The 144,179-nt window shown below is 33.3% G+C and overlaps 12 protein-coding genes, 1 long non-coding RNA gene, 1 other non-coding gene and 4 pseudogenes across 19 annotated transcripts; 14 read left to right on the forward strand and 4 right to left on the reverse strand.

Annotated features, from left to right (window-relative positions):
• The first annotated feature begins 3,591 nt into the window (after positions 1-3,591).
• Positions 3,592-20,101, forward strand: LOC129889995 (alcohol acyl transferase 2-like). The gene is made up of 2 exons (XM_055965484.1): positions 3,592-3,992; positions 19,793-20,101. Exons 1-2 carry the CDS (start codon positions 3,717-3,719, stop codon positions 20,099-20,101), a joined length of 585 nt encoding a protein of 194 aa, XP_055821459.1. The 5' UTR covers positions 3,592-3,716.
• Positions 20,102-27,313: 7,212 nt separating this feature from the next.
• On the forward strand, positions 27,314-28,898 carry LOC129890348 (methanol O-anthraniloyltransferase-like). The gene is made up of 2 exons (XM_055965910.1): positions 27,314-27,861; positions 27,943-28,898. Exons 1-2 carry the CDS (start codon positions 27,409-27,411, stop codon positions 28,846-28,848), a joined length of 1,359 nt encoding a protein of 452 aa, XP_055821885.1. The 5' UTR covers positions 27,314-27,408; the 3' UTR covers positions 28,849-28,898.
• Positions 28,899-29,536: 638 nt separating this feature from the next.
• On the forward strand, positions 29,537-35,436 carry LOC129890015 (alcohol acyl transferase 2-like; annotated as a pseudogene).
• Positions 35,437-40,341: 4,905 nt separating this feature from the next.
• On the forward strand, positions 40,342-41,510 carry LOC129888830 (methanol O-anthraniloyltransferase-like; annotated as a pseudogene).
• Positions 41,511-42,463: 953 nt separating this feature from the next.
• LOC129890016 (uncharacterized) lies at positions 42,464-43,958 on the reverse strand. Its single transcript, XM_055965504.1, has 3 exons — positions 43,359-43,958; positions 43,190-43,262; positions 42,464-42,960 (listed from the first exon to the last, which is right to left on the reverse strand). The coding sequence occupies exons 1-3, from the start codon at positions 43,956-43,958 to the stop codon at positions 42,464-42,466; spliced, it is 1,170 nt and encodes a 389-aa protein (XP_055821479.1).
• A 3,340-nt stretch (positions 43,959-47,298) lies between these two features.
• On the forward strand, positions 47,299-49,666 carry LOC129888831 (uncharacterized). Of its 2 annotated transcripts, XR_008766732.1 has the most exons (4): positions 47,299-47,440; positions 47,550-47,622; positions 48,085-48,161; positions 49,385-49,666. It is a non-coding gene; the product is annotated as an uncharacterized LOC129888831 (long non-coding RNA). The 2 variants fall into 2 exon arrangements; XR_008766731.1 differs by having other exon boundaries at positions 47,299-47,622.
• A 1,422-nt stretch (positions 49,667-51,088) lies between these two features.
• Positions 51,089-52,693, forward strand: LOC129890349 (methanol O-anthraniloyltransferase-like). Its single transcript, XM_055965911.1, has 2 exons — positions 51,089-51,635; positions 51,731-52,693. The coding sequence occupies exons 1-2, from the start codon at positions 51,195-51,197 to the stop codon at positions 52,634-52,636; spliced, it is 1,347 nt and encodes a 448-aa protein (XP_055821886.1). The 5' UTR covers positions 51,089-51,194; the 3' UTR covers positions 52,637-52,693.
• A 9,771-nt stretch (positions 52,694-62,464) lies between these two features.
• On the forward strand, positions 62,465-64,213 carry LOC129888834 (methanol O-anthraniloyltransferase-like). Its single transcript, XM_055963870.1, has 2 exons — positions 62,465-63,020; positions 63,118-64,213. The coding sequence occupies exons 1-2, from the start codon at positions 62,580-62,582 to the stop codon at positions 64,018-64,020; spliced, it is 1,344 nt and encodes a 447-aa protein (XP_055819845.1). The 5' UTR covers positions 62,465-62,579; the 3' UTR covers positions 64,021-64,213.
• A 221-nt stretch (positions 64,214-64,434) lies between these two features.
• On the reverse strand, positions 64,435-74,124 carry LOC129888833 (beta-amylase 8). Of its 5 annotated transcripts, none has more exons than XM_055963867.1 (11): positions 73,571-74,124; positions 70,625-70,849; positions 69,580-69,660; positions 69,169-69,372; positions 68,347-68,541; positions 67,849-68,002; positions 66,801-66,838; positions 66,402-66,662; positions 65,616-65,822; positions 65,201-65,420; positions 64,435-64,578 (listed from the first exon to the last, which is right to left on the reverse strand). In XM_055963867.1, the coding sequence occupies exons 1-11, from the start codon at positions 74,009-74,011 to the stop codon at positions 64,550-64,552; spliced, it is 2,055 nt and encodes a 684-aa protein (XP_055819842.1). In that variant the 5' UTR covers positions 74,012-74,124; the 3' UTR covers positions 64,435-64,549. The 5 variants fall into 5 exon arrangements, with proteins under 5 accessions (XP_055819842.1, XP_055819844.1, XP_055819840.1 ...); XM_055963865.1 differs by lacking the exon at positions 64,435-64,578 and adding an exon at positions 64,624-64,824 and having other exon boundaries at positions 70,625-70,837; XM_055963864.1 differs by lacking the exon at positions 64,435-64,578 and adding an exon at positions 64,624-64,824.
• A 998-nt stretch (positions 74,125-75,122) lies between these two features.
• On the forward strand, positions 75,123-86,520 carry LOC129890350 (pectin acetylesterase 8-like). The gene is made up of 13 exons (XM_055965912.1): positions 75,123-75,161; positions 76,755-76,900; positions 77,352-77,434; positions 77,556-77,685; positions 77,792-77,871; positions 78,252-78,338; positions 83,645-83,769; positions 84,989-85,049; positions 85,133-85,186; positions 85,269-85,346; positions 85,783-85,861; positions 86,025-86,161; positions 86,314-86,520. The coding sequence occupies exons 2-13, from the start codon at positions 76,759-76,761 to the stop codon at positions 86,431-86,433; spliced, it is 1,176 nt and encodes a 391-aa protein (XP_055821887.1). The 5' UTR covers positions 75,123-75,161; positions 76,755-76,758; the 3' UTR covers positions 86,434-86,520.
• A 5,045-nt stretch (positions 86,521-91,565) lies between these two features.
• On the forward strand, positions 91,566-96,945 carry LOC129888835 (pectin acetylesterase 8-like). Its single transcript, XM_055963871.1, has 13 exons — positions 91,566-91,722; positions 92,068-92,189; positions 93,197-93,279; positions 93,685-93,814; positions 93,906-93,985; positions 94,103-94,189; positions 94,287-94,411; positions 94,512-94,572; positions 94,967-95,020; positions 95,107-95,184; positions 95,582-95,687; positions 96,195-96,340; positions 96,530-96,945. The coding sequence occupies exons 2-13, from the start codon at positions 92,069-92,071 to the stop codon at positions 96,674-96,676; spliced, it is 1,218 nt and encodes a 405-aa protein (XP_055819846.1). The 5' UTR covers positions 91,566-91,722; position 92,068; the 3' UTR covers positions 96,677-96,945.
• LOC129890886 (U6 spliceosomal RNA) lies at positions 93,328-93,431 on the reverse strand. The gene has a single exon (XR_008767075.1). It is a non-coding gene; the product is annotated as a U6 spliceosomal RNA (small nuclear RNA).
• Positions 96,946-100,129: 3,184 nt separating the features above from the next.
• Positions 100,130-101,506, reverse strand: LOC129890017 (aspartic proteinase CDR1-like). Its single transcript, XM_055965505.1, has one exon. It carries the CDS (start codon positions 101,504-101,506, stop codon positions 100,130-100,132), a length of 1,377 nt encoding a protein of 458 aa, XP_055821480.1.
• Positions 101,507-109,228: 7,722 nt separating this feature from the next.
• LOC129888367 (aspartic proteinase CDR1-like) lies at positions 109,229-110,599 on the forward strand. The gene has a single exon (XM_055963355.1). It carries the CDS (start codon positions 109,229-109,231, stop codon positions 110,597-110,599), a length of 1,371 nt encoding a protein of 456 aa, XP_055819330.1.
• A 314-nt stretch (positions 110,600-110,913) lies between these two features.
• LOC129890019 (aspartic proteinase CDR1-like) lies at positions 110,914-113,628 on the forward strand (annotated as a pseudogene).
• Positions 113,629-117,721: 4,093 nt separating this feature from the next.
• On the forward strand, positions 117,722-119,823 carry LOC129890020 (aspartic proteinase CDR1-like; annotated as a pseudogene).
• An 891-nt stretch (positions 119,824-120,714) lies between these two features.
• Positions 120,715-123,751, forward strand: LOC129890025 (aspartic proteinase CDR1-like). The gene is made up of 3 exons (XM_055965512.1): positions 120,715-120,744; positions 120,810-121,581; positions 123,279-123,751. Exons 1-3 carry the CDS (start codon positions 120,715-120,717, stop codon positions 123,749-123,751), a joined length of 1,275 nt encoding a protein of 424 aa, XP_055821487.1.
• Positions 123,752-125,262: 1,511 nt separating this feature from the next.
• On the forward strand, positions 125,263-134,810 carry LOC129888836 (uncharacterized). The gene is made up of 7 exons (XM_055963872.1): positions 125,263-125,730; positions 127,998-128,149; positions 129,397-129,645; positions 130,730-130,864; positions 131,750-131,929; positions 133,185-133,346; positions 134,249-134,810. The coding sequence occupies exons 1-7, from the start codon at positions 125,403-125,405 to the stop codon at positions 134,645-134,647; spliced, it is 1,605 nt and encodes a 534-aa protein (XP_055819847.1). The 5' UTR covers positions 125,263-125,402; the 3' UTR covers positions 134,648-134,810.
• Positions 134,811-144,179: the final 9,369 nt, after the last annotated feature.

The raw sequence follows: 144,179 nt of genomic DNA on the forward strand, positions 1-144,179 counted from the left end.
AAATAGATAATTATTAGAAGAAGTAGTTTCTAAGGAGAACTACTCCGATTACATCATCAGACTCTGTCTATGAAGCCTCTAATACTCTTAGATAGTGCCAATGACATGTCCATGGCTACCTCAAAAGAAACATCACACTCAACAATAATAAAAGGATAAGGAGTTCCTTCGAATACAAGAAGGACTCACCAAATAGCTGAAAAGAAATAATCTTCAACGATGCGTCTGTTGAGGATCTCTAACACCTGTATCTGTATCATAAACGATGCAAGTCGAATGACGTCAGTACGTGGAATGTATGAGTATGTAAAATGGCAGGAAGGTAAGGACAGATATCAAGATACTCCTCTCAATAAAACTCAGCTCAGAACTCAATATCATCTCAACATCAATATGTAATGCAAGTTTAAAATATAATAATAAAAATAATAGTAATAAGCAATGCCTACTCAGTTGGGAGTTTCTCTAACCGCAAACCATCACTTATGAGCTAGCGATGATACAACGAAGCGATGTCGTTGCCACATCCATCCAATACCTTGCCAGGGTAAAGGACATCACCATCTTGGATCCATTCATCAAAGTCCTCTTTTTGGGACTTAAGAGGCATAGCCTCCATCCTACGCTGGCTACGTAGTTCTGGGGTTTGAGTCAATTAAACTCTTACCCAACTCGGTGCTCAATACTACTCCCAAAATATGTGCTCATATTAAACTCATCATCTAGTCTCATTGGACTTTAATTTAAATCATTAAACTCATCTCATTACCTCTTCATCAATTATTATACTTCGAAAACATCATTTACATCTCATCAAAACATCTTGCTCAAAACATTATTTACTCAAAAAAAATCATTTAAGCTCAATTCTTTTGCTCTTTCAAAACTCAATAAAATACATATATAGTATTAATTCATATCACTCTTTTTATCAATGAAAATATTAAAAAGCCAACATCTTTACTCAAAATATGTGTAAAAATATTCATGAACATCAAATCAATTAGAATTCATGGGGAAGTAGCCATGCACAATAATTCCAATAATATGAGAGATAACAATAATAATAATATTAATGCATAAATATATCAAACTCAATAGAAGAAGAATTAATTCATCTAGAATTCAAGATTTGAATAAAACTCAACTATAACTCAATTATAATAAATTTAAATATTGGGCGCATGGACGAACTCAATCCAATGCTATGAAAGCCTTACATACCTTAAATCCGAAGGTTTACTCCGAATTGGAATACTCTTGGATCCCTAGCCTTTTCTCCTCGCCGGAGCGTTTTGTGTACTACCCGGAGTATAAGAATAACCGGAGTAGTATTTTTATACTACTAAAACTAAAACTATATTTGAGAAGAAGTATATAGAGAGAAGAAATGCTTAGGAAAGCTTGATGAATAAAATGAGGAAATAAGGTGGGTATTTATAGGTGGGAAAGAGGGACCTAACAATAAATAAAATAATTATAAAGAAAAATCTGAAAATTTAATGGAATATATTGATGTCATGGATGATGTTAAATGGAGGACAATTTATGTCATGCATGATGTCAAATGCATCTAGATGTTTCCATGGTAGGTAAGATGAGTTCTTTTTAACAGAATATTCATTTTCAAAGCTACGTTTGAATAAGATAAATTCCTTATTAGGATTTGGTTTCTTCATAAGAATTGTAGATATGGAAGTCTAGTTTCATATCGTTCAAGAATCAACCAATTTGGAGCAACCTACAGTGAGATATGTATTTTCTTCTATCAACACTCAATTCCGTCACAGCACTATATCTTGCAAAGATTAATTTATTTGACCTACTTATACTCCGAATTTGAAGTTATGTTCTTCATGAAAGTTGTAGGTAAGGATGTTGTGATTACCCAGAAATTTGAATCACCTAATTTGGACCAACCTATGAAACGTTATGCCCAAAATACAGAGGTTGTATTATTTTCGTCGAGAATTGAAATACCGACATACAACATTTTAGGGGTTGTTACAATTTTCAAACTCTCTCTCTCTCTCTCTCTCCTCTTTTATTCTTCCTACAAAACCACACTCATCAACAACTACAATAAAAGTTCAATACCTATACACTATAATTTCCTACACCTATAGTACCATTTTCAAACTCTTTCTCTCTCATCTCTAGTTCGTCCTAAAATAAACACACCCATAATATTTATTCTTTTTCTTCACTCTCTCCCTCACCCTCGCTATAAATAACACCAATTTTAACTCTTCTTCACTACTTTTATCCCTCTCCTTCACATTTCTCCATTAAAACCTACCAACAACCACCAAAATCCTCTCTTTTTTTCTAGCCAAACACACTTCATTTTTGGTGAGGTTTGAGCTTTCATTCTCAAATCTAATTAGACATAAATATTGCTTCACTTTGTTTTATGATTTTGTTGTCTTGTTGCTATGTTTTGTTGTATTTCCACGTATATTTTGTTCCGTTTCAGATTTGGACGGAGGGGTTCAAACTTCAGACATTGTTTTCTGTGTTTTTATGTTCTCCGGTGTTGAAGCACATACCGACTGATATACAATTCATGTATATCTGATATACAAGAAAACTGGTGGATGTATACGCTGATATATAGTGTATATACAGTTGTGATATACAACAGAATTAGGCCAAAAACTCAAAACACAGGTGGCCCAACAACTTAGTCCAGACGTACAGAAATTAAATGTCGGGCAATATTTTTATGTGTTATTTATTGTTTATTTATATTAATTCGGGTTATAATAATTTATTTACATATGTTATTTATACTTGTGTAGATATTAATTTTAATTTGTTTCAACTTAATTAGATCCCCCTAAAGATAAATCAATCCATGTTAATTTATTTTTTAAATGAATTTTTACCTTTACTTAGTCATTTGATAAACTATTTTTTACTTTTTTTTATACACATAAATATTATTTTCAAATGTTTAAGCTTGATCATTTTTCTAAAAACAAATAATTTTAAAGTCTTCATGACCTTTTAAATTAATATTTTCAAAAGTTAGCCAAATAATTTTTTAAATCGTCGGATAACCGTGCGTTAGCGGTCACTTTGAATGTTTAATACCTTCTCAAAGTGGAAATAAGAACATCATACATTTTTCTCTGAATTTTAAAGACTTAAATCTGTTAGGGTCTTTTAAATTAAGTTTTTCTTAATTACTTTAAAAAATTAAGTGATGAATCTACTTTTCTAAAATTAATTTTTTCTCTATAAAGTTGAAACAGTGTAGAACCTTTTTTTTGGTCAAAAAAAAAGTAGTGTGATTAGATATCTAGTAGTTGAACGTTTTTGTTTTTGGTAAAAAAAAAATGTAGTGTGATTGGATATCTAGTAGTGTAGGCTCCAACTTTCCCACACCACACATTTTTTTCAATAGAATAATCATCACTTACACATTTCTTTCTTGATGCAATTGGCACTCTATAAATCTCACATAAAATGCTTACCAAGAATACATACTTTTATTGCAATACATATTTCAAAATAACCAATCTGATTGTAGTTAGCACTCTAAATTCTATTAAACATCTCTTATAGTGAATAGCACCTATGGCACACAGCGAAAATTAGTAATACCTTCAATAGTAACATCTCATGAGACAAAACACCTTTCTAAAATAGATGATCAAGGGAGTACTCGTTTCCATGTTCCCATAATAATTTTTTACAAATAAAATTTATTAATGGAAGGCAAAGATCCAGCAAAAGTTATCAAAGATGAATTGTCGAAAACACTTGTGTTTTACTATCCATTAGCTGGTAGACTCATTGAAGGGCCTAATAAGAAGCTTATGGTAAATTGTAATAGTGAAGGAATTATGTTTATTGAAGCTGATGCTAATGTGGAGGTTGACAAATTAGGTGACTCTATTAAATCACCATGTCCATACTTAGAAGAGCTACTATATAATGAGCCAGGATCTGATGGGATTATTGGTTGTCCATTGATGTTAGTTCAGGTAAATAATATTCTATATAAATCTTCTTTATATTTTTTTAATTATTAAAAAAACTATTACACAAATGATTTATTAAATATTTTTTCTATGTATAGGTGACTCGTTTTATTCATGAAGTGAATGACTTGCAAAATGTCTATATGAAAGTTCAATAAAAATGTTAAAGGCATGTATGGTGGGTTGTTTTAAGATGTGTAGTTCGATGCATTTCCATCACTCTTATGCATACGAGTATTCTTTAAACGTAGTTGGAGGTCCTTGTGAATTGAACCCACCTAGTCTTCTTATATTGAATGATGATGTAAGGGCTTTTAATCAAAGAAAGGATTCAATGTGAAAGGACAATTCTCACATACTTGAATCAAATGAATTGTTTTAATGAGCTATTCCATCAATGAAGATGTGATGTCTAAAATTATGCAATGCCTATGTCATTATGATACCTAAATGTTATTCCGTGGAATTTGACCTAGCACCGCATGTAGCATGTAGATGGGGGCTCGACCTAAGGGGTCCTTAATTAAAGTCTCATGTTACATTAACTATGCGCCAACATAGGAGCCCTTGTAGGCTATTTTAGGCTAGTGGATCCACAATTAGCCATCAAGGTTAAAGTTATAGAACATTAAAGTTGACGGAGTCCTACCCATCAAGTAGACTCCCCGTGCCAACGTAGGAGGTTATGTTGGATTCCATGTAATAGCTGTCATGGTCTTAAATGTCGGTTAGGGTCACTTCTCCAAAAAAATGAATATTTTTAAAGCTTCCTATGATCATGTTTATTGCATGCATTCGCTTATGCATATTGCTTATTCATGTTTTTCTTATGTTCTTCATTTCATAGTATACTCATATACTTAGTACATTCAAAGTATTAACGCATACTTTTGCCTATATGATATCACCATGTAGGGTTCGACGCCGCTCCTCAATCTCCTCTACGTGGCTAACTCGTAGTAGTTTGAAGATTTGCTAGTGGTGAGTTCCTGTCACACCCCGGGAGGGTACCCTAGACGTAACTGGCACTCAAAAACCATTTCTGGCTTCCGAGCGAACCACATAGCCTGATCACACATCCGTTCATTCATTCAATCAGCGGAAGATAAAAGAATAAAGAGAATATTCGGTGGGTAACTCAACATCTGTCTAACTCAAAGAATAAAGGTCATGGGCCAATGATTCAACTCTAATGTTTGTCATTATAAAAAGTTTGACAAGAATAATTTAAGGAAAGAAATACTCAATCGACGCATCACTATCTAGTCTATGAAGCTTCTATCACTACTATCTACTTGTTGCCGATGACATGTTCATGGCTACCTCAAATAAAAATAAAAAGGGCTAACTCGAGGTAAGAATACACAAACGGTGTCCTCCGAATATAGGGGAGGACTCACCAATACGCTGAGTACAAATAGATCCCCAATGATGCTCCTATTGACGACCTCAAAAACCTGTCTCTGCATCATGAAACGATGGAGGCCAAATGGCGTTAGTACGTGGAATGTACTGGTATGTAAAATGGCAGAATAAAACATACCTCAAAGAAGAGTAACGTTGGTTCAAATATCTCAACTCAGGAAGATAAGCGGGACTCAAATAAAGCTTCGTAAATCTAAAGTAAGGATACAGTTTAGACAGAGACCAATCATCTCCCATACAATCCAACCCAATTAGGTATAATACAGTTCAACCAAATCATTTACAATTCATTCCCTTTCAATCATGTACACTCCGATTATATACACTCAACTCAACAATCAACTCAATAATCAAATCCAATCTAGTCACATACCATTCTATTCAATCCAATCACAATTCATCTATTCCAATCCGACCATATACAATCTACTCAACATTCAACTCAACAATTAGCTCAAAGGACTCAACTCAGTAAATATGCAAATTAAATTATGCAACGTTTTACAATTCAACTCAAAGGACTCAACTCAATAAATATGTAACAACTCACTCAAGTGTCCTAAGTCTAACAAGAAATAGTTTAGATAGGACTAACTCATATGTATATAGCAACTCACTCAACTTAACTGACTCAGAGTACTATCAAGACCTAAATGGGAGTTTCTCTTAACCGACAATCATCACTTATGAGCCAGTGAAAGTACAACAAACCGATATTGTTGTCGCGTCCGTTCATACTTTGCGAGGGTATGAACGAATCAACCAATCATGGATCCAATCCAACCAAGTCCTATAATGTCAGGACAAATCTCTCAGGGAAGCATCCGACTTTAACGGTTCAATCCCTCCTACGTATGGCAACATAGGTATTGGGTTCGAGTATGGACTATACTCTTGCCCAATTCGGTGCTCGATACTCCTCCCATGACTCCCTGCTCATAAAACTCCTCCAATCATCTCAAACAAGCCCTCACGGCTAGTTTCATGTGGTACATTGCCACCTCATCAACTTTGTTCTCATTTCAACTCAATCAAGCCTCATTGGACCTTCTTTCAAACCAACTCATCTCAAATCATCAAACTCTTCTCTTTAAAAATTTATACAATCTCAACTCAATGGATGCAGAAAATATTATGTACATTAAAATATAATTTCAACTCCTCAACTCAAACTCAAAATAGATACTTTAATGTAAAAATACTCAATTCATTTAAAGGCTCCTCATACTCAACTCATACTTAAACTCCTTTCTAAATCAAAGATGAAACTAATAATTCTTTAGACTCAAAATAGCGTGTAAATGGTTTATGACAAAAGGGTCACAAATAGTTTATTTAAAGCTCCTCCTCAAAAGATAATTTATTTTCAAAATATTCCTAAGACTCCAATCAACTTAAATTATGCACATCACATACCACAAAATCACATTAGACTCCAATCCACTTCATCACATAACATCCTCATCAATATACCCCTTCGTCAACTATTCTACATATATTAAATAAGTATCATTCACATCATCACTCACATCGTCAGCAAAACATCATCATCATATATTATCATTTACATTATCATCAAACATTATCATCACATCATTGTCAAGTATCATCATCACATCAATCATCAAACATCTACTCCAAAATCCATATTTTTGTCCTATGTTCATTTTATAGAAGCAAAGGGACATTCTTAACTAATCAATTCATTCTTTTCATTCCAATCAATACATATATATACACACAACTATCCATCTCAACCTCAAGACATTTATGACAAGAAATCTCCTCTTGGGTACATGTGAATAAAACATGAACTCATACTCTCAACAAAATTCAACTCAAGAATGTCGTCAATACCTATAAATCTATATACAAAGATACATTTATAGTTAATAATATGAAAAATAACTATTTAGCAACTCAAGTCATTAAAATTATCAATCAACCATTTGTATCTAAAAACATTCCATAGTTTAGGGAAAACTTTCAAGAAAACCTTTCTAGAAGGTGCAACTCTTTCACAACTCCTAACCAACACATCTATGGGCATATGGAAGAACTCAATCCATATTTTAGGTTAGACTTACATACCTTAGTGAAGACTTGAAGAAAACCTTGTGGTTGGGTCTTCAATGGAGGACTCAAATCTTGAAGCTTTTGGACTCTTTTTGTTGGAAATGGAGAAGTAGAAGAAGAAGAGAGAGAAGCTCCTAGGGATCTTTAGAGAGAGAGTGAGGCTGCAAAATGTGCTACCAAAAGACCAAGGGTAACATATATATAATTTGGGTAAGTTCCCAAATTGCCCTTCCTCAAAAGTTCTGAAAAATAGGCAAAAACGCACCTGGTGCAATAGTGGCGCGTCGCGCCATTGCAGCGCCAAGCCAATTATGCCTAAAACCTGCACACCTCGCAGTAGCGCACTGCGCCAGAGACCGAACTACTGAGGCATGTTTCTGGCGCGATAGTGGCGCGTCGCGCCCTTACAGCGCCAAGGCCATTGTTCTGAGTTCTGGGAATTTGGCCTTAAAAAACCTACACAACTTTTAGGGGCGCGTCGCGCCAGGGGCCAAACTACTGAGGCATGTTCCTGGCGCGATAGTGGCGCATCGCGCCACTACGGCGCCAAGCCCAGATTTCCAGTAGTTGAACCCCAGGCCTAAAAATCTCTGTTGTGCTCGCTCATCTTAGGATCGCCGTATCTTTCGACTCCGAACTCCAAAATTTACATTCTTGGTGGCGTTGGAAAGAAGACTCGACGACCATAATTTTAATAGGTCATGGGCTACCCAGATCGTCATATATCAAAAGATAGGGTCGTTAGAAGTCAACCCCTCATGCAAACTCCTCCTCAAATGTAGCCACGACGAACCTTTTGGCTTGATTTGGTCCTAGGGATCCTTCATGACCCCACATCACCTCTAACTCTCTTTAATTACTTAGGAAATCATCCTAACTCATGTGAAAAATTTCAAGTCCTCCGGTCCGAGTCTACACTCACGTGAAGAAATATTCGAATCTTAGCGAAAAAAATTATGGGGTGTCACAGTTCTCATGTTCCGGGAATAACATCCCTTTTATTCTAAACTTTGGTTATGTAGAATAGTAAGACTTTTATGTCACACCCCGATAGGGTACCCTAGGCGTGGCCGTCACTCAGAAACCATCTCTAGCTTCCGAGAGAACCACTTGGTCTCATTACTCATTTGTTCATCAGTGGAAGACTTAAGAATACTAATGTCGGCTTGTCATCATCAATATTAAAAGAAAAAAATGATAATTCTTAGAAGAAGTAGTTTTTAAGAAGAACTACTCGGATTACATCATCAAACTCTGTAGAAGAAGAATTATTTCATTTAGAATTCAAGATTTGGATAAAACTCAACTATAACTCAATTATAATAAATTTAAATATTGGCGCATGGACGAACTCAATCCAATGCTATGAAAGCCTTACATACCTTAAATCGGAAGCTTTACTTCGAATCGGAACACTCTTGGACCCCTAGCCTTTTCTTCTGGCCGGTTTGTTTTGTGTACTACCCAGAGTATAAGAATCACCGGAGTACTATTTTTATACTACTAAAACTAAAACTATATTTAAGAAGGAGTAAAAAAGTATATAGAGAGAAGAGTTGCTTAAGAAAGATTGGTGAATAAAATGAGGAAATAAGGTGGGTATTTATAGGTGTGGAGGAGGGACCTAACAATAAATAAACATAATCATAAAGGATGATCTTGAAAATTCAATGAAGAATTTTGATGTCATGGATGATGTCAAATGGTTCTAGATCTTTCTATGGTAGGTGAGATGAAATCTCTTTTAACGGAATATCTGTTTTCGAAGCTGCGTTTGAATAAGATAAATTCCTTATTAGGATTTGGTGTCTTTATAAGAATTGTAGATATGGAAGTCTAGTTTCAGTTAGTTCAAGAATCATCCAATTTGGAGCATTCTACATCGAGATATGAATTTTATTCTACAAACACTCCATTCCGTCACAGCACTATGTCTTGCAAAGATCAATTTATTTGATCTACTTAAAATTTGAATCTTAAGATATGTTCTTCATAAAAGTTGTAGGTAATGATGTTGTGGTTATTCAAAAATTTGAATCACCTAATTTGGACCAACCTATGAAAAGTTATGCCTAAATTACTTTAGGCATGAGAGAACATAATCAAAATACTTTTAGAACATGATCAAAATACATTTAGAACATGATCAAAATTCTTTAGAACATGATCAAAATACTTTTAGAACATGATCAAAATACTTTAAAACATGTTCAAAATCTTTAGGCATGAGAGAACATGATCAAAATACTTTTAGAGCATGATCAAAATACTTTAGAACATGATCAAAATACTTTAGAACATGCCTTCATATAAGGACTTTTGATAAATCAACAATTTAATGCATTTAAAAGCCAATATAAGTTAATATAAGATAGGTAATTAAATTTCATATATTTAATAATCTATGCATTTGGAATTATGATATGAAAATTGTAACAACCCCTAAAATGTTGTATGTCGGTATTTCAATTCTCGACAAAAATAATACAACCTTTGTATTTTGGGCATAACTTTTCATAGGTTGGTCCAAATTAGGTGATTAAAATTTCTGGGTAATCACAACGTCCTTACCTACAACTTTAATGAAGAACATAACTTCAAATTCGGAGTATAAGTAGGTCAAATAAATTAATCTTTGCAAGATATAGTGTTGTGACGGAATTGAGTGTTGATAGAAGAAAATTCATATCTCACTGTAGGTTGCTCCAAATTGGTTGATTCTTGAACGATATGAAACTAGACTTCCATATCTACAATTCTTATGAAGAAACCAAATCCTAATAAGGAATTTATCTTATTCAAACGTAGCTTTGAAAATGAGTATTCTGTTAAAAAGAACTCATCTTACCTACCATGGAAACATCTAGATGCATTTGACATCATGCATGACATAAATTGTCCTCCATTTAACATCATCCATGACATCAATATATTCCATTAAATTTTCAGATTTTTTTTTATAATTATTTTATTTATTGTTAGGTCCCTCTTTCCCACCTATAAATACCCACCTTATTTCCTCATTTTATTCATCAAGCTTTCCTAAGCATTTCTTCTCTCTATATACTTCTTCTCAAATATAGTTTTAGTTTTAGTAGTATAAAAATACTACTCCGGTTATTCTTATACTCCGGGTAGTACACAAAACGCTCCGGCGAGGAGAAAAGGCTAGGGATCCAAGAGTATTCCAATTCGGAGTAAACCTTCGGATTTAAGGTATGTAAGACTTTCATAGCATTGGATTGAGTTCGTCCATGCGCCCAATATTTAAATTTATTATAATTGAGTTATAGTTGAGTTTTATTCAAATCTTGAATTCTAGATGAATTAATTCTTCTTCTATTGAGTTTGATATATTTATGCATTAATATTATTATTATTGTTATCTCTCATATTATTGGAATTATTGTTCATGGCTACTTCCCCATGAATTCTAATTGATTTGATGTTCATGAATATTTTTACATATGTTTTGAGTAAAGATATTGGCTTTTTATTATTTTTATTGATAAAAAGAGAGTTATATGAATTAATACTATATATGTATTTTATTGAGTTTTGAAAGAGTAAAAGAGTTGAATTTGAATGAATTTGAGAAAAATGATATTTTGAGCAAGATGTTTTGTTGAGATGTAAATGATGTTTTTGGAAGTTAATGATTGATGAACATGAAATAAGATGAGTTTGATGATTTAAATTAAAGTCCAATGAGACTAGATGATGAGTTTAATATGAGCACATATTTTGGGAGTAGTATTGAGCACCGAGTTGGGTAAGAGTTTAATTGACTCAAACCCCAGAACTACGTAGCCAGCGTAGGATGGAGGTTATGCCTCTTAAGTCCCAAAAAGAGGACTTTGATGAATGGATCCAAGATGGTGATGTCCTTTACCCTGGCAAGGTATTGGATGGATGTGGCAACGACATCGCTTCGTTGTATCATCGCTAGCTCATAAGTGATGGTTGTCGGTTAGAGAAACTCCCAACTGAGTAAGCATTGCTTATTACTATTATTTTTATTATTATATTTTAAACTTGCATTACATATTCATGTTGAGATGATGTTGAGTTCTGAGCTGAGTTTTCTTGAGAGGAGTTTCTTGATATCTGTCCTTACCTTCCTGCCATTTTACATACTCGTACATTCTACGTACTGACGTCATTCGACCTGCATCATTTTATGATGCAGATACAGGTGTTAGAGATCCTCAACAGGCGCATCGTTGAAGATCATTTCTTTTCAGCTATTTGGTGAGTCCTTCTTATATTCGAAGGAGCTCCTTATCCTTTTATTATTGTTGAGTGTGATGTTTCTTTTGAGGTAGCCATGGACATGTCATTGGCACCATCTAAGAGTATTAGAGGCTTCATAGACAGAGTCTGATGATGTAATCGGAGTAGTTCTCCTTAGAAACTACTTCTTATAATAATTATCTATTTTTCCTTTGATTATGACAAGCCCACATTAGTATTCTTAAGTCTTCCGCTGATGAATAAATAAGAAATGAGACCAAGTGGTTCTCTCGGAAGCCAAAAATGGTTTCTGAGTGCCGACCACGCCTAGGGTACCCTCTCGGGGCGTGACAAACTTGGTATCAGAGCACAGAGTTCAAGAGTCCTAGGGTGTCTATGAAGCCGTGTCTAGTAGAGTCTTGTTTATAGGTGTGTCGTGCACCACACTTATAATCAGGAAGCTATAGGACATTAGGAATTATTTCACTTCTTTCATAATCTGAGTTCGTGCGATAGAGTTTAACTCTATAAAAGCTTTCTTTCTAATTCGTGCGTTTACACGTTTCAGACATGCCTCCTAAACGTTTAGCTAGTCAGAGGAACGCTCCCAGCACTGAGGTTCCACAGTCAGTGATGCCTCCACGGAGAACTAGGGGCCGACCTGCAAGGTCTATTGAGGTACCCTAAGTACCTACTGTTCAGACCACTCCTACTTCTGAGGATGATTTTCGAGGAGCGATTGCTATGCTCACCCAGTTGGTGGCTGCTCGAAATAGTAGCCAGAGTTCACCAACTCCTAGCTCTAGTTATCAAGAGCCGTCTGCTGCCACAAGGATCAGAGATTTTCTGAGAATGAATCCACCGGTCTTCACGGGTTCTAACGTTGATGAAGACCCCCAAAATTTCATTGATGAGATGTGGAAGATACTAAAAGCGATGCATGCTACAGAGATTGAGGGTGTTGAGTTGGTGTCTTATCAACTCAAGGATGTGGCAAATGTCTGGTATAACCAGTGGGAAGAAAGTAGAGGTGAGGATGCAGAGCCTACTCTTTGGGATGAGTTTGAAAGAGCATTTCTTGATAACTTTTTTCCCCAAGAGCTACGTGAAGCAAAAATTGAGGAGTTTGTGAACCTCAAGCAAGAGAGTATGACTGTGAAAGAATATAGTTTGAAGTTTATTCAATTGTCCAAATATGCCCCAGAAATGATTCCCCATATGAGGTCTAAGATGAGGAAGTTTGTCTCTGTCCTAGGCAAACATGTAAAGAAAGAATGTAAGGCAATGCTAATGATTTCTGACATGGATTTTTCTAGATTGATGGTGTATGCTCAGCAGGTTGAGGATGATAAGAAAAAGGACCGAGAAGAACACCTAAGCAAGAAGGCTAAGTCTGCTGGGCATGAGAATGAGCAGAAGCAAGGGAAGGGTAACAAGTCTTTCTTTCAGAAAAGGTCTTCCAATTATGCACCTTCCCCAACAAATACTTTTACACCTAATACCAGGTATGATCAAAGATCTCTAAGTCACCAAAACTTCCGATCTCAAGGTTCTCAGTCCCAATTAAGTATGGCTCAAGGTTCTAGAGGGAAACCACCATGTGCTAGATGTGGAAGGCTCCATTTGGGAGAGTGTCGTGTGGGCACCAATGCTTGCTACAGATGTGGAAAGATAGGTCACTTCCAGAATGAGTGTCCTTCAAAGAGGTAGGGAGATGGAAGTAGTAGAGCTCAGTTTTCTTCTGCAGCTCCACAGAATAAAGGTAATCATAGAGGTGCAGCTTCAAGTACAGGTGGGGGAATCAACCGTCTGTATGCTATGGGTAGTCGCCAAGACCAAGAAAATGCACCCGATGTTGTTACCGGTATGCTCCGAGTCCTTTCTTTTGATGTGTATGCATTACTTGATCCGGGTGCTACATTATCTTTTGTGACTCCTTACTTGGCTAGTAAATTTGAGATCCTTCCTGAGTGTCTTCTTGAGCCTTTCAGTGTGTCTACTCCTGTTGGTGATTCTATCTTAGCTGAGAGGGTCTATAGAAATTGTACTGTGTCAATCTATCATAGGGATACCATGGCTGACTTAGTTGAGTTGGACATGGTTGATTTTGATGTGATTCTTGGTATGGACTGGCTTTATTCTTGTTATGCTTCGGTTGATTGTAGGACCCGAATTGTCAAGTTTCAATTTCCAAATGAGCCTATCTTAGAGTGGAAGGGGAATTCTGTAGTGCCTAGGGGTAAATTTATTTCCTACCTTAAGGCCAGAAAATTAATCTCTAAGGGATGTATATATCATATAGTTCGAGTCAAAAATATTAATGATCAGACTCCATCTCTTGAGTCAGTTCCCATTGTGAATGAGTTTCCTGAAGTCTTTCCTGAGGATCTACCCGGAATTCCTCCTGATAGAGAGATAAACTTTGGTATTGATATCCTTCCTGATACACAACCTATCTCTATTCCTCCTTATAGGATGGATCCTGCTGAGTTGAAAGAGTTGAAAGAACAACTGAAAGACCTCCTAGATAAGGGGTTTATTAGGCCAAGTGTCTCACCTTGGGGCGCTCCTGTCCTATTCGTGCGAAAGAAAGATGGGTCCCTTAGAATGTGCATTGATTACCGACAACTAAACAAGGTCACTATTAAAAACAAGTACCCTCTCCCCAGAATAGATGATTTATTTGACCAACTTCAAGGTGCCACATGTTTCTCTAAGATAGACCTCAAATCAGGCTATCACTAGTTGAAAGTGAGAGAATGTGACATCCCGAAGACGGCTTTTCGAACCCGCTATGGTCATTTTGAGTTTCTTGTTATGTCCTTTGGATTGACAAATGCTCCAGCAGCTTTTATGGACCTCATGAACCGAGTATTCAAGCCATACCTAGATACGTTTGTAATTGTCTTCATCGATGATATTTTGGTCTACTCTAGAAGTAAGAGTGAGCATGCTAATCACCTTAGGGTTGTACTTCAAACTCTTAAGAAGAAGGAGTTGTATGCTAAGTTTTCAAAGTGTGAGTTTTGGCTTGAGTCTGTAGCATTCCTAGGTCATATTATATCTGGGGATGGAATCCAAGTTGATACTCAAAAGATTGAGGCAGTTAAGAACTGGCCCCGACCCACCTCTCCAACCGACATAAGGAGTTTCTTAGGTTTGGCTGGTTACTACAGGAGGTTTGTTGAGGGATTTTCATCCATATCCTCACCATTGACTAAGCTGACTCAGAAGAAGGCTAAGTTTCAATGGTCTGATGCTTGTGAGAAAAGTTTTCAAGAGTTGAAAGCTAGATTGACTACTGCTCCAGTACTATCCCTACCCGAAGGAACAGATGGTTTTGTAATCTATTGTGATACTTCAAGAGTTGGGTTGGGATGTGTATTGATGCAAAAAGGTAAGGTCATTGCCTATGCCTCCAGGCAGCTTAAGACTCATGAGAGGAACTACCCCACTCATGACCTTGAGTTGGCAGCTGTGGTATTTGCTCTTAAGATTTGGCGTAACTATCTTTATGGTGTACATGTGGATGTGTTCACAGACCATAAGAGCTTACAGTATGTATTCAGCCAGAAGGAGTTGAATTTGAGGCAAAGGAGATGGCTAGAGTTGCTCAAGAATTATGACATGAGCATTCTCTACCACCCAGGTAAAGCAAATGTAGTTGCTGATGCTTTTAGCAGGTTATCTATGGGGAGTACAACTCATGTGGAAGAGGAAAAGAAGGAGTTGGCAAAGGAAGTGCATAGACTTGCGCGTTTGGGAGTTCAACTTATTGACTCTAGTGAGGGTGGTACAATAGTACGAAATGGAGCCGAATCATCTCTAGTTGCAGAGGTGAAAGAAAAGCAAGATCAGGACCCCATTCTTCTTCAACTGAAGGATGAGGTTCATAAGCAGAAGGTAATGGCTTTTACCAAAGGGGGAGATGGAGTGTTGACATATCAAGAAAGATTATGTGTTCCAAGTGTTGATGGTATTAGGGAGAGAATCATGAAAGAAGCCCATAATTCTAAGTATTCCATCCATCCAGGTTCAACAAAGATGTATCATGACTTGAGAGAAGTATACTGGTGGAGTGGAATGAAGAGAGATATAGAAGAGTTTGTGTCCAAGTGCCCAAATTGCCAACAAGTTAAAGTTGAGCACCAAAGGCCTTGTGGAGTGGCTCAGAATATAGAGATACCGGAATGGAAGTGGGAAATGATCAATATGGACTTCATTACCGGTTTACCACGAACCCGCAAACAACATAACTCTATTTGGGTGATTGTGGATAGGATGACCAAATCGGCCCATTTCTTGCCGGTTAAGACTACGAACACTGCAGAGGATTATGCCAAACTGTATCTTAGAGAGATTGTTAGACTGCATGGAGTTCCTTTGTCTATCATCTCTGATAGGGGAGCTCAATTTACTGCTCAGTTTTGGAAATCATTTCAGAAGGGCTTGGGTTCAAGAGTGAACCTTAGTACTGTTTTTCATCCGCAAACAGATGGCCAGGCAGAGCGTACGATACAGACTTTGGAGAATATGTTAAGAGCCTGTGTTATTGACTTCAAAGGTAATTGGGATGATCATTTACCTCTTATTGAGTTTGCATACAATAATAGTTTCCATTCGAGTATTCAAATGGCTCCTTATGAAGCTCTGTATGGGAGGAGATGTAGATCACCAATTGGTTGGTTTGAAGTTGGTGAAGCTGAGTTGATTGGACCAGACTTGGTTCACCAAGCTATGGAGAAGGTGAAAACCATACAAGAGAGGTTGAGGACTGCTCAAAGTCGCCAAAAATCCTACACTGATGTTAGAAGAAGAGATTTAGAGTTCGAAGTGTACGATTGGGTATACTTGAAAGTTTCACCCATGAAGGGTGTGATGAGATTTGGAAAGAAAGGGAAGCTTAGTCCCCGCTACATTGGTCCTTATCAGATTATGAGGAGGGTAGGTAACGTAGCCTATGAATTGGAGTTGCCTCCAGAATTAGCTGCTATTCATCCCGTGTTTCACATCTCTATGCTTAAGAAGTGTTTGGGAGATCCTTCACTTGTTGTCCCAGCTGAAAGCATTGGGGTGAAAGAGAGTTTGAGTTATGAAGAGATTCCAGTTCAAATTCTTGATCGTCAGGTTCGCAAATTAAGAACTAAGGAAGTGGCATCTGTCAAAGTCCTATGGCGAAATCAATTTGTTGAAGAGGCTACATGGGAAGCTGAAGAAGATATGAAGGCTAACTATCCTCATCTATTTAGACCTTCTGATAACGATATTCAAGGTAATATTCCTTACTTCTACCTTTGAGTCGATGTTTATTCTTGAGTTTGAGTCATTAACCATTTGAGTATCGGAGTTGATGTATTGATGATATTCATTCTTTATGTATCCTATTTTCATCTTCATTCGAGGACGAATGATCCCAAGGGGGAGATATTGTAACAACCCCTAAAATGTTGTATGTCGGTATTTCAATTCTCGACAAAAATAATACAACCTTTGTATTTTGGGCATAACTTTTCATAGGTTGGTCCAAATTAGGTGATTCAAATTTCTGGGTAATCACAACATCCTTACCTATAACTTTAATGAAGAACATAACTTCAAATTCGGAGTATAAGTAGGTCAAATAAATTAATCTTTGCAAGATATAGTGTTGTGACGGAATTGAGTGTTGATAGAAGAAAATTCATATCTCACTGTAGGTTGCTCCAAATTGGTTGATTCTTGAACGATATGAAACTAGACTTCCATATCTACAATTCTTATGAAGAAACCAAATCCTAATAAGGAATTTATCTTATTCAAACGTAGCTTTGAAAATGAGTATTCTGTTAAAAAGAACTCATCTTACCTACCATGGAAACATCTAGATGCATTTGACATCATGCATGACATAAATTGTCCTCCATTTAACATCATCCATGACATCAATATATTCCATTAAATTTTCAGATTTTTTTTTATAATTATTTTATTTATTGTTAGGTCCCTCTTTCCCACCTATAAATACCCACCTTATTTCCTCATTTTATTCATCAAGCTTTCCTAAGCATTTCTTCTCTCTATATACTTCTTCTCAAATATAGTTTTAGTTTTAGTAGTATAAAAATACTACTCCGGTTATTCTTATACTCCGGGTAGTACACAAAACGCTCCGGCGAGGAGAAAAGGCTAGGGATCCAAGAGTATTCCAATTCGGAGTAAACCTTCGGATTTAAGGTATGTAAGACTTTCATAGCATTGGATTGAGTTCGTCCATGCGCCCAATATTTAAATTTATTATAATTGAGTTATAGTTGAGTTTTATTCAAATCTTGAATTCTAGATGAATTAATTCTTCTTCTATTGAGTTTGATATATTTATGCATTAATATTATTATTATTGTTATCTCTCATATTATTGGAATTATTGTTCATGGCTACTTCCCCATGAATTCTAATTGATTTGATGTTCATGAATATTTTTACATATGTTTTGAGTAAAGATATTGACTTTTTATTATTTTTATTGATAAAAAGAGAGTTATATGAATTAATACTATATATGTATTTTATTGAGTTTTGAAAGAGTAAAAGAGTTGAATTTGAATGAATTTGAGAAAAATGATATTTTGAGCAAGATGTTTTGATGAGATGTAAATGATGTTTTTGGAAGTTAATGATTGATGAACATGAAATGAGATGAGTTTGATGATTTAAATTAAAGTCCAATGAGACTAGATGATGAGTTTAATATGAGCACATATTTTGGGAGTAGTATTGAGCACCGAGTTGGGTAAGAGTTTAATTGACTTAAACCCCAGAACTACGTAGCCAGCGTAGGATGGAGGCTATGCCTCTTAAGTCCCAAAAAGAGGACTTTGATAAATGGATCCAAGATGGTGATGTCCTTTACCCTGGCAAGGTATTGGATGGATGTGGCAACGACATCGCTTCGTTGTATCATCGCTAGCTCATAAGTGATGGTTGTCGGTTAGAGAAACTCCCAACTGAGTAAGCATTGCTTATTACTACTATTTTTATTATTATATTTTAAACTTGCATTACATATTCATGTTGAGATGATGTTGAGTTTTGAGCTGAGTTTTCTTGAGAGGAGTTTCTTGATATCTGTCCTTACCTTCCTGCCATTTTAAATACTCGTACATTCCACGTACTGACGTCATTCGACCTGCATCATTTTATGATGCAGATACAGGTGTTAGAGATCCTCAACAGGCGCATCGTTGAAGATCATTTCTTTTCAGCTATTTGGTGAGTCCTTCTTATATTCGAAGGAGCTCCTTATCCTTTTATTATTGTTGAGTGTGATGTTTCTTTTGAGGTAGCCATGGACATGTCATTGGCACCATCTAAGAGTATTAGAGGCTTCATAGACAGAGTCTGATGATGTAATCGGAGTAGTTCTCCTTAGAAACTACTTCTTATAATAATTATCTATTTTTCCTTTGATTATGACAAGCCCACATTAGTATTCTTAAGTCTTCCGCTGATGAATAAATAAGAAATGAGACCAAGTGGTTCTCTCGGAAGCCAAAAATGATTTCTGAGTGCCGGCCACGCCTAGGGTACCCTCTCGGGGCGTGACAAAAAATCCATAAAGTTTCATGCTTGAATTAAATAGAAAACTTTTATAATTTATTTGGACTTCATGAAAGAAAGGATCCATGAATCAATAATATTTATGAGGTGTTACATTTTATTAAAGCATTTTCGTGACACTTATATTGAGGGTGAGCTAGGGACATGTCTTTGCCCCCGTCAAGTCTATTAGTAGAGGTATGTTTGGACATAAATGGATAAACGTTTTTATTTTCGCTTATTATTATTCATCATTACCAATGAAATGCTTAATGAAATGCTTAATGAATGCTAAGAGGCTTGGGTGAGGTACCTTCGGGTGTCTCATTCGTCGTGTCGCATCTAGGCCCTAGGCTTGGGTCGTGACATTATTGGTTATCCATTGATGTTAGTTCAGGTAAATAATATTCTATATAAATCTCCTTTATATTTTTTTAATTATTAAAAAAAAACTATTACACAAAAGATTTATTAAATATTTTTTCTATGTATAGGTGACTCGTTTTAGGTGTGGTCGATTTGCTGTTGGATTCAGAGTTAATCACACTATAATAGATGCTTATGGATTGAAAATATTTCTAAATGCATTAAGTGAATTAATTCAAGGAGCTTTAACACCTTCTATATTACCTGTATGGCAAAGGGATGTCCTAAGTGCTAGATCATCACCATACATTACATGTACTCACCAAGAGTTTGATGAGCAAATTGAATCAAGAATTGCATGGGAATCTATTGAAGACAAGTTAATACAACAATCATTTTTCTTTGGAAATAAGGAGATTGAAGCCATTAAAAAATAAGTTTCTTCAAATTGTGGATGTACAAAATTCAAGTTATTAACGTATCTTTATTTTAGAATATATATGGTAGCAATAATACATGTATCTAGATATATCTGAATTGAAATTTGATATGAAATTATCAATTAATGAGACAATATGTAATTATTTCAAACTAGTAAATATGGTAGGAAAATTTATGTAATTAGATAATTTTTCCAACTTAATATTGCTAAAAAGAAAAAGAAAAAACTACACAAAATAGACCCAATTATGAAACTATTTACCTAAAAAGGATTAAACCCAAACTATTTATTCTTAATGGACTCATGACCCAAACTATTTACCTTCTTACCACACTTTCTCCTTTCTTATTTCACGCATGACATCAGCATCACTGCTATGAATTAATTCTCTATGATACCCTATCGGTATAATATAGGATTAGGCTCTTTTTTAAAAAAATAAAAATGACACAATTAACAGAAAAATTATTAAAATCACAATCTTATTTATTAAACTCTAAACTAGTAGAAAATATATTCTTTGTGATACTCCGTCAGTATACTAATACCATAATGGTATCATATAGGACTGAGTTTAATCCCCTGCGATATTTCATCGATATATTAATATCATATCGGTATCATATAGGGTGGGTGCTTACATCAGCATGATATATTAATACACTCTAGTTTGCAATATTACATAACTTACCATATTTTTGTGCGTCCAAATGTCAAAATTAGGTGTAATTTATTTTAGATACAATGTATCAAAGTGAAATTGCTTGTATAAAGGATATATAACAAATCTCGCTCACATCCCTCGCCTCTCTCCCATCTCACTCGCCACTATGGATCTGGTATCTCAAATACATGAAAATCACGGCAGATACATACATATACATGTATCTAGTGTAATTCATGTGTATCTGGGATACCTACGAATCTCGTTTGCCTCTCTCCTTATTTTAATGTATCTGATAGCAAAAATACACGTATTTAAGTGAATCTTGCTCGATATATGATAGAAAACTCTTAATTAATGATAAAGTACATAATATTTTTAAAATATCGATAATAATAGTAAATATGAAAGTAAAGTATGTGTACTTATATAGTTTTTTCTATTTTTTTAATGGCCAAATTTGATGTTTTTACCAAACTATTTTTCCCACGGGACATCTTATTAAAAGTCCACTTCACCATATGAATGAAGAGTACATTAAATTAGTAACAAATTTAATAATTATTAAAGGGTGATCAGAGTTGACAAAATAATAAATTTTTAATGTCTCAAATAATAGATATGTTGGATTAGATGAATTTGATTTTGGATGGGAAAAGGCCATTTTTGGAGGGGTTCCAAAAGCTATATCTTTTATTAGCTTTTGTGTGCCTGTTAAAAATGACAAGGGAGAAAAATGTGTTTTAGTAGCTATATTTTTTTTTTTTTTTTTTATGGGAACAGACCCTACACGAGGCTCCCACCTCTCGTGCACAGTCAGGGGTTGAGCAACACCCCCAAGCCTTAACATAAATAATCAAAATAAAATACAAGGAGGGGGACATAAACCTTACCTCCGATCCTATGGTGGTTCATAAGTCGGCTAACCTATTAAGGTCGGCTAACTCATCCCCGATACAAAAAGAGACTAACTATAACTAGAAAGCATTAAACCTGTGAGAGGACTCCTCTCGGTACAAATCAACTAAGAAAGCATAAATGAGGGAGACTCTCCCCTTCCATGAGAATACAAGAAAGTAGCCTACACTAGTCCTATTCAAGAACAAGTATACGAACCTTCTATCTCGCATGGGTTGGGGAAATTCTTTTCATCTTTGCTCTTTTTAGACATGTCGTACCAAGTAGGTCCAAGGAAAGTTGCAGCAACACCAATCGTAGCCAAGTTGGGAAAATTAGAGATAAACATGTTCAAGAAGGTTGTTTTATCCTTTTTAATCTTCTTCTCCTGAAGCTTGCCATTCCTATCTTGTCTAGCTTTATGTAGCCCTTGGTTTCTTGTGGAAGTTGTTGAAGGTTGTAGAAGTGTTGTGTATTATCAAGTGTATGGCTGTACTTAGATAATGTATCAGCTGGAAAATTTGCTTCCCGAAAAACATGTTTGCATTGGAAGTATTCTAGCAGTTGGACCAGTTGTTGGAGTTCATTAACGTAGTTTTGAATGTTCCAGGGTGGTTTGATGTCCAGATTCAGCCACTTGATCACAAGTTCCGAATCTACTTCCAATATTACTCTATTATAACCATGTTGAATGCACCAATTAATGCCAACACTGGTTGCCTGCACTTCCGCTTGATTATTTGTTCCAACTCCCAAAGGAGAGGCAAAAGCATATATCAGATTACCCTTATGGCCCCTTACTATGCCTCCTGCTCCTATTTTTCCTGGGTTGCCTATGGCACTCCCATCTGTGTTAAGTTTAACTATGTTAGAGGGGGTTTGAGCCATTTAACCTGGGTTACTTTTATGTCATGCTTACAGTTTTCTATCCAAATAATTAGATCTTTCCAAGCTGGTGGCCATTGGATATATGGAAAAACTGTGGTAATAAGCATGTATATTTCTTTGATTATATTGAACTTCACCCTAGTAGTACTAGATTTCTTTCCTCCATATTTACTTGCACACATGTTCTTCTAGACATTCCAGCAAATAAATATAGGGAGGGCTTGCAACATGAGTTTATGTACAGCATTGTTTGGTTTGTAGGTCCACCATCTCATCAAGATGTCTCTAATGGAGTTGTGGTCCTGCCTGATTCCCCCCCAGTTAGAGAAATATGTCCAGATGTGTTTAGCAAAGCTTCCAGAGACAAATATGTGATCTATGTTGTCCAAACCAGGCCTGTAGCAGCATGAGCACTCTGCAGTTTCTCTCCCAAAAGAAATCAGTTTATCATTGGTTGGCAGTTTGTGTCTCAATGCTCTCCAAAGCAAGAATGAAGCCTTGAAAGGGATGTTAGTATGCCATGTCATCCTATCTATCAATGTCTTGTTTTTTTTCTTTCTCACATTTTCCCAAGCTGATTTACAAGTGAAATTTCCATGTGATTGCAGCTTCCATTGAGCTTGATCTAATGTGTTTTGTTGGTACATGATTTTAGTATTGAGAATTGTGTGTATCATGTGTTGAGGGGCCTGTTGCCTGATTTTCTCTTCATTCCATTTTCCATTTGTCAAGAACATGGAGACAGTGGAGTTGTTGAATCTTGGAATATATTCATAGTGATTGGCTAGAGGGTCAATACCCAGCCAATCATCCCACCAGAAACTGCAGTTCCCTGAACATAAGGTCTACTTAATGTGAGGTTCTATGTCACCTTTGTTCTTCATCATGTTCTTCCACATGAGAGATTGACCTGTGTGCCACTTTTTTGTGACAGGGTGAGCTCTTTTGCAGTATTTAGCTCTCAGGAAATCCCCCCATAAAGATCTCTTAGTTCTGAACAACCACCAATGTTTGTATTGCATTGCCAGACATATATCTTCCAAGTTTTTTACACCAATACCTCCCTCCTCATATGGTAAGCTAAGGGTTTCCCAAGAGGCCCAATGATACTTCCTTTTCTCCTTATCCCAACCCCAGAAGAAGTCAGCAATAAGGCATTTTATTTGTTTCAAAGTGGTTCTGGTAGGGGTTATGGCAGATAACAGATGTATAGGAAGTGATTGAAGCACTGATTTGATCAAAGTGGCTCTCCCCCCATAGCTTAGCATCTTTGTCTGCCACCCTTGAATTTTAGCAATCACTTTTGAAACTATACCAGTGAAATATATGACCCTTTGTCTTCCTATATACAATGGACATCCCAAGTATGTCATAGGCCCATGAGTGCATTTATAACCAGTGATGGTCACTACTCTATCCATTATATCATCAGGGTATTGGTAGGGATTAAGATTTGGCTTTTGTCCTTATTAATAAGCTGCCCAGAAATGCCTTCATACATCTGAAGAGTCTTCATGATGAGTTGAAGGGAATACTTGGAAAGTGAGGTGAAAATAATAATGTCATCTGCAAAACTCAAGTGGTTAATTTGAGGACCCCTTTTCTCCATTTGAAAACCAGTGTATAGATAGTGCTGATGAAGGTTGTTTAACATTCTGGTCAGTACTTCTGCACCAAGAACAAAGAGAGCAGGAGAGAGTGGGTCTCCCTGTTTGAGACCTCTTGTTGAGTGGAAAAAACCATGCCTGCTGCCATTTATGATGACAGAGTACCAATTGTTAGACATTATTCTCCATACCATGTCTATGAAGGTTTCCCCAAATCCCATCTTTCTCATGACAAGACAGATAAAGGACCATGAGACTCTATCATAAGCCTTGGCCATGTCAAGTTTAATAACCACATTATCTCCAATTTTGGGTTTGTTTATGTTATGCATAATTTCTTGAGCCAGCATAATGTTCTCAGATATGCTCCTTCCTTGGACAAATCCAGACTGATTATCAGAAATAAGACTGATTAGTAGCTATAAGTTTGCCTCCATTGGCCATGGAAAAATTTCAAGAGGTTGTCCACAAGATGAATTTCAAAAATGTTGGAGTCATCATAATTTCGAAGATATAAGATTTTTTTGCATTTAATTCCACATCATCAATGCATGTTTTGGGCGTGATTAAATCAGAATTATTGAGCTTGTAATATTCCATTTTCCTATTAGAAAGTAATTGTCCGTCATGTATAATATTTATAAGTTAAGAATTCCTTTTAATCATGTAATAATGTTTGATTGAATATGAAATTTAATGAGAAATAAGGATTTTTGAAACTCAACTTCTTTAAAACTCAAGAATACAACCAATGACTCAAATCACTCTCGAGAGTCTTATGATTCGTACCAACCAATCACTCAAGTCAAAAATCACCTTCCAAAACTAACAAAACCATCAAAATTAAAATCGACCTCCTTCAAATTTAAAAATCTCACCAAATATTCTTTGATAATATCAAGAATCGTGTCACCGATCTCCGCAAACCACAAATGATATACAAAAGCTTACGATAAGCAAGGGTCACCGAAAACTCAAAACGACTATGAAGATCTTTACTATATTTTATTTTAAACCTTTTTCTTTAATTAATTAAAACATAAGGGATAGTATTTATCAAAATCACATGTAATTTCTTATCTTCTGGTTTAACAACCAGTCCACATAGCTGTTTTTTATTTGTCAAAAATTGAAATATTATATCAAATTAATATGGATCATTACACTCCAGATGGCTGGATATTAGAGCCATACGTTTGATAAATTTTGATGTGGAAGGGTTTGGGAAAGAACAGAACTTTCCAAATCATTCATAATTTTGTTTTTTATAGAAAAATTACGCGGATTGATAAATAATACTATTGTAATTATGCAATAAAGGTATAGTTTCAATTAAATACACGAATTGTCTATAATTTAATAAAATTTGTTATTATACAAATCTGAATGCTCATATATAAATTTGATAGTAAATATACAAATCTCTAAAACAAATCTAGAAGCGAATATACAAATTTGTAAAACAAATCTGCATGCGAATATATAGCCAATATACAAATCTCTAAAGCAAATCTGGAAGCGAATAGACAAATCTGAAAGCGAATATACAATTCTAAAAGCAAATATATACAATCTCTTTGAAAATCTCATTTGTATAATGCAGCGAGATATACAAATAAAAAAACTCAATTAACTCAATTTATATAGTGTATCGAGATATACAAGTGTTAATGACCCTAGCAAACATAAATATAATAATAATGAATAATTATGAAAATTATATCCATAAAAAATTATTAAATTTAATAGGTTTGTTATTTATCAAATTTTCACCCTTTTTTGGGGACTTTAGAGCCATACGTTGAAGGGTTACATACCACCAGCTGTACATAAGAGAAAGGGACATAAAGCCTTTAACTAGACAGGGAAATAAATGCTTAGTCCTTTCTGTACAAGAAGTTTACTAAAGAAACAAACAATTTTGAAAGTTGTAGTTTAAAACAAGTCATAAGACATTTGAATGAATTATTATAAATTATTGAATAAAGTATTAAAAATATATCTAAACTATTATAGTTTTTTGAATTTTATATCTAAGTTGTAATTTTTGTATTCTGAATTCTATTGGGACAAATTCTACAGAAGTGCAACTCGTGATTTTTTGTCTATGTGAGTCGGGTGTTTTTTTTTTGGTTTTGTTTTCATCCAACCTATAGGAACTCGAACTCGAAACCTCTGATTAAGAATAAAAAAATATATATAATTACTACTCCACCACAATTTTCCAGTTAAAACAATGTATTAATACTTCACTACTTTTCTTAGTTGTTAACAAGTTCAAGGAATAGGTAAAGTAACCCGATCCATCGATTTAGGCGAAAATTAGACATAACTCACGTGAGTTATTAGAACGTCTAGAACTTCACACTTTATTATAAAACCAGGAGTGTTTATGGTTTGGGTAAAAATCGATTCAAATCAAAAAATTAAATTAAATCAATTTTTTTATTTGGTTTGGTTTGATTTGATTTTACATTTTTAAAAATCGGTAATATTTGATTTGGTTTTGATTTTTTATAAAAAAAACTGAAGAAATAACTGAATCGACAAATTATATACATATTATATATATATATAATATATTGTTTTTTATGAACACTTTTTACAAAAAATACAGCACACTAATGTAAAATAGTAAGATATGATACGTTTTTTATTTGTACAATTATATCATTATCTTATACATTATTCAGTAAATTTATGTTGTTTAGTACATTGAATTAGCTAACAATATAAGCATTAAGTTAACCATAATTATAGTTTTGGCATAAAAATTATAAGATCCAAAATGACACGAAGATAAATTTTTTTTAATGAATTATTGTCTTTTTTTCTCTTTTGAATGAATCTTTTATTTTTATTTTTGTGCATAGTTAATAATCGAATAACCAAATCAAACCAAATCAAATAATTACATTATATATATATATATACATATACATATACTAGTACATTCAAATTTTAATCGTGCTTGTGTTAAACGTTTTTCTTTTGGTAAAAAAAAAAGTAGTGTGATTGGATATCTAGTAGTGTAGGGTCCAACTTTCCCACACCACACATTTTTTTTCAATAGAATAATCATCACTTACACGTTTCTTTCTTGATGCATATGGCACTCTATAAATCTCACATAAAATGCTTACCAACAATACATACTTTTATTGCTATACATATTTCAAAATAACCGATCTGATTGTAGTTAGCACTCTAAATTCTGTTAAACATCTCTTATAGTGAATAGCACCTATGGCACACATGACTATGAGTATGACTATGCCAATTTCAATAACGCATCACAAGCCAAAATTAGTAATACCTTCAATAGTAACACCCCATGAGACAAAACACCTTTCTGAAATAGATGATCAAGGGACTATCCGTTTTCATGTTCCCATAATAATGTTTTACAAATATAATTCATTAATGGAAGGCAAAGATCCAGCAAAAATTATCAAAGATGGATTGTCGAAAACACTTGTGTTTTTCTATCCATTAGCTGGTAGACTCATTGAAGGGCCTAATAAGAAGCTTATGGTAAATTGTAATAGTGAAGGAATTATGTTTATTGAAGCTGATGCTAATGTGGAGCTTGACAAACTAGGTGACTCTATTAAACCACCATGTCCATACTTAGAAGAGCTAATATATAATGAGCCCGGATCTGATGGGATTATTGGTTGTCCATTGATGTTAGTTCAGGTAAACAATATTCTATATAAATCTCCTTTATATTTTTTTAATTATTAAAAAAAAATTATTAAATTTTTTTTCTATGTATAGGTGACTCGGTTTAGGTGTGGTGGATTTGCTGTTGGATTCAGAGTTAATCACACTATGATGGATACTTATGGAATGAAAATATTTCTAAATGCATTAAGTGAATTAATTCAAGGAGCTTTAACACCTTCTATATTACCTGTATGGCAAAGGGATGTCCTAAGTGCTAGATCATCACCATGCATTACATGTACTCACCAAGAGTTTGATGAGCAAATTGAATCAAGAATTGCATGGGAATCTATTGAAGACAAGTTGATACAACAATCATTTTTCTTTGGAAATAAGGAGATTGAAGCCATTAAAAATCAAGTTTCTTCAAATTGTGGATGTACAAAATTTGAGTTATTAACGGCATTTTTATGGAAATGTCGTACCATTGCTCTAGATTTGCACCCTGAAGAAATTGTTCATATGACGTTATTTGTAAACATACGTGGAAATTTACCAAAATTTGAATTACCATCTGGATATTACGGGAATGCATTCATTACTCCAGCTGCAATATCTAAAGCAGGATTGTTGTGTTCAAATTCACTAACATATGCAGTTAAACTGATCAAGGAACTTAAAGATCATATGAATGAAGAGTACATTAAATCACTAGCAGATTTAATTGTTATTAAAGGGAGACCAGAGTTGTCAAAATCTTGGAATTTTATTATCTCAGATAATAGGTCTAGTGGATTTGATGAATTTGATTTTGGATTTGGAAAGCCCATTTTTGGTGGGGTTCCAAAAGCTATATCTTTAATTAGTGTTGGTGTGCCTGTTAAAAATGACAAGGGAGAAAAAGGTACTTTGATACCTATAAGTTTGCCTCCTCTGGCCATGAAAAAATTTCAAGAGGTTGTCTACAAGATGACTGTAAAAAATGTGGAAGGAGCCAACATAATTTCAAAGTTGTAGAAGTACTTGACATATATAATCTCATCAATTTTTCGATATCGTTTAATTTATCCTAGTTAAATCTTTTCTTGATATATCGCTAGAGTGGATGTTAGGCGGCATGCTACCTCACCCTAGCACTATTTTACCTTTTATGTTAATTAAAACATAAGGATTAGTATTTATAAAAATCTCCTATACTTTCTTATCTTTTGGCTTAACAAACCAATCCACTTATATAACACATCTGTAACCAAAAGTTTGATGTTGAAGGGTTAAAGGACAGAACAAAACTTTCCAAATAATTGATTTTCATTTAGTGAAAGAAAGAAAGAAAGAAAAATGTTTTCTGAAAAAGGCATTTGGAGAGGGGCTAAGGAAAATATATAATGTGTGTTTAGAGCCATACATATGTATCCCCTTATCCAGTTTCAGTTTCTGAAGATAAAGTTTAAGAAAGAAAGAAAAGTTTACTATTTAAAAAATATAGTAATATAATACGGGTTAAACTCGAGTTGAACCGAACTAAATTAATTTTCAAAATTAGTAGAATCGAGTCTTAATCAGGGGTATCAATAAGATAGCTCAGTTGTCACAATCCAATTTAGGATCATGACCGACGTTAAGGAAGAGGATCCCAAAGCAAGTCTTGATAGAAATCTATACACAATCGGACAAAGTTTCTTCTATTTTTTGTGCCTATCTAATTATGTTTATTGAAGCTGATGCTAATGTGGAGCTTGACAAATTAGGTGACTCTATTAAACCACCATGTCCATACTTAGAAGAGCTACTATATAATGAGCCAGGATCTGATGGGATTATTTGTAACGCCTTGAAAATTTTCATGTCAAGATCCGAACCATTCTTCATAGATGTATAGGCTTGAACCCGACGACTTCTAACTTCATATGTGATTTAGGATCAATCCTAAGTATTTGAAGTGTGTTTGATGTATTTAGGGGTCATGAGGGATATTTAACACAAAGCCAAGTCCAAAGATTTCCCATCGACTAAGTTTCCGAATGAGTTCGTATAAGGGTCAACTTCAAACGACTATATCTCCTAGAATATGACGATTTGTGGGTCCCATAACCTACCAAATTAAAGGTATTTGAGTCTTCTTTCCAACTCCACCAAGATTTCAATATTTGGAGTTCGGTGTCAAAAGTTATGACAATTTTACTACTTACTAGTACTACAGGGATTTCAGGCTTGGGCGACCATTGCAGGATTTTCAGGCCTGGCGCTCCAGTGGCGCGATGCGCCACTATAGTGCCAGAAAACAGCCTCAGTAGTTTGTTCCTTGGCGCGATGCGCCACTATCAGATGTGCAGGATTTTAGCCTATTCTGGCTTGGCGCTGCAATGGCGCAATGCGCCACTATCGCGCTAACAGGGTTTTAGCCCATTTTCCAGATTTTTAAGGGGCATTTTAGCCTTTTCTTGTGTGTTACCCAAAGTGAAGTCGTTTTGGGTGGCAAATTCACCTAGTAAGAGACTACTAAGCCCCCTTCCCTCATTCACTCTCACTCACACTCTAAGAACAACAGGGAAGAAAAAGCCCTAACCTCCCAAGTGCTCTCAAGTAGGGCTGTACAGGGCAAATCGATAAACCGCACCAAACCGACAAACCGAACCAAACCGGAAAAAAAAACCGACTAGTGGTTGGTTTGACTTGGTTTGGTGTTTGGAAAAAAAACCCGACCATTATAGGGTTGGTTTGGTTTTAACTAAAAAAAGTCAAACCGAACCCAAACCGACCCGATTATAGATATACTACTTTTAAATTATGTTATACATAAAAATATTTATTAAAATGTAATTTATAAATATTTTTTTAAAATTTTTCATAATTTTTGTTTTCTTTCTTACATTTAGATTTGGACTTGAGAAGGTCATCTAAATAATATACAAAAAAAAACATCTTATAAAGTTATATTATAAAGTTAAAACTTCAAACAATGTTCTGCCTCCATCTTATATGTTGATATTTTGTACTAGAACTCTTTTTAAGAAGCATTGCTCTGTGCTTTTTATTAGATACTATGAAAAATCCGAAAAACCCGAAAAAACTCAAAAACCCGAAAAAACCCGAAAAACCCGAGAAAAATTGATATCGAAAAACCCGACTTTTATTGGTTTGGTTTGGTTTATAGATTTAATAACCCGACACAAATGGTTTGGTTTGATTTGTAAAAAATCCGAACCAATCCGGTCTATGTACACCCCTACTCTCAAGCCTTCTTCCTCCATCTCCAAGAAGATCAAGCCTCCATTTCTTTTCAAGTTTTTCATTCAAGAGTTGACTCATCAAGGTATGTGAGTTTTCATCCATGGGTTCTTCCACCCATGGAGCCCAATTATTTTCTCAACTTGATATTTTAAATTCTAATGATGAACCTTCATGGGCTTTTACAAAATGACTCTAAATGCATATATTATGATATATCTTAAGTTTCTTTATATATATTGATGTATATGGACTCGTAATTTCATGAAGTGAATGACTTGCAAAATGTCTATATGAAAGTTCAAAAAAAATGTTAAAGACATGTATGGTGGGTTGTTTTAAGATGTGTAGTTTGATGCATTTCCATCACTCTTATGCATACGAGTATTCTTTAAATGTAGTTGGAGGTCCTTGTGAATTGAACCCACCTAGTCTTCTTATATTGAATGATGATGTAAGAGCTTTTAATCAAAGAAAAGATTCAATGTGAAAGGACAATTCTCACATACTTGAATCAAATGAATTGTTTTAATGAGCTATTCCATCGATGAAGATGTGATGTCTAAAATTATGCAATGCCTATGTCATTATGATACCTAAATGTTATTCCGTGGAATTTGACCTAGCACCGAATGTAGCATGTAGATGGGGGCTCGACCTAAGGGGTCCTTAATTAAAGTCTCATGTTACATTAACTATGCGCCAGCATAGGAACCCTTGTAGGCTATTTTAGGCTAGTGGATCCACAATTAGCCATCAAGGTTAAAGTTATAGAACGTTAAAGTTGACGGGGTCCTACCCGGCAAATAGACTCCCCGTGCCAATGTAGGGGGTTATGTTGGATTCCATGTAATAGCTGTCATGGTCTTAAATGTCGGTTAGGGTCACTTCTCCAAAAAAAATGAATATTTTTAAAGCTTCCTATGATCATGTATATTGCATGCATTCGCTTATGCATATTGCTTATTCATGTTTTTCTTATGTTTTTCATTTCATAGCATACTCATACACTTAGTACATTTAAAGTACTAACGCATACTTTTGCCTATATGATATCATCATGTAGGGTTCGACGCCGCTCCTCGATCTCCTCCACGTACTCGTAGTAGTTTGAAGATTTGCTAGTGGTGAGTTCCCATGTTCCGGGAACAACATCCCTTTTATTCTAAACTTTGGTTATGTAGAATAGTAAGACTTTTATTAAAGCATTTTCGTGACACTTATATTGAGGGTGAGCTAGGGACATGTCTTTGCCCCCGTCAAGTCTATTAGTAGAGGTATGTTTGGACATCAATGGATAAACGTTTTTATTTTCGCTTATTATTATTCATCATTACCAATGAAATGCTTAATGAATGCTAAGAGGCTTGGGTGAGGTACATTCGGGTGTCTCATTCGTCGTGTCGCATCTAGGCCCTAGGCTTGGGTCGTGACATTATTGGTTGTCCATTGATGTTAGTTCAAGTAAATAATATTCTATATAAATCTCCTTTATATTTTTTTAATTATTAAAAAAAAACTATTACACAAAAGATTTATTAAATATTTTTTCTATGTATAGGTGACTCGTTTTTTGTGTGGTCGATTTGCTGTTGGATTCAGAGTTAATCACACTATAATGGATGCTTATGGATTGAAAATATTTCTAAATGCATTAAGTGAATTAATTCAAGGAGCTTTAACACCTTCTATATTACCTGTATGGCAAAGGGATGTCCTAAGTGCTAGATCATCACCATACATTACATGTACTCACCAAGAGTTTGATGAGCAAATTGAATCAAGAATTGCATGGGAATCTATTGAAGACAAGTTAATACAACAATCATTTTTCTTTGGAAATAAGGAGATTGAAGCCATTAAAAAATAAGTTTCTTCAAATTGTGGATGTACAAAATTCAAGTTATTAACGTATCTTTATTTTAGAATATATATGGTAGCAATAATACATGTATCTAGATATATCTGAATTGAAATTTGATATGAAATTATCAATTAATGAGACAATATGTAATTATTTCAAACTAGTAAATATGGTAGGAAAATTTATGTAATTAGATAATTTTTCCAACTTAATATTGCTAAAAAGAAAAAGGAAAAACTACACAAAATAGACCCAATTATGAAACTATTTACCTAAAAAGGATTAAACCCAAACTATTTATTCTTAATGGACTCATGACCCAAACTATTTACCTTCTTACCACACTTTCTCCTTTCTTATTTCACGCATGACATCAGCATCACTGCTATGAATTAATTCTCTATGATACCCTATCGGTATAATATAGGATTAGGCTCTTTTTAAAAAAAAATAAAAATGACACAATTAACAGAAAAATTATTAAAATCACAATCTTATTTATTAAACTCTAAATTAGTAGAAAATATATTCTTTGTGATACTCCGTCAGTATACTAATACCATAATGGTATCATATAGGACTGAGTTTAATCCCCTGCGATATTTCATCGATATATTAATATCATATCGGTATCATATAGGGTGGGTGCTTACATCAGCATGATATATTAATACACTCTAGTTTGCAATATTACATAACTTACCATATTTTTGTGCGTCCAAATGTCAAAATTAGGTGTAATTTATTTTAGATACAATGTATCAAAGTGAAATTGCTTGTATATAGGATTTATAACAAATCTCGCTCACCTCCCTCGCCTCTCTCCCATCTCGCTCGCCACTATGGATCTGGTATCTCAAATACATGAGAATCACGACAGATACATACATATACATGTATCTAGTGTAATTCATGTGTATCTGGGATATCTACCAATATCATTCGCCTCTCTTCTTATTTTAGTGTATCTGGTTGTAAAAATACATGTATCTAAGTGTATCTTACTCAATATATGATTAACTCTTAATTAGTGATAAAGTACGTAAAGTATCGATAATAATAATAAATATGATAGTAAAGTATGTGTACTTATATAGTTTTTTCTAATTTTTTTAATGGCTAAATTTGATGATTTTACAAAATTATTTTACCCAGGTGACATCTTATTAGAATTCCACGTCATCAAAATTAAACTGATCAAAACTGTCTCACCATCTCAGTTTTTCTTATCTTTTTCGTTTAACAACCAACTCTCCCAGCTTTAACCAATGGTAGGGTCCAACTTTCCCATCACCACATATTTTATAAAGCAAATGAAGGTCAAGTTTACAACAACTAACTTTTAGTATCTTTAGGAGTCTATTGGAATCAAAAGACTCAACTCTTGTCAACAAGCAGTTAAGCACCTTTTAAAATGTTTAAAACGTTTTGAATAATTAATTAAAAACATTTTAAATTAAAAAAAAACAAAAAATCCAAGTAGTCAAATGTTATATTAATTTTGGCTATCTTGACTATTAAATAAAATATTCGAATAAAATATAGCCAAACTTTTGAAATCCCTCCAAAACTTCCTCAAATAATTCAAACTAAGTAGAGTGTTTAAAAACACTTCTTCTTTCTTACCAATGAGAGATATTTGTATATGCATCACCTCATTTAGCTTATAGACATTTATAGTGAAAAAAATATTTACAAAGCATGCTTCCTTCTTTATTTTCAAGTTATTAATCCTACTATTTTTATCAGCAATTACATATAGTTATCTTTTAGATGAACTTCACGCAATTAATATATCTAATTAAAAATTTTAAACTAATACATCTTTATGCATAGGTAACTCATTTTAGCTGTTGTGGATTTGTTATTGGATTCAAAGTTAATCACACTATTAAAGTTAAATTGTTTCAAAATAAAAAATGACATTATTCTGCTTTTAAACTTTTCATGACACCTTTCAATCATAATCATAGCTGCATCCCAATGTGCCTCCTTTGGGTACTGTATGAATTGAGATAACATGTGCACACAGTATGACAACTCAATTGGTTTAATTCCTAGAATTCCGGCCTCACAGATGATATCTAAAATATTTTTAATTATACCGACGTTTAAATACCTTTTCTTAATAACTTTGAAGTGAATTAAATATTATCCTTTGAGATTACAATACCACTTTCATCTGCCACAACATAGTCATTTCAGTACCACGTCATTAATTTTATTTACTTATTTTTATTTATTTATTTAACACTTCTTAAAATTAATTTATCCTAATTAATTAATTAAAAAATATATTTTTTTAAAAACAAATATGAAATATGACCCATTTTTAATTTCCCTTCAACCCCCCCCCCCCACTTTCTTCTTTTTCCTTCACCATTTTTGGCCTTCACTATTCTATTTTTTTCCTCTTTAGATTTTCCGGCGAGCTTAATCCACCACTCAAATTCGTTTCACCATTAACTCCCAAATCACCATTGGAGCTCCACCACCAAAACAACAATAATTAGACGAAGAAAATATTAGACCCACCAAATTGAACCAGACCCCACCTCCTATTTTTTTTTCTTTCCTTGTCTTATCCGGTGAATCTACGATGTTGGAGAGACAAAACATCTACTATCATTGTTAATGGTAGAGTTGAAGATGAAGATGGAGGAAAAAGTGGCACTTCAACGGAGAAGAATCTATATTGGGGAAGAATAAAGAGAGAAAATGATTAGAAGTTTTTGTCGCCAATAAGAAAATTTACATATTTTTACAAAAGTTAATATATCAAGAAAATAATATTTAAAATATTAATTATATATTGACCTATAAAAAAATGTCATGTATATGATTTTATACATTCATTTTTTTTAATTTCTTCACTCGCTTATAGGAGAGTGAATGCACTCACTCTGCCACGTCACCTTTTAGAGTGATATTTAATTCACTTGAAAGTTATTAAAATGGATATTTAAACTCCTGTATAATTAAAATACTAAAGTAAAATCTGATGTCAAATTCAAAAGAATTTTGATGTACTTACTCATAAAATTTAGATAAAAGAAAGATAATGTGAATTCAACATTAATTGAGCAAAGATAATTATAAGAAATAATACGCAACCTTGTCATATTAGACAACTAAAGGATCCATGTACATTATGAAATTAACATATACTCTCCTTCCTTATCAATTTGTTTATCTTATTTTTCCTTCTGATTCATCTAAAAAAGAATGATTTCTTCCTTTTTGGTGAAGTTTGTGTGAAATCAAAATCAAATAAATAAATTTAAACGAAAAGAGTACCTTAACTCGCCGGTTGTTGTGACTACTAGTGTAATGACTCATTATGTCGTTTTAAGTATTAGAAATTTTTAGTTCATAAAAGACTCATTCCGTAAATTTTTAATTGGATATTTTGGACTTTTCGATAATTATGATTATTTAGTTGAGGGAAAAACTTAGATAACTTATTTAATTAGTGGGTTAAAGTGTTAATTTAATTAATACTCTATACCAATTATTAAAGGAAAAGGATATGATTTACTAATTTTGATACATAAGTAGAAAAGAAAAGAGAAGAAACAGAGAAAAGGAACAAGCTCACCAGCGACGACGAATGCAGAAGCTGGGAAAAACCAAAAAAAACGGACGAAAAAAAATGAAAGGGGAAAAGAAAAATAAAGGAGAAGAGAAAAATAGGAATTTTCATTCCAAAGTGTCAAGGTAATTATTCTCATCCTTTTCATTGAATTTTTATTTGATTATGAACATATTTTTAGGTTATAACGCTGAAATAAGAAAATATGACCGTAGGGTTCTTCACATAAAATCTTGATTTGGGGGTCGAATAACTATCCGTGTTAGCTGAAATTTGACATGTGAGTTTATTTTATCATGAGTGAACATAATCGGAAAGAAAATTTCAGATTTGACTTCAATGACTCGTGATGACTTTTTGATCCAATTTTTTATCCGAAAATAAATATAGCAATATGAGTGTCATTGGATTCGTATTCTTATGAAGATTATGTATTTGAACAGATTTTGATCATTCGAAAGCGTTACGAAAGGCTCAAGTTTTAAAGTAATTATTCAATTTAATTGAGGCCTACCCCTAGGCTTGAGTTTTAGAAAATTGACTATAGAGTTTGGTGAGTTATTGTGTCTAGGTTAAACATATTTATAATATTAGTGTCTACGAACTCGATTACTTATAAATATTATATATTTGATAGATTGGAAATGGTCTAAGGCATCAAAGAAAGGAAAGATATCGGTGGATTAGTTTGCTTGACTTCGGTTCTTCGATGGAGGTAGATTATGGTTTTAGACTATATCATAGATAAACTCTTAATAGTGATTGATAGTCATTGAGTAATGTGTGAAGTTTACTATGCATTTAATTATTGTGGTTTGGATGGTTGACATATTGTTGTGATGGTCTGAAATCCCAAGACCGTGAAATCCATAATCTTGAAATCGCCCTATCAAAATTGATGCCTTGAATAAATAAGGCTTGATAAAATATTGCTAATGAAGTGGAATGTAATAATAAAGAATAATAAATTAATTATATTTGGATCAGGTGTCACGTTCCGATATGGTATATTTGGATCGGGTGTTACATTCCGACATGATATTATTGGATCGGGTGTCACATTCCAACACGGTATATTTGGATCGAGTGTCACGTTCCGATACGATATATTTGGATCGGGTGTCACGTTCTGGCACAATAATATTAAAGGAAAACAAATTTAAATGACTTAATATTACTCAATTTTCAATAACTCATTTTCCAAAAGAATGTGATGTGGAGGCTTGAGTCCTTATGTGTGATCTTGATATTGTTGACTGGTTATGTAATTGTTCATTGGTTGCCACATGTTAAGTGTCATTGTTGATTTTCCGCTATTACTTTAAGCATGTTGATTTCTATTTTGAGTCGGCCGATGATACTTACTCAGTACATGTTGTCATGTACTGACCCCTACTTGTATCTTTTCTTATTTTATTTTGTGGAGTGCAGCGAGTGTACCACCGACTTCGACTCAACCTCAGCTCTAGTCAGTCTTCAGGTTATAAGATTTCAGGGTGAGCTATCCTTCTAGCTCGTGATGGATTCTCTCGGTTATAGCATGGTGTCCTTAGTTTTCGGACACATTTTGTTATTTATTTATTCTGGTGTTTGACATTTCCAGACTTAGTTTTAGAATTTAGATGTCATTAATGTGATGACTTTCAGATTTTGGGGAACGTTATGTAATAGATTTTAGTGGTTTTTGTTATTTTTGACTTTAATAAGATTAGGCTTTCGCATTATTGTCATGGTTTATAAGTTGAATCGTTAATGTAAGTTGAGGTTTGTATTGTTGGTTCTCCCACCTAAGAGGTTAAGTGTGGGTGTCACTCATGGCCCAGTTTGAATCGTGACAACTAGTCTAGAAACATTTAACTAGCAAGTAGATTCAGAGATGTTTTTTTCCGCTTTCATCATCAAGTGTTTGCTCTTTTCTTTTTCAATCTTATCGCGACAATAAATCCCTTTTACCAGTTGCCCACTACTTCCTTCGATTCATTTAACTTGTCATGGTTTTTTTTCCACGCCTTTTAACAACTTGTTTGGATGGTTGTTACTTATTGTATTATTAGTTTAAATATAAAATATATTTATTTTAAATATTACTTAAATTTTATTATATCGTATCGTTAAATTGATAGTTCTGTAAAAATGAAAAGTTTCATTCCATATAACGACTAATTACCTGGTGTAATCACATGTGTTTCAAACTTAACTTAAAAATATAATAACTTAAGTTTCAAACTAAAAAACTAAAGATAAATTATTCAAAAAGTTTTGAATAGTAAAGGCTGAACTTCAAGACATAGTATCTCGAAGTATGATTAAATTCATTTTCTGATACATAAATTTCGAGCATTTAATGATTAAATAACATTCAAAAAAATACATTTAATCCTATTAAATAGTTATTAATGTATGTGATGTGAGGAAAAATACATATTTTAGTCATTATTTATCCCATATTTAGTATTTTATTTATTTATTTTAGCATAAATTTTAGAGATTGTGTTAAATTGTGTATTTTATTTGTAGGATTAATTTGACGTGAAAATGAAGAAATTTGGAGCCAAAATAAATTTAAAATTAAAGATTAAAGAAGAAAATCAGGCAACTTAATGGATTAAATTTAATATTATATTATTTTATATATATACCTACGCACAAGTCGGCTGCAGCATCACACGGAATTCAATTCCGTCGGATTTTGGGTTTCCCAATTAGTTTTGGACTCATTTATTTTATTTGGAGTTTTTCCTTACACTTATAAATATTCTATAAAATCATATTTTACATAACTTTTGACCTAGGATGAGCTAAGAGCCGCCGTGGAGGTCGGAGAATTTTGGTGCTGTGGAGGTCGGAGAATTTTGGTTTTATCTTTTCTTCTCCTTTATTATTTCTTTTTACATCTTTTCTGTGAATGATTTGTTGTAATTGTTCTATGTCTATGTGGAGTTAAACTTCTCGTTCTAGGATTAATATTTGATTATTCTATTAGTTGTTCTTATATTCATGTGCTTACTATTTTGATGGTTGGCCTCTATTGAAATAAATATATTGTCTACTTTTGAATTAGAAGGAGGAATACAGGGATAGAACATGGAATATAAGGAGCATGATCCTTGATTTTTATCTAGGATAGAGATATATTTAGAACCATGTTTGGTTCAGATACGAGATGAAATCTTAATGCTCCATAATTGGATAAATCTATTCCCGATCAACGATATAGTTGGGTTTCTAATTATGGTAGACGATTAGAAGTCTTCATTGGAAGAGTTCTATCCCTCAACGGAAGCAAGGAAGGACTGGTTAGGCCTTATAAAAACATCAATTTTTATATGGGTATAGACGATATCTCTTTATTCTTTGTGATATTGACGGAGCAAAGCCTATTAATTCACCAGTTTGCTAACCTACTTGAGGGATTGGCTTAACTTCCTCTATGCGGTTGCATATAGCTTTGTTTGAGTAAGGAGTAGGCGAGAGATCATGACCATATTATTAACCACATGAATCAACAACTAGATAATCAAATGAATTGATTAAAGTGATACTAAACATGATTATTAGTAAAACCATAATCCTATATCGATTCATTCATTGATTGTGTAAAAATCTGCTCAGATCTTTTCTCGTTTAATTGTTTACTAGTTTTTTATTTTTATTTTTAGTTTAACTAATTTAATTCATTTTTTAAATAACTGCTTGTATAAGTAATTAGAATTAATATAATTTAGTAAATAATTAATTGACAAGGTTCTGTGAATTCGAAATCCAACTCCTGAAAAGAATAATTTAATTACTTGTACGACCATGTATATTTGCGTGTGCGTTTGGACGGAACATTCCAACTTTCTTGTTACAACATTTTTTGCTTACGCGTCTCTTACTTGACGCAATTCGCACTCCTATCTGATTTCCATTCCATAGTATTATTACTACATATATTTCATCATACACTACTCTTTCTTTTAGCACATATAGCACACACTTTGCCAATTTCAATAAAATACCACAAGCCAATATTAGTAGTACCAGCTAAAGTAACATCCCATGAGACAAAACATCTTTCAGATATAGATGATCAAGGGAGTGCCCATTTTCATGTTCCCATATTAATGTTTTACAAATATAATTCTTTAATGGAAGATAAAGATCCAGCAAAAGTTATCAAAGATGGATTGTCGAAAACACTTGTGTTTTACTATCCATTAGCTGGTAGGCTCATTGAATGGCCTAATAAGAAGCTTATGGTAAATTGTAATAGAAGGAATATGTTTATTGAAGCTGATGCTAATGTGGAGCTTGAAAAATTAGGAGACTCTACTAAACCATCATGTTCAAATCCACTAGCATATGCAGTTGAATTGGTCAATAAACTTAAAGATCATATGAATGAAGAGTACATTAAATCAGTAACAGATTTAATAATTATTAAAGGGTGACCAAAGTTGACAAAATTATAGAATTTTAATATCTCAGATAATAGATATGTTGGATTAGATGAATTTGATTTTGGATGGGGAAAGCCCATTTTTGGAGGGGTTCCAAAAGTTATATCGTTTATTAGCTTTTGTGTGCTTGTTAAAAATGACAATGGAAAAAAAGGTGTTTTAGTTTGTTTGTTTTTTTTAACGGGAAGGGACCCTATACGAGGCTCCCACCTCTCGTGCACAGTCAGGGGTTGAGCAGCACCCCAAGCCTTATCATACATAAAATATAAAGGTACAAGGAGGGGGACATAACCTTACCTCCGAACTTAAGGTGGTTCATAAGTCTGAAAACCTACTAAGGTCGGCTAACTCATCCCCGATACTAGAAAGTGCTTCCTAAATACTAGAAAAGCAGTAAACCTATGAGAGGACTCCTCTAGATACCATGCGACTAGGAAAAACCATAAATGAGGGAGACTCTCCCCTTCCATGTGAATACAAGAAAGATACCTACACTAGTCCTATTCAAATAAGCTACATTTTATACATAGCTAAATGAAGAAGATCAAGTATACGAAGCTACATTTTTGTTCTTCCCAATTTTGTCATACCAATTTTGTCCAAGTTAGGAACATTAGAGATAAGAAATGTTCAAGGAGGTTGTTTGATCCTTTTTAATCTTCTTCTCCTGAAGCTTGCCATTCCTATCTTGTCTAGCTTTATGTAGCCCTTGGTTTCTTGTGGAAGTTGTTGAAGGTTGTAGAAGTGTTGTGTATTATCAAGTGTATGGTTGTACTTATATAATGTATCAGCTGGAAAATTTGCTTCTCGAAAAACATGTTTGCATTGGAAGAATTCTAGCAGTTGGACCAGTTGTTGGAGTTCATTAACATAGTTTTGAATGCTCCAGGGTGGTTTGATGTACAGATTCAGCCACTTAATCACAAATTCAGAATCTACTTCCAATATTACTCTATTATAACCATGTTGAATGCACCAATTAATGCGAAAACTGGTTGCCTACACTTCCGCTTGATTATTGGTTTCAACTCCTAAAGGAGAGGCAAAAGCATATATCAGATTACCCTTATGGCCCCTTACTATGCCTCCTGCTCCTATTTTTCCTGGGTTGCCTATGGCACTCCCATCTGTGTTAAGTTTAACTATGTTAGAGGGGGTTTGAGCCATTTAACCTGGGTTACTTTTCTGTCATGCTTACTGTTTTCTATCCAAATAATTAGATCCTTCCAAGCTGGTGGCCATGTGATATATGGAAAAGTTGTAGTAATAAGCATGTATATTTCCTTGATTATATTGAACTTCACTCTAGTAGTACTAGATTTCTTTCCTCCATATATACTTGCACACCTGTTATTCCAGACATTCCAGCAAATAAATATAGGGAGGGCTTGCAACATGAGTTTATGTACAGCATTGTTTGGTTTGTAGGTCCACCATCTCATCAAGATGCCTCTAATGGAGTTGTGGTCCTGCATGATTCCCCCCCCCCCAGTTGGAGAAATATGTTCAGATGTGTTTAGCAAAGCTTCCAGAGACAAAACTATGATTTATGTTGTCCAAACCAGGCCTGTAGCAGCATGAGCACTCTGCAGTTTCTCTCCCAAAAGAAATCAGTTTATCATTGGTTGGCAGTTTGTGTCTCAATGCTTTCCAAAGCAAGAATGAAGCCTTGAAAGGGATGTTAGTATGCCATGTCATCCTATCTGTCAATGTCTTATTTTTTTTCTTTCTCACATTTTCCCAAGCTGATTTACAAGTGAAATTTCCATGTGATTGCAGCTTCCATTGAGCTTGATCTAATGTGTTTTGTTGGTACATGATTTCAGTATTGAGAATTGTGTGTATCATGTGTTGAGGGGCCTGTTTCCTGATTTTCTCTTCATTCCATTTTCCATTTGTCAAGAACATGGAGACAGTGGAGTTGTTGAATCTTGGAATATATTCATAGTGATTGGCTAAAGAGCCAATACCCAGCCAATCATCCCACCAGAAACTGCAGTTCCCTAAACATAAGGTCCACTTAATATGAGGTTCTATGTCACCTTTGTTCTTCATCATGTTCTTCCATATGAGAGATTGGCCTGTGTGCCACTTTTTTTGTGACAGAATGAGCTCTTTGGCAGTATTTAGCTCTCAAGAAATCCCCCCATAAAGATCTCTTAGTTCTGAACAACCACCAATGTTTGTATTGCATTGACAGGCATATATCTTCCAAGTTTTTTACACCAATACCTCCCTCCTCATATGGTAAGCTAAGGGTTTCCCAAGAGGCCCAGTGGTACTTCCTTTTCTCCTTATCCCAACCCTAGAAGAAGTCAGTAATAAGGCATTTTATTTGTTTCAAAGTGGTTCTGGCAGGGGTTATGGCAGATAGCAGATGTATAGGAAGTGATTGAAGCACTGATTTGATCAAAGTGGCTCTACCCCCATAGCTTAGCATCTTTGTCTGCCACCCTTGAATTTTAGCAATCACTTTTGCGACTATACTAGTGAAATATATGACCCTTTGTCTTCCTATATACAATGGACATCCCAAGTATGTCATAGGACCATGAGTGCATTTATAACCAGTGATGGACACTACTCTATCAATTATATCATCAGGTGTGTTGGTAGGGATCAAGATTTGGCTTTTGTCCTTATTAATAAACTGTCCAGAAATGCCTTCATACATCTGAAGAGTCTTCATGATGAGTTGAAGGGAATACTTAGAAGTTGAGGTGAAAATAATAATGTCATCTGCAAAACTCAAGTGGTTAATTTGAGGACCCCTGTTCTCCATTTGAAAACCAGTGTATAGATAGTGCTGATGAAGGTTGTTTAATATTCTGGTCAGCACCTCTGCACCAAGAACAAAGAGAGCAGGAGAGAGTGGGTCTCCCTGTTTGAGACCTCTTATTGAATGGAAAAAACCATGCCTGCTGCCATTTATGATGACACAGTACCAATTGTTAGACATTATTCTCCATACCATGTCTATGAAGGTTTCCCCAAATCCCATCTTTCTCATGACAAGACAGATAAAGGACCATGAGACCCTATCATAAGCCTTGGCCATGTCAAGTTTAATAACCACATTATCTCCAATCTTGGGTTTGTTTATGTTATGCATAATTTCTTGAGCCAACATAATGTTCTCAGATATGCTCCTTCCTTGGACAAATCCAGACTGATTATCAGAAATAAGATGAGGAAGGATGGGAACCAGTCTGCTACTAAGGAGTTTGGAGATTATTTTGCTAGTAAAATTGCTGAGAGATATAGATCTGAATTCAGATAGTCTGTTATGATGTTCAACTTTTGGAAAAAGGTGTTTTAGTAGCTATAAGTTTGCCTCCATTGGCCATGGAAAAATTTCAAAAATGTTGGAGTCAACATAATTTCAAAGATATAAGATTTTTTTGCATTTAATTCCACATCATCAATGCATGTTTTGAGTGTGATTAAACCAGAATTATTGAGCTTGTAATATTCCATCCTTTTCCTATTAGAAAGTAATTGTTCGTCATGTCTACTATTTATAAGTTAAAGAATTCATTTTAATCATGTAATAATGTTTGATTGAATATGAAATTTAATAAGAAATAAAGATTTTTGAAATCTATAATATTAAAGTCATGGATGTGCGGTCCGGAAAAATGCTACACCAACAATCTCCGATCCAAAACGCCTCAACTCTAGGAATCAATCCGAAATTCAATTGTAAAAATAAATCAAATATGTAGATTGACCATAAAACGGCTTACCAATCTTGACTAATTACAGAATCTATTTATTCCTAGACGCTCGCTGGTTATCTGTTGGAATCATCAAATCACCGATTGAGGTCATCTTGACTAAATGTTGATCATGGTCAAACTCAACTTCTTTAAAACTCAAGAAACCAATGACTCAAATCTCTCTCGAACATCTTATGATTCGTACAACTAACCATCAAAATCAAAAATTAACTTCCAAAACTAACAAAACTATCAAAATTAAAATAGACCTCCTTCAAAATTAAAAATCTCACCAAATATTCTTTAATAACATCTAGGATCGTGTCATCGATCTCCACGAGCCACAAATGATATACAAAAGCTTACGATAAGCAAGGGTCACCGAAAACTCAAAACGACTATGAAGATCTTTACTATATTTTATTTTTAACCTTTTTCTTTAACTAATTAAAACATAAGGGATAGTATTTATTAAAACTACATGTAATTTCTTATCTTCTGGTTTAACAACCAGTCCACATAGCTGTTTTCTTTTTGTCAAAAATTGAAATATTATATCAAATTAATATGGATCATTACACTCCAGGTGGCTGGATATTAGAGCCATACGTTTGATAAATTTTGATGTGGACGGGTTAAGGAAAGAACAGAACTTTCCAAATCATTCATAATTTTATTTTTGTAGGAAAATTACGCGGATTGTCAAATAATACTATTGTAATTATGCAATAAGGGTATAATTTCAATTAAATACACGAATTGGTTATAATTTAATAAAATTTGTTATTATACAAATCTGAGGGCTCATATATAAATTTGATAGTGAATATACAAATCTCTAAAACAGATCTAGAAGCGAATATACAAATTTGAAAGCGAATATATATCGAATATATAAATTTAAAAAGCAAATATGAAAGCGAATATATAGTCAATATACAAATCTCTAAAGCAAATCTGAAAGCGAATAGATAAATCTGAAAGCGAATATACAATTCTGAAGCAAATATATACAATCTCTTTGAAAGCTCAATTTATATAATACAATGAGATATACAAACGAAAAAACTCAATTTATATAATGCATCGAGATTTATACAAATACTAATAATTATAGAAAACATAAATACAACTATAAAGAATAATTATACACACCATATCCATAGAAAATTATTAAATTTAATATGGTTGTTCTTTCTCAAAACTTTAGAGCCATACGTTGAAGGGTTACATACCACCAGCTGTACATAAGAGAAAGGGACATAAAGCCTTTAACTAGAAAGGGAAATAACGTGCTTAGAGCCTGTATAGATTGGCTTAAAAAGTAACTTTTATGTATGAAATTTTTTTAGAATTTTGAAGTGCTGAAAGTTATTTTTATAAATAAGCAGTTAATTATTTGGATAAAAGTGTTTATGCCGAAGAAATGAGGAAAATGATGTGAATTTTAGGGTTAAAAGAATAAAAAAGCTAATTTGGAAATCTAGTTAAAATATAAGGTATATAAAAGTAATTTTCATGGTCAAAGAAAATGGTTTTAAGCACTTAGAAAAAAAAAAGTTAGGAATCCTAATTTTTCAATTTTGGCTGACTTTAAGATTTTTATTGTAATGACCCTCAAGGTCATTTTTGGAATTTTTGTAAAATGACCATTTTACCCATCCCTTTAGATGCCCCGAGTCATTTCTAATTGTTACCGGGTGTTGATTTTTAGAAAATTCTATGAAAAGTTAAGTCCTTGAAAATTTTGAGTTTCATAAGCTTTAAGTGTTAAAAAGTGGTATTTTGGGTCAATTGGAGCTACGGGTCTCAGAATGGAATTCCGTCAATTCCAGCAGCTCCGAAATGTAGAAATAGGCTTGGGAGACTTTACGGAATCAGTTTTGGAGCTGTAACGAAGATTTGAGGCCTTGAGTTGAGAATTTGAGGAACTTTAAGCGAAGGTTTGACTTTGGTCAACTTTTGGAGTTCCGATGCTCGGAATGGAATTCCGACAACTCCGTTGGATTCAGGAGATGTTTTTTCGTCTAGAAGAAGTGTTGGTTGAATTTTTAGAGGTCCCAAGTCCATTTTGTTATTTTAAAGGCCTAAGTTAGTTTAGTTGCGTCTTTTCGAGTTTTGGGTCAACGAGATCTCGGATTCAAATTCTGATGGTTCCATCAGCTCCGGAATGACCAAATTAGGCTAGTAACACTGTTGGAATGACTATCGAGGCAATTGATACGAGTTTGGGGCCATTTGACGCTTTTGACTTTGAAACTTAGCCTATAGTTGACTTTGGTCAACATTCTTGGAAAACGCGCTCGAATAAAAATTCTGACAGCGCGGTTAGTTCCATAATGTCAATTTTGGTCAGGAACGACCTTTCGTTCTCTTTCCGAGGCTCCCGAGCTAATATCGAGACCCGTTGTGGAAAATGACTCTTGGGTGTGGGACCCACTTTTTATTAAAATGATCTCGTATGGGAATTCTAAATACGCCATTGAGTCCAGAATGTCGAATTTAGTGTGTTAGCATATTTATTTTATTTTTATCGGGTTCCGAACGAATTCCGAAGGTTCGTTCGGAGACTTTAAATTGTGGCAAAAATCAGAAAATCTGCAGCAAGAGTGCAGATATTTTTTCAGATTTTCTCCTCAACTTTGAACCCTCATATCTTGAGTTCTAGAGCTCCAAATTGGGTGATTCAAAAGGCAAAATTGTGAGGTTTTTCGTGGAGAACGCATTGGAGAGATTGAAAACTGATTTAGAGTATTCGATTCAGGTAAAAATCGTGATTTCATTTGCAGCAGTATCCATTTTTGGAATGGATTTTTGAAGAACTTTGACAAGTTATATCTTGACCAATATAAATCCGATTTTGGTGATTCAAGGGTCTAAATTCAATATAATTTCGTGAGGAATCTCGTGGTAATCTCAGAAACGCTAGGAGAAGCTTCGTTTGAGGTAAAAATGCGTTTTTAGTTACTGATTTAGTCATTTTCGGAATGAAATTTTGTGGAATTTTGAAAAAGTGTATCTTGGTCAATATAACTCCGTTTTGAGTGATTCTTGAGGCTAGATTGTGGGGGTTTTCGCAAGAATCATCATAGTGCAATTTTTTTGGGTTGAAAGAGTCTCGTATTTCCAAAATCTACTGATTTCGATGCTGCCATTTTTGGTCCTTTAGTCCGAATTTATGAGTTTTGGTTGTTTGATCGTCTTGCGTAATTTTTCACCCCGAATTGTATTATAAATCTGATTTTTGAGCTTGGGGTGACGTTTAGAACCTATTTTGGGGGTCAAATCCAGAATTTTGTATGTGGGTCCCACAATTCTCGTTTTCGACCCAAAAATTGGTCCATCTCCAAAAATTATGAAATTAGTGTCTAAACGACCGTATCAACGTTGTGGTTCTTTTTTTGACAGCTTGGCAGCGTTCCGAGGCCATTCGAAAGGGAAAAGCTCCAGCACAGTGATTTGGAGCCTGCGTGTTTGGCCTACAGGTAGGCTACAATTTACCTTTCTTTAGATTGAGCCGAAATGTGTGAAAGCATGTTGAAATAGTTGGAATTTGGGTTGGGTAGTTTGATTGTATATCTTAGGTGTTAGAAATCATGCTTTAGGCTTATTATCGGGTTTTCGGATATTTAGAAGCATGTGTATCTTGTCGTTATTTGTTAGTATTATAAGTAGAGTTGAATGAGCATGTTGTTGATACGATGGGGTATGTTGGCCTTAGTATAGGATGTAAACTTGCTTTAGATGTCCCGGCGTCACTCCGGTAGACTTAGATCCTTGTAGAATGGTGTAGCGGGCTAGTGTCTAGTAGTTTGGCATTAGTTAGGCGTTACTCTTGCTCTTAAAAATACCATCATCCATAACTCAATATAATCGTGACTTTTGTGAGGCGTCGGCAGCACTAGATTTCATGATCGTTGACTTTGGCTCCGGTTTTAGTTTTGGCGGCATATTGGTTGACTCATTGAAAAGGAGATTCTCGGTACTATTATTGTTTAGTTGGAAAGGAAAATATTCAGCACCATAGGATAAAATATCTGTGAGTATCCGGGTACCCAATCCCGGCCTCCATTTTGAATTATCGAGGAGCATCCGGGTACCCAACCCCAGCCTCCGCCGACTTGCTAGTATGACGAGCATATTGGTATCCAGTCCTGGCCTCAATCATATCGATGTGTTACGGCGAGCATCCGGGTACCCAATCCCGGCCTCGACCATACTTATGTATTATAGCAAGCATCCGGGTACCCAGTCCCGACCTTGACCACTTTGAACATTCGGGTGAGCCTCTGGGTCCCAGTCTCAGCCTCGACCCCTAAGTCACCACTAGATCGATTGACTCTTAGAGATTCTGGGTTTGGAAATGATATAATACTTCGGCTCCTAACATCGCAGATTCTTGGTTCCTAGCCTTGGTAGTTGTAGCTATTCTGTGTACTCGGTGGGCTTATGGGGGTTCGTCTGAGTTTTTATTTAACTTGCGAACGAGTGTCCCGGTTGGGCTTATGGGGGCCCAGTTGGATATAGTTAGCTATAGTTTTCATAGGTAGTACTCTTTTCCCTTTTGATGTTTATGTTGACTCCTATTTAGGCTATTCTTCTTTTTTATATTGTTTTTACCTTTTCTGCTCAGTCGGCCTATGATGCCTATTGGGTACTTGTTGTCTTGGTACTCATACTACACTCTGCATCTACTTTCGTGATGCAGGACCGAGCACCAGCTATCGTCGTGGATAAATCGAGCATGTTGCAATCAACTTCGGAGACTAGGGTGAGTACTTGGCGTTTTTAGATCATTCTTGTCTTCTTCAGCATGGATGACCCGTCTTTTGCCTTCTGAGACTAGCCAGTTGTTTTATATCTTTTTGATCTACTTTTGGGACTTGTACTCGTATTTTATTTTGTAGCAGCTCTGTACTTGGGACTTCCAGGTTCTGGGAGGGATCTTTAGTTGTTTAAAACATGTTTTGGTTTACTTCCGCTTATTCATTCTGTTTACTTTTATAATTCAATGCTCTTATATAGTTTTTGCCTTCAAACACATTACTTGAAGTTTCGGGTTAACGGGTTGGCTTACCTACTAGAGGGTTATAGTAGGTGTCATCATGACCTAAGGAATAGGGTCGTGACATTTATGGCTTAAAGTTAACATTAGGCAAACACCACAATAAGCTGAAAAGACTTATAAGTTAGTTTGACCAACTTATAAGTCCATTCAAACGGGCTCTTAGTCCTTTCTGTACAAGAAGTTTACTAAAGAAATGAACAATTTTGAAAGTTGTCATAAGACATTTGAATGAATTATTATAAATTATTGAATGAAGTATTAAAAATGTATCTAAATTATTATAGTTTTTTGAATTTCATACTTAGATTGCAAATTTTTGTATTCTTAATTATGTTGGGACAAATTCTACAGAAGAACAAATCGTGATTTTTCGTCTATGTGAGTCAGATATTTTTATTTATTTATTTTGTTTCCATCTAGCCTATGGAAACTCGAACTCGAAATCTGTAATTACGAATAAAAAAATATTTAATTATCACTCTATCACAATTTTCTAGTTAAAACAATGTATTAATACTTTGCTACTTTTCTGAGTTGTTAACAAGTTCAAGGAATAGGTAAAGTAATCCAATCCATCGATTTAGGCGAAAATTAGACATAACTCACGTGAGTTATTAGAACGTCCAGAACTTCACACTTTATTATAAAATAAGGAGTGTTTATGGTTTGGGTAAAGATTGATTCAAATAAAAAAATTAAATTAAATTAATTTTTGATTTGGTTTGGTTTTACATTTTTTAAAATCGGTAATATTTGGTTTGATTTTGGTTCTGTTATAAAAATAATTACAAAAATAATCGAACCGACAAATTATATATATATATATATATATATAATATTCTCTTTTATTAATATTTTTTTATGCAAAAAATACAGCACATTAATTTAAAATAGTAAGGTATGATACATATTTTATTTGTATAATCATATCATTAGCTTATGCATTATTCAGTAAATTTATGTTGTTTAGTATATTGAATTAGCTAACAATATAAACATTAAGTTAAAAATAATTATAATTTTAGCATAAGAATTATAAGATCCAAAATAACACGAAGATAATTTATTTTTTTCTCAATGAATTATTGTCTTTTTTTCTCTTTTGAATAAATCTTTTATTTTTATTTTTGTATAGTTAATAACCGAATAACCAAACCAATATATATACATACTAGTACATTCAAATTTTAATTGTGCTTGTGTTGAACCTTTTTTTTTTGTAAAAAAAAAAGTAGTGTGATTGGATATCTAGTAGTGTAGGGTCCAACTTTCCCACACCAATCTATCACTTACACATTTCTTTCTTGATGCAATTGGCACTCTATAAATCTCGCATAAAATGCTTACCAACAATACATACTTTTATTGCTATACATATTTCAAAATAACCACTCTGATTGTACTTAGCACTCTAAATTCTATTAAACATCTCTTATAGTGAATAGAACCTATGGCACATATGACTATGCCAATTTCAATAACGCATCACAAGCCAAAATTAGTAATACCTTCAATAGTAACACTCCATGAGACAAAACACCTTTCTGAAATAGATGATCAAGGGAGTACCCGTTTTCATATTCCCGTAATAATGTGTTACAAATATAATTCGTTAATGAAAGGCAAAGATCCAGCAAAACTTATCAAAGATGGATTGTCGAAAACGCTTGTGTTTTTCTATCCATTAGCTGGTAGACTCATTGAAGGGCCTAATAAGAAGCTTATGGTAAATTGTAATAGTGAAGGAATTATGTTTATTGAAGCTGATGCTAATGTGGAGCTTGACAAATTAGGTGACTCTATTAAACCACCATGTCCTTACTTAAAAGAGCTACTATATAATGAGCCAGGATCTGATGGGATTATTGGTTGTCCATTGATGTTAGTTCAGGTAAATAATATTCTATATAAATCTCCTTTATATTTTTTAAATTATTAAAAAAAAAATTACACAAAAGATTTATTAAATCTTTTCTCTGTGTATAGGTGACTCGTTTTAGGTGTGGTGGATTTGTGATTGGATTCAAATTTAATCACACTATGATGGATGCTTATGGCTTCAAAATGTTTCTAAATGCATTAAGTGAATTGATTCAAGGAGCTTCTGCACCTTCCATACTACCTGTATGGCAAAGGGATGTCCTAAGTGCTAGATCATCACCATGCATTACATGTACTCACCATGAGTTTGATGAGCAAATTGAATCAAGAATTGCATGGGAATCTATTGAAGACAAGTTGATACAACAATCATTTTTCTTTGGAAATAAGGAGATTGAAGCCATTAAAAATCAAGTTTCTTCAAATTGTGAATGTACAAAATTTGAGTTATTAGCGGCGTTTTTATGGAAATGTCGTACCATTGCTCTAGATTTGCACCCTGAAGAAATTGTTCATATAACGTTGCTTGTAAACATACGTAAAAATTTACCAAAATTTGAACTACCACCTGGATATTACGGGAATGCATTCATTACTCCAGCTGCAATATCAAAAGCAGGATTGTTGTGTTCAAATTCACTAACATATGCAGTTAAACTGATCAAGGAACTTAAAGATCATATGAATGAAGAGTACATTAAATCACTAGCAGATTTAATTGCTATTAAAGGGAGACCAGAATTGTCAAAATCTTGGAATTTTATTATCTCAGATAATAGGTCTGGTGGATTAGATGAATTTGATTTTGGATTTGGAAAGCCCATTTTTGGTGGGGTTCCAAAAGCTATATCTTTAATTAGTTTTGGTGTGCCTGTTAAAAATGACAAGGGAGAAAAAGGTATTTTGATAGCTATAAGTTTGCCTCCTCTGGCCATGAAAAAATTTCAAGAGGTTGTCTACAAGATGACTCTAAGAAATGTGGACGGAGCCAACATAATTTCAAAGATATAAGATTTTATTGCATTTAATTCCACATCATCAATGCATGTTTTGGGGTGTGATTAAATCAGAATTATTGAGCTTGTAATATTCCATCCTTTTCCTATTAGAAAGTAATTGTCCGTCGTGTATAATATTTATAAGTTAAAAGAATTCGTTTTAATCATGTAATAATGTTTGATTGAATATGAAATTTAATAAGAAATAAAAAAATTTGAAATCTATAATATTAAAGTCATGGGTGTGCGGTCCGAAAAAATGCTAAACCAACATTCTCCGATTCAAAACGCCTCGACTCTTGGAATCAATCCGAAATTCAACCGTGAAAATAAATTAAATATGTAGATTGACCATAAAATACGCTGGTTATCTGTTGGAATCATCAAATCGTCGATTGAGATCATCTTGACTGAATTTTGACCGTGATCAAACTCAACTTCTTTAAAACTCAAGAATACAATCAATGACTCAAATCACTCTCGAGCCTCTTATGATTCGTACCAACCAACCACTCAAGTCAAAAATCACCTTCCAAAATTAACAAAACTATCAGAATTAAAATCGACCTCCTTCAAATTTAAAAATCTCACCAAATATTCTTTGATAATATCAAGAATCGTGTCACCGATCTCCGCGAACCACAAATGATATACAAAAGCTTACGATAAGCAAGGGTCACCGAAAACTCAAAACGACTATGAAGATCTTTACTATATTTTATTTTTAACCTTTTTCTTTAATTAATTAAAACATAAGGGATAGTATTTATTAAAATTACATGTAATTTCTTATCTTCTGGTTTAACAACCAGTCCACATAGCTGTTTTCTTTTTGTCAAAAATTGAAATATTATATCAAATTAATATGGATCATTACACTCCAGGTGGCTGGATATTAGAGCCATACGTTTGATAAATTTTGATGTGGACGGGTTAAGGAAAGAACAGAACTTTCCAAATCATTCATAATTTTATTTTTGTAGGAAAATTATGCGGATTGTCAAATAATACTATTGTAATTATGCAATAAGGGTATAATTTCAATTAAATATACGAATTGGCTATAATTTAATAAAATTTGTTATTATACAAATCTGAGGGCTCATATATAAATTTGATAGTGAATATACAAATCTCTAAAACAGATCTAGAAGCGAATATACAAATTTGTAAAGCAAATCTGCATGCGAATATATAGCCAATATACAAATCTCTAAAACAAATTTGGAAGCGAATAGACAAATCTGAAAGCGAATAGACAATTCTAAAATCGAATATATACAATCTCTTTGAAAATCACATTTGTATAATGCAGCGAGATATACAAATAAAAAAACTCAATTTGTATAATGTATCGAAATATACTAATGACCATAGCAATCATAAACATAACTAATACGAAAATCATATCCATAAAAAATTATTAAATTTAATATGTTTGTTATTTGTCAAATTTTCCCACTTTAGGGGGGAATTTAGAGCCATACGTTGAAAGGTTACATACCACCAGCTGTACATAAGAGAAAGGGACATAAAGCCTTTAACTAGACAGGGAAATAACGTGCTTAGTCCTTTCTGTACAAGAAGTTTACTAAAGAAACGAACAATTTTTAAAGTCGTACTTTAAAACAAGTCATAAGATATTTGAATGGTTTTCAAATGAGATTTCGGGGGAATTTTGGAAGAGCGCGAACTCGGTAGATTTGGAGTGGCTGATTAGGTTATTTAATGTCATCTTTAAAACGGTAATGATGTTCGAAGAATGGAGGTCAAGCGTAATGATCCCTCTATACAAAAACAAAGGGGAAATCCAGAGTTGCAACAACTATAGAGGTATCAAGCTACTAAGTCACACTATGAAAGTGTGGAAAAGAGTGGTGGAGATGAGGGTGAGGAGAGGTGTGTCTATTTCAGAGAACCAGTTCAGATTTATGTCGGGACGCTCAACTACAGAAGCCATCCATCTTATGAGGAGACTGGTGGAGTAGTATAGGGAGAGGAAGAGGGACTTGTATATGGTATTCATCGACCTATAAAAGGCCTACGATAAAGTTCCAAGAGAGATACTATGGAGATGTTTGGAGGCTAAAGATGTACCTGTTGCATACATTAGGGTGATCAAGGACAAGTATGAGGGGACTCAAAGCACTTTTCAGTTGTGATGGGGTTGCATCAAGGATCAACTCTTAGTCCATTTTTATTTGCCTTGGTGATGGATGTATTGATGTGACAAATTCAAGGTGAGGTGCCATGGTGTATGCTTTTCGCGAATGACATAGTCCTGATCGATGAGACTCGTAGCGGAGTTAACGCTAAGCTAGAGGTTTGGAGACATACATTAGAGTCTAAATGGTTTAAGCTGAGTAGGACCAAGACAGAGTACTTAGAGTGCAAGTTCAATGAGACACATCAGGAGGTTGGCGTGGACGTTAGGCTTGGTGCCCAAGCCATCCAAAAGAGAAGTAGTTTCAAGTATCTTGGGTCTAGCATGCAAGGCAGCGGTGAGATTGACAATGATGTCACACATCGTATTGGGGCAGGGTGGATGAAATGGAGGCTCGCTTCTGGAGTGTTATGCGACAAAAAGGTGCCACCATAACTTAAGGGCAAGTTCTACAAAGTGGTGGTTAGACCGGCTATGTTGTATGGGGCAGAGTGTTGGCCAGTTAAGATCTCTCACATTCAAAAGATGAAAGTTGTTGATATGAAAATGTTGATATGGATGTATGGCCACACCAGGAGCGACAGAATTAGAAATGAGACTATTTGGAATAAGGTCGGAGTGGCCTCGGTGGAAGACAAGATGCGAAAAATGCGACTGAGATGGTTTGGGCATGTGAAGAGGAGAGACACAGATGCTCCAGTGAGGAGGTGTGAGAGGTTGGCAATGGATGGTTACATAAGAGGTAGAGATAGGCCGAAGAAGTATTGGGGAGAGGTGATTAGACAGGACATGACGCAGTTACAGCTTACCGAGGACATGACCTTAGATAGGAGAGTGTGGAGGACTCACATTAGGGTAGAAGGCTAATACATAGTCTCGTTATTCTTCCATATTAGTAGGCGCATTAGCACATTACAATTTCTTATGCTCTCATTTCTTGTACTTTTGTTATTATTTATTACTTTTTGTACTTTGATTACTCTATTTTATCTGCGATGCTTTCATTATTTATTTTCCTATATCACTTTGAATTTCTTAATCTTATCTAATGTCACGACCCAAGCCTAGGGCCTAGACGTGACATGGCGAATGAGGAACCCGAAAGTACCTCAAACAAGCCTTTTAGCATTCTTTTAGCCTTTCATAGGTAATGATGATAAATAAACAAGCGGAAATCATAATAAATCTTCAACTTACATATGTCCAACAATACCTCTAACTATTAGATTTAACGGGGCTAAGACAAGTCCCTAGCTCACCCTCAATCATAATAGAAGAAATGCCATAGTAAAATATCTTAACATATCATAAACTAGAAAGACAAAGGAGTATTGTTCTCGGAACATGGGAACTCACCAAAAGTAGTCTTCAATGGAATATCAACTAGCCACGTGGAGGAGAACGAGGAGGAGCACTGATCCCTACATGGTGATATCATGTAGGCAAAAGAATATGCGTTAGTACTTTGAATGTACTAAGTATGTAAGGATGCATGAACATTGAGGAAACATTAAAAACATTTATGTAATATGGAACATAATTTAATGTATGCATAATAAATCATATAGATATCCTTTAAAATATTCATTTTGTGGGAAATTGACCATAACCGACATTTAAGACCATGCGAGCTATTACATGGAATCCAACATAACCCCCTACGTTGGCCGAGGAGACTACTTGCCAGGTAGAACTCCGTCAACTTCATTCATTTCTTTAACTTTAACTTTAAGGGCTATTTATGGATCCATTAGCCTAAGTCTGCAAGGGCTCCTATGTTGGCACATAGTTAATGAGACAAGGGGTTGCTACTAGGATTCCCTTACCGAATCCCACCTCAATGACCCATTCGGTGCTAAGTCAATCCCACGGAATAGTTTAATACTTCAAAATAGTCATAACATATAGCTTGAGAATTCAAAACATCATATTCTGTAGAATAGCTCATTAAAATATTTGGTAATTCAAGTATGCAAGAATTATCCTTATTGCATAAATAATCCATCATTCATATCATTTTATCATTCTTTCATTTCATAAGATTCTCTTTTGATCATAAATATTGCTTTCATAAACATTCATTTGGAGTCAAAGCTTTCAAGTCAAACTTTATTAAAAACATAGTAAAACTAGGTGGGTTCAAATCACTTCAACTTAAAAACATGTATGTAAATAAATATACATAAATACTTTGAAATCCATTAATTAAAAGTCATGCTTTAGACAACCCACCATGAATTTCAAGAACCTTTAAAAATATAAATAAATAAATTACTTGCAATCCATCAATTCATACCTATAAAATTATGTTGTATCAAAATAGATCAATAATCATTAGTTTAACCATGATTCATACTATTAAGTAAAAAAAATAAAAATTACCATAACAAAAATATTACTTGAAATCAAGAGACTTAATTGAAAGAGTTTTTGGACTATATGGATGGAAGAATTCATGGATAAATACCACATAACTTAGAGTAAAGCTTAAAGAAAATAAATATAATTTATCATATAATCAAAATAATTTAGACATGAGAGTGGAAGGAATACTCTCATTGAAGTCTTACATACCTGGAAACCGAAGCTTTAGTTGGTACCGGAAGACTTAATGACCACTTTTGAGTCCTAGCTTCTCTCCTTGCCGGAACGTTTTGTGTACTACCCGGAATATATGAATTACCGGAATAGTATTTCTTCACTACTAAGAACTAAAACTATATTTGAGAATGTGTAAAGAAGTGTATTAGAGAGAAGATTTGCTTGAGAAAGCTTGATGAATAAAATGAGGAAATAAGGTGGGTGTTTATAGGTAGGAGAGAGGACCTAACAATAAATAAAATAATTATAAATAAAAATCTGAAAATTTAGTGAAATATATTGATGTCATGGATGATGTTAAATGGAGGACAATTTATGTCATGAGTGATGTCAAATGTATCTAGATCTTTCTATGGTAGGTGAAATGAGTTATCTTTGACAGAATACTCTTTTTGGGAGCTACGTTTGAATAAGATAAATTCCTTATTAGGATTTGGTGTCTTCATAAGAATTGTAAATATGGAAGTCTAGTTTCATATCGTTCAAGAATCAACCAATTTGGATAAACCTACAGTGAGATATGATTTTTCTTCTATAAACACTCATTTCCGTCACAGCATCCTACCTTACAAAGATTAATTTATTTGACCTATTTAACCTCCGAATCTTAAAATATGGTCTTCATAAAGGTTGTAGGTAATGATCTTGTGGTTACTCAGAAATTTGAATCACTCTATTTGGATATTCCTATGAAAAGTTATGACCAAAATACAGAGGCTGTATCATGTTTAAGCAAAAATTGAAATATCGTATACAACGTTTTTAGGGGATGTTACATCTAACCCCTTTTTATGCTTTTTTTAGCCGAGGGTCTCTCAGAAACGATCGTCCTACCTTGGTAGGAGTAAGGTTTGCGTACACTCTACCTTCTCCAGATCCCTCGTTGTGGAATTTCACTGGGTTGTTGTAATTGTTGTTGTTGTTGTTGTATTGAATAAAGTATTAAAAATATATCTAAATTATTATAGTTTTTTGAATTTCATACTTAGATTGCAATTTTTGTATTTTGAATTATGTTGGGACAAATTCTACAAAAGAATAGATCTTGATTTTTCGTCTATGTGAATCGGATTTTTTTATTATTATTTTCATCCATCCTATAGAAACTCGAACTCGAAACATCTGATTAATAATAAAAAAATTAATTACCACTGCATTTTTTTTATTTTATTTTCATCCATCCTATAGAAACTCGAACTCGAAACATCTGATTAATAATAATAATAATAAATTAATTACCACTCCATTCTTATCGAACATTTTTATGCGTTTATGCTTTTACTGAGCCGAGGGTCTCCAGAAAATAGTTGTCCTACCTTGGTAGGAGTAAGGTCTGCGTACATTCTACCATTTCCAGCCCCCATGTTGTGGGATTTCACTTGGTTGTTGTTGTTGTTGTAATTACCACTCCATCACAATTTTCCAGTTAAAACAATGTATTAATACTTCACTACTTCTCTTAGTTGTTAACAAGTTCGAGGAATAGGTAAAGTAATCCGATCCATGATTTAGGAGAAAATTAGACATAACTCACGTGAGTTATTAGAACGTCCAGAACTTCAGACTTTATTATAAAATCAGGAGTGTTTATGATTTGGGTAAAGATCGATTCAATATCAAAGGAAAGAAATAATTCTTAGAAGAAGTAGATTAAAAAGAGGACTACTCTAATTAATCATCAAACTCTGTCTACAAAGCCTCTAACACTATCAGACGGTGCCAATGAAATGTCCATGGCTACCTGAAAAGAAAAATAATACTCAACAATAATAAAAGGATAAAGAGTTCCTTCGAATATAAGAAGGACTCACCAAATTGCTAGAAAGAAATAATTTTCAACGATGTGTCTGTTGAGGATCTATAGTACCTGTATCTGCATCATAAAACGATGCAGGTCGAATAACGTCAGTACATGAAATGTACGAATATGTAAAAGGACAGGAAAGTAAGGACAACTATCAAGAAACCTCTCTTAGAAAGACTTGGCTCATAACTCAACATCACTATGTAATGCAAGTTTAAAAATAATAATAAGCAATGCTTACTCAGTTGGGAGTTTCTCTAACCGACAACCATCACTTATGAGCTAGTGATGATACAACGAAGAGATGTCGTTGCAACATCCATCCAATACCTTGCTAGTATAAAAGACATCACCATCTTGGATCCAATCATCAAAGTCTCTTTTTGGGACTTAAGAGGCATAGCCACCATCCTACGCTGCCTACATAGTTCTGGGGTTTGAGTCAATTAAACTCTTACCCAAGTCGGTGCTTAGTACTACTCCCAAAACATGTGCTCATATTAACCTTATCAACTACTCTCATTGGACTTTAATTTAAAACACCAAACTCATCTCAATGCATCATCATCATCATTACCTCTTCATCAAATCATTATACTTCAAAACATCTTACGCAAAACATCATTTAACCCAAAGAATCAAATTCATTTAAACTCAATACTTTTGCACTTCAAAACTCAATAAAATACATATATAATATTAATTCAAATCGCTCTTTTAGTTTATGCATATTAAAAGCCAACATCTTTACTCAAAACACGCATGAACATCAAATCAATTAGGGTTCATGGGAAAGTAGCCACGAACAATAATTCCAATAATATGAGAGATAAAAATAATAAGAATCTCAATGCATAAATATATCTAACTCAATAGAAGAAGAATTAACTCATTTAGAATTCAAGAATTAGGGTAAAACTCAACTATAACTCAATTACGATGAATTTAAATATTGGGCTCATGGAGAACTCAATCCAATGCTACGAATAGCCTTACATACCTGGAATCCGAAGCTTTACTCCGAATTGAAGAACTCAATGAACACTCTTGAACCCCTAGTCTTGTCTCTTCGCAGGAGCATTTTGTGTACTACCTACGGTATAAGAATCACCGGAATAGTATTTCTACACTATTAAAAACTAAAACTATATTTGAGAATAAGTAAAGAAGTGTATAGAGAGAAGAATTGCTTGAGAAAGCTTGATGAATAAAATGAGGAAATAAGATGGGTATTTATAGGTGAGGAGGAGGGACCTAATAATAAATAAAAATAATAACAAAGGATGATCTTGAAAATTCGATGGAGGATTTTTATGTCATGGGTGATGTCAAATGGAGGACTATTGATGTCGTGGGTGATGTCAAATGGATCTAGATTTTTTCATGGTTAGTGAGATGAACTTTCTTTTAACGGAATACTCTTTTTCGGAGCTGCGTTTGAACAAGATAACTTCCTCATTAGGATTTGGTGTCTCATATGAATTGTAGCTCTAGAAGTATATTTTCATGTCATTCAAGAATCAACCGATTTGGAGCATTTTACAATGAGATATGATTTTTCTTCTATAAATACTTCATTTCGTCACAGCACCATATCCTGCAAAAATTAATTTATTGGACATAATTAACCTCTGAATCTTAAGATATGATCTTCACTTAAGTTGTAGGTAATGATGTTTCTAAATTTCAATCAACTAATTTGGACCATCTTATGAAAAGTTATGCCAAAAACACAAAAGCAATATCATTTTCATCGAGAATTGAAATACCACGTACAACATTTTAGAGGTGTTACACAAATAACTGAACCAAACCAAATAATTATATTATAAATATATACTAGTACATTCAAATTTTAATCGTGCTTATGTTGAACGTTTTTTTTTGGTTCAAATACCACATATCATTTAATATGTTTGTTATTTGTCAAATTTCCCACTTTTGGGGGAACTTTAGAGCCATACGTTGAAGGGTTACATACCACCAGTTGTACATAAAAGAAAGGGACATAAAGCCTTTAACTAGACAGGGAAATAACGTGCTTAGTCCTTTCTGTACAAGAAGTTTACTAAAGAAACGAACAATTTTGAATGTAGTAGTTTAAAACAAGTCATAAGACATTTTGAATGAATTATTATAATTTATTGAATGAAGTATTAAAAATATATCTAAACTATTATAGTTTTTTGAATTTCATACTTAGATTGCAATTTTTGTATTCTGAATTATGTTGGGACAAATTCTACAGAAGAACAGATCGTGATTTTTCGTTTATGTGAGTCGGGTGTTTTTTTTTTGTTTTGTTTTCATCCAACCTATAGGAACTCGAACTCGAAACCTCTGATTAAGAATAAAAAAATATTTAATTATCACTCCATCACAATTTTCCAGTTAAAACAATGTATTAATACTTCACTACTTTTCTTAGTTGTTAACAAGTTCAAGGAATAGGTAAAGTAACCCGATCCATCGATTTAGGCGAAAATTAGACATAACTCACGTGAGTTATTAGAACGTCCAGAATTTCACACTTTATTATAAAATCAGGAGTGTTTATGGTTTGGGTAAAGATCGATTCAAATCAAAAAATTAAATTAAATTAATTTTTGGTTTGATTTGGTTTTACATTTTTTTAAATCGGTAATATTTGGTTTGGTTTTGATTTTGTCATAAAAAAACTGAAGAAATAATCGAACCGACAAATTATATACATATTTTTTTATAATATAATATTATTTTTTATGAACACTTTTTTATGCAAAAAACACAGCACACTAATTTAAAATAGTATGATACGTCTTTTATTTATACAATCATATCATTAGCTTATGCATTATTAAGTAAATTTATGTTGTTTAGTACATTGAATTAGCTAAATATATAAGCATTAAGTTAAATATAATTATAGTTTTGGCATAAGAATTATAAGATCCAAAATGACAAAGATAATTTATTTTTTTCAATGAATTATTATCTTTTTTTCTCTTTTGAATGAATTATTGTCTTTTTTTCTCTTTTGAATGATTTTTTTATTATTATTTTTATATGATTAATAACCGAATAATCAAACCAAATCAAATCAAACCAAATCCAAATAATTACATTATATATAGTACATTCAAAACGTTTTTTTTTTGATAAAAAAAAAGTAGTGTGATTGGATATCTAGTAGTGTAGGGTCCAACTTTCCCACACCACACAGTTTTTTCAATAGAATAATCATCACTTACACGTTTCTTTGTTGATGCAATTGGCACTCTATAAATCTCACATAAAATGCTTACCAACAATACATACTTTTATTGCTATACATATTTCAAAATAACCAATCTGATTGTAGTTAGCACTCTAAATTCTATTAAACATCTCTTATAGTGAATAGCACCTATGGCACACATGACTATGCCAATTTCAATAACGCATCACAAACCAAAATTAGTAATATCTTCAATAGTAACACCCCATGAGACAAAACACCTTTCTGAAATAGATGATCAAGGGAGTACCCGTTCCCATGTTCCCATATTAATGTTTTACAAATATAATTCTTTAATAGAAGGTAAAGATCCAGCAAAACTTATCAAAGATGGATTATCGAAAACACTTGTGTTTTTCTATCCATTAGCTGGTAGACTCATTGAAGGGCCTAATAAGAAGCTTATGGTAAATTGTAATAGTGAAGGAATTATGTTTGTTGAAGCTGATGCTAATGTAGAGCTTGACAAATTAGGTGACTCTATTAAACCACCATGTCCATACTTAGAAGAGCTACTATATAATGAGCCAGGATCTGATGGGATTATTGATTGTCCATTAATGTTAGTTCAGGTAAACAATATTCTATATAAATCTCTTTTATATTTTTTTAATTATTAAAAAAAAACTATTACACAAAAGATTTATTAAATTTTTTCTCTATGTATAGGTGACTCGTTTTAGGTGTGGTGGATTTGTGATTGGATTCAAATTTAATCACACTATGATGGATGCTTATGGCTTCAAAATGTTTCTAAATGCATTAAGTGAATTGATTCAAGGAGCTTCTGCACCTTCCATACTACCTGTATGGCAAAGGGATGTCCTAAGTGCTAGATCATCACCATGCATTACATGTACTCACCATGAGTTTGATGAGCAAATTGAATCAAGAATTGCATGGGAATCTATTGAAGACAAGTTGATACAACAATCATTTTTCTTTGGAAATAAGGAGATTGAAGCCATTATGCATCAAGTTTCTTTAAATTGTGGATGTACAAAATTCGATTTGTTAACAGCGTTTTTATGGAAATGTCGTACCATTGCTTTAGATTTGCACCCTGAAGAAATTATTCGTTTAACGTACGTAATTAACATACGCGCAAAGTCACTAAAATTTGAATTGCCATCTGGATATTATGGGAATGCGTTTGTTACTCCAGTTGTAGTATCAAAAGCAGGATTGTTATGCTCCAATCCTCTCACATATGCAGTTGAACTGGTCAAGAAAGTTAAAGGTCAAATGAATGAAGAGTACATTAGATCAGTGATAGACTTAATTGTGGTTAAAGGGAGACCAGAGTTGACAAAATCTTGGAATTTTATGGTCTCAGATAATAGATCTGCTGGATTTGATGAATTTGATTTTGGATGGGGAAAACCCATTTTTGGAGGGGTTTCAAAAGCTGCATCATTCACTAGTATTGGGGTGCCTGTTAAAAATGATATGGGAGAAAAGGGTATTTTAGTAGCTATAAGTTTGCCTCCACTGGCCATGGAAAAATTTCAAGAGGTTGTCTACAAGACTTTCAAATATGTGGAAGGAGTCAAAACAATTTCAAAGATGTAACAATTTAGAGAATTTCAATTGTATCAAAATATAAAAGGATACTTTTTTTTCAGAACAGGATAAAAAAAAATAGTGATCTTACGAGAGACTACATGAAACCACAATGTCATCATCTACTTGCATTGTTAGTAAATCTCCTCTTTCTAAATATTTATTTTCTTTCATGTATCCGTTTTATATATTTGTAGTTTCATACATCACTTTTACATTTGGTTTGTCTATGAATTATGATGTATGTCTTATGTCTATATCCAATATTCTCAATATCATGCTTTTTAAACTAACATCAAGCTTCAATTAGACATTTTTAAACGAGGAACAAGTCTAATTCTCGTTTAAAAATTAGACTGAAATCAGACTTGTTCCTACGTGTAAAAAGGCATTAGGCATAACCAACTTATGCCATCCTCAGTTGCTATAAAATTATATATAAATCAACTGAATTCCATTTACATTTTACATAAATTGACACACATATTTGGATAGTAGCGAAGTAAATAAAGATCCTCTTCATTTTCAAGCAAAGATTCTATGATGATTCCACATTGTTGATTTCTCCTGAAAATAGAAACAAGAATGCATACAAGTTAGTGAGAGTTGCATGGATCTACTACAGCTCAGAAAAACTCAAACATTGTGTATATGAATGTATTTGGTAAGATTCTTTAAAATAAACTAATAAAACGTTGGCATTGTATATGATAGATTAAAAAAAGAGGAATCTTAGTAAGCTTTGTTGATTAGTTACCTTAACTTTCATCTCGTTGGTGAGGGTTCGATTCCCCCTCTTGTAATCCCCTTCCCCTACCCCATTTGAAAAAGAAAAAAAAAACTAATAAAACGAATGAAAGCCTGCACAGAGGCATCTAACCAAGAGTTTTTAACTGCTTGATTAAGAAATGACTCTGGAGATATACTGTATTACTTATTTCAAACGGGTTTGGATTTCGATCTATTTTCTCGTACTCTTCAAAAATGCCGAATAGCGCATTTTTTAAGGATCCGACACAGGTGCAGCAGCATTTTTGGAGAACCAGAGCAACATAGGTTTTGTACTTCTGAGAATCAATATGATTCGTATTCTTCAACATTACTTCAAACATATTTAGTATATTTGGTTCATATAAGTTAGCCAAGCAAAAAAAGGAATGGGGAATGATTGAATATTAGAAAACTATACCATGCATGCATTTGATGAAGTATTCCAGTTCCGAGAAACATATTGCACTCTGAACCAAAGGCGATGGTGGTTGAAATGCAAAAAAAGAGAAGCAGTGACGATCAGGATCATTTCTAGGCTTTGCAGTCTCAACCAGCCTCATCAATCCTTCTCTATCATAACAAGGAAATGCATTCTGACCAGCAACATTAATCTCCTTATCCCATGCTGAATTCAGGATCTGTAGAAACAGAAAAAGAGTTTAAGACGCAAGAAAAGAAAATATTAACCCGTGCTCCACTGCTCTCTAAGTGATATGTCCCAAGGGATATATTGGGAGTGTGCATGTGGAGGAGATGAGTTTCATCTCTTAATCAAACTTCCTTTTACTGCATCTTCAAGAAAGTTCTCAAAGGGATGTTAAGAGGCCAATAACCTGCCAACTCAAGCCTTCTGGGTCTGCCAATGCATCATCAGTTTCTGGAACCTGAAGCCCTGAGCTTACAAACTTTATTGTTACAGAGTGCTTTCTGAGAACCTCAAAAACTGAAGAATAGCCATCCTGGTTTGTCGGGTTGTAATATCCAGCTGTGAGCTCTGCCGCATGGCTGCTCGTTCTGTACCACCAATAAATTGCTGGGATCTGCAGAAAAAGAGAAATCTAAATCGCCAGGAAAAAGTATGCCTCTATCCAAGTTCTTCAGTAACATGCTGTCAATCTTTTAGACAAAATTTATATTGTTCAACTACCTAGAACACCATTGTCAACGTGCACCAGCTAAATTAATCTCCATAGCAACAAATAACTTGAAGCAAATATGTTACAAGTGCAGTTTTTCATTATTTATCATGCATGCACTTTGATGAACTAAATATTTTTGAAAAAATATAGGCGATTCTCAAGTGTAAAAAATGATAAATAAAAAAATCATTTTGAACTACTATAATTTTGCTACCTTTAGTATTATTATTCTTTAGTTTTCAAATCTCGATATTTTTAATTAAAAAAGATACAATTTAGAGATTGTATTTCAAAATCAGGTCAAATTGATCCAAAGCAAAGAAAAACTCTTGAGTTTGGATGCAAAGAGCATAAACTACCAATTTTGAATTATTGGAGATTTATATGTGACATTTGTGAAAAGAACAAAAGTTGAAATATAGAAAATAAGCGAAAAGGGGTCAGAAAGTATGATGAGGTGATTTAGGCCCATATGTATACCTTCACAACAATCTGTATGCCCTCAAATGCAAGAGTTGCCAGGGAGAGAATGTTATCGGCGTGATCTATTAAGACCTGTCTATACCAATGGAGGAAAAATCTCCCATAGTAGCTATCATAATCACCTCGCTCACAGAAGAATCCAGTTTCATGTGGCTTAGAATTGTAATAACCAGCATTATCAGGTCCCTTGGCCCAGAAAGAGTGCCCCCTTGATGATGCAGCTTTTCGAAGATTCTGCAGAGAATATTTATCATAGAACTGAAACAGGAAAAGTTGAAGCCAATTAGAGAAAAAAGAAACCAAATACAATCAAACAACAACAACAACAACAAATCCAGTGTAATCCCACCATGTGGGGTCTGGGGAGGGTAGAGTGTACGCAGACCTAACCCCCACCTTAAAAGGTAGGGCGGCTGTTTCCGAAAGACCCTCGGCTTAAGAGAGAAGAACAAGGGAGGAGAAACAAGGAAAACAAGACATAGGTCAGTAAAGCCAGACATATAGCAGACAATATAAAGATATGAATAATGAGAGCGATAAAGCGATAAAGTCAGGGTAGGAAAGATCGGGGATAAAGGAGCATTAACTACTATAGATAAAATAGGATACCCAAAGTAAACTGGGCCAACTAATATAAGCAGTAATCCCATGCAAAATCATATGTTAAGACAAATGAGCGCGACTACGACTACTATGGAGAAAAAAGTCTTGTATTCAATAAACTAATAAATCCAGTTAGAAAGTCAACTTACATGGTTTTAAATTCATATTCAGGACACTACTATAATAGCTATCCAGTTTAAACTTTAAAAGGAAACAAGCTATTAATCTGTATTCAGAAATACCAACGTGATACGCAAATTGAAAAAAATGACATGCTGTACTAAACCTGTAAAAGCTATCATCATATTCATAAGATAATTGCCACATCATATTCAAGCCTTTTGTATTTCCAATCCCGACATTATAGACATGTCTACTTAGTAGTCACTTCTTCCCTTTCAACTTTCCTGTATCTTATTATAACAGCTTTGTTAGTAATGCCCTGTGGCTTAGCTCTAGATATTAGGTGTTGACGAGGAATCATGCAAAGTCTCTATGTAATGCTTTTTACAATCTGTAGGATATTGCTTTGGCTACAAATAATACAATCTAAGGTGGATAGAATTGATAGTCCCTCATCACTTTTATGCACAGGTTGACTCAAGATGGATAACTATATCATAGAAACCATTACATCATATGAAATTTTTCCTAAGAAACCAAAAAAATAACTACATGTTTACATAAAAACTATCCACTTAGGTTAAATGAAGTCAAACAGATCCAGGGAACAAGATAAGATTGTTTTCTAAAATTATAGTCGGTGAAGACAAGTAATATGACCAAATCACGTAACAATTGATACCTCATAGCCCTCCTATAACAGATACCTGAAACTCACCAATACCAGGATACCTCCATCCCATCCTTTCGGAAAAAGAAGGGTATTTTAGCTCCCCAGAAGCTCCAAGTCCAATTTCAACAGCAGAAATTAGACCATCGGTGAACAAATCATCGAATTCAGTGCGGAAGCTTCTCATCAAATCATAGTAAACCTGCAATTTTGGATTTTGAACTAGTGATCAAAATACAATTTAGACGATTACTATATATATTTTTCTTTCTAGTTTTCACTTTTGTCTCAACATCAGCAAAGGCAAATTATTCACTTCTATGTAGGAAATGATATATCAATCAGACTGCTATTTACAAAAGCCACATTTCCTTTCACTTTTAAAACTAGTCTTGTGGAGAGTTCCTCGGAAATACAAATTATTCATTATCCAGTTGACAATACGATTTACATGATTGGATGATATCTATTAGAGAGATAATTCCCTTCAAAGAATCAGAGAGCGTTAGCTTTTCTCTTCTGAAAGGAATAAGAAAAAATTAATACCTCTATGGCAATTCTACCTCTTAATACTCGTTCTTTGTCAATGCCCCAGGATAGGCATTCAGTGTTCCTTCTTCCTTGACGATCAGTGAAGAATATATCCTGATTGTCTTTGCCTATCTCCAGAACCCACTGAGGAAGGGATATGAACATGCCACCGGTATCACTTCCTCCATTTTCATGAAATGCCATTACAACCTTTGTGGATAAAAAAAGAAATTCCATAAAACACTCTATTATTGGGAATCCACCCATAAATAGCCTAAATAAGCTCAAGAAATGTCTTAATGTAAATACAAAATGGGAACATATATTAATTGTCACTTTCTTCTGGTTGGGTTACTTTCCCCTTAAGGAATAAGGAGAATAATATGCCGGAATATAGATGTAATGATGCATCGTAAGAATGAATAGTTTGTAAGACAACAAACAGAATAAAGCAGGAAAGACCAAGGTTCTTTCCACCAAAGTATAACTAGGAGCCTGTTTGGATTGGCTTTTCATTTTTGACTTATAAGCCAAAAGCCACAAGTTAGAAATTATAGCTTATGACTTTTGGCTTATAAGTCATAAGCCCAAAGCCAATCCAAACGGGCACTATAAGTTAGAATTTCTAACTTATGGCTTTTGGCTTATTTTTGTTTTTTTGGCTTAAAAATAAGTGCTTATAAGCACTTTTTAACTTTACCCAAACACTTAAAACTGCTTAAAAGCTATTTTGGCTTAAAAGCACCTAAAATAAGGCAATCCAAACGGGCACTAACTTAAAACTTGTTAGAAATTCTAACGAATCAATATGAGTATAAACAATGAGTGGTTTAAGACCTGCAGTTTCATATTGAAATCACGGATTATGTTGAACAATTCTCTGTAGCCGGACCACTCATATTTTTGAGGCACCCAGCTTTCAACGATGCCCCACCAGCAATTTACCACAACACCATCAATTTTTAAGGACTTAAGCTGTTGTAACTCCTGTTTAACACCATCAGGATCCATCAACTGGCAGAAATTGTTGATTACACCACTCTGCCACAAACAAAGCCATGATTTAAGTATGGATAATCAGAATGAAATTGGAATATGTATTGATATGATGCCATCTGTTTCCTTGTGTTTTATTTCGGAAGGTGAACATGGAAAGACAAATAAAAATGAGAGAGAAATCTGAAAGCTTGACCTCCTCCTTTTACATGTAATGTGGAACAAAAATATGTTAAGGAAAAAGCTGCTTACAGAAAGCATAACAAAAACAGGGACATATTGAGTCTCTGAAAAACTACTTCCATGCTCTCCACAGTGAAGTTCTTGCATGAGCTGCAACAAATAACTTGTTAGATATACTCCGACGGGAGAACAAATGTATCCAGTATCCCAACCTTCAAATAAAAATAGCTTACAAATATACAAGCAACCATATTGTATCAAGAACAACTTTAGTCTGTTCTCTGCTGCTGAGACAAACTCATACTATTAGGGTCTTTGAAGCTTGAAGAGTTGATCTCAAAATAAACTTCCAAAATCAATGTGAGATATTGAAAGAAGAAAGTCAACATTAAGATCCTCCATTGTTGTTGGGAGAAAAAGTCAAAACCAATAAACTATATATATCTGAAGTGGAACAAGGAATTACTATGCAAACTATGTCATCTCAGATGCAGCTTAAGTAGCATGAACACAGACACAGAGACAAACACTTTCGAGAATTTGCGGGCGTGACACGTACAAGAAAAAAAATTATATCCTCATACATAACTTTATAAGTAGCTTCAATCTACCAAAAAAATGAAAAAGAAAACATGAGCTGCAGATAACCAACTCTATCAACTTCATAGGTTCCAACATCAATTTCACAGGTTCCTGCATTATATTTAAGTCAGTAAACATCACTTATAAATACAGAGAAAGAGAGAGAGAGAGAGAGAGAGAGAGAGAGAGAGAGAGAGAGAGAGAGAGAGAGAGAGAGAGGATGACAAGAAAACGCATCTAAAATCGTCCCAAATGTAAATAAGAACATAAAACTTGATACTAAACAACTCAAATATAGTAGCAAGTCTACTCTTCTCCTCTGATTTGGAAAATGGACGATTTGTATCTTCATAAGTTCTCATTTATGCCAAAACAATTCAATCAGTTGTATTAACAGTGCTACATTGCAGTCTAATGAAAAGACGGAAAAAGGTTAAGATGGTGGAATACATCATGATAAATAATAAACCCCAAAACCACATTTAACATTATTTTATAGTACAGCATCCTCAGCTTATAAGACTTGATTTACCTGGCCTGCCTCTAAACATTCTGAAGAATTTAATGGACTGGTACTTGTGAATTTATCAACCTTCGTGTCACTTTCTGTGACTACGATAGAATCAAAAGATGCTGGCGATAAACTCTCATTGATCCTTGGAACTGATGGCTGACAGTCCACGGATGTTCTGGTTGAGCAATTTCTCAAGGAACTTCCAGAAACTGGGCTCTCAACAGACATCACCTGATAAGGCCCCTATCAAATTTATTCAGTAGTAGTGATGATTAAGACATCATTTTTGTCAGCAGTTTAATGTTTAAACAGAATATCAAGAAGAGCAAATGCCAATGAGACAAGATGTTATCTTTGCAGCAGCAGATGCAGTGAAAGCAAAGCAACTCCAAGATAAAATGTGAATTGTTATGTCTTATTTAAAAGCAATGTATTTTCATAAAAGACCATATAAACATAGATTCACGACTTCACAATCTTCCAAACGCATTGAAAATAACATGCCTAACAATGAAATCTACAATCCCAAGAAAAGTGTAGGATCTGTTAGTGGTAATAACAAACGTGTTTGGTTGTGGTATTTTTATCTTTATTCTGTACATTCTACAAAAGAAAATAATGGTCTCCTCAATTATTACATTAAGTTACAGTTAATGCACCACATACACCAAACTGTATAGGTACGTCATTTATACTTTGTAAGTTGTTTTTTTTATTTTATAACATATACTTTGTAGGTTTCTTTTCTAATTATATTATAAGAAACTTCAGTTCTCTTTTCATCATCCAGTAAATTACACCATAGATCATTCCTTTGGTCGAGTATAGTTCAAGATGGCAACTGATCAAAATCATCCAACATATTCTCAATTAAATTAGATAAGTTTAATTGTTTACGTTTTTCTAGTAAATTCAATATCTTTGTCGGCTAAATATTAGTAAGCTAGGAAAGGTTTCACATTCAATATACTCAGGAGCAAATTCCACTTGATCCATTAACCTTTTGGGTTTGGGAAATAGTACCTCCTTCGGATGAAATAAAAAAAAAATCTCATTAACCTCAGAGTCGAGGAGGAAAAATGAGAGTCATTCACCGGAATTCCAGAAGGAAAAAATCTAGTGAGATCTCTCACAACTCACAAGACCAAGACATAAAAACAAAAAACCTTCTCCACCATGTTGACAAGCTAAAGTAAAATTTTCAAAAATGCAAAGGTAAACACCTTTGAACGAAGGGTCAGGGTATAATAAATTTTGGAACTCTAGGAAAAAATTCACACAAAGCAATATGGCTCTGTGAAACTTAAAAGAAGGCCAAAGGAATGAATATCAACTTTAGTTAATACTATTGCATAATTTTTTCAGTTTTACAACAACAACGAACAAGTGTAATCCCACAACTCACAAGTGGGATCTGGGAAGGATTGAGTGTGTGAAGCCTTACCCTACCTTGTTCAGGTAGAGAGGATGTTTCCGATGGACCCTCGGCTCAAATCAAGCATAACAAAATCAGTATGAAGAGGAAATACAGTAGTTGAAAACAATGGAAAAAAAGAACAGTTGCAACAACATATAATATGATAACCGGAACAAAGGAAACATGTAATAATAAAATTGAAGACTCGGATATAAGGAGAACAATAATAATAATAATATTCATAAGGGAAACAAGACAACTCTATCTCCTAACCTTCTACCCTAAATTTGGATCTTCATATCCTCTTATCTAGGATCATATACTCAATAGTAGGCCACATCGGATCATATACTCAGTAAGTTGTAGGTGTGACATATTCTGTCTAATTACCCCTTCCTAATACTTCTTCAACCTAGCTCTACCTCTCCTCATATCCACCATAGCCATAGCCAACCTCACATTTTCTCACTGGAACATCTATGCTTCCCCTCTTCACATGCTTGAACCATTTCATTTTCACCTCCCTCATCTAGTCCACTATAAAGGTCACTCCCACCTGATCCTGAATATGTTCGCTCCTAATCATATCTCTCCTAGTATGCCCATATATCCATCTCAACATCCTTATTTATGTTACTTTTATCTTCTGGAAGTGCGATTTCTTCACAAGTCAACACTCCATCCCATACAACATAGAAAACACTTTATAAAACTTACTTTTTTGTCTTGATGACACATTCGTATCACACAAGACATCGGATGGCAGATGCAAGCTTCCATTTCATCCATCTCGCTCCAATACGATATTTAATATCATCGTCAATCTCCCCATTTCCTTGGATTATTCACCCAAGATACTTGAAATTTCCTCTTTTGGAGATGACTTGAGTATCAATCCTAACTTCCAAGTGTTCCTCATAAGTTACGTCACTAAACTTGCACTTCAATTACTTTGTCTTAGTCTTACTCAACTTGAACTCATTAGACTCCAGAGTCTGTTTCCAAACCTCCAACCAATCTTCAGCACCCAATGCATATTAATCTATAATGTTTTTTCCAAGAGTGGTATCCATCTATTTTGCGTGCACCTCGACTATTCCACCGAATACCTATTATCTCCCACCGCACAAATTCCGATAACTCTCTCCACCAAGCCTGAGGCGGATGGCAAGAAATCACCTAACATCTTGTCTCTGCAAAAATTTGAACCCCCAGTATCCCATAGTTTCACCCACTTTGTTGCTAAGCTACACCACTGGGGTCAAAGGGGTTCTCTATCCCATTGAAGAGGTAAAAGGGATACTGTTTAATGGATTAAGTGTAATGCACTCTATGCATCATTAACTAATACTTTTTCTATCTCTCAAATTAGTTTCAGAAAGTACACTGCACACTCTATAAAATGAAAAGAACTACACAGGCACTAAAATTATCAAAGGTACACTATAAAGACTCAAACTTTGGCAAAAAAAAAATCAAGTAAAAACCCATTCAGTAGTAAATGTGAAAATTGACATATAAATTGGAACGAAGGGAATAATGCCCACCATATTTGAAGCATTATTCGTCGTCGGAGGAGGAGGAGGAGGAGGTGGAGGAGATTGTCTAAAGGTGGTACCATCAGGTTCAACGGTCCAACCGGCGTGCCGAGCAAGAGCAGCAAGGACATCATTCATATCAGCACGAACAGGAAGTGGGAAATTCCCGTACTGACGAAGTCCAGCAAGCATTCGGCTCGTAATTGCTCGCCGGTGACGTTCCCGTAGCTTCGTTCGTTCCTTCTCTTTCTCTCTCTCTTTCCTACTCTTATTTATAGTTCCGGTAGCAGCAGCGGCGGCGCCGCTTGTGGCGGCGAAGCCACGGGGACGGCGAGGTTGGGGATGGGATTGTAGCTGAAGAGGATGATTCGGGTTCGGATCATCATTCGGGTTGGGAAATTGGGGATCCGGATCTTGGATATTCGAAATGTGGGGATGGGGATTGTTCATTGTTGCATTGTCTTCTTCAATTTTGCTTTCTTACTCTTTTATATAGATGGTATTTTCAAGCTATATTCATGGCTCCGAATTTAGGGCCATCGGGGAATATTGAAAAATTGAATCAAATCAAATAGAATCAAATTTTAAACTTTATATTAAGTTAATAATAGATAATTATTATTGAATAGTGATTTAAATAATCTGTTAATATAGAGAGAGAGAAAAGAAATACACAACGATTTACAAAACTTAAATTTAAAAAAATATCGTAGACAAAAATTGGGAAAGGAAGCATCACATAGAATAGACATTTGATTATATTTTTGGTGATCAAGTTAAAAATATTTTGTCCATATTTCTTTGTCCTACCGTTATAGATAGCAAATGGACGGATTAGATGAAATTCAGGTGGGTCAAAATATGTTGAATTAATAAATAAACGGGTTATTGATTCGTCTAAATATTATTTAGACTGAAATAAATTAAAATATGAGTCATAATTCAATTCGTTCAATTTTTATTAAATTTTAATTGCTTTATTTATTCTTTTGTAAATTTTTACTACCTTATAATTTTATTTTTTTTAAATCAAATTGGCTCAAGGTCATTTTATTAACAAAAAACTATACAAAGACCTTATAAAATTTATTTATTTTTTATTATGATTATTTATAACATATTCAATAAAATAAAATGTCTTTTTAAAAATATAGTAATAAAAAAATTTCATCAATCAATTTAAATTAGATATAAACCAAATTTTAATGGAATAAAATGAATTGAATTAATATACAAATGATTTAATAATCAAATCAAACTTAGATGAGTTGGATAGGTAATAAATGGGGTCTATTATAGGCTTGTATAAGGTATATCATTCATTAAATTGTACTCTTGCCTTATAAGGCCAAAATTGGTAGGTAAAACTTAGAAGCTGGTCAATTTCTGTATTTACATGTTCTACTATCAGGAAAATGAATTAAATAAACAAAATTGCAAAAAGTTTTTAGCTAAAAAAAGTCTTTTAATATTGCAGATGCTACAATTAATTAGTTGACTTTATCACATGTATCTTGAAGTATTGCCTTTAACAATCAAAATGAGTTGAGTTAATTATTTCTAGATTTTGAATTTGCAGAGAAATTTCTTCGAACTTGTGGTAAGCTTCTTATTCAACATATTTTTGGTGAAATAATTTTGTTTTTTGTTAGAAAATTTGAGATCTTGAAAACAAGGTATTTAATCACATTTTTAAAAAAAAATGGATTATAGTTGGTAATTTAAGCATTATATTTTACCTATAACTTAGATTGAAGTGATTCAATAGGTTGTAGAAAGATAAGAGATTTGCCCACAACTTTTATGTTTTTTTAAAAAAAAATTCTAATTTCCCTGCTTAATGTGTAAGAAATGAGGTGCAATGCAGTATCTAAGTGCACACATATATTTCTTTTTTTAAAAAAAAACTAGGAAGATTTTTGACAATTCAAACTATCTTTTGTTAAAAAAAATAATTAATAATCGTGATATTTAATTCATCTTTCGCACACTTCGACTAATTTCAAATATATGTTTAAATTTCAAACCTTAACAAGTACTATTTGACTATGTGTTTAAGGTGCAAGAGACATTAGATAAATTCATCTTTTCTTGGTTTTGAAGATCTTTACAATTAATTCCTTGATGTTTATTTGAGCTTTTGAAACACTAAAGCTTGGAGATTTGCACATAAATTCATTTTTTCTTTCAATTTATTTTTAATATATATACTGTGAGTAGCTAGCTTGAGGTTTGGGGAAATATTACCTTTACTTTAAATTTGTTGTTATATTGATTTTGTTGCTATTTTACTAGTTTATTTGCTTTGTTGGTTGAGAATATATGTCTTTAAGACACTTGGATAAATTAATTATCATTGAGGGTATAATTTTATAGTTGAGTTATGTATATGTTAAAAAACACTTATTTTTTTTGTTTTAAAACATACATATTTTGAATTAATTCTAAAAAGCTAAAAAAGACTTATTATGAACAGGAGGACATAATAAATATTGAATGGTCAATAAGTGAATGTGTATATATAGCCAAATTATATTAGAATTTACGCGTTTTTTTGTATGGACATATGAAAAAAGAAATTGATATCACAAAAATCTAGCCCGTATTTCTCTGTTTCACCTACGTTGTCAATATAAAATTGCCTACAATTGCAGGAAGAAAAAAAACACAATAGAATTTGTTTCCATCGCATTATTCGTGGAACCTGAGGTTTTAATTTATGGGGTAAGAAATTCATAGAGTTCAAGAAAATATTGGTTTTTTCACAAACAAAAAAAAAATGGAAAACTTTCTCAAATTTAATGTTGCTGTTTGAAGATCAAAAACAAATTAATGTTGCTATTTCTTCATTACTATTCTGTTTAATTGATGCATTTTTTACATTAATCAAACAAGAGTTTATATATGTTAAATCTCAAATATCTACAGATAATCCTTCTTAATATAAGAGATTTATAATTTTGAAAAATAAAACAAATATAAATGTTAATTGCCATAATAATTATAAAAGTGATTTGATGATATAAAAATTCAGTTACTAACTGTGTATATTACCTGAACGTATATGCTTTTTTAAAATATACAACATTTTAAAAAATTTCTTCTTGCATATTTTGTCTTTTTTTTTTATATATATATATAGATTTTATAAAGTCTCTGACTATTTTTTTTGTTCTTTTATTGTTTGTTGTAGAAGCATGGAAATTACAAAAATATTGCAAGGGTTATGCCTATTTATTTGTTGTTTAATTATGTTAAATGGCAAAGCTGTAATTGGAGAGGAAGAAAATGTCATGGTTGATTTAACCATTCTTGAAAGTGCAGTGTCAAAAGGAGCTGGTAAAAATCTTTTTTTTTCTCTTTTTATTATATATTTGAATTATGAGGCTAACTTTCATATAGTACTAAAATAATTTATAAGAATTTTAAACTATCAAGTCATAATGAGTTGAATTCCTTAGTTATTTTCGTAATGATCCTATATGCAATTGCGAATATTAAATTAATAGACGATTGACGAATTAAAATAAGTTAATAAAATGAGTCATTATCCAACTCTGACTAATTAATTGGGCCAAGACGAATTGAGTGATTAATATGAGCTAGCTAAATAATGAGTAGATATAAATTAGCTTAACTTTTATATGAACTGAATTTAAACGGGGCAAGATAAATTGAGTAAATAAATAAGTGATTATTATCCAATTTTAAACGAATTCGACAAATTAAACGAATTGCATATTCATAAATTAATTTTATCACTCTTATTTCCATTCTTATATGCTTCTAGTTTGCTTGGATGGGACACCTCCAGCGTACTATTATGACGAGGGACATGGAGACGGCGCTAATAATTGGATAATCTACTTTAGGGTAAGCATCATGTAAAATATTTTTTTCGTTCTAATTTATGTGATATTTTTTCGAATTTTGAAAATCAAATGAATTTTTTTAAAAAATAAATTTTAATTCTAACTTTCATATTTGTATTTAGGGAGGAGAATGGTGCTATAATGTGACAGATTGCCTTGATCGTTCAAAGACAGAAAAAGGTTCTTCAAAACTTGCTCCAAAGCAAAGATCATTTTATGGAATACTTAGCAAAAATAAGACAATTAATCCAGGTAAATTATAGTTAATTAGTACTTAAAATAATTTAAAAAATAATCAAGCTTTCACTTAATTATATCAATTTATGTTTTTTTTATATCAATCTATGTTTTTTTTTAGATTTCTACAATTGGAATAGAGTTATGGTTATTTATTGTGATGGATCATCTTTCACGGGAGATGTTGAAAAAGTTGATCAGGTACAATCTTTAAGCTCAATTATTTGCATGTATTTACAAAATTTTGAAAGAATTAAGAGTATTTATTCTGAAATTTTCAAGTTTAGTTGGTCAAAATATTTTTGAAATATTTTTTAAAAAAAATTAGTTCATTCAAAATTTAAAAATAATAATTTTAAGTATAGTAGGTAAAATAAATTTGATAAATAACATTCCACACTAATAATCATCTCCTCCGATCCCTCTCCCCAAATTAAACACACATACACACTTCACCCAATCCGACCCCCATCTTATCTCTTCCCCCTCCACTTTCGTCCGTATTTATCTAGATTATATATATATATATATAAAATCAACTAAGCATTTTTCTGATATTATATGTGCTAATGTTTTATCAGGCTACTAACCTTCATTTCAGAGGTGCAAGGATTTTCCATGCCTTGATTGAGAATTTCTTGGAGAAAGGAATGAAGAATGTTAAAAATGTATGTTTCTAAAGTATTAATTTTTAAAATACACGTTTAATTATTTTATATTTCAATATTTATTTGGTTGTTATTAATTATATTGTGTCACGTCTCGAGAGGGTACCCTAGACGTGGCCGGCACTCGAAGATCATTGGTGGTCCCCAAGCGAACTACTTGGTCAAATCACACATTCATTCAATCTCATTCTATCATCAGAAGACCTAACTCACAAGAATACTATTCATAAATAAGGCCAAAGGTCAACCATCTATCCAATAAACAACTAGTAAGAATGAAACTAGTCAAAATGAAATAAATCAACATCATCAATACTCCATTCCATGAAGCCTCTATCAGCAATCTAAGAGGTGTCAATGACAGGTTCATGGCTACCATAAATCAAATAAAGGAAAGCTAACTCAAGGCTGAAAATATAACTACGGTATCGTCCAGAAATAGGGAGAACTCACCAACTAGCTAGAGCGAATAGATCTTCAACGGTGCGCCTGTTGATGATCTCTAGTACTTGTCTCTGCATCATGAAACGATGCATGCTCAAATGGACATCATGTCACGCCCCGGGAGGGTACCCTAGACGTAACCGGCACCCGAAGGCCATTTCTGACCTCCGAGCGAACCACCTGGTCCAGTCACTCATTCATTCATTCACATTCTCTTAGCGGAACTCAATTAATGAAATATTTTTCATACTATAAAGGCCGAAGGCTAAACATTTACAACCCAACAAGAATAGTAAATTAAGACTCCTCAAGATAACAGTTTAATCCTCCCCACACTCCAGTCTACGAAGCCTCTATTCAAGTCTAAAAGGTGCCAATGACAAGCCCATGGCTACCAACAATCTAAATAAAAGAAGAGACAACAAAATTGTACAAGAAGGCCCAATATCCTCCGGAAACTAGGAGAACTCACCAACTGGCTGGAAGTGTATGTGGATCTTCAACGGAGCGCCGGTTGATGATCCCTAGTACCTGTCTCTGCATCATGAAACGATGCAGGCCAAATGGCGTCAGTACATGGAATGTACGAGTATGTAAAATGGCCGGATGAAACCACATTAAGAAAACATCAACATCAACTCAGGACCTCAACTCATACATGTATACATCACAACTCACTCAATGTCCTAAGTCCAACAAGAATAGTTTAGATAGGACTAACTCATAAGCAACTTAACTCAACTGACTTGGAGCACTAACAAGGCCTAAATGGGAGTTTCTCTTAACCGACAACCATCACCTATGAGCCGGTGATAGTACAACAATCCGACGTTGTTGCCACGTTCGTCCATACCTTGCTAGGGTATGAACGCCTCTCTAATCATGAGTACCATCGATTAGTCAAGTCCTATCATTTCAGGACAATACAAATGGGAAACATCCGACTTTAACGGTTCGATCCCACGGGAAGCATCCGACTTTAACGGTTCCAATCCCTTGGGAAGCATCCGACTTTAACGGTTCCATCCCTACCTACGTTGGCGGCGTAGTTTCTGGGGTTCGAGTATGGACTATACTCTCACCCGCTTTGGTGCTCGATACTCCTCCCATGACTCTATGCTCATAAGACTCCTCAAATCATCTCAAACAAGCCCTCACGGCTAGTTTCATGTGATACAATACCACCTCATCAACTCGGTTCTCATTTGCAATTCAATTGAGGCACAATGACAAGTCTCATTTAGGACCTTGTCCACTTGCCAATTCCTTCCTCATATCAACTCAATCAAGCCTCCTCTATATGAACATTTATGACATCTCCTCAAGATTTAACACAACTCTATGACTTCAACTCAACCATTCAAATAGAATAGTCCATTTAAGGAAATTGACTTAAACAACATATTCACATGGCTAAAGAGGTCAACAAAACATAACAACAATTCATCTCCATCAATTCATACTAATCATGAAGGAATTTAAGGACTTCTTGGCTCAACAACATCAACACATATAGCATTATATAAATAGGAGACAAAGTTCATATAGACCTACATCATACTAAGAACTCTATTTTTCATGAGTATCTAACCTCAAGCAAGAATAGGGCACATGGGTGAACTTAGCCCATGTTTTGGATAGACTTACATACCTTGTTTGAAGAATTTGAAGAAACCTTGATGTTGGGTCTTCAATGGGGGACTCAAATCTTGAAGCTCTTGGACTCTTTTTGTTGAAAATAGAGAAGATGAAGAAGAGAGAGAGAGAGAAGCTCCTAGGGCTTTTTAGAGAGAGAGTGGGGGCTGCCAAATGGGTTCCCAAAAGACCAAGGGTTACATATATATAATTTGGGTAAGTTCCCAAATCGCCCCTCCTCAACAGTTCTGAATATAGGCTAAAACGCCCTTGGCGCGATAGTGGCGCGTCGCGCCCTTACAGCGCCAAAGCCAATCACGCCTAAAACCTGCACAACTTTTAGTGGCGCGTCGCGCCAGGGACCAAACTACTGAGGCATGTTTCTGGCGCGATAGTGGCGCGTCGCACCCTTACAGCGCCAAGCCCATTGTTATGAATTCTGGGAATTTGGCCTGAAAAACCCTGCACAACTTTTAGTGGCGCATCGCGCCAGGGACCAAACTACTAAGGCATGTTTTTGGCGCGATAGTGGCGCGTTGCGCCCTTACAGTGCCAAGGCCATTTCCCCAGCAGTTGCAACTTAGGCCAAAAAATGAAATTCCTGTCGTGCTAGTTCATCTTAGGATCGTCATATCTTTTGACTCCGAACTCCAAAATTTACGTTCTTGGTGGCGTTGGAAAGAAGACTCGACGACCTTTAATTTGATAGGTCGTGGGCCACCCAGATTGACGCCTTTCAAAAGATAGGGTCGTTAAAAGTCGACCCTTACATGAACTCGTCCTAAACTTAGCCACAACGGATCTCTTGGACTTAGCTCGGTCCTAGGGGTCCTCAATGACCCCACATCACCTCCAACACTCCTAATTTCTTAGGGACTCATCTTAACTCAAGCACATACTTCGAAATAAATACGATGGGCCCCACACGTATATAAAGAAGGCCCGAATCTTAGGGAAAATTTTGAGGGGTGTTACACGTCAGTACGTGGAATGTACGAGTATGTAAAATGGCAGAATAAAACATGCATCAGGGTAGAATCAAATCAACTCAGAATCCCAACTCAAAAGAAGAAACAACTTAATCAAGATGTCCTAAGTCTAAACAAGAATATGATTTAGACAAGACCAATCATATACAATTCAATCCATTCCAAATTCGACTCAGGGTATTATTAAGACCTATATGGGAGTTTTTCTTATCCTACAACTTTCACTTATGAGCCAGTGATAGTACAACAAACCGACATTGTTGCCACGTCTGTTCATACCATGCCAGGATAGGAACGAATCAACAATCATGGATCTGTAACCAATCAAGTCATATCATGTCAGGATAGTAATTTGGGAAACATCCGACTTTAATGGTTCAATCCTTTCCTGCGTTTGGCGACGTAGTGATTGGGTTCGAGTTATTACTTACTTTTACCAATTCGGTGCTCGATACTCCTCCCAAAACTCAATGCTCATAAAATTCTATCCAATCAGTTCAATCTAGTCATTTCGACAAGTCTCATTTGGACCCTTATCAATTCATCAATTCTATCACAATCAAATCTCTCGATCGATTATACTATCCAATCAATCCAAATAACATTTTTCAAGAGTAGTTTAGATATACATTTATGACAATATTTAATCCTATCCAATCATTTCTCCATTCATTCAGCTAATCTTTTGGGGCTAAATCATGACTCACCAAAAACTCCAAATCAATAATTAAGGAGACTCAAAATATTTAAGCTTATAACAAAAATATGTATAACAACTCATACCAATCAACTCTTAGACCCAACCATAGTATAAGAATATTGTAATATAAGAATCAACTCGGGTTCATGGGGATGAAGACATGAAACATTTATCAATTTCTCAACTCATCAACATCAACATAACAAAATCAAGTTAGTAGATGTAAAATCTCATTAGGATATAAATCTATCAAGAAAACTCAATTTATATGAACATTCAACTCAAAGAAGATGTAGGGCACATGAGTGAATTCAATCCATGTTATGAGCAGTCTTACATACCTGAATCTTAGGAATTATTGGATAAAAGTGTTGGGTTTGGAACCTTGTAGCTTGAAGTTGAGAAACCAATCTATGAATTTGTGAAGGAGATCTTGAACTTGGAGTCTTTAGATCTCCCAATATTGGAGAAATCTCTTTCTTGAAGTTCTTGATCTTTGGGAGAAGGAGAATTTGAGATTTTGAGATATCTCGACGTATAAAAATATTATTAGGTTGAAAGATTGAGAAAAATCACCTTTTAATAAATTTCATCGGCAATTTCGGCGAGCTGGAGGTTTCCTCGCCGAACCATTTGGCGAGTCGCCAAAAGGTGTTTAAGCTCACCTAAAAATAACAGTTTATGGAGGGTTTCGGATCCATTCGGGGAGCTAAATCTTCTTTTCTCTGAACCATTCGGCGAGTCGCCAAATTGGCAGGTGAGCTCGTCGAATTGTCATGTCCGTACATGTTTCAGTAAAATGATTAGAACTTTCTACTCCAAACTCCAAAAAATGCAATCTTGATGGCGTTGGAAAGAAAAATCAAAGACCTTTAATTTGATAGGCCATCGGACACTCAATTCGTTATATTCTAGGAGATATGGTCGTTTGAAGTTGACCCTTATACGAACTCATTCGGAAACTTAGCCAATAGAAATTCTTTGAACTTGGCTTGGTTTTACGGATCCCTTATGACCCTAAATCACATCTAATATACTTTAAATAATTATTAATTGATCCTAGATCATAAATATACAATTTGAAGTCTTCGAGTTCAAGCTATACGCATACGAAGAATAGTCCGAATCTTAGCGTCCAAATTTTGAGGTGTAACAATATCTCCTTGTTTTTTTTCTTCTGAATGTTATGTAATGCTTTTCTTATTATTTGTTATGTCATCTTTACTTTTGTATATATTTTCCTTTCAATACTACTTTGATATGTGTTATTTGAATCGAGTGTCTTTTAGGAATAATATTTTTACCTCTACAAGGTAGGAGTAAAATCTATGCACATTCTACCCCTCTTCAGACCTCACCTGTGAAATTACAGTAAATATGTTATTATTATATGTTGTCTCAATATTACTCAACAACGCAAGAGTACATAAAGCGTTTTAGGGAAGTTGCACATTTGACCACTAGGCGAATAATATTTGCGTACAGCTGCTAGTCAATATACATATATATTATTATACACTTATTATACACGACTACAGGCCATTCTCACAGGTGGTTCAGCTGGAGGACTGCCTGCTTTAATCCATTGTGATCGTTTTCGAGCTCTTCTTCCTAACTCAGCTAGAGTAAAGTGTCTTGCTGATGGAAGCTATTTTCTCCACAGGTAAGAATTAACCTAAGAGTCAATAATATAAATTTAACTTCTTTTTTTTACACAATTAATTAGTTCAATTTTTCCAGTTGCTATTACTTGTTATGAATTAAGTTACATTTTGTATAGGTTAATTTTGTTAGATTAATATAATTAGTGTCACGTGGAAAGCTAACAAAACGAGCCTAAAAAGATGATAAATCGGCCAAAGGAGACAATAAACTTGGATCAGATCCATTATAAAAAGCAAAATTTTTAATAGTAAAAAGTCTCAGAGAATTTACAGGGGAAAATAATCTTGAAAAGGAGCAAAGAGAGAAGAGCGACTATAAGAGGAACACCTAAAGATTGAGACCAACGCATTCTCACCCTTATTAATTTTTCCTCAGCGGCGTCTTAATTTATAGAAATCTAAAACCTTTTCCTTCTGGAAAAAGGATTAGTGCCATTTAGAAAAAGTAAAACTCAATTTTAGTAATAAAAATAACTAATAATTATTATTTCATAATTAAGGTTATTTTATTTTTCTTGATTCCAATTTTAAAAATATGGGGATATTATTTGTTACGAATTGGAACATGATTCTTTTACGTTTGTTTGACCTAAAATAAATGTGAAAAATTACATTAGAAGTATTATAATTTTAATCTTTCATAATAAAGATTATTTAAAACATGTAAAAAATTATTATGCTAGTAAACCAAAAAATTCTTTGACTAGTTAAATAGTTAGTTTCCGATAAGGTTTATGATACCCATTTTTTTTTTTGGATTAAGTATAAATTAATTTCTTCACGTGCACATATGTAATCATCATTGTTCGATTTGGAGATCATAATTAATATATCTTATCATTATTATTTTTTTACTATTTAGTAATCTTTTCTAGAAAGACCTTAACAGAAAATATGAGGTCTATACTACTTTCCTTTTTATGCATATGCCATGATAAGATGAGATAATAAAAGTCAATTGAGTGATTGTATGGTGAGAAATCAATTCCTAATAAATTTAACAAGATGGCAGTGGCAATATTAGATTTTCACTAGAAGGATTCAAAATATATATAAAAAAATATGTGAAGAAATTTAAGGGATGCAATGCTTATTATATATATATATAAATATAATTTCGACCTTGTATATACAATATAATTTTTTGAAGAAAAGTGAACTCCCTCCTAAATTAGTAATACTATAGATGAGTTACATTGTTGTTAATTTGTGTAACAGGAAAAACAAGAAGGAAATGACATACATGGACACTGTCAATGAAGGACTGATTAAATTACATGTACAATTCCTCTTTTTCTATCATATCCATATATATATTATTCAATATTTGTTTGTTTAATCCTTTTTTTTAATCAAGTGCAGCATTCAGCTAATATGTTACCATCATCGTGTACTTCAAAAATGAACCCAGCCTTGGTCAGGATTCATAGTCATTCACTTTTTCGATCGAGCTCGTCGAACGGATTTGAAACTAATGTTATGTCTAATGAATTTGCAGTGCCTTTTTCCTCAATATTTTCAACAAGAAATCAAGACACCATTTTTCATAGTCAACTCAATGTTTGATACATTTCAGGTCAATTCAATTCTCCATTAATTAAGTGCAGGAGAAAATTAAATTAGAATTTAATTGATATCTAAGACTCTTAATAGAAAATTTTCAATTTCTCAATTATATGTCTAACAGGTCTAATTATTTATGTTTGATTTTGTCATGGACAATATGACATTTTGTACAACTCATATATATGCATGCCATACATATAAAACTTCCAAACAAACTTTTTAAAAAATTGACCAAAGGGATTTTTGCACATATAGTTGATTGAATTTATTATTTATTCTTACCAACAGGTATGTATAGATTATACATATATGATATATTTTTTTGGTTATTTTTAGTTTAAACAGTTGAGTGAAAGATTATATAGATTAACTATTATAAAAAAAATACTCTATGTTTCTTAATTGCCTTGGATTAACAACTGTTTTATCTTCAAATGTTTTTCCAGATAAATAAGACTTTTCCTGGTTATTATGAAGACCTTTTTAATAATACATGCTCAGCTTCTCTTATTAAAACTTTACAAGGTTAGTTATGCAAGTTCAAAGCCAAACATCATAATCTATTTATTCATTTATTATATAATTATCTATGCCCAAGTCAAATTTGGATTTAATTAATTATAAATTAAACATGTGAAATTTGGAATTTAAATTAACCTTGTGTAGTTTTCTGTTTTTTTTCCTTCAGATTTCAAACAGGATTTTTTAAATGCATTACCCAAACAAAGTAATTCTTCATCAAGAGGAATGTTTATTGACTCTTGCTTGATTCATGCCCAAATAACAAGTGGCGTTGGTTGGAATGGGTTTTCCGTATATAATAAGGTTAATTTTTTTACTATTATTCTCAAATTTACTGAATGAATTTATTTTATTCTAATTCGATTTAAAAAAAAAAATAACTCGAACCTATAACATAGCATTTTTTTTTCCGATTCATCTCTGATCTCATTTAAGATTTTTTTTTTTTTTTGCAGACAATTGCAGAGGCATTTAGCAATTGGTACTTCGACCGGAGTAATGTACAATTGATAGACAAGCCGGACTTGCCATTAAATTGTTACAAATTCCCCTCAATTACAAGTTTTTGCCCCTAAAATATCTACAAAATCTCAAGTGTGTATTATTTAGTAATTGATTTATGTATTTAGTTTTGTGAACTTTTGTTTATTTCTTAATTGTGTCGGGGGTTTAAGGTGTGATCAAGGAATGAAAAAAGACATTTTTTGAATTACATTAAAAAGGCACCTTTTAGATTGCACCTCTCCATTTCACATTTTTTATTGTTGGTAAATTTAGAGCTAGAGGTCTAGCATCAAATTTTATACACTAAAATACCTAATTTGATTTTTTTTTTCTCCCCCTCAAAATTGTTCTATTCATTTGTTTTCAAACAAAATATAGATGAGTATGAAGTGTTGGATTTACTGTAAATTGAAGTGTTGTTTTTACAAATAGAGTTATGTTCTATCTTTGGAGAAATTAATCCGTAAATATTGAATAATAATGAGGAAATTAAATATTTCAAAAACACAAAAGTAAATTATGAGCTCAAAATTAATTTTTAATTCATAAGGTAACACCCAAACATATTGGTATACCAATCAATTAAAGAATATTCAAAAATTCGTAAATACATCCCAAAGCAAGCCTTGAAGGAAACTTATGAATCACTAAAGAATGTAGTGTAATGGATCTGAAGTATTAATTATAAAATTATGTAATTATTTGATCTAAAAGTTTATGCTTCAGTAAAAAATACATGTTTAATTGCTTAATTGTATTACATCTCAATATTTATTTGATTGTTGTTACTGTTTTTTGTTTTTTCTATCTAATTAATTTAGGCGAATCATTGTTTGCCACATGGATAAAATAATTTTGCAAAATTGAATATGATTTTCAATTAATCCTTAATAACAAGGATGATCATTTTCTCAAATAAAAAAATATAAATAAACTAAATTTTTAATAAATAACATAAATAATTGTTTTTTCAAAATTCGATAACATATTTGAACATTTTCTCTTAAAAAATTAAAGAAATCAAGAGAAACAAATTGCCCCCTCAAATACGTTAAAAGAACTCGTAATTCATGGAGTCCGAGGTGCTCTAAATTCCTGCTCAATCTTTTTGGCACCGTTAACTTTTTAATATGATACTATTTTTTAATTTATTAATTTTTTTTAATATATATTTTGTAATTTTAATTATTTATTTATTTTATGACTAATAAATTGTTTTTATAGTTATGAAAATATTGTGAGTTTAATATCATTTGTTCCAATAATTTTCTTTCTTATTTAAATTCTTTATCAAATTATATCACGAAGAATGGAATATTTTTTCAAAATATCTTGATAATATCACACTTGTTAAGAAATGCTTTATCTTTAATGTGAAAATTTTATTCCAAATTCTCTCTAAACACTTATTCAACAGATCTTTACATTTAATTAATGGTATAAATTTTATTTCAAACTCTCTCAAAACACTTATTTTTTCTTAAAAATTTGATCAAACAAATTAATATTAATTTTAAATATCCACCTTATTCCCAATATCAAACAAATTATCTTGTTAATGCCTTAAATTAATCACCGGCATTCACGTGCATGCCTTAAAATTTAAAATCCTTTTAAATCATGGATAGGCTTTCCTATGTCAATAATGAACAAACCTCATCCTTCTCTCTCTGTGGTCCTACTTGGAAAAAGTGGTACATGGAAAAAACTAGTAATGTTGAAAATGAAATTAAAAAATCTACTTATTCCATTTTGGACATAATTTTTTATGCTCTTTTTTGTTTATTACATTGAATAGGCGCAAAAAATAAAAAATAAAAAATAAAAAATCTCATCACAAGGAAAAAAAAAAAGAAAGGAAAAACGATTTAATAAAACAAACATTTTTTATCATATTTACTAATTCTTTCTATAGTTTAAAATAATTACATATTATTTCACTAATTAATAATTTCATATCAAATTTTAAATCATACACATCTAAATACATATATTTTTACACTAGATACATGCATCTGAAATATTAAATACATGTATCTAGAATATCAGATACTAGGAGAGAGATGTGAAAGAGGAGAGTGGCGAATGAGATAGGAGAGACACGAGAGAGAGGAGAGACGAGCGAGATAGGAAATAGGCAAGAGAGAAAAAGAGTCAAATACATGCAAATTTATTTAGATACAACATATCTAAAACAAATTATACCTAATTTTAATTTTATATATTTTATGTATCTAAAATTCAAAATCTAATAAAATTTATAATATTATAAATTAATATAAATTTAAGCAATTAGCTCTTAAACTAACGAAAATTCAATAAGTTTTTTTTAAAAAGTGATCAATCCATCTTTCTATTTTCAAATTCACTTACACTGTTTGTTCATTCATTGAATGTGGAACGCGTAAGCTGATAAGATTCCATCACTCAGCACATGGTATTTGTCTAATCTAACACAACATGTCTGTTACTTAAAAATCTTTTTTTACGATAATAATATATTCAATATATTTTTATGATAAAATTTAAAGACCATATTGTATATGTAGACTTTTATATTTCTTATAGAATAAAAATACTATTTATTTAATAGACCGTCAAGCAATAACTCAAGAAAAATATTTTGAAATAGCTTGTAAAAAAAAAATATAAAAATGCAAAAATAATAATTACAATGTATTTATTATATTTGCACGAGTGAAACCTAAAAAGAATAATGCATAATATGTAGAATTTATTCATTTTTGAGGATAGAAAGATTGATTTTGATAAATGTTCGACTCATGAAAAGCATTTCAAAGTAGAATTAGGTTTTTAAGCCACTAATAATTATTTTTTTATAATTTTATAGTTTTTTTACAAAAATTCAACACATATATATATATATATATATATATATATATATATATTAAATTTTCATTTTAATATATAAAAATATGAAAAATTTATTTATTATTATTTATTGTAAATGGCCAAGAAAATCTTAATTCCTCCTAACTTAGCAACCTTTTGTGTTAAACAAAAAGTACATAAACCACCTTCGAAGAAAATGTCATTGAGGGGAAGTGTGTCGGCAGCTTCCTTTTTTTCAATAATTTAATTCGAAAAAGGCTTTATACGAAATACACTTTATTCTTCGTTGATGTAAAAAAGAAAATAACAGCTTTAAGGTTGGATTTCTCTATTCTTTTTCTCCATTTTGGGTAACAAAACAAGAAAACTTTTGAAAAGATTCTTATTCTACAAAACATTTAAAAAAAAGAAGAGTAAAAAGCATGTTAGGGTGGAGATTTTATTTTTTTTGACAAGTGAGCTTTTGTGAATTGAATGATTTTTCTTGATATACTATTTATATATGAATTGTGATACATCGTTAGTGTAAATAATTTTTGTTTGTTAGAGACGAAATTAAGATTTTAAAATTTAGTAATCTCAAGTTATTGTGCAATAGTACATGAATTCATAATGAAATATCCCTCTCTTACCAAATAATTGTTTGGTAATATGCCAAAGAATGTAATTACACCCAATTACATCAAATTCTAATTATATTGTGACTTTAACTCACAAAGCCATTATTATACAACAACAACAACCCAGTATAATTTCACCATGTGGGGTCTGGGAGAATAGAGTGTACGCAGACCTAACCCTCAACTTGAAAGGTAGGGCGGCTGTTTTCGAAAGACCCTCGGCTCAAGAGAGGAAAACAAGATAAAAGGGTCAGATAGGGACAAGCATATCGAAAACAAGATGAAAACAAGGAATAACAAAAGTGAGAAAGTCATGGTAGAAATAGTACGAAAAGAAAGATGCATTAACTACTATAAATAAATAAGATAATCAAAGTACAACGGCCTCATACCTATAAACAACAATACAATGCAGAAATCAAATGGCAATAAACAATGAGCAGAACTACAACTTCCATGGTGTAAGGATAAGTCACCTAGCCCTTTATCCTAATTTGAGTCCTCCACAAAAGAAATTATAGTGCGCTAATTCGCCTACTAATAGGGAAGAATAACGAGACTATGTACTAGCCTTCTACCCTAATGTGGGTCCTCCACACCCTCCTATCTAAGGTCATGTCCTCGGTAAGCTGTAACTGCGACATGTCTTGTCTAATTACCTCTCCCCAATATTTCTTCGGCCTACCCCTACTTCTTCTGAAACCATCCATGGCCAACCTCTCACATCTTCTTACTGGGGCATTTGTGTCTCTGCTCTTCACATGCCCAAACCATCTCAGTCGCATTTCCCGCATCTTGTCTTCCACCAAGGCTACTCCTACCTTATCCCGAATAACCTCATTTCTAATCATGTCGCTCCTGGTATGCCACACACCCATCTCAATATTCTTATCTCAGCTACTTTCATCTTTTGAATGTGAGAGTCCTTAATTAGAACACTTCGCCCCATATAACATAGCCGGTCTAACCACCACTTTGTAGAACTTGCCCTTAAGTTGTGGTGGCACCTTCTTGTCACATAGCACACCGGAAATAAGCCTCCATTTCATTCACCCTACCCCAATACGATGTGTGACATCATCGTCAATCTCCCCGCTACCTTGCATGATAGACCCAAGATACTTGAAACTACTTTTCTTTTGGATGGCCTGGTCCCCAAGCCTAACTTCCGCGCCAACCTCCTGAGGTGTCTCACTGAACTTGCACTCTAGGTACTCTATCTTGGTCCTACTCAGCTTAAACTCTTTAGACTACAAGGTATGTCTCCAATCCTCCAGTTTAGCGTTAACTTCGCAAAGTCATTATTATATATAAATAAATATACTCCCTTCGTTCAAATTGTTTATCCAATTTTTTTAAATATATATATTTTTAACAATTTATTGTGTTGCTTTTTATATGATATATTAAATACTACAGAAATGCAAGGTAAGACTGTGTACAATAGACCCTTGTGGTCGGACCCTTCCCCGGACCCTGCGCATAGGGAGAACTTTAGTGCATCGGGCTGCCCTTTATACAATAATAATAATATATTCAGTAAAATTCCACAAATAAAATCTGAAAAAGATAGAGTATATGCAGATCTTATCACTACCGCATACTATAAGATTAAAAAAAAATATTTTTTAATTTAAGGTCACAAAATCTACTATAAACTTTTTAAACTCAATATTATATTAAAATCAGAAAAACAAATTCTGTTTTAGTACTATAAATATACGCTTCTACTCTTTACTCTCATCCAGCATTTGCTTTTGGGACCCCTGTTTTTTGGTCCAAAAATAATAGTTCACACAGCTGGATTTGTTGTACTGCAGATTTCAACCCAAAATAATCTCATTTTCAGATTATTTTTCTAATTCTTCAAAATCTTTGCCATTCCAGGTAATTAATTTTATATTGAATTAATATTTCAATTCTGTATTTTTAATAATTTTTTTTGTTGGTTCTGAAATAGGTTTGTTGGATTATTCTTTGCATTTTCTTTATCATATGTTTTAATGGAAAAAAAGGTAGTTGCATTAATGTTTAATAAATGAATTTTTGCTAAAATTGTAATATAGAAAGTATTTTGAATGAAGTATCAAATCTTTCTTAAAATGAGATGTTTTTCTTTTCTTGGTTTCACTTTATTGTTTTATATTTTTAGAATTTTTCTGCTTTTTTGTTTTGTTGGTTATTTATATTGATTTGTAATTTTTTTTCCACATAAATAATTAATATATGCAGGATGGTTAAAGGAGCAATGCAACTATGGTTACGTGCAATAATTACTTTGCTAATTGTTTTAATTACTGAAGGACATCCAGTTGATATTACTTATCTACAAAGTGCAGTAGCTAAAGGAGCTGGTAAAAATTTCTTTCACTCAATCAAAATCTTTTTTTGGATTAGAGTCGGAGCTGAGATTTTGAGTTTATGAGTTCTGGATTTTATGAATGGGAGCTTATTGTGTTTTAGATACATTTTTTTTGCGGTGTCCAGTACCCTTATTGGAGTCCGATTAAATTCGGATTTGTGCCGTAAAATCTCACATTGGAGGTAAAACGCCTTCCTAACGAAGGCGACATCCTGGGACTTGAGTCCGGGACTTTTGATTAAGGATAAATAAATATTTACTACTCCACCACGGTGTGTTTAGATACATTATTTATGCACAAATACAAGCTCTGGGGCAAAGTGAACCTTGAACTTGTAAGTTGAATTGTAGCTCCGCTCTTGGATCTAATGTAGAAAGTCGCGGGCTTTGATTCGAACTTTATGTATGTTTATGTGAAAAACAAGTATAGAGGGAGTTAAAAATATATATTTTAGAATTTGTAGTTTCTACTTGGGGTTCGTGAGTCTAAATCTTGAATCCGCCACTAAGTTCAGGAATGTGGAAATATATTGATTTTGATAGCAATGAATCAAAGTAATTATCCTTTTTTGGGTGGATGGGGGTCCGTAACTCTACGTAGTGGTGGATTCAATCAGAGGTGGAGCTAAGATTTTGAATTTATGGGTTCTGAATTCTAAAAAAGATATAGCTTACTAGGTTCTAGATGATTATTTGTACATATTAAGTGGATCTTTTAACACAAGCCAAAGCAAACCCGAACTCGTAAACGGAACTGTAGTTTTACAGTTCCGACCCTGGATCTAATATAGAAGTTGCGGGTTTGGCAGAACCCGTGACTTTTGTTCGAACTTAATATATATTTAAGTGAAAAATAAGTATGGACGGAGTTTAATGTATATAATTTTTTCAATTTAGAATCGACAACGTCTAAATCCTGAATCCGCCACTAACTTTGTGGGAAAAAAATGAAGAATGTGAAAATGTGTTGATTTTTGAATGCCAATGTTGTGATTGCAGTATGTTTGGATGGGAGTCCACCAGCATACCATTTTGATAAAGGATTTGGAAATGGAGTTAACAATTGGTTTATCCAACTTGAGGTTTGTCTCTTAATGTACTGCAATTTTGCTGTCTCTTTTTTATAATTAGTAAATTTGGATCATTTCTCGATTTGTTCATGTCATCATGGAGGCCCATGTTGATCTTCTCTATATTGTTCCAATTTTATTGGACGTCTCTGAAGGGTTCAAACTTAGATTTCTAGGCTTTGTGGTTTATAATCTTATTTCAGTCCAATTGTTAGCCATTTTCCCCTTCAAACTCTTGAAACAAGAAAGTCGAGGTGTGTGTAAGCTTCCGTGGACTTCAGAGTTTATTCATTTCTTGGAGGACTAACTTAGAAGAATTTGAACACATTCTGAGTGAATTGCTTGAATTTTTAAAAAAAATTGGACTGCCTACATGAATTTGCATTGAATTCATTCGATGACTTCGGGAATTTTCAGGGAGGAGCATGGTGCAACAACGCCACGACTTGCCTTGCTCGTACAAAAACACGATTGGGATCATCTAAACTAATGGTAAAGACAGTGTCTTACTCAGGAATTTTGAGCAACAAGGCTAAGTATAATCCAGGTAGAGCTTCTTCACCCTTGTTCGTATACATCATTTCCCGCCTTTCTATTTTTAAATATTATTCTGATTGATTGTATTTTGGAAATCGTAGACTTTTACAATTGGAACAGAATTAGAGTTAGATATTGTGATGGATCATCCTTTACTGGTGATGTTGAAGCAGTCGATCCGGTAATTCTATGTTAAAATACTACATGTACAATTATTGATTTGGTATAAACGACGAGTTGTCATAGTGTCGTTATACTATTTTCATTGATTCTTAATGGACATCTTGAATCATGTCAGAAAACAAAAGTATTCTACAGAGGAGCCAGGATTTTTTCAGCTGTTATGGATGATTTCTTGGCTAAAGGAATGAAGAACGCTCAGAATGTACGATGCATCAATCAATTACAAATTATTGCAGATGATTATATGCTTGTTGTGCCACGTTGTTTAATTGCTGATAGAAAGTTTTTTCTAATGGTAGGCTATTCTTGCGGGATGCTCAGCTGGTAGTTTGGCTGCAATTCTACATTGTGACAGATTTAAAGGTCTCCTTCCACCGGGTGCTAAAGTAAAATGTCTCTCAGATGCTGGTTTCTTTATCAATACGTAAGGATTCGCGTTGTTCTTCTTAGCGTGGCATTCTCAAAACTAGCGATAAATTTAGATTTCCAATTTGCTATATAACAGAATTGGTTCTCTGTTGCAGGCAGACTATTTCCGGTACCTCTCATATCGAACAGTTCTACAGTGAAGTTGTTAACACACATGTATGTTTACTTTAAAACCAATATTCCCTCCAAGACTCTTTCCTTTTTTAGTCAGTTGAAAAGAAGTAACAATTTTAACTTTAAACTTCTCGTTTTACCCTTACTGAAATGATTTATAGCCAGACAAATATTTATGGCTTGTTTTAGACCTCAAGTTTCAAAGGTCTTGCTTTCATTCTTAAATTCCATGCCCAGTTAAACGCCTTCACATAAATTAAGACGGAAGGAGTAATTCTCTGCCACATAATCTGTTTGTTATAATGTCCTCTTCCTATCAAAATTGTTGCTCGAACGACCTACAATGAACTGTACAATTTCGTGTACAGTCACTAAGGAAGTTCTATAGATTTGATTTTACTCGTACTAAGTGTGTTGCATTATCTTGGATATTCAGGGTTCCGCGAAGAATTTGCCTCAATCGTGTACCTCAAGACTGAAACCGGGATTGGTAAGAGGAGTTATCTTCACAAAAAAAACATATTTTCCCCTTATTAGATGCATCGTCTTATGTGAAAAAACGCGATTATGTTGCAGTGTTTTTTCCCACAAAACGTTGCGCAACAAATCCAGACACCACTTTTCCTAGTAAATGCAGCCTATGATTCCTGGCAGGTCAGTTCATGTTTTGTTTATGTCTGCTTTTCTTCGCCTTTTGACAATTTTCCGTCCTTTGTGACGTTGGTTTCCTCCAAGTTCCGCATGATTTTAGGAACTAAAATGTGCAGTTTGCTGTCACATTGTTGAAATGAAGCATAAAAGCGATCTTAAAACATCTGAGATTGATAATCGAAGAAAATATTAAGGAGACACAAGATTAATTAAAGGTTCCTCGCTAAATAAAACCAAAGTTCGACTACAACCAGTAACATCTTGTTATTTGGTAATATCTTCATTAAAATTTAGTCTTCGTTATCTCGAAGTCATGTTATATGTAGATACACTATATATGAGGATGATTTTGCCCTTTAATCGTTGAATTTTGCTTATATATTGTTCTTAAAATTTCCAGATAAAGAACATTTTGGCTCCTGGTGTTGCTGATCCTCGTGGAACTTGGCGCAACTGCAAGCTTGACATACTGAAATGCTCGTCTTCTCAGCTTCAAACCATGCAAGGTTAAGACTCTTTAAGCCCTTTGTTGTTCCTTTATTCATTCAGAATACAACGTTAAGCTATCGATTGAAGTGTGTCATCATCTCATCTAAAAGCTTAAGTTGTTAGCAGAGAAAACACACTTTTATTATTTAATTAAATTCTCAACATGCCCCCTCACGAGCAGGCCTGGTTCTTTTTATTATGGGCCAAGCACATGGAAATTCATTTTAATAACGGATAACAATGAAATTCGATCCCAGGCCTTGTGCATGTTCTGATACTATATTGAAGTGTGTGACCATATCTAGCTTTTAAACTTTTAGATGAGATGGTCACACGCTTCAATTCTGGTGAAGAAACACCACCTCGACTAGATTATAATACCAACAATATCGAATCAGGTTGTCCTTTGTGGCTAACACTTAAAAACTAAAAATAACTAGTTATAATAAGCATGAAGGCACTAAATTATACATTTAGAAGGTGTCTTTTACAATTTGTATCTAATACGTGGTGTAATTTCTCAGCTTTTAGGGCGGAGTTCTTGAAAGCATTGAATTCACTTGGCCCTTCCTCATCCCGAGGTTATTACATCAATTCCTGTTATGCACATTGTCAAACCGGAACACAAGAGACATGGCTAAGGGACGACTCACCAGTATTATCTGGCACGGTATGCAATCAACTAAAAAACTACTTCAAAATTACGTTTATTATATACAAGCCTCTCTACCTCCGTATAGGTAGGGGTAAAGTCTGCATACACCCCACCATCTGGTTATGTTGTTGTTGTTTATACACATAATTCTGTCATCCTGTTATTGACAACTATTGACACTTCCGAAAAATTATGTTCTTACAGACAATTGCCAAAGCAGTTGGAGATTGGTATTACGAAAGAAAACAATTCCAAGAGATTGATTGTCCTTACCCCTGTAACAAAACATGCAAGAACAGGAATTTTGAATCGGATGCTCGTCCGTCAGATACAGATAATATAGATGACTGATTGAGAAGTTAATTCTGTGAGATTGTTGTACACAGAGAGTTACAAATTTTACAACAGAAAAATATGGAATTAAAGAAGTGTGTATCATATATTTAACACAATAAGGGAAAGCCAATTGTGTGCTTTGGTTTCCACAAGATAAACTATTCTGTTATCATTTTGTTTTGAGGTTAATATTTTGTGTCTTGTTATAATGTAAAAGTCAATAATTTCAGCTTTCTTTACAATTCAGAAAATTGAAAAAGGTATAAAGATTCAACTTAACTAGACATTCTTGGTGCATGCTACTCCTTCTGGTCTCAATTTATGCTACATTTTTCGCTTATCGAGTGTCAGTTTGACTAATCCTTTGTTTCATAATCTAAATTTCAAGAACTTCAGTTTTTCCAACCACAAACAGGTTTAAATTCAACTTTCTACCCAAGTTATCAAGGTTGCTTAAGCCACATCACCTAGTGTTTTCTTATAATCGTGATTTGAATTCTTTTTTTATTAACTTTGAGTCTAGGGTCCATTAAAAATATCACGTTCCGAGAGGGTACCCTAGGCGTGGTCGTCATTTAGAAATCATCTCTAGCTTCCGAGAGAACCACTTGGTCTCATTACTTATTTGTTCATCAGCAGAAGACTTAAGAATACTAATGTGGGCTTGATATCATCAACATCAAAGGAAAAATAGATAATTCTTAGAAGAAGTAGTTTCTAAGGAGAACTATTCTGATTACATCATCAAACTCTTTCTATGAAGCCTCTAATATTCTTAGATGGTGTCAATGACATGACCATGGCTACCTTAAAAGAAACATAATACTAAAAAATAATAAAAGGATAGAGAGTTCCTCCGAATACAAGAAGGACTCACCAAATAGCTGAAAAATAATGATCTTCAACGATGTGCCTGTTGAGGATCTCTAACACCTGTATCTGCATCATAAAACGATGCAGGTCGAATGACGTTAGTACGTGGAATGTACGAGTATGTAAAATGGCAGGAAGGTAAGGACATATATCAAGAAATTTCTCTCAGGAAAACTCAGCTCAGAACTCAACATCATCTCAACATTAATATGTAATGCAAATTTAAAATAATGATAAGAAATGCTTACTTAGTTGAGAGTTTCTCTAACCGACAACCATCACTTATGAGCTAGCGATGATACACCGAAGCGATGTCGTTGCCACATCCATCCAATACCTTGCCAGGGTAAAGGACATGACTATCTTGGATCCACTCATCAAAGTCCTCTTTTTGGGGTTTAACAGGCATAGCCTCCATCCTACGCTGGCTACGTAGTTCTGGGGTTTGAGTCAATTAAACTCTTATCCAACTCGGTGCTCAATACCACTCCCAAAATATGTGCTCATATTAATCTCATCATCTAGTCTCATTGGACTTTAATTTAAATCATCAAACTCATCTCATTACCTCTTCATCAATCATTATATTTCAAAAACATCATTTACATCTCATCAAAATATCTTGCTCAAAACATCATTTACTCAAATTCATTTAAACTCAATTTTTTTGCTCTTTCAAAACTCAATAAAATACATGTATAGTATTAATTCATATCACTCTTTTTATCAATGAAAATATTAAAAGCCATCATCTTTATTCAAAACATGTGTAAAAATATTCATGAACATCAAATCAATTAGGATTCATGAGAAAGTAGCCATGAACAATAATTTCAATAATATGAGAGATAATAATAATAATAATATCAATGCATAAATATATCTAACTCAATAGAAGAATAATTAATTCATTTAGAATTCAAGATTTGAATAAAACTCAACTATAACTCAATTATAAATAATTTAAATATTGAGCGCATGGACGAACTCAATTCAATGCTATGAAAGCCTTACATACCTTAAATCCGAAGCTTTACTCCGAATTGGAACACTCTTGGACCCCTAGCCTTTTCTTCTCGCCGGAACGTTTTGTGTACTATCCGAAGTATAAGAATCACCGGAGTGGTATTTTTATACTACTAAAACTAAAACTATATTTGAGAATGAGTAAATAAGTATATAGAGAGAAGAGTTGCTTAAGAAAACTTGATGAATAAAATGAGGAAATAAGGTGGTATTTATAGGTGGGAAAGAGAGACCTAATAATAAATAAAATAATTATAAAGAAAAATATAAAAATTTAATGGAATATATTGATGTCATGGGTGATGTCAAATGGAAGACTATTGATGTCATGAGTGATGTCAAATGTATCTAGATCTTTCCATGGTAGGTGAAATGAGTTATCTTTGACAGAATAATCTTTTTTTGAAGCTGCGTTTGAATAAGATAAATTCCTTATTAGGATTTGGTGTCTTCATAAGAATTGTAGATATAGAAGTATAGTTTCATGTCGTTTAAGAATCAATCAATTTGGAGAATCATACAGTGAGATATGAATTTTCTTCTACAAATACTCCATTTCGTCACAGCACACTGTCTTACAATAATTAATTTATATGACCTACTTAACCTCCGAAACTTAACATATGATCTCACAAAAGTTGCAGGTAATAATGTTGTGGTTACTTAGAAATTTGAATCAGATAATTTGAACTATCCTATGAAAAGTTATGCCCAAAATACAGAGGCTGTATTATTTTCGTCGAGAATTGAAATACCGACATACAACGTTTAGGGGTTGTTACAAGAAACAACCTCTCTAAGATAGTGATAACGTCTGCGTATCTCCTAACATTCCTAAACTCCACTCGTGGGATTGCACCGAGTCTGTTGTTGTTGTTGGATTGGAAAAGGATTTGAGAACGACTCTCAAAAAGTAGTTTCATCCCTTCTGCTTGTTTTGAATTTTTACAAATGAAGAATCTAATCAAACACCCAGTTTGCAGAAGCATTGAATTCATTTCACTAGTCTTACAGTGCAATCACATATTTATGAAATACGAACTACACCAAATTAGTCACAACGCTCGTTTAGAGATACAATTATCTCTACTTTCTAAAAATTACATAAATATAATCTATTCAAATTTTTAATTACATTCTATACATTTTTGTATCGCTTGTATTTTTCCGTCCACTTTTACTTGTTCATATACTAAAAATAAATATCAATTTTTATTTATCTGGAAAAACCCAAAATATAATTTTTCATTTTATATTTATTTTACACTTATTATTAAATAGTACTATTCATTTTCCAACATTTAGATGACATAATTAATAGAGGTGATGTAGTAAAAATTACTCTTTTATTTATTATTTTTTAATAGATGTGCCAAATCAAACATGGACAAATAAAAATAAACGGAGTAAATATTCCATATAAAATGTGGAACAAGTAATCTAGATTTCATTTTCCTTCATTGAACACAAAATTAAAATATGATCTCCATTGGTAAGCATCAAATGCAAGTAAATATAAGACATCAAGAATTGATCAATAAAGTTTGAATTACTGCTAAAAAAATAACATTAGTACTTAGTGCAATCTGTAGGCTTAAAGGACACTTTGTTGGCCTTAAGATCATATCCAATTAAGAAATTGGCTTGTGCCAAATTTCCAAGTATAGAAACTTGATTTCCTGGCACTATTGTCAAACAAACTATACCTTTCTTAACTTGTGTAAAAATGTTTGAAGTTGACAACACTAAATCTGCATTTGTAAAATGTGCAACAATCTTTGGAACATCAATAGTACCATTCTCATTAGATTCATAACACAAACCAAGATTCTCATAAGGATGGTCCTTCCTAGTCGCATTGATCGAACGCATCAACATTGATTCCAAATTCAAGTAAAAACCATCAGGCACATATGTTAACGTCGTGCCAGAATCAATTATAATATTACCTTGATCATCACCATCACCACCACCAACGGGAGGAGAAATTGGAGAAGATTTGAATTCCGATGTCATGTTTCCAATGCTGATACCTTTCAAATTTAGATAGTAAAATATAGCTGACTCCTTTTTAATCAAAGGAGTTGAAATGACATCAGGACCAGATACAATAGCATTGTGACCAAAGTTGATGTGACTAGTTGCGTTGGAATTAATTGGTGATAATTCCAATGGTTTTAAACAATAAGAAAATTTCCCTTTGATTTCTTGATTCATTTGTTTGACAAATGAGAGATTGCCACCACCTAAGCCAATGATGCCAGAAGTGACATTAGTGAATGTGCCACTATTGTCATGTCCACAACCAAACACAATGTTAGGAATTGAAACATTTTTACCAGAAGTTGAAGCAAATCTGAAAGTTTCAATAGAAAGATCACCCATAGTGTGAGATAGGTCACCATAACTCACTTCATAAGTACATTTATTATTCTTACATAACCCTATTTGGCAAATTTTATTGTTACAACCAATAGTTTTATAAGAAGAGCTATTCTTGGGATTGAAAATAGGTGTTAATTGTTTGAAGCAATTAACACAAGGCTCACATTGTGTCCATGTCAAGTCACTACCAGTGTCAGCAATGACAAAAGTGTCTATTGGGGGAGTACCAATTGAGATTTTCATGAGGAATTCACCTTCATTTGGAGTAAGAGTCGATTGGATTGAATTGACACATTTTTTCTCAAAAAAGGAAGCCCGGGAGAATGACCGGTGGAAGGCATTTTGAAGGCGTTCAGATGGAGTGTTTGATGGGTCGTGAAAAGGTGAAAGAGGAGAATCACGATGGATAAGATCCAGAGTGAAGCCATTTACAACTTTACGACAAGAAATCAAAGAAAGATGAAAGATAGATAAAAGAACTAACATAGGGATAAGAGTGAAAGCTTTAGGATTAATCTCCATGGTGAGAAATGATAAAGAGGAGACAATGTTTAGTACCATTTTTATAGCTAGCAAAATGTATATATGTCCAAGTCTAATTAATATGGTAGTTAATTAATCAAAAAAATGTAATCGGGGAGAAAGTGAGATTTTGTTACCATTTAGTATCAAATACTAGAGTATGAAGTGGGATATTTTGTAAACTTGACTTTCACTTTACATAAAATACATTGATATATAATATGGGAAATATTATATCTAATTAGATTCATGCCATATTTACTCCTTTTTAACTTCCATATTTTCTACTAGTAAGAATGTGTATAATACAATCCATTAACTTTCTACTATCTGAAAGGATTCATGCAATACAATCCATTGACTTTCTAGACTAATTATTTTTTAACTTTCTTGAAACAACTTGACAATCATACAAGAGGGAAAAAAAATTATGAACTTCCCTTCAGATTTGACTTCATAACAATATTGTCATCATTTTTTGTTTTGATATTATTTTTAAACTTTATTTTGTTTTTTTGGAAAATGAACTAATATATTTCTCAACTTTGCGAATTAAATGAATAAACTACTCATTAAAAAAGTCATATATATATATATATATATATATATATATATATATATATATATATATATATATATATATATATATATATATATATAATCGCCGTCTAATAAATATTGCATATTTACCCTGTTAGTTAACATACTCACCCATTTTCTTTACCCCTACGGATTCAACCCAGACTTGACTCAACTAAAAAAAACTAAATTCCTCTTTTATTCAGATTCGACCCAAACCCATTTTTTGACCCATTGAAAGGTGGATTGAGTTTTTCTCATTTGGGTCAGGTCTACAACAACAACCACCCAGTGAAATCCCACAATGTGGGCCTGAGGAGGGTAAAGTGTACGTAGACCTGACTCCTATCAAGGTAAGACGACTGTTTTTGAAATACCCTCAGCTCAATAAAAAGCATAAAAAGAGGTCAGATAAGACTAGAAAGTTCAAAGCGATACGAGAAAGCAAATGACATAGTATGTTGAAAGGTTCATCCCTCATTAAAATTAGCAAGGTAAATTAAAGCAATTAGAGGATGTTTGGATTGATTTATTTTAAGTAATTTGGCTGGATTTTGACTTATAAGTCAAAAATAAAAAATTAATCCAAATAAGCTTTTATAACTTTTAACTTTTTAGCTTATAAGCTATTTTTAAAGAAACCAATTCAAACACCCTCTAAGGCACATTGCCTCTGGTGGTATATTAGCTTAAGAAAACACAAAATTATCAGATTCCCCTATGCCAAGTTTCCAAATATAGCAATTTCATCTGCTGGTACGATTGTAAGACAAACCAAACCTTCCTCAATGTTGATTCCAAAATCGAATAAAAATCATTAGGCAAAAGTGTAAATATCGTACCAGAATTGATTATAATGTTACCAGCTTGACCATCATCACCATTAGTATCATCAGAAGGAGAAGTACGTCCTTGAAGATTTGAATTACAACGTCTTATTTCTAATTCTCACACCTTCCAAATTTAAATAGTAGAACATGGATGGTTTCTTTTTTATCAAGAGAGTTGAAATAACATTAGGATCAGACACGATGGCACTACTCCCAAAGTTGATGTGACTTGTGACATTGAAAATTGGTGAATCTAATGGGATTGAGATCAAACAATAAAAGAATTTTCCATTGATTTGTTTATCCAATTGGTTGATAATTGAAACTTCACCACCACCTAAGGTAATAATACCGGACGCATAATTATCAAACGGTTCACCATTGTCATGATCGCAACAAAACTAAGGGCGTTTTACTCTTAAACTATGTGAAATTGAAATTGAACGTGCTTAAACAGAAAAAAAATAATATGTTTATTTGAAAAAAGGATATTTTTGACTTATTAAGTAACAATAGAGGCATTTTTGAACCAAACTCTTGCTGACTAGCCATTTTTCGACCGAATATTAACTGGGGATATTTTAATTCGATGTTGAATAGTTTAAAAATATTTTTGACCATTTTTATTATTATAACTGAATACATTTTATACTAAAATAATGTTATTCGAATATGATTGTCTAAAATATTTAATTACCTCTATTAAAAAAAAAGAAGCAAATTTTCTCACTACTATACCATTGTATGGTCAATGAATGCAACGTTTACGATGGATATAATTCTTTCCTATTAACTCTTCCCTCCAGCTTATCAATTGTTGTTTTAATTTGTCTTTTTTATGTTTATTAAGAAAAATAATAAATATAATATATAGGACTCGTTATGAAATTGTGTTGATTGAGTGGAGATCGCGTATTAGGATAGAAAGTTAGTAGGCTTACATTGTTGTCTTGCTTTGCAAAGGTTTAGGTTTATTAATGCCTATTGTAGTACTAGCAGTACTCTTGTAATTCTTTTCATATGTTATTTATTGTATTTCGATTATCACACTATTTTGTTGTTATTGTTATTATTATTGTTTTTCTTATAAACTTTACATTGCTTTTCTTATTAACTGTTATGCTTTCTTTATTGTTTTCTTTTTCTTTTACTAACTTTTTAGTACGCATGATATTGTGAGATATAAATTAGTGAGTGGATTGTTGAGTTAGTTTGCAATATTTTGAGGTTTTAAATTGAATAGATATATATTTATTTGGGAAATAACATTACTATATATTCCGAAAAGTTATTGTATAAATATAAGACCTTTTTTGAAGTAGCATAAGAAAAAAATCTGCATTATAATAGGAATTTGTTAAATCTCGAAGGGAATCACTTATATCTCCTAAAAATATAAGGGGCAATATTTATTTAAGGACGTCGATATCACGTCAAAGCCTTTTTTCTTCGATTATATTTTTCTAGTTTTCTAAAAATTCTGTCAGAATATGAAATTGTACACAAAAGATTTGATTTTAGCAATTAGAATATTCCAAATGAAATTTTGATATTTACTAATTTATTTTACACGAAATCGGATCATAATTGAGGATTATATTTTCCTTATTAATTAAATAAATTATCAAAATTCAGATTAGCTAATAAATTAGTGTGTAAGTATATGTACCATTGATATTTTTGGTTCTGAGATGCTTGAAAGAGAACCGAAGAAATGACCTTTTATAGCCGTTAATAAAAAAAAATTAATTTTTTTTATGTGTTATTTTCAGATAGATATAAAACTAAAAATGAATTAGTAAAGGACTACAAAACGAGCAATTTTCATTTCACCGGACAAAGTATATACTATAAGACACCTACTAAATAAAGAAAAAACTACTTAATTACACAAAGATTCTATCATTAATATTAATATACTTTATAATTTGAAATAACTAAATATTATCACACTAAATAATAATTTTATATCAGATACACCTGTAACACCCCAATTTTTTTTCCACTAAGATTCGAACCATTCTTCATGTACGTATAAGATCGAACTCGAAGGCTTCAATTTGTATATATGATCTATGATTGATTCATAAGTATTTAAAATATTATATGTGATTTAGGGTCATAAGAAATCCCAAAAAAAATCAAGCCAAGTCCAAAGAATTCCTTTCGGCTAAGTTTCCGAATGAGTTAGTATAAGGGTCAACTTCAAATGACCATATCTCCTAAAATATAACGAACTGGGTGTCCCATAACCTATCAAATTAAAGGTCTTTGAGTCTTCTTTCCAACTCCACCAAGATTGTATTTTTCCGAGTTCGGAGTCAAAAGTTATGCTTGATCGAACAGAGAAGACCTGCAGCGAATTTTGGCCGATTTTCCAGATTTTGTAGGGATATTTTGGTAAAATTACCTAATATCTATATACATAACTGGACGCGTTTTGGATCATAATTTCAGTCTTTTTCCTCTCCAAACAACCCAAATCTTTATCCCCTTCTCTCTCAAATTATCTCCAATAAAATCCTCTCAAACTCAAGGATTCAAGTTTCCCTTTGAAGACCTAACATCAAGGTTTCTTCAAAATCTACACTAAGGTATGTAAGGCTACTAAAAACATGGATTAAATTCACCATGTGCCCTACATCTTATTTGAGATTGAATTTTCATAAGAATTGAGTTTTCTTGATAGATTTATGTCCTAATGAGTTCATACATCTATTAACTTGATTTTGTTATGTTGATATTGATAAGTTGAGAAATTGATAAATGTTTCATGTTTGATATGAGTTGATTGATATGAGTTGTTATACATATTTTGTTATGTCTAAGAGTTGATTGATATGAGTTGTTATACATATTTTGTTATGTCTAAGAGTTGATTGATATGAGTTGTTATACATATTTTATTATGTCTAAGAGTTGATTGATATGAGTTGTTATACATATTTTGTTATGTCTAAGAGTTGATTGATATGAGTTGTTATATATATTTTGGTATGTCTAAGAGTTGATTGATATGAGTTGTTAAACATATTTTGTTATATTAACAATAGATAATTAACTTGCAGTAACTTGAAATACGTTGGTACGTTACAGTTTAATTCAACTACCAAATGATGGAACATAGAAAGAATACTAAAATATTGGTTAGGATGTTTTCATTAGTTTAACACCTTCACATATCCAAATTGCTAGAAATAAGATGGGGACAATATTTGATTAACCTTTTAGTTAGCATGAATCCAATTTCTGTGAGTTGATGCCTCAATGGAATTCCATTAGCATCATGAAATTAAATTATATTTAAGAAAAAGTTATATTCCTATTAGTATATTCATATAATACTTCCACTTTGGTATATTCTAATAATATAGAAAAAGCTAACTTTATCATTTATTTTCTAATTTTACGTGAAGTGTTTGGTTTGGTTTGGGACAACTTGGATAGTTATTAAATAATAATGTTTGGCAAAAGAACTCTATGGAAAGACATTCTTTCTAGTCAAAGGTGATGACAGAAAGTAAAGTAAGCAATATTCTTGAGATTTCCTAAAAAATAAAAAAAGAGATATAGACTAGGCCATTGTCTTTTACATGCCTTAAAAAATATATATAAGATTGGGGTTAATTGGATAATATGATTGGTCAAGAGGCTTGATTTGGGATAGAATTGATGAATTGACAAAGGTCCAAACGAGACTGGTCGATATGATTAGATTGAATTGATTGGATAGAGTTTTATGAGCATTGAGTCTTGGGAGAAATATCGAGCACCGAATTGGGTAAGAGTAAGTAATAACTCGAATCCAATAACTATGTCGCCAAACGTAGGAAGGAATTGGACCGTTAAAGTCGGATGTTTTCCAAATTACTGTCCTGATATAATAGGACTTGATTGGTTATGAATTTATGATTTGTTGATTCGTTCGTACCCTGGCAAGGTATGAACGGACGTGGCAACAACGTCGGCTTGTTGTACTATCACTGGCTCATAAATGATGGTTGTCGGATAAGAGAAACTCCCATATAGGTCTTGATAGTACTCTGAGTCGGATTGGAATGGATTGAGCTGGATTGTATGTGATTGGTTCTGTCTAAATTATATTTTGTTTAGACTCAGAACATCTTGATTGAGTTGTACCTTCTTCTGAGTTGATTTGATCCCACCTTGATGTATGTTTCATTCGGCCATTTTACATACTCGTACATTCCACGTACTGACGCCATTTGGCCTGCATCGTTTCATGATGCAGAGACAGGTACTAGAGATCATCAACAGACGCATCGTTGAAGATCTATTCACTTCCAGCTAGTTGGTGAGTCCTCCTTATTTTCGGAGGATACCGCAGTTATCTTTTCAGCTTTGAGTTAGTTTTTCTTTATTTTGATTTGTGGTAGCCATGAATTTGTCATTGGCACCTCTTATATTGTTGATAGAGGCTTCATAGACTAGAGTGTGGATGATGTTGAATTGTTTCGTTGTGACTAGTTTTATTTTTTCTAGTTGTTGAATGGAGATGTGGTTGGCCTTTGGCTTTATTATGAATAGTATTCTTATAATTTGAGTCTTCCACTAATAGAGTGTAACTGAATGAAAGTGTGATTGGACCAAGTGGTTCGCTTGAAGGCCAGAAATGATTTTCGAGTGCCGGCCACGTCTAGGGTACCCTCCCGGGGCGTGACAACACCACTCTTTCAGATTTCAAGTTATATGTATTAAAAATACTAGATATAAGTATCTTTGATATCATATATATTCTAAAATACAAAAACATAGGGAGATTTGAGAGAGCTAGGCAAGAGAGTCAGTGTATCCAGATACATGCAAATCACAATAAATACATGTATCTTTGATAGCAAATACATATATAAATAAAGATATATATAGGGAGAGAGGCAAGTGAGAGAGTTAATGTATTCCATATACATGTGAATCACGCTTAGATATAGTGTATCTGGAATAAATTGCACCTAATTTGATTGACATGTATCAGAGATACATATAGCTGAATCTGAGTGTGCTAGATACATATATTTGACAAAGTAAATATGATACGAAAGATAATTTCAAAAACTGAAGTGGAAGCACCTAATTAGATTATAAACTAATGAGATTTGTGTTGTTTGCTCATAAATAAACAAGCAATTTTCATTATGGCTAATTTATTCAAATGTCTCTTTTATAGTCTTCACTAAGATTTTATCCTTATTTTTAAAAGTTGTGCAATTATGGACAATGTTGGTTAATGTTTACTTACGTTTTTCTCAATCTTACATATAAAATATTATATTATTGTCTAACATTTATAATAACTTAAAGAAAATTTAGAACGTTGTTTTCCTTCAAATTAAAAGTGGGGGTAGAAAAAAATAAGAGAGAGATTTACCTATGAATGGAACTAGTGAAAATTCAGATAATTAACGAACTGAACTATTAAAATTATTTTAGATCATGATCTAACTTTTTCTCATAAAATTTATTTTATTTTCTTAAAATGAATCTTTTACCCGCGGTCTAAAATGTTAAAAAAATACTAAAAATATAAAAGAGGATCATTTACTAAATAAATATCCCAGTGGGACAAACCGCAAAATTATTTCCACTTTTATTTCTTAGTGTGATCAGAACGTCCAAAATATTTTACCTTTAATAAAACTGATTTTCTTGTGATATTGAATTTGTGTTCATATTGTAATTAAGGTTCAAAATCAATTAAACCTTGATATCCGCTTTGGTATATTTTTCAAAAAAAAAAAGAGAGGCTGTGATATGATTATTTAAGGAACTATAAATAGTACTCTTGTTCATTTTGAATAATCGAAAGATAATTTATCAGTCAGTTCTTAATTTATTCTTATTATTAAATATAATTATTTTTTAAAATATTAAATTTCTTATGTTCAACGGATGATATAATAAAATTATCATTCTATTTATTATTTTTTAAGAAATTTATCAAATCAATATTGGACAAGTAAAAATAAACTATGTCTTTTTCACATATTTGGAATCAATCAATGCATAGTACATATACTCATGGTATGAATTAATGGAAGATATGGTAAAAGGAAAAAATTATATTAAGTGAATAACATTCGTATTTATGGTAGGTGAAACTCTTCATTTAATTTAATTTCAAAATAAAAATAAAAATGTTTCATTTCCTACTCTGCATTTGGTATATATCTTTAAAGATTTCTTCTAAATTAATTAATATTCATTCCCCCCCATATCCCATATTTCCCTCGACTTTACATATTCTTATTTGCTTTCCCACTCTATTAATTTCATCTATAAAATGATATTAATCACAATCTAATTTTCTTCATCAACTCTCATAAACAATATAGTCATGAAGATGAATACTAAAGCTAACATTCTTTTCTCTACATTTGTGTTTTTCGCATTTTATCATCTTTCTTTTGTTTCTTGTCGCAAAACAATAAGTGATCATAGTGGAAATGGCTTCACTCTTGATCTTATCCATCGTGATTCTCCTCATTCACCCTTCTATAACCCGTCCAACACTAGATCAAATCGCCTTAGAAATGCTTTCCATCGATCATTTTCACGTGCCTCTTTTTTCAAGAAGAGTTCCTTAGCTACTCCCAACACAATTCAATCGAATATTTCTCCAATCCCAGGTGAATACCTCATGAAACTCTCAATTGGTACCCCTCCGGTTGAAATTGTAGCCATAGCTGATACGGGTAGTGACTTAACATGGACACAATGTAAGCCTTGTGAAAATTGTTTCAAACAATCATCCCCTCTTTTTGATTCGAATAAAAGCTCTACATATAAAACTGCGGGGTGTGACACTGAAGAATGTACATCATTATGGAGTTCTTCTTGTGTGAGAGGAAATATTTGTGAATATCAAATGAGTTATGGTGATCAATCACACACTATTGGTGACCTTGCTTTTGATAAATTCACTTTTCCTTCTACTTCTGGTGAAAATGTCACGATTCCTAACATTGCCTTTGGTTGTGGTCATGACAATGGTGGAACGTTTAATAATTATACGTCTGGTATTATTGGTTTAGGTGGTGGTGAAGTTTCAATTATCAAACAATTGGATAAACAAATCAATGGGAAATTCGCTTATTGTTTGATCTCAATCCCATTAGATTCACCAATTTCCAATGTCACAAGTCATATCAACTTTGGGAGTAGTGCCACTGTATCCGGTGATAACGTCGTTTCAACCCCCTTGATTAAAAAGGAACCATCTACTTTCTACTATTTGAACTTGGAAGGTGTTAGTGTTGGGAATAAGACGTTGGAATTCAAATCTTTTAAAATTGGCTCTTCTAAGGTTGGCTTTGAAAGTCATGAGGAAGGTAACATTATAATCGATTCTGGCACAACGTTAACATTTCTACCTAACGATTTTTACTTGAACTTGGAATCAATATTGGTGGATTCAATTAGTTCTACTAGGAAGGATGATCCATCAGGGAATTTTCATCTATGTTACGAGTCTGAGAATGGTACTATCGATGCTCCAACGATTGTTACACATTTTACAAATGCGGATTTAGAGTTATCGCTTTCAAGTACATTTGCAGAAATTGAGGAAGGTTTGGTTTGTCTTACAATAGTACCAGCAGATGATATTGCTATATTTGGAAACTTGGCGCAGGGGAATTTCTTAATTGGATATGATCTTGTGGCTAACAAAATATCCTTTAAGCCTACAGATTGTACTAAGTACTAAGGAATTTGGCTTTACTAACTAGTGTTTAGTTTTTTACTTGTTCATTGTTTGGTCTTTTGATCAATGTTATAATTAGTATTAATACAAATTAATGTTGTTGATCAATTCTCGATGTCTTTTATCTATTTCAATCTTATGCTAAGGAATGAATATCTTTTAACTTTCTTACTGAATTTCATTTTACTTTTTTTTTGAATTTCATTTTGATGATATACTTCAATAAATCAAAGGAAAATTCTCTTATTGTTTGATCTCATTGGAATTAACATCAACTAATTCAACACCACTAGTCACATCAACTTAATTTGGTGACAATGTTGTCGTATTTGGCTGCAAAAAGCCAAAAGTTTCCAGCCTTCTATTTTCAAAATTTAGAAAGTATCAGCATCGGAAATAAGTCTAAAATCAATTTCAACAATCATGGTAACATTATAATCGATTTTGAGTTATGACATAGCAGTTGCATTTGTCCCTTGTGATTTAAATATGTTATGAGTCTGAAAATGTATGCTCCCAAGATTAATTGCACATTTTATGAATGCAAAAAAAATTGTGAAAATTTGTTAGACGGCTAAAAAAGAAAGTGTCATTCAAAAAAGGAGGAAAATTTAATTTCTTGGAACAAAGCTTAAATTTTTTTCTTGGAAAGAGGAGGAATAAAGAACAATTTGGTTAAATTAGTAATTATTTTTAATGGTAAATAAAATAAAAACATCAAAATAAGGTAAATGTAATATCACAAATTATTAAAAAAGTTGCTATTTTGAAATCAAATCTGAATATATGTTTGTAAAATTCACTATTTTTATGATTATCAAGTTGTATTTCCAAAGAATTTTTTTTTAAAAAACTACCTTATTAGACATACATCCATACCATATATATTAATTCTATCTATACTTTCAAATAATTACGTATCTTATCACTAATTAAGAGTTTTATACCATATATTTAGATAGATTGATACATGTATTTTTGCTAACAGATACACTAAAAATAAGGAGAGAATCGAGCGAGATAGTCACGTATCCTAGATACATGCGAATCACACTAGATACATGAGAGTGGCGAGCGAGATAGGAGGGAGGAAAGAGAGACAAGCGAGATTTATCAATGTATCCACATAGTCATGAGAATCCACTTGGATACAATATATCTAGAAAAAAATACTCCTAATTTTGACTTTATTTATCCCGAGATACATGTATCTTGACATATCTGAACACACCAAAATCTAATAAGATTCGTAATATTGCAAATTATAGTATATCTAAGTAATTAACTCCTAAACTAGTGGGATTTTCTTACTAGTAGAAAATATGGAAGGAAAAGAAAGAGTATATATGGAATGAATCTATTTAGATATAGTATTTTATTAATTACATAATTATATATTACATATCTTTCAATTGAAAGTGAAATCCAACTTTACAAAATTTCGTATTTCATACTCTTGTATAATTGGTAATGGTAACAAAATCTCACCATCTCCTCTATCCATTTTTTTACTTAATTAATTTCTATATTAGTCTCTAGACATACATTTGTTTAATTAATTTCCATATAGTCTCTTGAAATACATTTTTTTACTTAATTAAATTTCTATATTAGTCTCTTGGCATACATCTTTTTTACCTATAAAATGGTACTAAACATTGTCTCCTCTAAATTTCTCATCATTCTCCAATTCCTTAATTAGCCGTGGAGATTAATACTAAAGCTTTCTCTCTTATCCCTATGTTAGTTCTTTTATTTTTCTTTCATCTTTCTTTGATTTCTTGTCGTAAAAGTGTAAATAGTTTCACTCTGGATCTTATCTACCATGATTCTCCTCTTTCGCCTTTTCACAACCCATCAAACACTCCATATGAAGGCCTTCAAAATACCTTCTAGCGGTCATTCTCCCGGGCTTTCTTTTTAAGAAAAAATATGTTAATTCAATCCAATCGACTCTTACTCCATTGGAGGTGAATACCTCATGAAAATCTCAATTGGAACTCCCCCAATAGACACTCTTGTCATTGCTGACACTGGTGGTGACTTGACATGGATGCAATGTGAGCCTTGTATTGATTGCTTCAAACAATTGACACCTATTTTCAATCCCAAGAACTTCTTATAAAAATGTTGGTTGTAACAATAAATTTTGTTAAAAAGTAAGGTCATGAAGAATAATACATGTACTTATCAAGTGACTTATGGTGAGCAATCCCACACTATGGGTGATCTTTCTATTGAAATCACATTTGCTTCTACTTCTAGTAAAAATGTTTCAATTCCTAACATTGTGTTTGGTTGTAGACATGATAATAGTGGCATGTTCACTAATGTCACTTCTGGCATCACTGGCTTAGGAGGTGGGAATGTCTCAATTGTCAACCAAATGAATCAAGAACTCAAAGGGAAATTCTCTTATTTAATCCCATTGGAATCATTGTTAGATAATTCCAATGCAACTAGTCACATCAACTTTGGCGACAGTGCGGTTGTATCTGGTCATGGGATCGTTTCAACTCCCTTGATTAAAAAAGAATCATCTACATTCTACTTTCTAAATTTGAAAGCTATTAGTGTAGGAAACAAGACAGTGGAATTCAAATCTTCTCCGATTTCTCCTCCCGTTGGTGATGGTGATGATCAAGGTAACATTATAATTGATTCTGCCACGACATTAACATATGTGCCTGACGATTTTTACTTGAAGTTGGAATCAATGTTGATGCTTTCGATCAATGCTACGAGGAAGGATTCTCCTTTTGAGAATCTTGGTTTGTGTTATGAATCTAGTGAGAATGGTACTATTGATGTTCCAAAGATTGTTGCACATTTTACAAATGCAGATTTAGAGTTGTCAACTTCAAACATTTTTACACAAGTGAAGGAAGGTATAGTTTGTTTGACAATAGTGCCATCTGGAGACATGCAAAGTGCTATTTTTGGAAATTTAGCACAAGCCAATTTTCCTAATTGGATATGATCTTAAGGCCAACAAAGTGTCCTTTAAGCCTACAGATTGCACTAAGTACTAATGTTGTTAGTAGTAATTCAAATTTTATTTGTCAATTCTTGATATGATGGATGTCTTATATATACTTTCTATGTAATGCTTACAAATGGAGATCTCATCTATTTATTATGTGTTCAACGAAGGAAAATCAAATCAAGAAGTGACATTTACAAAATCCCAAGATTTCCCCCCAACTAGTTTAGAATACATGCGTAACACTAGGGCTGTACAGGGCAAACCGATAAACCGCACCAAACCGATAAACCGAACCAAACCGGAAAAAAAACCCGACTAGTGGTTTGGTTTGACTTGGTTTGGTGTTTGGTAAAAAAACCCGACCATTATAGGTTTGGTTTGGTTTTAACTAAAAAAGGTCAAACCGAACCCAAACCGACCCGATTATAGATATACTACTCTTAAATTATGTTATACATAAAAATATTTATTAAAATGTAATTTATAAATATATTTTTAAAATTTTTCATAATTGTTTTTTCTTTCTTAAATTTAGATTTGGACTTGAGAAACCCATCTAAATAATATACAAAAAAAAAAGCTCATCTTATAAAGTTATATTATAAAGTTAAAACTTCAAACAGTGTTCTGCCTCCATCTTATATGTTGATATTTTGTACTAGAATTCTTTTTAAGAATCACCGGTCTTTGTTTTTTATTAGATACTATGGAAATTCGAAAAACCCGAAAAAACCCGAATAACCCGAAAAAACCCGAAAAACCCGAGAAAAATTAATATCGAAAAACCCGACTTTATTGGTTTGGTTTGGTTTATAGATTTAATAACCCGACACAAATGGTTTGGTTTGGTTTATAAAAAATCCGAACCAATCCGGTCCATGTACACCCCTACGTAACACATGTTATGCTATGAAAAATTGCATACAAAATAAATAAAGTATATAATGTTACAATTTAAATGGAAACAATGCATGTTCTTCTAATGATGGTGTACGTATATGTTGCGTCAATTAATAACACAAAATATATATTAAAAAATAGCAATTAACGATAAAAATAAATATAATATTTTCTTAAATAATGAAAAAGAGAATTATGACTTTTCATCAAATTAAAACTTATGGATAACTATAATAGAATTGTCATATGGGGTGTATATATATATATTGAATCTTCGTTGGAGTCTTGTGATAAAATAATTTGGATCTTCGTTTTTCACATAATGTTCATGATTAAATATTGATATAAATTAAAAATTGAAGTCTTGTGTATTAAAAATAAGAACGGGTATTGAAGCCTTGAGTTAAAAGTGAGAAGGGTTGAAAGTGGAGCTCATGCATTAAAAATAGGGAAAATTACCCTTTTACACATATTAAGATGCTATATTTACTTTTATTCCCTACTACACCAAAAAATTTTCAAAATCCCTCTTTTTCCTTTCTCCCTCTCTCCCTCACTAATACATCCGCCTCCTTCTTCATCCTCGCCCTAATTTGCTCTAGTTAATTTGATCCTCTTCAACCGTTAATCAATTTCAAGATTTCAACTAAGGTATATTTTAATCTTTTCTTATATGGAATTTCACTTCATCCTCATTCAATTTGATTTCTCCTAAAATTTGTATCTTTTGATTTCTTCTGTAAATCTTTGAAAAATATTCTAAAATTTTTATCATTTGCTTTCTTCTGTAAATCTTTCTATTTTTGTTTCTCATACCTTCAATGATACATATGGAATCTGTTCATGGTCTCAAACAGTCCAATAAAAATTAAGGAATTCTTGTTTCACCTGGTTCTGATTCGTCTTGAAAAGGTTACGACGAGGTTAGATCCAAACATCGTAACGATCCAGCAGTGATGAATAAGCTACGTGAGAAATTGAAGTCGAAAGCTACAGTTAAACATGCACCCAAAGAAATAGACAACAAGATTGAAGGGGTTACAACACGCCCTAATCTCCCAAAGGTATGTGTTCAATTAAGTTTTTTTTTTAGAATGAAAATTTTGTGAAGGTTTTAATGATTCTGATACATATCATTTATGTATCAGATACGTAATGTCTTTTTCAAATGCAATATTTTTGGAGATTTACTATTTCTGATACATCATGTTTAAGTGTCAGTTTCTGTTGTTTCAAGTTTTAATGATTCTGATACATATCATTTATGTATCAGATACATAATGTCTTTTTCAAATGCAATTTTTTGGAGATTTACTATTTCTGATACATCATGTTTAAGTGTCAGTTTCTGTTATTTCAAGTTTTAATGATTCTGATACATCTACATTTATGTATCAGATACATAATGTCTTTTTCAAATGCAATTTTTTGGAGATTTACTATTTCTGATACATCATGTTTAAGTGTCATTTTCTGTTGTTTCAAGTTTTAATGATTCTGATACATCTACATTTATGTATCAGAATATAATATATAACTGCTTCTGATACATCTTTTGTATGTATCAGAATCTCATCTCATGCATCAGATATTTTAATGCATATGATACATCGTATTTATGTATAAAATTCAAGTTGTATTTAACCATTTTCATGTCAATGCAGGGAATGAAATACATCATCAAGAAGATTCCGTCCCACCCATTGAGATTCGGAACTATAAGAGCCAATCATACCTTATCTCACTTTTAACTCCATAAATAGCTGATGTGCATTAACTATTCTATAGCTAAAGTTATGTATCAGATACATAACTTATGTATCAGCAAAAGTGAAAAAATAATTGAAATCAACTTCGGTTTGAATTGATGCTCTGTTTTTTCCATTCGAGACGATGCTCTGTTTTTTGGCTTGAATCTTCATGAACATCACAGTTGCTTTTTTAAATAAATTAATCCCATTAATTAGATCAGTGATTCAATTAAATAACCAATCAAAACTTACATTAAAATACTAACCATAAATAGCTGATATGCATTAAGTATTCTACATCTAAAGTTGATGTATCAGATACATAACTTATGTATCACCAAAATTGAAAAAAAATTTGAAATCGAATTTGATTTGAATTTATGCTCTGTTTTTTGGCTTGAATCTTCACGTACACAACCGTTATTTTTTTAACCAAATTAATCCCATTAATTAGATCAGTAATTGATTTAAAGAACCAATCATACCTTATATTAAGATACTATCCATAAATAGATGATCTTCATTAATTACTCTATAGATAATTAATGTATCAGAAAAGTTGGAAAAAAGGGGATATCGGGTAATTTTGGTACAATGAGGAATGTATAGTAATTAGACTTTTCCATTATGAGATTTAGGTAAAGTTTACTTAAAAATAAGCATAAGTTGAAATTGGATCCCAAGTGTTAAGAATTAGCACAAATTAAAAATTGATTTTTATTATTAAAAATGAAGTAAATTATTGAAAATATGGTTGAAATTATATCTCTACATGTAGTATTTCAGATTATTTTTTTTTAATTTTTTTTTTCATTATCATGAAAATTGGTAGCAATTTGATTTGAACATGGCTTCAACCTCATACAAGGATTATATCGTGGATGCTATTGAATTTTATATGAGAATAAAATATCTTCTATTTATAAAACCCCACCCCAAAAAAAAGATAAATATAAAAGATTTCTTTTCCACCAAAAAAAAAACCCACCTTTTGTACCAAGAAACCATTTTTGAATTAGACATAATTGTGGTAGAATCCAAATAAGGTAACACATTCGGAAGAAATCCTAATAAAGAAGTTGAGATTGCTAAAATTTGAAAAAAGAAAGTGTCATTCAATAAATAGGTAAAAATTTATTTCTTTGAACAAAGCTTAAATTATTTTCTTTGAAAGTGGAGGAATAAATAAATAATTAGTTAAATTATAATTATTTTCATTAATGGTAAATAAGTTAAAAGATTAATATTAAAAATTAAAACAAGATAAATGTAAATATGGTAAATTACTGAAGAAGTTACTATTATGAAATCAAATTTGAATGGATGAACGTAAAATTATTCCTATTTTTATGATTACATTTTTTGACTTAATTAATTCTCATACTAATTAGTCTAGGCATACATTGTGTTACCTATAAAATGGTACTACTGAACATTGTCTAATCTTACATAATTTCTCATCTTTCTCCGAAACCTTGTCAACTCTCCATGGAGATTAATATTAAAGCTTTCACTCTTATCCCTATGTTAGTCCTTTTATCTTTATTTCATCCTTCTTTTGTTTCTTGTCGTAAAAGTGTTAATGGCTTTACTCTCGATCTTATCCATCACGATTTTCCTCTTTCACCTTTTTACAATCCATCAAACACTCCATTTGAACGCCTTCAAAATGCCTTCCACCAGTCATTCTCCCGTGCTTCCTTCTTCAAGAATAAATTTGTTAATGGAATTCAACCAAGTATTACTCCAACCCTAGGTGGACACCTCATGAAAATCTCAAGTGGAACTCCCCCTATAGACATTCTTGTTATTGTTGACACTGGAAGTGACTTGACATGGACACAATGAGAGCCTTGTATTGATTGTTTCAAACAATTGGCACCTATTTTCAATCCCAAGAATAGCTCTTCTTACAAAACTATTGGTTGTAACAATAAACTTTGTCAAGAAGATGGATATCTCACATGTAAAAATAATACATGTAATTATGAAGCAATTTATGGCGACCAATCTCATGCCATAGGTGATCTTTCTATTGAAACTTTCACATTTGCTTCTACTTCTGGTGAAAATATCTCAATTCCTAACATTGCTTTTGGTTATGGACATGCCAATAGGCGGTAGTTTAACTAATGCCATGTCTGGCATCATTGGCTTAGGTGGTGGCAATGTCTCAATTGTCAACCAAATGAATCAAGAAATCAAAGGGAAATTCACATATTGTTTCATCCCATTGGAATCATCAACTAATTCCAACATGACTAGTCACATCAACTTTGGTGACAACGTTGTCGTGTCAGGTCCTGATGTCGTTTCAACTCCCTTGATAATAAGCGAAGAGCAACCAAACTTCTATTTTCTAACCTTAGAAAGTATTAGTGTTGGAAATAAGTCTTTGCCATTCAGATCTTCTAATATTAGTTCCAACTATCAAGGTAACATTATAATCGATTCTGGGACAACATTTACTTATGTCCCTTTTGAATTTTACACGAATTTGGAGAGAACATTAATGGTGTCTTCAATTAATGCTACTAGGAAGGACGATCCGTCTGGGTTTCTTAAGTTGTGCTACGAGTCTCAGAATGGCACTATCGATGCTCCAAAGATTTTGCAGACATATGCGGTTGGATTAGTACAATTATTGGTACGCTATGCACCTTGACTTTTGGCTTTTCGTTCCTTCTCGATCGATTATACTTTTGGTTAATTGGGTAGGTGTCGATAGCAGCAGAACCTTTGCTTTGGTCCATACCACGTCTAAGGTGTCTAGGATTTCTCCCAAAAGTAAGTAGGAGTGCTCTTCCTTTCAAGCCTTCTGCCTTACAGTCTATAGACCTTACCTCACTAATCTTTTATTTTCTCTCGGTAATATTCATTCATTGAATTTACAGGCCAAAGATTTATCATCTCTATGGGATCAAATCCCGAGTTATTGCGAAGTAAAAAACCGATGAGACATCCGCGAAGCTGAGGCGGGAGAAAAAGCGTAATTCCCCGGTGTCATAGGTTACCTTTCTATCTTCCTCCCCCGTGACGTTCCTTCCCCCAATTCTGAAGAGGGAGAGACTTTCTTTCTTACTCAAGGGATGAATGCAAGACTGAGCAAATGGTACTTCCCTTTCGAAAGAAGATGATGACTCCAACCAGCACACTCCTTTCTTCTATGTCTGGTGGAGTTCCGTCCCGCTAGAAGTGATCCTATCTTATTTGCTGCAGCTGTTTAGCAATATTCGTCTCCTTTTCTTAGTCCCCATCAGGAAAGAAAGAAAAAACCAATATAGGAACTTCAACTAAGAAAAAAGAAGAATAAGCAGATTGCTCCTTTCTTTTTTTCTTTTTCTTTATTAATTTCGTAGTATTTTACTAACATAGACTTTTTTGTTTACATCATTTTGCTAATGCGGATGTAGAGTTGCCAATAACAAACACATTTACATAAAGTAGATGAATGTTTGGTTTGTTTCACAATGGTGCCTGATGAGGGAATTTCTATTTTTGGAAACTTGGCACAAATGAATTTCTTGATTGGATTTGATCTTGTGGCTAACAAAGTTTCATTTTTGCCTACTGATTGCACTATGCATTAAAGGATTAATTTGGTTTGGAATGGGGTGACAAGTTATACATGTAATGAATTAGCTTGTAATGATCTTTTAACCTCTTATTTTGTGCTTAAAGAGTGTTTAGTGAGAATTTGTTGTTAGTCTTGATGTTCTGATTATTTTTCCTTGTTTATAATTCTTATGATGACTTATTAACAGCTTCTACAAAATTAAATCATGTAAAAAAAAACCCATATTTTGTCACAGTAAGATCAGTTTAGTATATTATACTGGGTAAAGTTTAATTACTTTATTGTTATAGACTTGCAGTGAGTAAAGAGATTAGCAACTTTACTATTACAATATTAATGAGTAAAATTCACTAATTTTATGTGACACAAAAATAAAAAATTTATAACTTTACTCTTCTATTAGATAAAGTTCAATGGCCTTATTTAAAATTAACGACATACCCTTGACCTTGAGTAAAATTTTGCTATAAAACCGTAATTATAGCTACGAATTATAATTTTTTTAAATTATAGTTGTGTATAGTAAATGCATATCAAAAAGGGATAAATTTTTATATTTTTGACCAAAACTTTAATAATTATTATTTTGGGAAGAGGAGGAAGAAAGAGAGAATTACATAAAAGAATTACTAAAATATTTTAATAGGCTAGCTTAATATGACAAACAATAATAGAATATATTAAAAGTGAAATTCGGAGGGAAATCTCTAAAATTATTCAAAGTTGTTATAATTATCACTATATTACAAAAGAATGTTCAAAATTTAGTGTTTACAAAGTCAACGACTTGCATTAATTATACTCTTATATTTTTTAATGATAACAAAATCTCACTTTCTCCCCTATTACATTTTAAAATTTTTATAAGTTAATTAATCTTGACATACATTTTGTTACCTATAAAATGGTACTAAACCTTTATTCCCAAAACCTTGTCAATTCTCCAAATCCCAGCCATGGAGATTAATACTAAAGCTTTCACTTTTATTCCTATGTTAGTTCTTTTATTGTTCTTGTCGTAAAAGTACTGTAAATGGCTTCACTCTCGATCTTATCCACCATGATTCTCCTATTTTACCTTATCACAATCCATCAAACACTCCATTTGAACGCCTTCAAAATGCCTTCTATCGGTCATTCTCCCGAGCAACCTTTTTTAAAAAATGTCCCGTTAATTCAATCCAATCAACTATTACTACAACTGAAGGTAAATACCTCATGAAAATCTCAATTGGAACTCCTCCAAAAGACATTCTTGTCATTGCTGAGACTGGTAGTGACTTGACATGGACACAATGTGAGCCTTATGTTCATTGCTTCAAACAATTGGCACCTATTTTCAATCCCAAGAATAACTCTTCTTATAAAGTTGTTCATTGTAACAATGAACTTTGTCAAAATATAGGATTTTTCTCATGTAAGAATGATACATGTAATTATGAAGAGATTTATGGTGACAAATCCTATACCATAGGTGATTTTTCTATTGAAACTTTCACATTTGTTGAAAATGTTTCAATTCTTAATATTGCCTTTGGTTGTGGACATACCAATAGGGGCACTTTCACTAATGCCACTTCTGGCATTGTTGGCTTAGGTGGTGGCAAGGTCTCAATTGTCAACCAAATGAATCAAGAAATCAAAGGGAAATTATCTTATTGTTTGATTCTATTGGAATCATCATCAACTAATTCCAACACAACTAGTCACATAAACTTTGGTGACGCTGCTATCGTGTCAGGTCCTGACGTTGTTTCAATTCCCTTGATAAAATTTCAGTTACACCCCAGAAAATTTTGTGTTACTAAGGCTATAAATGGCTTGATGTGAGCTCGATGAAATTCTAATGTAGTAGCATGAGGATAGCATGAGTATAATATTTGGAGTTCATACAATATGATTGAAATGATATGTTAAAAGATATATAGCCCTCGTAATCGTAAGCTGAGATGGGACCCACATGATGGGATTTTTATAAAAAGGATATATGATAAGTTATATGGACAATATATGTGAAGTTAAACAAAACTCAAGAAGGACCCTTGAGACAAATCCAAGTGTAAGCCCTCCAAAAAGATGTTTTTTTTAAGTTATATTTTCGGGTGATCTAACTTGGGGAGACCATAAACCATCATTTTTTGGGAATTTGGGAAAACTCCTGAAATGCAAGTTGTAGATAATTGGATTAGCTTTCCAACCACAGGTCGTGGGAATTTATTTGATATCGGGATCAAGAGATATGACTACTTTACTGAACAAAGGTACTGACCGCAAGTAGAGAGCTTGACACGTGGTGGACACATGGAAGGACCACTCCATCGCCTTTTATCACTATAAGTAGGCTCAAAGCAGGTCATAAACAACATGATAATTGTTATATTCCATATTTTTGTGCATTGGACTATTCGTGAGCTAATGGACATAAATTCAAGGACTTTTAATTTCGAATTTGTTATATTCCGTATTTTCATACGTCGAGTCATTCGAACGAGAATCGACTCAAGTTAAAGACGGGATCATTTTCGGACACGAAGTAGAAAACTTTAATTCCTAATTCTAAATCGAGTCCCACGACGGGCCGGGTACGGTATGTGTGTACACAACTTTATTCACCGAGTCCCTTACTAGAGGGCAGGGTAAGGTATTTGTATATGACAATATGATGATGTGATGATATAATAATATGATGATACAACTTTATTCACCGAGTCCCATAATGGGCCGGGTACGGCATATGACAATGATAGGTATGACTTTGTTATAAAATACAGGTATAGTGATTTCTTGATTTACGTACTCGTCTCCTGAATCTCTACTTCAGATGTGATATCATTTATGATATGTTATGCTTTATATACTCAGTACATATGTCGTACTGACCCTTTCTCTTCGGGGGGCTGCATTTTATGCCCGCAGGTACAGATACTCGTTCGGGGATCCACCGACTGAGAATTTCCACTCAACTATTTTGGAGTGCTCCATTATCCCAGAGCCTAGACTTTTGGTATAGATTATTTTGATGTATATATTTGTTTATCCAGGGGTACGGCGGGGCCCTATCCCATCATATGTTACTGTCAATATTCTTAGAGGTCTGTACACGTATATGTGGGTTGTATATAGACATTGTCCGTCTATGTTAGCATGACTTATGTTATGGTGACGTTCCCTTTTGTAGTGGTAGCCTTGCTGGCTTGCATGTATGCATATTTTGGGATGATGTATGTAGTGGCAGCCTTGTCAGCCTGCGTATGTATAGTTGGGACCTTCCTATACGTTATGATAGCCTTGTTGGCTTACGTACTATGTTATCTTTTGATGTTGTAACTCCTCAAGAGACAGGTTGCGTTAATATATAAATATGGATAGTTTCGTGATGACATTCTATTTCCTCAAGTCCCATATTATGTTTAGTTGATGAGTGTCCAGTTCGTACACTAGTCACGACCCACGGGGTTGGGTCATGACAATTTCAATCTTTCTATTCTCTATCTTTGGAAAGTATTAGCATTGGAAATAAGACTTTGCCATTCAAATCTTCTAAAATTACTTCCAATACTCAAGGTAATATTATCATAGATTCAGGTAGAACACTTACATTTGTCCCTCCTGATTTTTACGCAAATTTGGAGAAAACATTGATCGTTTCTATTAATGCTACTAGGAAACACGATCTATCTAAGTCTTGTAAGTTATGTTACGCATCTAAGAATAGCACTATCGTTGTTCCTAAGATTGTAGCTCATTTTACAAATGCAAATATAGAGTTGTCACCAACAAACACATTTGTGCAAGTGGCTGAAGGTTTGGTTTGTTTTACAATGGTGCCTGATGAGGAAGTTTCAATTTTGGGAAACTTCACACAGATGAATTTGTTAATTGGATTTGATCTTGTTGCCAACAAAGTTTCATTCTTGCCTATTGATTGCACTAAGCATTAAGGATTTTAGTTGTGGAGGGGGTGGGGTGGGGGGTGGACAAGTTATACATGTAATGAGTTTGGCTATTGGCCTGGCTAGCTATTATTCATCTTTTATTCCTCCTCATGAGAAGTATATTTATTTTATATGATGCTTAAATATTTTTTATGTGTTTAATAATGATTTAGAATTGGAACTAGAAGTTTATAAGTCATGTGAGTTGAAATTGAAAAAAATAATATTTGATTTTGTATATACACATGAATTTCATTCAAGAAAAAATTAAAGTTATTTAAATAAAAACTTGTTATTTCACCTGAAATATTTTTCAAACTTTAAATTTTCTGTTTCAAATTTGAATTTACAATAGTGAATAGATTGTAAAAGAAATGTTGTATTAATAATCTACAAATACAATTCAAAAATTTAAAAAACTTTTGTTTTATATATATTCAACTTTTCTTTTTCTAGGATCCTAGTGGTCTTCCATGTTATCAAATTTTAACGTTAACATTTTATGTTAATTCCCATTTCTTTATAATTCTCAATTTTACCAATAAGATATGGATAATACTCCTTGATTAAATCTGGTAAATGTGAAGATAATTTAATTTTGATGTTTACTTTATTTTTTCAATCAGAGATGGATTATTTCAAGAAAAACACTAAAATAATAAATGGCTAAGTGAAAATGTATAACAAAATAAGAAGCTCGACGTTGAAGGATAAAAGGATAGAAGTGTACATTCACATAGTCTGTTAGAAAATTAGTTATTGTAACCAATTAAAAGTTAGTTAAATTTGATTAGTTACTCTCTTATTTTCTAATCAAATCATCGTATATAAAATAGTCTCTATATATCCTCTTAATATATACAATCGATATCTTTGAATAATATTTTTGGATTAGTCATTTTTGATATACCATTTCTCTTAATTACTACTACTACTACTACTATTTCTTCTTCTTCTTCTTTGATTAAGAATATGGTATCAGAGCTATTGCGACTAGCTTGATAAATAATTCACTACAAATCTAAGTGTTGATTAAAGAATTTCGACCACAATTTTTTTTTTGTCAATGGAGTTCCTCACGATGTAGAGCAAGTTGTGGAGCGAAATGCTCGAAACTTGGGAAATCAAGCTACTGAAGTGGATTATCAGCATTCATTATTTTAATCAAGTCACCGTGTACAAGATAGTCTATATATACCCTCTCAACTTCGACGATCAATATTTCTAAACAATATTTTTGACATAGTCCTTTTTAATACACTATTTCTCTTAATCTCTCAATTATTATTTCTCTTCTTCTTTATCAACATCTTAGGATTCTTCCCTAATTAAAGATACTTGAGCTTAATTACAAACTTAAGACGTTTTTCTTTATCTTTTTTATATTTAAATGTCTTTATCGAGTTGATTTACGTCATTCAATTTTCTTTTTATGTCTTTTCATTATCGTCTTCGATTGAACAAATACACACTAACCCTCGTGAGATAGCTTGGAGACAGGATACTTGAACTTTGCTATGGGAATCAGACAAAGATATTCCTTAACTTTATGATTTAAAATAATATATCTGTCGTTAAAAAAATAATAGTAATACATGTATACCTCCTTATATTGCCTTAGAAAAGAGTGACATAATTTCTAGTCGGTTTGCATAGGATGTCTTTGGTTTCCCCTCTTCTCCCAATCCCAATTCTCTATGGCTCTACACACCATTATACCTCTCTTCGTCTTCTTAATCCCCAAAATTCTCCAACTTTCCACTTCCACAGAAACTTTAGGCTCTCCATCAGAGTTTCTGCAGTTCCCCTTCACCGGAGCTCAGCCAATTTTCCGGTGTCCGGCGAAGTTCTTCGTCGAATTGCTGCTTCTGCTGTTCTTTTCCTTAGTTTGGGTTCGACCCTTTTCGCCTTTCAGGCTGTTGCTTCAACCCATGTTCCTACTCCAGACCCTTCTGTAACTCAGCTTCAGGTACAAGAATCTCAAGGTAATGCTTTTTTTCTGAAAATTCTATTTATGTGTAATGGGTTGAGCATGTTGGGTCAAAATATTTGACATTTCTGTACATTTTTTCAAATTCATTGAACTATTCAAATTTTAAACTATAATGTGATATTTCTGTCAAACTAATTTCCCAATGATTACTTGACTTGCTAGTATTCTCTCTGTTTCAATTTGTTTATCTGGTTTTTTGGTACTAAACTAAAGATATGTAGAATGTACCAAAATGTCTTTTAAATTTTGTGGTCCGTGGAAAGTTGAAATTAAAGAATTGCCCCAAAAAAAGGAAAAGACATTTTTTCTGGGACGGACTAAAAAGGAAAGGAAAGTAAGATAAACAAATTGAAATAGTGGGAGTAGTATTTTATGTCAATATCGCTATGTATATGTAAGTAAGATATATGCCAAACTAACATCGTGAATTGTGTATCCAGACGAATGTCGTTTAGTATGGAGAGGAATGAGTTATTTCCTCTCAAAAAATCAGAGCAAATGAATTGTAGGTGAAACTCAGCAGTGGATTGAGAATTGTTTTCCAGAATGTAGGTCGTATAGAATACTAAGTTGTGAAAATGCAAGTACCTTGTCTAAGGTTTACCACAGAGAGAGAGAGAGAGAGGGGTTATCCAGTCAAATGTTGTGTCATATAGTATGGAAAGAAAGGAGTAAATCTCTAGAACATATAGATAAAATGAACTACAGGTGAAATGCAACAGTGGATTGTCGGAGAATGTAGGTTGTATAGACTATGCTGTGAAATGGCAAGTATCTTGTCTCCTTGTCGAAGATTTTCCAAAGAGAGTATCACTTGATTAAAAAGAATAAAAAGGTTTGCCCGAGAGAGTGAGAAGAGAGGGGGGAGGGAGAGGGAGAGAGATAGTGTGGCACCACTAGAGCTATACAAAGATTGGATTAGCTTAGGTATTTGGATTAATTATGGCTACTGATTTAGAGAAACATTAAGCTCTACATGTTAACCCATGCTGCAATTTTGTCATAGATATGGAGAAAGTAGTCTAGACCTAATTGCAAAAGTGGGTACTATTTGTTTCTTCTTTGTTCACTCTTCGAAGCTAGTGTAAGGGTGTCACCCTTATCACCTTGAGCATAGGCAACCTAAACAAGATCAAAGCTAATATACTGACATTTGGCAACAGTTGTTTTGTTCTTCCTTCTCTAGTCAGCTTTATATTAGTAAAGAAGGATGTTAATGTGTTTAAGAATTGGACTATTATCACGTCAAACAATGTGTGTGGTGTTTATGTAGTTCCACAATGTATTGAATTCTTTTACCACTGTGCCATAGTATGTACATGGTGGCAGAGAATTCTTTGGCATTTCAGTTTTGTAGTCCATAAGGATCTTGTAATTGTTGTAGTTACAGGAGATTGATGATAATGCAGAGGGATACAGACCTAAATTATTTTTTTGGACTTTCCATGGGAAAGATAACACATTAAGAATTTCACCCAAAGATGTACCTAGGGGTCAATGAAGTGAGGAGAATACTATGAGGTCTTAGATTCAAGTCTCAATGGAGGCAAAAAAAAAACACTAGGTGATTCCTTCCCTTCTACCTCGGCCTTCGTGGGAAGAGTTATGTGGTACTTGTGTTGATGGAAGGTAGTAGGTATCTGGTAGAAAAAACACACACTAAGCATTGTCAAACATGTAGCTCTGACCGGAGTCTTAAAGCTTCTTATATGATCCAAGCATTACTCTAGTTTGTTTTTGTACATGACACTTCCAAATGTTTGTAGATGTAAAAAAAATAATTCAACTTCGCAGATTTTATGTCTTATCATGTGAACTTTGGCTCTCACACATAGATATGACTTTTATAGATATCTATTATAGATTGGGAAATGGGAACCTAAATGATGGGATTCATGTCAGCAATATCAATTTTCTTTTGTTATCCCAAAATTATTTCTCAGTTTTGCTATCACAAGGTTTATTCTAAATGAAAGATACATTTGAACTCTCATCTTTAACCATCCAAGTCAAACCATGATGTTTAGTGTGAAACATATGAATTATCATTGTTGTTCTTGTTTATTGCATTTAATGTTTTTCTTCTTCTTGTTATTGAGTGTTGCACTCATTTTGCTATTGGCATTTGATAGTATTGATTTATCAATGTCTTGTTGTTTATGATCCATCAGAGTTTCTTCTTCCTCTTCTTCTCTCTCTCTCTTTATTCTTTTTATTTTCTTATTTTACTTATGGTGCCATGGACTTTGGATTACACAGACACTGGAGTTGGAAAATCAGAAAATGTGGAGAATATCGATAATGAAGAACTTCAAGCAGCATTTGAGAAATGGAAGTCTAAGACATATGCTTTGACTGTACCTTTAAGAGTTGTTTCTCTTAGTAACTCTTTCCCTCCTGTATGGCTCAAGGTTTGCTACTCTGCTCGATATCTCACTTTTTTTACTTTCAGGATATGATCATTTCAGACCTTGTGTGGTGTAAAGGTTGTATTAATAAGTTGTAATATAGGATCAAAGTGAAATTATGATGTTATGTTGGTCTTCTCTTTCTATACTATCGACCCCTGTTTTGGCCAGTGAATTCCTCTGTTGGAGATACCAGTATTTTGTGTACCACCACTGTAGGTTTTGGTCGTAAATTCATTGTACCATTAAATGCTGCTCCTCGACTCTAGTTGCAAAATAAATTTGGAGTGTGTGTAATCACAGAAAAGAGTTATTCCGGTGGAGAAAAAAAGTAAGAACTTAGTGGCTCCAAGGTTGCAAGTTACACGAGAAATACTGTAATAGTTGGTTTAATTGCAGCATAGGAAAGATGAGAGTAGTAGTAACTGTAGCAGAAGACTAGGATTTGAGTTTGTTTGCAGACCATCAAATTAAAAGGAATGGAAGAAAAACAAGTAAAGTAGGTTGGTATTATCTTCTTTATTTTTCCAAAATTCTCATATCAAAATTATTTGTTTTCATATTGATGTGCACATTGGATATTACTAATCTATAAATTAATTTCTACTTTGGATAATAAGAATTTTTTAAAGGAATCATATAATTGAGGTTTGAAATAAATCTCTTCTATAGAACAGTGCAGGACTAATCTGCTCGAAAAATGAAAAACAAGAGAAAAGCTACTGTAGGAGTGATCCTCATTTCTACCTCGACCCAAAATTACTTGGAACTTTCAAATATGTATGTTCTCCGATGCTTGAAGAAGCATTTTATTAGTTGGATCTTAGTGGTTATGTACTTTCAATCTTCTTTTGTTTGATATTGTATCTGGTTAACTAAAGAATGAAATTCAAGTTGCAGTACTTTTCCAATTTGGATGCTATAGTTTGAAAATGATCCTGAGTTCTAACTTTAGGATATTTCTAGATATCAGCTCCTGTTCAAGGTCTCCCTGTGTTCCCCTCTAAAACACTTATTTTATGTACACCCACACGCCCACCTTTGTTAAGAGACAAAACTATAAGTAATTTTGTTTAATTTGTTAACTATGGGATGAGAACTCTGTTCATTGTTACACATTGACGACAGAAATCATAGTTCACTGGACTTGTGTTATTTGATATGTATTAGTAAACTGATCCAAACATCATTGATATGATGACAAAATTGTACATCTCAAGTATAATGGCTCTTTCCTCATTGATGTGTAGGATTTCTTGCGATCTCAAGGGAAGAGAGTGAAATTAAGTTCCGAGTTTCGTCAAAGCCTGCAAGACATCTTTCATGAACTTTGTATACCTTTACAGAAAGGAAAAATTAATCCCAAATCTGCTCTGGCAGCTGATGTTGTCACTCTTGGTGATACGTGGCTAAGTCATGCCATTGAGAAGAGGTTAATTGAGCCGATGGACGGTTTAGAAGATCAAGATTGGTTTGTGAATCTGAATGAGAAATGGAAGGTAAAAACTATATTTTTATGAGGAGTGACATTTGCATAATATGATCTTTTGGGGTGTCGGTAGCATTCCAGGTGTTTTTGCCTTTACCTTATTTTTTTTTTCCCTTTTATCATCTTCTAAAAAGATGGTCTCATTCTCAGGATTGCCAGATTACCTTTTTGCAACGAAAATTAACTGTTGAGCCGTAAACTGAATAAGCCTTTGAAATTTGTCTTTGATTTGAAATCATAGCATTGATGTCATTGGTGATGCCTTGTTTCTTAAATCAATGATTCCTGAAAATCCGTTCACTTCAATGCTATGCAAATTGTCCACATTATACTTTAAGTTGAACCTTCTTAACTATTAGAAATATCTTAGATGAGTTTTGCTTGGCATAAAAGTATCCATGGGTCCCCTATTTTCATGCCAGGCTGTAATATGTGGAAGCAATGTACAAAACTTTAGTCACTCTTGTACCTGGAATAATGTAGAAAGAGAGTGCAAGAAATAGAACACCTATCACTATTGGAAAGTGTGGAACCTTCACTCAACTTAGCGGGCCCCAAAACCCAATGCATCATTTTTTAGATCACAAGGGGTAGAGTTTTTGCATCTTTGCACCCAAGGGTATGACCTAGTGTTCAATGAAGTTGGTTGAGAACCATGAGTCTCAAGTTCAAATCCCAGCAAACATTAGGTGATTTCTTTTCATATTCCAAGCCTTGGTGTATAGAGTTATCCAGTACCTATATTAGTAGGAGGTGCCTAGTAGAATTAGCCGAGGTGTGTTCAAGCTGGCGCAGACACCACGGTTACTAAAACATAGAGTTGTGCATCTTGTTGACCATCACCTGACTTCACACAGGATGCACTTTGTTTCGAGGCCTTTATATGTCTTATTTAGATGATACCTTACATCTGACCAAAATATTACAGGCCTGCTGGTAGATTATATATTTACTGAACTGTCTCTTTTGTGGAAAAATGAAAAGGAAATTGTCTCTTCTATAGTCCTGTATTGGAAGCATCATCTTATTTACTTCGGCATCTATCTTATGCTCGGATTCCTTTGATATTTCCCTTTGACTTAAAATAATGCCAGGCATATTTGCGCAGGAGTGATGAAGGGAAACTGGATTCTAGTGGTAGAATATGGGCGGCTCCATATAGATGGGGAAGCATAGTGATAGCTTACAAGAAAAGTGAATTTCAAAAGCGTAAAATGGCTCCTATAGAGGTAACTTGTCTTTGAATTGAGAGTTATCACTTTTAAAAGTGGAACCATGAAGCCTGATGCTTTCCTTTTATGCTGATTGCTTGCAATTCTAAATTAATCATATTGTCTTTCCAGCTGAATCACGCATTAACAGTATTCTCTACTGCACTCCTTTGAAACTGTTCTTCTGTTCCAGTGACTAAAAGTCTAGTATCAGCTCTACCAAGTCTATTGGCATTAGCTCACTATGCTTTCAGTGAAGCACAAACACCTTTATGAAGGTTTTTCTCTCAATGTCCAACCGAACATGTGCCAGTCCCTTACAGTTGAAATTTCTAAATTTGTTTCTTTCTTTTTACCATGGAGGATGCATCTCCTTACTGTGATTCTCACGTAAGCTAATGGGCTTATTATATTACAATAATTTCTGTTATCCTTGATTTCTGCTTGCCTTCTATTTTGTTGTTTCTTTTTCCTCTGTTTTGTGTGTTTTTCTCACTTTTGGATAGAAATCAATAGGGGAACTCATTGATCAAAACATCTATTGGGAAGTACTTCAACATGTTCTTGACTTTTACGCCATATCCTTGTTAGCATCTTGTTCTCTTCCAACATTTCTCGTGCAATTCTTCAACATGCAGTTGACTTTTACACCATTTTCCTTGTTAGAATCTTGTTACCCCTAGTTATTGAATGTTATTCCAATGAAAATATGAATATTATTGCATAGTATTACTTTTTCCCTATCAGCTAAATCATACGAAGTATTCATTTGTCTTGGACAAGCTTGTGTTGAAAGAGTGTTAAAGTTCACAGATTCTGCGTGTTTTGTTGTTAATGTCACCTTCAAAATGCTGAACTCTGTATCACAGCTAGCTTACTCAGGGTTGTAAACCACCTATGCAGGACTGGGACGATCTATGGCGACCTGAGCTTGCTGGAAAGATTGCAATGGTTGACTCACCACGAGAGATTGTGGGTGCAGTGTTAAAGTACATGGGAGCATCATACAACACAATGGACATGTCTGAAGTCACTGGTGGGAGAGAGGCCGTGCAGCAGAATCTTGCATCACTTGTTAAACAGGTAAGTTAAGGGAAATCTTTGAAATTGTCTAGGCTTGTGCTTGTGTAAGGTTGATTTTGGGATATGTTCTCTGTTCTTTGTACTGAAGAATTTCAAATTTGTGGTTTTTCCTGTCTGTGGTGATATATTTTTCCGACAAATCTTCCACTATAATGAATGAATTTTAAGTGTTTCTTCATTTCTACAAAATAAAAGAAGAGCAAAAAATATACAACATTGTCTGGAAGAGGAGTTGAATCTGCAAGGACACAATATCCAAAGGAAACAAGGGACAGTGATGCGAATTATTGTGTCCAGCAAAACTTTTCTGGTGCCGCCTGAGCTTTCCTTGCGGACAAGCACTTCTGGACAACATTAAACCTATTAGTTATGGTTATACATATAATGCCATGAACCTGTTGATTGACTTTCATTAGATACATGTTTGTGTAAGTTTCATAATAGCTGCGTACTGTGAGTCATGAACACAGATTATTCAGCTAGTCCTTAACTGATCTTGAACACATAAGTTGTGATTTATGAGTTTAATGTTGTGGTAGAAAGAATTTCAAAGACTTTATAATATGCACAGATATAGGAAGTAAATGTGGAATTATTAGTGCAAGATACAAATCTATACATGAAATGCCTTAGTTAGTCATACATAATAACCTTAACAAGTACAGTTCTTGTCAATTTTCTTAGATTTCTTTGGTAATTCAGAATATTGCACCAAGCTGCTACCGAAAACTTGACAATTAAATATTTCCATTTTGAGCTTCCAAGAGATCTATCCAACTATCAATTACATCTACTTTTCCTTACTTTTCAGGGTCATGTTTTAGTTTTCTTGTATTATCATGTGCTTCATCAATGTTATGGCTTTCCTTCCCAATATTTAAGGCTCGCAATTGGATTAGTAGATTTCAAGGAAGAATATACAAGCATACGTTTCATGCTTGTTTGAGTAATAGCAATGAGATTTCCCAAACGATTGCAAGAATATGGAAACCTGCAACATCATAATTCTGATGGTTAAATTGAGCACTTGGTTATTGAAAAGAGTTGATTGATCGAGTCCTTATCTTCTAAGTCAAACAAATGTTAGGATTTCAAATGATATCTATGTTGACTGATTTAAAATCTTTTAAAAGTGAATTTGTGGATGTTATAATTTTGAAGTGACACTTCTATTTACATGCAAAGTAATATTTGTGCGCCAAATAAAATTTCCTGGTCAGTATTTGTATATCTAAATTTTTGTATCTCTCGACAGGTCAGGCTGTTTGACAGTCGCCACTATCTTAAAGCCTTGGGAGTTGGAGATGTATGGGTAGCTGTTGGATGGAGCAATGATGTTCTTCCTGCTGCGAAGCGGATGTCAAATATTGCTGTTATTGTTCCCAAATCTGGTGCAAGTCTGTGGGCTGATTGCTGGGTATGTTTGGAATTATCTCATTATATGTACATCCTAATGTTTTGTCTAATCTTTTCTGAGTTTTTCTTCCTTCGTATCGATTTTGTTAGCTAGTTTTTTTGTTGTTGGTGCACTCTTTAATGTTAGTGTTTGGTTTATACGTGTCTGGTTAAGAGTAAAATATCTTTTAGGGGTTGCTTGGTATGGGTGATGGGATAAACAAAGTTATCCCATGAATTGGGATATCCCTTGGGATAAGTTATCCCATCATTATAGTATAAATAATGGGATAAATAATTCCGGGACGAATTAATATCCCTAACAAAATGCAGGATAAGATAATCCTGTGTTTTATCCCGGGGTTATTATCTCTTATCCCTCATACCAAATGACCCCTTAAAGTCTTATGCGTTTGAAATTTTAAAAGTAGGTTCCCTAAGCGCTTCACTAGTGTGAAATTGAAAAAGCAACCAAGTGTAAGAAAAACTCTCCTATTTTGAGAAAGTAAGCAGAATCTAGACAGATGAAAAGGAAAAAAACACGCTTCAGTCACGACAAAACACTTTTCTGTTTCTGTCCGAAACCAATTGGTGCAGATTCTATCTCAGATTGCTTGTCTAATGCTTCATGAACTCTTAATGTTGATTTTTTTTATACATGGATTATTCTCAAATAGATCCCTCCCCCTCCTATGGTTGCTGTTTCTCAAATACCCTAGTATTACCTCTATGTTTGCAAAGTTTTGTTCGTTTCAGTTGTCAGATCAGATTGAACAGATTTGTGGACATAACTATTAAATCTCTCGAACGTGCTTGCAATAGAAACAATTTACAGTAGTATTGTATTACAAAATGAAGCTAGAATAGAGATTTATCATAGATGGGATCATTACTTGTACAAGTAACGTAAAATCTGTCTCTCAGGCAATACCTGCTGCTTCAAGAATTGCAACTGATCAAATTGGTGGAAGAGTCAGAGGACCATCACCAGTAGTGCATCAGTGGATAGAATTCTGCTTGCAAGCTGAAAGATTCAAAGACGACGTTGTCCCAGGTGCTTCACCTAACACTCTTGGATCCCCGGTTAAAGTCTCCGAAGAGGTTACTAGGGGTAGACCAAAACTTGAGACAAACCTCATTGCTGGAGTCCCTCCATCTGATATCTTGGCTAAATGTGAACTGATAGAGCCATTGCCAGAAAAGGCATTGTCCGAATATCGGTGGCTAATAAATAGTGTACAGAAGCCGGAGAGTTCTCTGGCCGAAAGCCTAAGGAATTGTATCTCATCACTAGCTCATAGCTTTCTTTGTAAAGTGCAGTGAAAGGTTGCCTGAAATTAACTCCATCTTTTGTGAACTAACACTGTTGTGTTTCGACAATTTAGTTGAACATCTGTAATGGTGCATGCAGTACCTTTATGTATGCAGTCTTTTCCAACATTTCCATGTATTTGCAATTACAGAACAAACTTTAATAGTTTGTCAATTTTAGCTTCAAAGAAGAACGAGGGAAAAAAATATTTATGATAAGCAGTAAGCACACATTAATTGGTTGTGTGAATGACCCGAAATACTTGGTCCCTCAAATTTGTCGCAAATTGTCAAGTAGACATCTTAGCTATGTCAGTTGATACAAAAACATATCGAGTATAATTTCACAAGTAAAATTAAGAAAGAGTTATGTATGTAAATTTTGCCCCTACCTTAACATTTGATACATACATGTGTAAGTTCATGTGTGTGACACAATCGACTCTGATAAATTAATGACATATGGAACACATCAATCAAATACAGTAAAAAGAATTTTCATTTTTCAACTTTCCTCTTTACTTCCGTTCCAATAACAGAAGAAAGGTAGCTCATGAATCTAAATAAATTTGAGTGAAAGTATGCACTTTGCCATGGGACACTAGACATTTGCCAAGAATAGATGTCTATCTATCTACTTGGCATTTCATAACAAGAAATTGAATTCTTGGATTTTCATTGGCCATTAAACCATTTTGAATATCTTCGGGAGCTAAGCCTAATCTCTTACAAGTCTCAATTGAGGCAGAAAAATGTAGAGATCGCTGGTTTCTTACTCGAGACGAAGTACTTGTCGTCCCCAAACCAAAAGGGATGAGGAAAAAAGGGCGCAGATCTATGAATAGGAGATGTTGTACTAGTATCTATAGGCCCTAAATTATCAACAGGCTCTCCGAGCACGTTAAAAATTCACCCCGGTTAAGATCCTCTAAAAGGGTATAGAGCCTCTCCAACAACTCTTCCCCAGTGGCGGTCCTAGGATTATCTAGGGCGCGAGCCCCACGTTGCTCCCAATCACCCTTCGGATCAAGAGGCGCCATCCGCCTTATTATGCCAATTTTGACCTCGATCGAGCCACTAGGAGACTGGTAGTCGTACTAATAACTTGAAGTCGTGTCTTAAATGCTTGCCCCTAGCCCCCAACCTAGGAACAACACTAAGAGGATAGGTTCCTTTTTTTGAGGGTACTCTTGGGAACAGATCCAGTGGAGACGGGGTAGGCCTGTAGCTCAAAGGATTAGAGCATGTGGCTACGAACCACAGTGTCGGGGGTTCAAATCCCTCCTCGCCCACAACCGACCCAAAAGGGAAGTACCTTTTGATAGAAGATATTATTTAGCTGATGCGTCGAGGACCTTCTCAAGAAAGATATATATATATATAGGATATACTCGTCTAGCTCTTGCTATCATTACGATAGGTGTCAAGTGGAAGTGCAGTGATGTATGTAGCTGAACCCGTAGGAAGGGGGAACGACCCACCGAATTCACATCAAAAATCGCCAACACTACATAAACCCTTGTGATGGTTTTGTTGGGTTTTAAAGGTGTGAATGAGAAATGAAAGGTTATGACTTTTCAAAATGGTTGTGACCGTTCCGAAAGGTTGTGACTTTCCGAAAGATTGTAACTTTTTCAAAAAGTTGTGACTTTTTTGAAAAGTTGCGACTTTTCTGAAAGGTTGTGACTTTTGCGAAGGGTTGCGACTTTTTCGATAAACCACAATAAACACTTGTTCAAACTACCCTTTGTTGTCTATAAATAGAGGATTTTCCTCTCATTTTGAAAACATCGAATTTCTCCCTCTTCTGTATATATATTTTTCTTACAAACAAAGTTGAGTCTTTGTGTGATTTTGTTGCTGGCTTTTGAGTTCGCTGAAATTATTGAAGTTTGAGGTACTGCTACTTCTTTAATAGTTTATCCATTTTATCTTGGGAGGAAATAATCCATAACCTCGGGTACAATGAATGAATTAAATTCGTTAAGGACACACAATGAATTCTGTGTACTCGGATACTGTTTTTTTATTTTCATCTTTATTGTTTCTGATTTGCTAACTTTGATAGAGGAATAACAGATTTCACGCAGTTTCAGTAGTTCTTCTGCTTCCACGACAAATTCGCCTACTTGTGCCATATAAAAACTATAGGTTCTTAAAGATCGGTTGAGAAACAATCAATAATCTCGAAAACTTGCCTCTTTTGCTGAGTAATGTCTACTAAACTTTGTAGTCCCTCAAGTTCGTGCTACATTATTCCTTTGATCTCTATGCACACTTCACTTTGTGAAAGACACTTAATTGTGTTGTGCAACTTACTACTTTCATAATACACCTTATATTTAAACGTGCAGGAATACACTGAAGGAGGCAACAACTATAGACCATTTGTTTGCACACTTAATTGTGTTCTCATGCAACTTGCTACTTTCATAATACACCTTATCTTTAAATGCGCAGGAATATACTGAAGGAGGTAATAAGTATAGACCATCTGTTTGCATCAACTATGTCCTGTTGTCTGCTCTCAGTAGCTCAACTGCATTATGGATATAACACTTTAGACGAATGTGATATCTCAGATACTAGACTTTAGAACGAATGTGAGAGCTAGAAATTCAAGCAATTTGGCATTTAAATTATGTCAGGACTTTGAAGAAAGAGTATAAATTTGAATAAAAGAAATTAGTGGCATAACGTACCCAACCAGCAACGTTGATGCCCTTCTCAATGAATAATTCATCAGTCCCACTTATTACTTTAAGAACTACAACTCCAAAACTATAAGAACCACTCTGCATGTACTCTGGAAAATAAAGACATCACATAAACAACAGAAAAATACTGATGCACCTAACACTTCTTGCTTTCTCCTCGAATCCACCAAAGAAAACAAGTATAAAATGAGGGTTGGAAACCATGATATGCGCCTAACCTACACATCATATGCATGGTGAGCTCTTAATGCATTATATGCATATATAATACTACAAGCACCTTGTTAGCCAAAATGCAGGAATTTTCAAAGGAATCCGAGGTAATAGCAGCTGGACAAGAGTTTTATGGAGAAACTCGAGTTGACATCTATGAAGGATGAAAAGTAGAAGATTTAAGTAGAGGTAAATGTAATACATACATTCATGATATTCAAAGTAAAGTGTACAAACTTTTATAGCTGAGTTACAATGAATGGAAATTTGAGTCCAGTTCTGTTATCTAACTAATTTTGTTATCTAACCAACTTCCCCATTAATTGTATCCTTCAGCTAACTGACTAACGAGGCCAACTAATCAGCTAACTAATTATGCTTACTCAACTACTAACTATAATATTCTGATATCAATACTCCCCCCCCCCCCCCCTTTACAAGAGATCCCAAGTAGTCGTGAGAATGTTGGCAAATTCCCAAGTAGCATGATCTACAGATAAGCCTTGCCACTTGACCAACACTTGGAAAACAACTTTATTGCCTTTCTTCACTATTCTTCTTTGCAATACAGATTCAGGGTTGGGGCAATGGGGTTCAGCAATGTCAGTAGTAGGAGGATAGGATATTTGGGATGGGACTTCATGACATTTCTTGAGGAGAGACACATGAACAGTTGGGTGAATCTTTATTGAAGCAGGGAACAAAAGAGTGTATGCAACAGGGCCAACCTTTTTAATGATATGGAAAGGACCATAGTACTTAGCAGCTAGTTTGTGAAATGGTTGTTGAGCAATAGTGATCTGCATATATGGATGTACTTTAAAATACACCCAATCACCTATTGCAAATGTCCTATCAGGGAATCAGCTTGTTGTTTCATCCTCAGCTGAGCTATTCCCAAATAGTGTTTCAATAACTGGAGGTTAAATTCCCTATTGAGCAAGGTGTTGTCGACCTCTGCATAAGCTGATTCACCAGGCAAGTATGGAAGATGTAATGGGGGAGGTCTTCCATATAAAGCTTTATGAGGGGTAGTCTGAATGGCTGAATGAAAGGAGGTGTTATACCAATACTCATCCATGTTCAGCACAAGAACACCTAAAGTATGTCTCCAAACATCTATTTAAAACCTCAGTCTATCCATCAGGGTGATAAGCCGAGGAAGTGTTTAATTGGACTCTTTGTAAATCAAACAACTCTTGCCAAAATGAACTAAGGAAAATAACATCTCTATCACTGGTAATAGCATCTGGAAACCATGTAGTTTGACAATAACATCAATGAACACCTTGGCCCCAGATTGAGCTGAATAGGGGTGCTTTAAGGGAATAAAATGGCCATACTTACTCAACTTGTCAACAACCACCAGAATCACCTCATGAACTTTGGACTTAGTTAGTCCATCACTAAAGTCCATACTAATTTGAAACCAAACTACTTCAAGGATAGACAATGGCTGAAATAGCCCAGGATATGCAGCAAATTAGCTTTATTCAGGGGCTTGTGTTATTGCTTCCTTCAATTGGACAAATGCAGTGTCTGCTATAGGAGACCATTTGAAATTATCTTTTTTGAGAAGATCAGTTAGTGGTCTGCTTATCACTCCAAAATTTCTAATAAACCTCCTATAATATCCCGCTAACCCCAAGAATCTCCTCAATTGTTTGATAGATAATGGTAGTGGCCAATTTTGTACAGCTTCTATATTTTGAGGATCAATTGGATAAAATTTTTGAATTAGATTGTGCTACTTTGATAGTTTAAGGATATTTTTATTAATATCGATCTAGATTTAGATGCTCAAGTAGAATTTAGAGCATTTCAAAAACTTGAGGATCGTTACTATTAGAAATGAAGAATTTGTTGTTGTAGATTCCACAAATGACCAAAATACATAGTGTCAATAACTCAATTCTCTATTGGAGGAAACCCAAACCAACAACGATGGTGCCAAAATTAACATTCAAATTGAAAAATGATATCAAACCAAACAATGTTGTTATAGAGATGTTCCGTGATAGTTTATCGATTAAGGAAAAAGTAATATTAGTACATCACACTGGAAGGGAAAAAGGGTAATGTTCGCAGGTACACCGATCTCCAAACTTTGTATGCTCACAGAAAGCCCTTTTAAGTTTGGCCCCGAAATCAGCTTTGCATTGTTGTGTGCACTTATCTATGTTACATGTATAAATAATAATTTTGGTTTCACCTTCTACAATGTAATTTTCTTCAATGACAAAAATCATCAATACAATCAAAGAAAACACCATTCTAAGATCCATTTTCTTTTTTTGACAACAAAAGAAGACAGCAGGACTCAAACACAATATCTTTATATGTTCTCTATTAAAAAAATTTGTTCGATATTTATAGGGACAGTAGTGACTCAATAAGGACTCTTTTAGGTATGTTTATAATAAAATCTAGATTTACTTACTTAAAATTATTTTTATGGAATCAAGTTAAATATTTTTCTTATTCAAGCACTATTTAGTCAAAATTGAATTTGAAAAGTATTGAGATTAATTAACTACCAAAATAAGGACTCTTTTAGGTATGTTTATAATGAAATCTAGATCTAGTTGCTTAAATTATACTTATGAAAACAAGTTAAATGTTTTTTTTATTCAACCACTGTTTAGTCAAAATGTAGTTATAAAAGTTTTCACATAATTTTTAGGAAAAATTACTAAAGTACACACCTTATATTACCATATTTCTTAAAAGTTTCAACCGTTTAAAAAATTTACCAAAATTCCTATTTCTCTTTCTCTCTCTTCACTCACCTGATACATAACACAAAATTCTTCTCCCTCACCCAAAACCCTTTTTTCTCGTCTTTCTCTCACACTTTTTATGGAGTCACAGATCAAAGGGGGATCAAATCCCCAAATCTTCACCTGAAATCACACACACATACAAGAGGTTACCACTAGGCTTTTATTTTTGAGTTTCAGTTATATTATCTTAAAGAGATAAAAATATTTCTTCATTAGTTTTTTTCAATTTAGTAGTTTAATGTTAAAAAATATTTCTTCAAATTCCTCTAAAATATATTGTTGCATATGGAAATCGATTCTATCCTTTAGTATTGGACTCACCCAACTGTTTTTCAAAATTGAATTCTAATAACCTCTGCTCCTGATGTTGTTGATTGTGGGTTCCATGAAAAATCTACAATTCAAATATTGAAAAAAACTTCTGAAAAAGTTTCTAAGAAAAGAGAGAAAAAAATTGAATTTGTAACTACACGCCCAAAACTATCAAAGGTTCAGTTTTATTATGTATCTATTTTATTTCAGTCTTAACCTAATGTATCATGAATACTAGATGTAATGTATCGTGTTTTCATTAAAAGTTCTGATACATAACTCTAATTTTTTGGAAAGTGGCTCAGTATATTTCAATTTCATTATTATATGTATTATTTATCATGTATCAGAGTTTGCTAAATATCCACAACATTATTCAAATTATGAAGAATGTGTATCTGTACGCATTACTCAATACTCTTGATATATGAACAGTATTTTCAGGCATTTATCAATGTGTGGCATGTTGTTACTATGTATCAGATACATTTCAAGAAATATCATATATCACTGTTTTGTTTTCTATATTCAGTTATGGAGACTATGTATCTGCTCACATTACCCAATTGTCTTTATACATTAATCCTAATGTCCTATAACTTGTATAATTCTTTTATACGATACATAACTGTATATTGAAAATATATTAATTTTTAGTATCAAGGAATTTGCCATCGTAATGACAGAAATGTACAGACAATGCTGATGATTTTAGATATTCAAAATTCACGTCGAGTAGGCTGTTTGAAAGGTACTTTCCTGACGCAAAATCTAATGTAAGCAAGGGACTGCTGGTTCAATTATTTCAGATGGGCGAATGACAGAATAATCAGGATGTCGTTCAAATGGCAATCCTATACTTTATCCACACATTCATATTTTCTCAATTTAGTGGTACACTGATATCGATCGATGATTTCGAACAACTGGCTGTAGAGGACTTAGTTAATGTAGAATAGTTATGTATTAATGGATAGACACCTTTAATGTTTTATTATTTTTAAGATACTTTTCCCGAAGTGTTTGAGTGTTACTCTTAAAACTTGTCTATAGTTGTTTCAAAATTTGAATATAATGTGTTATTCATTTCAACATGTAAATAGTTATGTTGTATTTTTCTGTAACTTTAGTGCGCTTAATACATAACAATTCTTATGATACTTAATAATATCCACGATACATTAAATAGCATCGTAAATAATTATCAGACCTATAAATGTTTATTTGTAAATGACTATTAGTATTTTACCTATTTTGGTAGCTCATGTTGGTACATTGGTCGCATATATATGATAAACTTCACACGAATTCAAACAAGTAATAACTTGACATATATATTGTAGCAGATACATTTATAACCGGAACAAGATGATACAAATTTTAATACATGTATTAAATTTTAAGTCACATTGTATCAGTTTCACAATTTTCTATCTTTTATATTCTGAACTAAAACACATCTCAACTCTAAGGTTAATACATTGTTAAATTGAATAGTAACACTCAAATATATTGAATCAGAAATAGCCAAACTAACAACACAATGTAGTGGAAATTAATAGAACAATGAAAAAACTACAACTTAAAACTTATTCATCAGTAATATTAATGTATCATAAAATCACTGTGTCACTTCTCCTTGAAAAAGAATGCACAAATTCGTCGGTTGTGGCCTTCTTGTCCACAACTTCTACAACAGTTTGTGTTTGATGTTATTTTTTTATCTGAATTATTTTTTCTTCTTTTTCTTGGTTTTCAGGGCATCCTTTTGAATCTGGGTGGCAACACTACTTCATCTAAAATATTATTTGAAATCAGCGATTTTTTCTTATTTGGCAATGAAACCATTGGAACTTTATATGTTTTTGCTACTGCATCTGATTGGTAGTAAGTAGAGCACTAGATACATTATAAATCACCAATGAATCATGTATCATTCAATAAATATGCTAGAGTTATTCACAAAAATGTCAAGCTACATTATATAGTAATGTATCATGAACATTATCTTGTTTCATAATTGATAATTTCGAATTAATACAACATATATTTGATATATCTTAATGGTTGCATTTAGTTATTACATGTATTAAGTAGTTATTATTAACCTAATACATTTTTTACATATCAGTTCTAAATATGCATTCTATTCTTATGATACAATTATACCAAATACGATATTCGTATATATATGATACTTATTAACAACCGTATTATAATGTACATATCAAAATACAATCAAACTACATGCATCATTGCCCACTAAAGCATACTTGCACCATTTTTTTAAACAGGAAAACAATATATATGTATCAGATTCATATATATTAAACTTAAATATATGTATCAATGATAAAAAAAAATACGAAACTTGGTACAGTTATGATATGATACATACATATTTTTTCAAAGAAATGATATGATACATGTCTAGTAGTGTATCATGAACAATCTATTTGGTCATAATACATAACATGACCATAAAACTACATGTATCTGTTATATCTGACTCAAAATAAACATCTGAACCACAACAATTAAGATGCTTAATTTATCTACTAAGTATCTATATTACTAAACCTTTTACGACAAGATACATAAATAGCAATGTATCATTACATTCAATACATTCAAGAAAATATAATTCAAAAATCAATAAACTACACAATACAGACAAACCTATATCTTTTATTATCAGATCCATACCTATAAAATCGAGAATAGCTTTAATTTCAGGATTTCAATATAAAATGATCTAATACTATCAGATCTCAATTTTCCCCTTAATTTATTGATGTCCAATTCAGTTGCAACGGCTAATTTTAAAGATGAACGATATATTTTAAAGAGAAAGAAAATATTTTGCATAATTTTTCTGGGGCTGCTGGTATTCCCACTCTGTATCCAATATTAGTTCAGCAGATTATGGCCTTTTTGAGTGGGCTGGCTGGCATTGGCGCCATCCCCACCATGCCTGCAGCAGTTACTCATGTTACTCGTTCGTTTGCTGTTGCAGCTCAGCCAACTGATGAGATGGTAGGTATAGATGCATTTTTTAGGCCACTAATGGGTCCTGTGATGACTGGTACTGAGCACGATATGCTCACCAAGTTTCTCAATATCAAACCTCCAGTATTCCATGGTATTGAAAATGAAGATGCCTATAAATTTATTCTTGATTGCTATGAGAGGTTGCACAAGCTGAGTATAGTGCATCAGCATGGAGTAGAGTTTGTGACTTTTCAACTGCAAGGTGAGTCCAAGCAGTGGTGGAGGGCTTATATGGAGTGTCGTTCGTCTATGTTTCTCCCACTCACTTGAATTCAATTTCATGCTCTGTTCCTAGAAAAGTATGTGACTCGTACTCTGAGGGATAGAAAAAAGGATGAGTTTATGGCCCTTGAGTAGAGAGGGTTATCGCTGGCTGCTTATGATGCTAAGTTTCATGCATTATCGAGGTGCACTACTCAACTAGTCACTACAGAGAAGGGGAGGATCAGATTGTTTGTGAAGGGGTTG

The sequence above is a fragment of the Solanum dulcamara genome, chromosome 5, assembly GCF_947179165.1.
Source record: "Solanum dulcamara chromosome 5, daSolDulc1.2, whole genome shotgun sequence".
Taxonomy (NCBI): Eukaryota; Viridiplantae; Streptophyta; class Magnoliopsida; order Solanales; family Solanaceae; genus Solanum; species Solanum dulcamara.

Bases quoted from the DNA above. Each gene is read 5' to 3' on its own strand.
- LOC129888833 (XM_055963864.1), bottom strand. From the start codon at position 74,011: ATGAACAATCCCCATCCCCACATTTCGAATATCCAAGATCCGGATCCC. The intron at 66,839-67,848 runs GTGAGTTTCAGG...TTCTCTCTTAAG, and splicing joins ATGGAGGTATCCTGGTATTG to CCGAGGGTCTTTCGGAAACA. The intron at 65,421-65,615 runs GTTATTGGCCTC...CTGTTTCTACAG, and splicing joins CAGAAGGCTTGAGTTGGCAG to ATCCTGAATTCAGCATGGGA.
- LOC129890349 (XM_055965911.1), top strand. From the start codon at position 51,195: ATGGCACATATGACTATGCCAATTTCAATAACGCATCACAAGCCAAAA. The intron at 51,636-51,730 runs GTAAATAATATT...CTCTGTGTATAG, and splicing joins GTCCATTGATGTTAGTTCAG to GTGACTCGTTTTAGGTGTGG.
- LOC129888367 (XM_055963355.1), top strand. From the start codon at position 109,229: ATGAAGATGAATACTAAAGCTAACATTCTTTTCTCTACATTTGTGTTT.
- LOC129888834 (XM_055963870.1), top strand. From the start codon at position 62,580: ATGGCACACATGACTATGCCAATTTCAATAACGCATCACAAACCAAAA. The intron at 63,021-63,117 runs GTAAACAATATT...CTCTATGTATAG, and splicing joins GTCCATTAATGTTAGTTCAG to GTGACTCGTTTTAGGTGTGG.
- LOC129890348 (XM_055965910.1), top strand. From the start codon at position 27,409: ATGGCACACATGACTATGAGTATGACTATGCCAATTTCAATAACGCAT. The intron at 27,862-27,942 runs GTAAACAATATT...TTCTATGTATAG, and splicing joins GTCCATTGATGTTAGTTCAG to GTGACTCGGTTTAGGTGTGG.
- LOC129889995 (XM_055965484.1), top strand. From the start codon at position 3,717: ATGGAAGGCAAAGATCCAGCAAAAGTTATCAAAGATGAATTGTCGAAA. The intron at 3,993-19,792 runs GTAAATAATATT...TTCTATGTATAG, and splicing joins GTCCATTGATGTTAGTTCAG to GTGACTCGTTTTAGGTGTGG.
- LOC129890017 (XM_055965505.1), bottom strand. From the start codon at position 101,506: ATGGTACTAAACATTGTCTCCTCTTTATCATTTCTCACCATGGAGATT.
- LOC129888835 (XM_055963871.1), top strand. From the start codon at position 92,069: ATGGTTAAAGGAGCAATGCAACTATGGTTACGTGCAATAATTACTTTG. The intron at 95,021-95,106 runs GTAAGAGGAGTT...ATTATGTTGCAG, and splicing joins CAAGACTGAAACCGGGATTG to TGTTTTTTCCCACAAAACGT. The intron at 95,185-95,581 runs GTCAGTTCATGT...TAAAATTTCCAG, and splicing joins CAGCCTATGATTCCTGGCAG to ATAAAGAACATTTTGGCTCC.
- LOC129890025 (XM_055965512.1), top strand. From the start codon at position 120,715: ATGGTACTAAACCTTTATTCCCAAAACCTT. The intron at 120,745-120,809 runs GTCAATTCTCCA...TTCCTATGTTAG, and splicing joins ACCTTTATTCCCAAAACCTT to TTCTTTTATTGTTCTTGTCG. The intron at 121,582-123,278 runs AATTTCAGTTAC...TTGGGTCATGAC, and splicing joins TGTTTCAATTCCCTTGATAA to AATTTCAATCTTTCTATTCT.
- LOC129888836 (XM_055963872.1), top strand. From the start codon at position 125,403: ATGTCTTTGGTTTCCCCTCTTCTCCCAATCCCAATTCTCTATGGCTCT. The intron at 125,731-127,997 runs GTAATGCTTTTT...TGGATTACACAG, and splicing joins TCAGGTACAAGAATCTCAAG to ACACTGGAGTTGGAAAATCA. The intron at 130,865-131,749 runs GTAACTTGTCTT...CCACCTATGCAG, and splicing joins GTAAAATGGCTCCTATAGAG to GACTGGGACGATCTATGGCG.
- LOC129890016 (XM_055965504.1), bottom strand. From the start codon at position 43,958: ATGGGATTTGGGGAAACCTTCATAGACATGGTATGGAGAATAATGTCT. The intron at 43,263-43,358 runs GTGCTTCAATCA...GACTTCTTCTAG, and splicing joins GAGCCACTTTGATCAAATCA to GGTTGGGATAAGGAGAAAAG. The intron at 42,961-43,189 runs GTATTGGTGTAA...CCTTATGTTTAG, and splicing joins CTTACCATATGAGGAGGGAG to GGAACTGCAGTTTCTGGTGG.
- LOC129890350 (XM_055965912.1), top strand. From the start codon at position 76,759: ATGGAAATTACAAAAATATTGCAAGGGTTATGCCTATTTATTTGTTGT. The intron at 77,435-77,555 runs GTAAGCATCATG...ATTTGTATTTAG, and splicing joins ATTGGATAATCTACTTTAGG to GGAGGAGAATGGTGCTATAA. The intron at 77,686-77,791 runs GTAAATTATAGT...GTTTTTTTTTAG, and splicing joins AAATAAGACAATTAATCCAG to ATTTCTACAATTGGAATAGA.